This window comes from Scyliorhinus torazame, chromosome 14, assembly GCF_047496885.1.
Source record: "Scyliorhinus torazame isolate Kashiwa2021f chromosome 14, sScyTor2.1, whole genome shotgun sequence".
Classification (NCBI taxonomy): Eukaryota; Metazoa; Chordata; class Chondrichthyes; order Carcharhiniformes; family Scyliorhinidae; genus Scyliorhinus; species Scyliorhinus torazame.
In genome coordinates this window covers 31,537,182-31,660,448 of record NC_092720.1, presented here as the reverse complement: position 1 = coordinate 31,660,448, position 123,267 = coordinate 31,537,182, and the positions used below count along the sequence as shown (strand labels likewise).

At 47.7% G+C, this 123,267-nt stretch overlaps 1 protein-coding gene across 1 annotated transcript; it reads right to left on the bottom strand.

The window, feature by feature from the left end:
* Window positions 1-7,155: 7,155 nt before the first annotated feature.
* LOC140389282 (phospholipid scramblase 2-like) lies at window positions 7,156-55,705 on the bottom strand. Its single transcript, XM_072473463.1, has 7 exons — window positions 55,654-55,705; window positions 49,891-50,018; window positions 47,960-48,002; window positions 46,260-46,480; window positions 38,821-38,982; window positions 22,727-22,888; window positions 7,156-7,229 (listed from the first exon to the last, which is right to left on the bottom strand). The coding sequence occupies exons 2-7, from the start codon at window positions 49,954-49,956 to the stop codon at window positions 7,197-7,199; spliced, it is 687 nt and encodes a 228-aa protein (XP_072329564.1). The 5' UTR covers window positions 49,957-50,018; window positions 55,654-55,705; the 3' UTR covers window positions 7,156-7,196.
* Window positions 55,706-123,267: the final 67,562 nt, after the last annotated feature.

Genomic DNA, 123,267 nt, shown 5'->3' with positions numbered 1-123,267 from the left:
CACAACGCCACTGCTGTCACCAACACCCTCCACCATCGCAGAAACACTCACCTCGGTTGGTCACTTTAGTGATGAGGCGTCTGGTACACTCACTGGTGCGCACAACACAGCCGTCCCGGTACAGCAGGTGGAGGTAGGAGCAGCAGAGGGGCCGGGCGGTCGGAGGGCAGCCCAGCCCAAGCGAACATCTGCCGCCCAGATGGACCCCGGGTTCCTGGAGTTACCACACCCACCCATAGATCCGATGCAACCACCGACCCGGAGACGAGCGAAGAGGGTGACGGCCGGCTTGCAGCGGCTGCAGTCGCAGGTGGAGGAGTCCACCCGCGTCCAGGAGCTGGGAGTGGTGCCGGTCATGCGTGCCACCCAGGCTGACACCGCACGGGTGGCGTCCGCGGTGGAGGCAATGGGTGCGACGGTGTCAGACATGGGGAACGGTTTGCGAGGCCTGGGGCTTTCCGTGCAGGTGGCGTCTGTGGCCCAGGACATGGCTGCCCTCTCACAGGAGGCCATGAGCCAGCGCCAGCGGCAGATGGCAGAGGCGCTCAATGCCATGGCCCAGTCTCAGCAGGCCTTGGCCCAGTCTCTACAGGCCATCGCTGAGGGCATCGGCGCCATTGGCCATGTGCGAGCCGGCGTCGCACAGTCACAGACAGGGTTTGCCAATCCCCTGAGCTCCATGGCTGCAAACCTGCAGACCCCTGTCGATACCAGCACGGGCCTCCAGGACTGGCAGCGCCAGATGTCGGGGGGCGTCGGATGGCCAGTCCGTTCGCATCCCCCACCCATGTAGAGGCCTGGGGGCCATCGGGCACCACGAGGGAGGAGGAGGTGCTGTGGTCCATCCCGGGTCCCCCTGTAGGGGAGGTCCCGGAACACCGTGACACCTCGGACTCCCCCCCCCTTCCGTCCCAGGTGCATCGGGTGGGCAACGGGCAGGACAGGCTGGCAGCTCGCCATCCCAGTCGCCCGGGCCGCAGCCTGGCCCATCTAGGCCAGGACGCCCCAGGAAACGGCCGCCAAAGGGATCCCGTGTCAGAGGGCAGGAATCACAGGAGTCCACCTCCAGTTCTGCTGTACCGTCTGGGGAACCACGTAGACGTAGTCAAAGGGCCCGTAAGGCCAAACAATTAGACACTGAGTAAGTTGGCACGGGTGCAGGGCACAGATGAGTTTTAGGGGCTAGGGCACGTTCATGAACTCCTTTGGTTATTAAAGTCAATGTTACACCTACAGAAGCTGCCTTTGTGCTCTGTCCAAAGCGTGCGGGGGTGTCATGTACGTTGAGCGCAAGTGTGTATGTGTGTGTGTGAGGGGTGGTCTTACCTCAGCCCCAGGTGAGTCTGCCCCCTTCCCCCTGGGCCGCCAACAACATCCCCCCGGGCAGAGGACGGGACCGTGCGCTGCAGTGTCACAGCCGCATGCAGGGATGGTCCGGGTGGATGGTGGTACTGTGGCCATGGGTCAGACATAGTCCAACGATGTGGAGCCAGGAGCTCATCGCAGGGCGCGCTGTCATCATCCTCCATGCTTGCGATAGACACGCGTCCACCGGCAACTGTGTGAGCCCGGCCGTTGTGCCGCAGGTGGATCGGCAATGGGGTGGTGGTGTGCATGCGGGTGGGGTGGGTGGGGTTGGGGAGGGGGGTGAGGGTGCTGGGTTGGTGGATGGGTGGGGGGTGTGGGTGGTCGGCTGTTGCCATGGTGTGCGGTCTGTGGCCATACTACCCGATTCCCACGCCCATCTAGTCAGTGAAGCGGGCGTCTATCAGCCTGTCCCGTGCCCGCTGGGCCAGCCGGTAACGGTGGACAGCCACCCGCCTGTGTCTAGCCCGTCTGCCCTGACCATTGCCCCCATCCCCCTCATCTGGGGAGGACTGCGCCTCTTCCTGCTGCTCCTCCACTCCGCCCTCCTCTGCCTGCGGCACATCGCCCCTCTGCTGGGCTATGTTGTGCAGGACGCAGCACACCACAATGATGCGGCCGACCCTATCTGACCGATACTGGAGGGCGCCCCCAGAGAGGTCCAGGCACCTGAAACGCATCTTCAGCACGCCAAAGCACCTCTCTATCACTCCCCTTGTCGCTACATGGGCATCATTGTAGCGGTTCTCCGCCTCATTGCGTGGCCTCCGTATAGGCGTCATCAGCCACGATCGCAATGGGTAGCCCCTGTCGCCCAGCAACCAGCCCCTCAGCCGGGGATGGCGTCCCTCGTACATGCCGGTGATGGATGACCGCGACAACACGTATGAGTCGTGTACACTGCCCGGGTAACGGGCGCAGACGTGCAGGATCATCATGCGGTGGTCGCAGACCACCTGTATGTTCATCGAATAGGTCCCCTTCCTATTGGTGAACAAGGCCGTTATCTGCAGGTGGCCGCACGGCGACGTGCATCCCATCAATCGCGCCCTGGACCATGGGGAACCCGGCCACGGCAGAGAAGCCCACGGCCCGGGCATCTTGGCTGGCCCGGTCCACAGGGAAGCGGATGTAGCGGTGCGCCATGGTATATAGGGCATCTGTCACTGCCCGGATGCACCGGTGCACCGATGTCTGCGATATGCCAGACAGGTCCCCACTCGGTGCCTGGAATTAACCCGTTGCATAAAAGTTCAGGGCCACCGTAACCTTGACGGACACGGGGAGACGGTGTCCCCCGCCAGTGCCACGCGGTGACAGGTGTGCCAGCAGGTGGCAGATGTGTGCCACGGTTTCCCGCCTCATCCGGAGTCTCCTCCTGCATTCCCGGTCCGTGAGGTCCTGGTATGACTGCCGGGGCCGGTACACACGGGGCGCCCTCGTGTGCCTCCGTTGCCGTGGGGCCTCCTCCCCCTCCTCGTCCTGTTGGTCAGGTGTCCCTCCAGTCTGGGCGGTTGCCGCCTGCCCCACTGCGGCAGCCTGCGCCGCCTCTCTGGCACGCTCCTCCTCCTCCTCCTCCTCATCCAGGGCAACATAGACATTAGCGGCTGCCGCCACGGCGGCCAACATCGCTGGCTGATCGGAAAACATGACGGCCTGGTTGCGGGGGGGGGAACGACGACATGTCATCATTGCCCATACCCCCTCCTCCCCCGAGCCAGGTGGCATGGACCGCATGGGTCCAACAGTTGGAGGCTGGCACCTGGCCAGGTGGACCAATTCACTTGCCCTCGCACCCCCCCTCCCCGGCACGGACCCCCCCATCCCCCTCCCCGGCATGGACACCCCCATCCCCCTCCCCGGCACGGACCCCATCCTCCTCCCCGGCACGGACCCCCCCATCCTCCTCCCCGGCCCTCCCCGGCACGATCCCCCATCCTCCTCCCCGGCACGGACCCCCGGCACAGACCCCCCCATCCTCCTCCCCGGCACGGACCCCCCATCCTCCTCCCCGGCACGGACCCCCCCCATCCTCCTCCCCGGCACGGATCCCATCCTCCTCCCCGGCACGGACCCCCCATCCTCCTCACCGGCCCTCCCCGGCACGGACCCCCCACCCTTCTCCCCGGCACGGACCCCCTCATCCTCCTCCCCGGCCCTCCTCGGCACGGACCCCCCATCCTCCTCCCTGGCACGGACCCCCGGCACGGACCCCCCCATCCTCCTCCCCGGCACAGACCCCCCCATCCTCCTCCCCGGCACGGACCCCCCATCCTCCTCCCCGGCCCTCCCCGGCACGGAGCCCCCATCCTCCTCCCCGGCACGGACCCCCCAACCTCCTCCCCGGCCCTCCCTGGCACTGACCCCCCCTCCCGGCACTCCCCCGGAGCCCAGCCCACTCTAACCACCCCCCCCGCCGCACACACACACACACAACCCTACACACACCTCTCCCCATACATACAGACTGTGCCCATGCCATCACCTGCCCAGCGGCCAACCCCCCAGGCCGTCACTCACCTCCACGCTGGTCGGCGTAAACCTGGAGCACAGGTTGACGCCGATTAAAAGGAGGTTTGATTTACGTCGACGTGACCCGTCATCACGTCGATGGGACTTCGGCCCATCCGGAAGGGAGAATATCGGCAGGCCCAAAATCGGCTGCCTTGCGCAGACCCGTGCCATTCTCCGACGTCTGCGGCGCCGTTATCGCCCCGCCGACTTTTCTCCCTTCGGAGACTTCGGCAACCGGCGGGGGCGGGATTCACGGCGGCCAACGGCCATTCTACGACCCGCTGGGGGGTTGGAGAATGATGCCCCTCACCCGCCGCCGGTACGGCGATTCTCCAGGTTCCGAGAATCGCTGTGTTTGCTTAGTACTCCACGCGGCGGGGGTGGGGCATTGCCAGAGGCCCGCCCAGCGATCCTCTGCTCCCGACCGGCTGAGTCCCCGACGTCGTGGTTCTAACCACCTATCGCCGTTCGGGAATCTCAGTCCTCAGTCACCCTGGTGGGGGGCGGGGGGATCGGACAAGAGGGGGCGGGGGCCTTTAAAGCGACGGGGGAATAGATCAGTGGGGTGAAATCTTCGGCCATGCGTTCGATCGGAGGGGCCTACATTTTTCAGCTGCCTTTGCGGTCCGAGTCCGTCAAGGCGCTCGACCGCCGCTGTGCGCATGCGTGGATTCAAAACCTGAAGTGCGGGGATCCATGGGCGAAATTCTCCCGAAACGGCGCGATGTCCGCCGACTTGCGCCCAAAACGGTGCCAATCAGACGGGCATCGCGCCGCCCCAAAGGTGCGGAATGCTCCGCATCTTTGGGGGCCGAGCCCCAACATTGAGGGGCTAGGCCGACGCCGGAGGAATTTCCGCCCCGCCAGCTGGTGCGGAAATGACATCTCGGGGCGGCGCATGCGTGGGAGCGTCAGCGGCCGCTGACAGTTTCCCACGCATGCGCAGTGGAGGGAGTCTCTTCCGCCTCCGCCATGGTGGAGACCGTGGCGGAGGCGGAAGGGAAAGAGTGCCCCCACGGCACAGGCCCGCCCGCAGATCGGTGGGCCCCGATCGCGGGCCAGGCCACCGTGGGGGCATCCCCCGGGGCCAGATTGCCCCGCGCACCCCCCCAGGACCCCGGAGCCCGCCCACGCCGCCTTGTCCCGCCGTTCAAAAGGTGGTTTAATCCACGCCGGCGGGACAGGCAATTTATCGGCGGGACTTCGGCCCATTCGGGCGGGAGAATCCAGCGGGGGGGCCTGCCAACCGGCGCGGCCCGATTCCCGCCCCCGCCCACTATCCGGTGCCGGAGACTTCGGCAACCGGTGGGGGCGGGATTCACGCCAGCCCCCGGCGATTCTCCGACCCGGCGGGGGGTCGGAGAATGACGCCCCATATCCGCAGCTAAAGCTGCGTGAATCACTCTGGTTCCCTGCTAGCCTGCTGCAGGTGAGTGAATTGGCTGATCTTTTTGAAAGGAAACTCCAGAGTGAAACGCCAGCGTTTTTACGTCAGTGTGGGGACATAGTGCCATTTTGGGAGAATCCAGCCCATTTTATGTCGCACAATATATTGTTCATATTAAAGACACAAGTTTGCCTGGAGCTGTTCAGTGAGCTTGATATGTAGAATGCAATCCACCCTGTAAGATTAAACATTAGTCAGTGGCTGCAACAGTTACTTCCACTGTTAAAACCCTTGACCTTGAAATTATGTCCCAAGCCACAAGTGTTCAAACTATTGGCCCCTTTGTGTCAAATCTTTCCTTTTACCATTTATAAATGGGCTAACACTAACTAACTTTAAAACAGCAGAGGATTGAACTCTATGCAAGAACATTCAGAATGCAAATACTGGACTCTCCAACAATTTCAGGTGATAGTTTCTGCACCTATTTTTTTCAGACAGCAAGTTCTGGTGGTGTTTTTAAAGTTGCTATTTACATTTCCTCGGGACCCAGCTTTGCTTGTTCAATTGGCACTCTCATTTTGCCTTGCACCATCGTCCCTTTTGTCATTTAATATCTCCTGCCTGCCACCCTTTTACGGACCTTCTCATGTGTTCTTTCTGCCCTTCCCCCTCTTTTCCCTGCCACTCTACTTGCTGAAAAGCTATTGGGCAGGATTCTCTGTCGGCAGGGTCCTCTGCTTCGCTGGCAGCACACTCATGCCCGCGGATTTCCCGATGGTGCGGGGGTGCCCAAAATGAGAAACCTCATTGGCCAGCAATGGGATGGAGGATCCCGCTGCCGGCGGGGGTGCGTTGCACCGTAAAACAGGTGTGGCGGGATGGAGAATCCAGCCCATTATACCTCCAATTACTTCCAACTCTAGTGAAAAGTGATCGACCTCAAATGACTTAGACTTAGAAGTCACTGTATTTTGTTGGGATATGGCTCATGACTTAGAATTCCTACAGTGCAGACAAAGGCCATTAGGCCCATCAAGTCAGCACTGACCCTCCGAAAGAGCACCCTATCGAGGCTGCCCTATTTCTGTAACCCTGTAACCCCACCTATCCTTTGGACACTAAGGGGCAATTTAGCATGGCCAATCCACCTAACCTGCACATCTTTGGACTGTGGGAGGAAACCGGAGCCCCCGGAGGAAACCCACGCAGACACGGAGAGAAAGTGCAAACGCCACACAGAGTCACCCAAGGTTGGAATTGAATCCAGGTCCCTGGCACTGTGAACCAGCAGTTCTAACCACTAACCAACATGCCATTCTTGATGAGTAACTTCCAATCAGATCTGCCATGATCTTATTGGATGGTGGAGTAGACTCCAGGGGCCTCCTGCTCCAACATTGTATGTCCCGTATGTACGTTACGTTAACTCTGTTCATCTCTCCACAGATCCTGCCTGGCACATTGAGTAATTCCATCATTTTATGATTTTTATTTAAGAATATACACATGTGTATTCCATGGTGAAGTGTCAAGATCAATTGCTTATGAACTTTAGAGGAAAATTATTGCGGGTACACCACCATATGATTATCTTTTTTGCCTCTTTCTCCCCACACATTCAACATGGCCAAACTTCACCTTACTAGGCATCAAAAGCAAAACATTTCAATGAGAAAGCAATGTAAGTAATGTCCTCTAGGAATTGCAGATCCATCAGTAATGGGAAAAGAAAGTCTTTAAAGAGCTTCACAACATACTTGATCCCTGTAAATGTAATTACAAAAGCAGCAGAGTTATTGATCGCAATTGTGACAGTGTTACAATAAATTAATGTTGGTAAATTTCTGCACAGAGAGGAGAATTATTCACGTGTTTACTCACTCAGACTGTATCTTTCTTCATCTCCCACATCCCAGTCATCTGCTTCTCATCGTGGTCGCCTTTCAAAGTACATTAAATCCTGCAAAGGGACAGTTTCACTCAACATCCATTGGTACAGTGCTTTTAATGCAGAAAAAGCATCCACAGGTACTTTGCAGAAACATTATCAGCGAACAACTGACACCGAGTCGAAGGGTAAGAGTACTAAAGGAGAAAGAGGAGGCTGAAGTTTGGAAGAGGTCCAGGGAGGGAATTCTAGAGGGACTAAAGGTAGCATTGTGGAAGGGCAGCACGGTAGCTTTGTGGATAGTACAATTGCTTCACAGCTCCAGGGTCCCAGGTTCGATTCTGGCTTGGGTCACTGTCTGTGCGGAGTCTGCACATCCCCCCGTGTGTGCGTGGGTTTCCTTCGGCTGCTCCGGTTTCCTCCCACAGTCCAAAGATGTGCAGGTTAGGTGGATTGGCCATGATAAATTGCCCTTAGTGTCCAAAATTGCCCTTAGTGTTGGCTGGGGTTACTGGTTTATGGGGATTGTGTGGACCTTGGGTAGGGTGCTCTTTCCAAGAACCGGTGCAGACTCGATGAGCCGAATGGCCTCCTTCTGCACTGTAAATTCGATAAAGCCCAGATAACTGAAGGTAGGGATTCCGAATGGTGGGGCAAAGAGATTTTCAGGAGGCCAGAGTTGGCAGAGTTCTTGGAAAGTAAGGACTGGAGAAGCTCACACAGGGAGAGGGAGTGGTGAGACAACGTAGAGTATTGAACACAAAGATGAGACATTTAAATTTGGTGCATTTGGATTGGATTGGATTGGATTTGTTTATTGTCACGTGTACCGAGGTACAGTGAAAAGTATTTTTCTGCGAGCAGCTCAACAGATCATTAAGTATATGAAATGAAAAGGAAATAAAATAAATTACACAATTGGGCAACACAAGGTACACAATGTAACTACATAACACCGGCATCGGATGAAGCATACAGGGGTGTAGTGTTAATGAGGTCAGTCCATAAGAGGGTCATTTAGGAGTCTGGTAACAGTGGGGAAGAAGCTGTTTTTGAGTCTGTTCGTGCGTGTTCTCAGACTTCTGTATCTCCTGCCCGATGGAGGAAGTTGGAACACTGAGTAAGCCGGGTGGGAGGGGTCTATGATTATGCTGCCCACTTTCCCCAGGCAGCGGGAGGTGTAGATGGAGTCAATGGATGGGAGGCAGGTTCGTGTGATGGACTGGGCTGTGTTCACGACTCTCTGAAGTTTCCTGCGGTCCTGGGCCGAGCAGTTGCCATACCAGGCTGTAATGCAGCCAGATAAGGTGCTTTCTGTGGTGCATCTGTAAAAGGTGGTAAGAGTTCATGTGGATGTGCCGAATTTCCTTAGTTTCCTGAGGAAGTATAGGTGCTGTTTCATAGATTATCATAGAATTTACAGTGCAGAAGGAGGCCATTCAGCCCATCGAGTCTGCACCGGCTCTTGGAAAGAGCACCCTACCCAAGGTCAACACCTCCACCCAACACTAAGAGCAATTTTGGACACTAAGGGCAATTTATCATGGCCAATCCACCTAACCTGCGCATCTTTGGACTGTGGGAGGAAACCGGAGCACCCAGAGGAAACCCACGCACACACGGGGAGGATGTGCAGACTCCGCAGACAGTGACCCAAGCCGAAATCGAACCTGGGACCCTGAAACTGTGAAGCAATTGTGCTATTCACAATGCTACCGTGCTGCCGTACAATGCTGTTGTGCTTTCTTGGAGGTAGCGTCGACGTGGGTGGACCAGGGCAGATTTTTGGAGATGTGCACCCCTAGGAATTTGAAACTGCTAACGATCTCCACCTCGGCCCCGTTGATGCTGACAGGGGTGTGTACAGTACTTTGCTTCCTGAAGTCAATGACCAGCTCTTTAGTTTTGCTGGCATTGAGGGAGAGATTCTTGTCGCTGCACCACTCCACTAGGTTCTCTAACTCCCTCCTGTATTCTGACTCGTCGTTATTCGAGATCTGACCCACTATGGTCGAATCATCAGCAAGCTTGTAGATGGAGTTGGAACCAAATTTTGCCATGCAGTCATGTGTGTATAGGGAGTAGAGTGGGGGGCTAAGTACGCAGCCTTGTGGGGCCCCGGTATTGAGAACTATTGCGGAGGAGGTGTTGTTGTTTATTCTTACTAATTGCAATCTGTGGGTCAGAAAGTCGAAGATCCAGTTGCAGAGTGAGGAACCAAGTCCTAGGTTTTGGACTTTTGATATGAGCTTGGCTGGGAGTATGGTGTTGAAGGCGGAGCTGTAGTCAATAAATAGGAGTCTGATGTAGGAGTCCTTGTTGTCGAGATGCTCCAGGGATGAGTGTAGGGCCAGGGAAATGGCGTCTGCTGTGGACCGGTTGCGGCGGTATGCGAATTGCAGTGGATCAAGGCATTCTGGGAGCATGGAGGTGATGCGCTTCATGCCCAACCTCTCGAAGCGACAGAGTTATTGAGTTTATGAATTTGCGTGGGACAGAATGACTGGGATAGTCAGATTTGGGAGTGGCAAAGGCACCAGTGGATTGGTTGGAGAAGGGTTGAGATGTTATGGAGAATTTATCTTTGGAATGAAGAGGAATTGGAGTTGGAAGCTCAGCTTTGAGCCTAATTAGTTGCTTTGATTGATAACAGGTTCATTTCAAATGTAAATCAAATTATACATAGTTTGGCAATGTTGGATTGAAATCAGGTATGAAGGTACTGTCCAATTCTCACTAAATCCAGGATAACAATAACTATGGGGTGAGTTGCAAAACAGGAACATATCATAGAGGATATCATCAATGAATGATGATAAAATGTTTTACCAATGATATCCTTGTCCTCCACCTATCTCAGCTATGAAGACACTGGCTATGAAATTCTGCTGTACAAATATTATCCTATGAATGCTATGAACATATCTGGATGAAGATTCCTCTCTTAAACAAATTAAAATAAATGGATTAATGCCTCAGTTAAAATAATGGGCAGAAGACTTAACATTGTGATGCGATGTAATGACGTTTTTTATCTTTTCTCGCCAGGTTCCACCTCAGGTTACTGACTCGCACTGAGATATTGGGCTGGATTCATTTGCCCCGCCCACCGCAAGAACGTCATGGGCGAGCCGCAGACAATGGAGAAGACCATTGACCTCGGGCGGGATTGTCTGGTCACCGAGCAGACGCGGCCGGAGTATCCCACCCATAGGGTAGGATTCTCCGTTTGAGAGGCTAAGGGCTGGATTATTTTACGTGGCGTGGCTGCTAGACCCCCACCGGGTGGAGCACGGTGCGGGGGCGCCGCCAACGTTTTGGTCATAATACTAGACACATGGGGTGGGATTCTCCGACCCCCCACCGGGTCGGAGAATCGCACACCGCCCCCGCCGGCTGGCAAATTCTCCGGCGCCGGGGATTTGGCGGGGGGCGGACGTTTTCGGCCAGTCTCACCGGCGTATATTACACCAGGTATTTGCCGGTGGGACCTGGCGGGCGGCCTCCGGGGTCCTCGGGGGGGGGGGGGGGGGGACGCAGGGGGATCTGGCCCCGGGAGGTGCCCTCACGGTGGCCTGGCCCGCGATCGGGACCCACCGATCCACGGGCGGGCCTGTGCCGTGGGGGCACTCTATTCTTCCTTGTCGGCCGCTGTGGTCCTCCGTGATGGCCGATGCGGTGATGCACCCCACCCCCCAAACTGTCTCATTCCAGCCAAGAAGATGGCACCCCGAAGAGCGGCCCTGAGGTTCACAGATGCAGAGCTTGAGATATTGCTGGTTGCCTTGGAGAAGAGGTGGAACGCCTTGTTCCCCAGGCTGCGAAGGATGTTGCCACCTGCCGACGTCAACTGGGCCTGTCCAGAGGTGGCAGAGGCCTTGAGCCCCACTGTGAGATCAGGACAGTAGTGCCATCAGAAGCTGCACAACCTCCTAAGTGTGGGCCAGGCCAGTCGCCAGTTCTTGTGACCCTGGCACAACCCTAGTCCCACACACCCCACACCCAGCACACCCTCCTCACCCCACACTCCCCATGCGGGCCCTACCAGGCAGACCGGTAAGCAGTGCTGGGTGAGGGTTGGCAATACCCCAGGCCAGCCAGGGTGAGTCACCAACACTGTGTCCCTGGCACCACCCCATTCCATACTCCTGTAGCCCACCTCCCCCAGAGGGCAGCTGAACCCTACCTGCCGGCAGTCCATCTGCACTCCACTCTGCACCACATGCCAACACCCATACCACCCATCATGGTCGGGTGCCCTGCACACATAGGCCACTAGTCACGGACCCCAGTTCTGCATACGTATGGGTGTCTCACACTGTGCATTATCTGTCCCCATAGGAGAAGACGGCCTACAACCTGCGGGAACTGGAGAAAACCAAGGGGGCCCACCGGACTTGTGGCTCCTCACCGTAATGGAGCAGAGGGCAATGGACCTGGTCTGTGGGTGGGACAGCGGGCAGTTGCAGAGGTGGAGGTTATCATGGGACAACCAAGTGAGCCTCCAATGCATTGCGTTGTGCCTGTGTCACGTGCATCACACCTCCCTCCCCACACCACAACTACCCACAATCTCACCATGTGTCTTGTCTTGTATCTCGACAAGGCGGGCCAGGTTGGTGTCCCTCGCCTCCAGCCACAACACCGCAACTCAGCTGGCGACGTGGCAGGACCGTCCGGGGTCCCTCGCCCCGAGCTGCAACCCCACACACCCCGGAGCACCAGTCCGGGGACGACACCGACTTCTCGTCACTGCTGTCACCAGCACCCTCCACCACCCCAGAGGAGCGCGTCTCGGTTGGGCACTTTAGTGAAGAGGCTCCTGGTGCTCACGGCACACATGTTGTTTTCCATCAGCTGGAGGGAGGAACTCCGAGGGCAATGGACACCTGGGAACACCGCCTCGTGGAGTTTCCGCTCCAAATCACTCACCACCCTACCCGGAAATAAATCACCGTTCCTTCACTGTCGCTGGGTCAAAATTCTGGAACTCCCCCCCTAACAGCACTGTGGGCGCACCTACCCCTCAGGAACTTCAGCGGTTCAAGAAGGCAGTTCACCGCCAACTTCTGAAGGACAACTGGGGATGCGGAATAAATGCTGGCCTCACCTGCAATGCCCACATAAATGAATTTTAAAATGTTGAACTTGATTTCATCCTCCCTCATTCTGTTTTCAGTAAGGGCCACAGGAATCTATGCAGAAGCAGGCGATTCAAATTGCCGTTTGCCGCTTCTCCCTAACCCTGAGATGCGAAGGTCATATGGGGGTATTACCATTCATGATAATTCTTAAGAATTGATATTTTAGAAATGTTGTAACTGATGCTTTCACTTCAACCTTAATTCTGTAATTGAAACTTCTTTCCTTCTGGCTGAGTATCATATGGGTCACCATTACTGAGACGGGCTTTCAATTCCGGATTTATTAATCAAATTTAAATTCGACCAACTGCCATGGTGGGATTTGAACCCATGTCCCTCATGCATGAGCCTGTGTCCCTGGATTACTGGCCCTATTACTCCACCATGACACTACCATCTGCCTCTAATATACATGAAGATAGTTAAATAATTTTGTAGCCTGATCGTCAAAGCTGGGCGTGAACCCTGATTTTATTACTGGGTGGGGATAAGCAGGTAGCGGTGGAAGCTGGTGGTCAACTGTCTAAGGGTCCTCCTGCCATGAGGGTTATGGTCATACAGACTAGGCTTTGCTCATTATCATGCCGGACATTAACTACAAAATGCTGAAGGGCTTGTAGCAATGCTAAGGCTTCCTTCTCAATGGTGGAGTACCTTTTTTGCCACAGACTTAGTTTCTTTGGAAAATATCCCACCGGTCTCTCTGTTCCTGACTTGTCATCTTGTCGGAAAACTATTCCCACCCCCGGGTCGCTGGCATCCATGGCCATTTTAAAGGGTTTGGAAAAATCAGGGATGGCCAACATTAGGTTGCTCACTAATATGGCCCCCAATTTGTCAAAAGATGTTTGGAATTCTGCAGACCATTGCATTTTTGCATTACAATAGTCAAAACTACCGCTATGGTACTAAAATTACGTACAAATTTTCTAGAAAGCACGCAAGTGCCGAGGAACCTCAAAATCTCCCTTTTTCATTTTGGGAAGGGGGAAATCTAGTAAATCCAGCCATTACCTTGCCTGTTCTGGATCCCACTCATACCTATCCCACAACATGCCCTAGGTAGGTCACATTTGCTTTGGCAAATTCGCTTTTTTGCCGAATTCATGACTAAATTGGCCAACTGCAGTAATTTAAATAATTTGATAGAATATAAAAGTAAGGATATAATGTTGGAATTGTACAAGTCACTGGTGAGGCCATAACTGGAGTACTGTGCGCAGTTCTGGTCACCACATTACAGGAAGGATGTAATTATTCTGGAGAGAGTGCGGAGGAGGTTTACAAGAATGTTGCCTGGGCTAGAAAAGTACAGCTACGAGGAGAGATTAGATTGATTGGGGTTATTTTCTTTGAAACAAACAAGGCTGAGTGGTGACTTAATTGAGGTGTACAAAATTATGAAGGGAAGAGATAGAGTGGACAGGATAAAATTGTTTCCCTTGGTGGAGAATTCTAGAACCAGGCGACATAGATTCAAAATAAGAGGCAGAAGGTGTAGAGGGGACATAACGAACAATTTTTTTGCGCAAAGCGTAATGGGTGTTCGCTGCCCGAGTTGGTGGTGGAGGCAGAGACCCTAAACTCTTTTAAAAAGTACCTGGATCTGCACCGTAAGTGTTATAAGCTCCAGGGCTATGCAGGATGGTAGGATTAGAAAGGGCACCTGGCTGTCTTCAGGCTGGCATGGTGTTGAGAAAAATGCAAAGATGTCACTTGAAACATGAAGGTCTGATGGAAAACCCCCCAAGAAACATGAGAAAAAGCAAAGTACAGAAAGGATCCCATAAAGGTAAATGTAATGAAATGCTAAAATGAAATAGCAGAAGGCGCTCGAAGGGTTAACTGCAGACAAAGGTTCTTTAGAAGGCTGACAGCCATTATCACACACGCCTTGAGATAAGGAAGCAGTTCATGCTGTAACCAGATATCCAGCCCTTATGAGTTTTATACCCTCCAATAGAAGTTAATTCGTTTAGCAAGCAATTGATTGGAATTGTCAGAATTTTAATTTTGAATAACTTGAAACATTTAAGAATACAAGAAAATACAATACTTTCAAAAGATAAGGGAATGAAAGGCTGGAATGCCCCAGAATAATTCACAGGAAATCTCCCTGCCAGTCAGCTGGCAAACCAAGGTCAGGTTAACATGAAGGCCCTCTCATGATATTATGAGTACTTGATGTGGAAGCACATGGACAAAAAGGTATTGCGATCAGGAGCAGAAGAAAATACTTTAGAATAATGTCATGTAATCAGCAAAGCTGTTTTAAAGGTGATATATATCCTAGATCGCCCCCAGCCAGTCACTCACTCTCAGCCTGCAGGGTGATTTCAATACATGGGACTGACAGGAGACGAAAGCCGAGCGGAACCGGAGAACAACCGGGAGGAGACCAACAGATAAAGGAGAGATTGTCGAGGAGGCCCTGGAAGGTCTGATCAACCGACCAGGAGAATCCAGAAGCAAGATCTTTTTACTTTTCTGTAACGACAGTGATTTTATCTTTTAAAGGAAAAAATAAAATAGCTTAAAGTTTAAACCTGAAACAGTGGTTTATTACAAAAGTCTACGTTACATATCTAGCAACGCAGGACCCAGGATCGAGGCTACTAGATGGCAAGTAGATAAAATTCTTCTACAAAGATACGGGTTACCCTGTGGAATAACGTGAAATACTAGTTTGACCTGAATAGCACCCGCTTACGTCTGTGTAGGAGTCGGGGGGTGTGAATCCCTGTCCACCATTTAGAATCTCTTGACCCTTGTTCCGTAAAGGGGAAACCTAAGAATTCTAAGAATAGTGATGAGGTTTAAATACAATGGACACGATGGGTCGAATGGCCTCCTTATGTGCTGTACTTTTTCTGTGATTCTTTAACTCCTCCAATTGTCCTGCATCCTCCTTCCATGTGTCACTGTAACCACCACGTTGTCCAAGTAGACCACACGGTTAGGCACCCTAGCCACTACTTGATGTATGAGTCATTGAAATGTAGCTGGTGCCCTTATAAATCCAAACTGCATCACTTTACACTGACACAATCTCCTTGGTGTCACACAGGTGGATAACTCTTTAGGCCTGGCTGTTAAAGAAACCTGCTAATACCCCTTTAACAAATCAATCTTTGAAAGGAATGACACACGGACTATCCTAGCGATACAGTCCTCCAACCTGGGAATCAGATACAAATCCGTTTTGATGATGGCATTGACCTTCCGGTAGTCTACACAGAACCGGTTGTCCCATCCGGCTCAGGTACTAACACGACCGGCGAACTCCAGGTACTCTTACTGAGCTCAATTAAATGATTCTCCAACATGTATTGGATTTCCGCTTCTATCCGAGCCAGTTTCTGTGGGTTCAGTCGATGTGGAAACTGTTCTATCAGGTTGGAGTCACTTACATCTACATGTTCAGTTAACGTAGTGCACCCCGGCGCGTCCCTACAAACCTCCTTTTGCTTTTACAATATCCTTATGAGATCTTTTTGTTGCTCTTTCCCTAAGTATGCAAACTCAGTCACCATCTATTATAGTATTACCCTATCTGCTAGTCGTACCTCAGGGGTGTCACTCGGTGAACTGTCGAGCTCTCCTCCTACCTCAGTCTTCCTATCTCTGACCTCTTCCATTGCTTCTACCACCTGACACACTAGTTCATTCCTGTCTTCTTCTCTATGATGATATTTCTTCAACATATTTATGTGGCATAATCGTTCCGTCTTCCTTTCATCTGCAGTATGTATTGGATAAGTCACCTTACTCCCTCTCCTAACTACCTGAGAGGGGTTGCTGAATTTCACTTAGAGTGTCACCCTGCAAAAGCAATATCAGTACCTCACCTCCAGCTTGGAATGTCCTGGACTTGTCATGCTTGTCTGTCCACTTTTTCATTCTTGCTCCTGAAATGTTTAAATTCTCTTGGACGACCTAACAAGCTCCTGTGAGTCTTTCCAGAAACATGGACACATAATCCAAAATTTTTGTTTCAAACCTTCTCTTGCATCAACTTTAATGAAGTCAGTACTTAATGGGCAAGGACCAATTCAAAGGGGCTAAACCCAGTACGTTTGTTCGGAGAATCTCTGGTGGCAAACAGGAAAAAAATCCAATCCCTTTTCCCAATCCGTTGGATATTCATGGCAATAGGCCCTAATCATGACTTTGAGAGTCTGATGAGGTGGGGTTACTGAGTTACAGGGCTAGGGTGGGGTTGTGCTCTTTTCAGGGGTCAGTGCAGACTCAATGGGCTGAATAGCCTCCTTCAGAGCCATAGGGATTCTATGGATTTTATGATCCTCACCCTAACGGATAGTTTAGGCCATTCCACCATCCAGTGGTGATGTGACTTCAATCTCTGGTGATTTACTTTGTTCAGCCATTGCTCTGGTCATCACACATGATGAAAAAAACATCTGCAAATGTTCCTGTAACTGTTCTGACTCCATGGGCGGGATTCTCCCTTACCCGGCGGGGTTGGGGGTCCCGTCGGGACGGAGTGCCGTGAACCACTCCGGCGTCGGGCTGCCCCAAAAGGTGCGGAATCCTCCGCACCTTCAGGGGCTAGGCCCGCCCCGGAGTGATTGGCGCCGCGCCTGCCGGCGGGATAGGGGCTTGGCGCCACGCCAACCGGCAGCGAAGGGCCTCCGCCGGCCGGCGCAAGTCGGCATATGCGTGGAGCGCCAGCACATGCTGGCGTCATCCCCACGCATGCGCAGAGGGATTCACTTCCGCTCCGGGAATGGCGGATGACCACGGCCTCCGGTGCGGAAGGAATAGAGTGTCCCCAGGGCACAGGCCCGCCCGTGGATCAGTGGGCCCCGACCACTGGCCAGGCCACCGTGGGGGCACCTCCCGGGGCCAGATCTCCCCGCGACCTCCCAAGAACCCTGGAGCCTGCCCGCGCCGCCAGGTCCTGCCGGTATGGGACCAACTCTAATTTAGGCCGGCGGGACCGGCATAGAACGGGCGGGACTTCAGCCCATCACGGGCTGGAGAATCCGGACAGGTCCGAGGCCCATTGAGTCGCGCCGGACTCCGCCATTCCCTGAGGCGGGTGGCGTGACTCATGCCAGGCCGGTTTTTGGGGGGCAGGAGAATTGGGAGGGGGACGGGGGTGGGATTCATGCCGACGCCCGGCGATTCTCCCCCCCGGTGGGGGGGTTGGAGAATCCCGCCCCATATCTTCCCTCAGACTCTCAGTTATCATGGGTGAAGCTATCGCCTTCACTGCTGCCAAATCATTCTCAAAAGTAAATTTCCTCCATCGACTGGTAACCACTTAACCACACTGACAACTACTGGACCTCATAATAAATCACGTTCCAATTGCACTTTATACAATGGAATTGGGATATAATCCCCATTTATCCCATTCACTAACACTTCAGCTTTCATTGAACTCACTGGAGAGAAAACCAAATGCCTCTCCAATAAGAGAGTTTACATAGCACCTATGTCTATTAAAATAGTTATGGGTTTGGCTGCATTATCGGATGAAAATGGGTTGATCTTCCCCTTAGACAAAAACCCTCCACATCTCCCATCTACTTCATGCGCCCTACCTGCTCCAACAGCAGTATTTACCTCAGGTCTCCTAGTTCAAATTAGAGCTGCAGTCTGCTCTGTAGTATTCTCCAATTTCATTCCCTTTTCAGAATCCTCCTTATGAATCACAACAAGTCCCATGGGCTTGCCACACAACTTCCAACATGCTGAACAAATGCGCCTCATTTTATTGCAAAGGTAACACCTTGGTCTTCGAGCCTCACCTCCAGCCTCAGAACCTTCCTTACAAGTCTGAGGATATCTCAAAGCATTTCCAGCTATCCATTCCTTGCCTAGGCTACCTGCCTTCCTTTCCCTCTCCCACTCCCTGTCATTTTAAAATTCTGGGATTGACAGAACAAAGGTTTAAGATTATTGATCAGCTCATAATCATCAGCAATGATTGCTGCTTGTCTAGCAGTCATCAGCCTTTGGTCTTCAACAGGCGTTCTTATCACAGAACATAGTGAATTCTTAACTTCTTCCGAGAGAATTATTTCTTCCAGAGCTTCATAGGTAGTTTCAACGCCCAATGTGTGTACTGACCACGGAAAGCTGTTCTGCTCAAAATAACTCTGTCCCAGCTATTTCCTCAAATTCTGAAACTTTTGCCAACATGCCTTCAAGGCTAGCACAGTGGTTAGCACTGCTGCCTCACAGAGCCAGGGTCCCGGGTTCAATTGAATGACTGCGTGGAGTTTGCACATTCTCCTCATGTCTGCGTGGATTTCCTTCGGGTGCTCTGGTTTCCTCCCACAGTCAAAAAATGTAAAGGTTTGGTTAAGTGGCCAAGTTAAATTACCCGTTTGTGTCCAAAAATGTTAGGTGTGGTTACAGGGATAGGGTGGGTGCATGGGCCTGGTTGGGGTGCTCCTTTCGAGGATCGGTGCAGACTCAATGGGCTGAATGGCTGCCTTCTGCACTGTAGGGATTCGTATGATATGCACCCAGAATAGTCTTTTTTACTTTTTTGTAATCCTTAGACACCCACCTGACAGGGAAGCCTAAGCCTCCTGCACCTGCCTATCAGTTTTCTTTGTGTGGGTAATATACACTTTTCCTTCGGTCACTCCATTTGAGTTGCTATTTTCGCAAATGCATGAAGCATGCCTCTACGTCCTATTCCTCAAATTTTGGCAGGGCGTGGACATATTTAAACATATTCCTATTAGAATTTGGACTGGGAAGGGTTACTCCTCCCTCTTGACTTTCCTCAACTTCTACCTTTAACTCCAATCTTTTAATTGCTAATCTTTCAATTTCCTCATTTCAATTTCCCTTTGAAAAGCTCTTTCTTCATCTTTTCACCGTATCTTCATTTAAAAAAATTTCCTCTCTTTTGCTTTTTCCTCCAATTCCAGCTTCCTCATTTCCCTTTCATGCTCGATCAAACTGCAGATAGGTTCCTCCCCAGAGAGGTTCCCACACCAGAAAATGCTTCTGAAGCTACATTTCTGGGACTACTTACTCGTGGGCTCTCCTGTGTTTCTAATAGATCCAAGCCCACAACTAATACTCTACCTTCTTAGCTTTAACCGGCACCTCCACTTTTAATTATTTTGCCAATTCAATTAACTTTACGAAGCCCTTGTAAATAAACCAAAGACAAGTCTTCCAACTGAAGACAGGCCTTAGAAGTTTCCAGGCCCATCCTGTTATGCTATTAAAAAACCTGGTTCCTCTTCAATATAGACTGTACCCCAAATCGGCGCTGTTTCCTACTCCGATCCCGTAAATTATTTCGCAACACCCTGAGCTAGTGCGCACTCTATTCCAGCCCCATTTGCCCTGGAGTCGCAACATAGGTAAAATTTGATTTTATTTGGTTTAAACCGCAGTCACCAGGTTTGTAACTTTAACCTAAGTAACCTTTTATTTTGTACAGAATTGTAATTAAATGGACAGAAAATGTAACTGACTATCTAAAATCCCCTTTCCCAATGGCCCCCACTCTCTACACACACGCACACACAAGCAACACAGAGGGGAAAGGGTGGTGGAAAGGGAAGGAAAATATTAATAAATAACAAAAAGGATAAAGATCTTTGAAGCATTGGGATGATTTCATAGAATCAAAGAATTTACAGTGCAGAGGGAGTCCATTCGGCCCATCGAGTCTGCACCGGCCCTTAGAAAGACCACCCTAACTAAGCCTATACCTCCACTCTACCCCCACACCTCCACCCGATCCCCGTAACCCCGTCTAACCTGTTTTGGACATTAAGGTGCAATTTAGCGTAGACAATCCACCTAACCTGCACATCTTTGGACTGTGGGACGAAACTGGAGTTCCCGGAGGAAACCCACGCAGACACGGGGAGGATGTGCAGACTCCGCACAGACAGTGACCCAAGCCGGGAATCGAACATGGGACCCTGGAGGTGTGAAGCAACTGTGCTAACCACTGTGCTACCGTGCTGCCCGTTTAGTATCTTTCTGAAATTAGTTCCGCTCACGTTTTGATACTTCTTCCAGGCTTGAGATTGTTTTCTCTGGCATGGTTGTCTACCTTCTCTGCAGATACAGCACCATTCCAGGTTCACAGCAAAGGATGCGCTGGGCACCCATTGCTTTCAGAACAAAAGAGCAATTCTTTCACTTCAGCAAGCAGCAATGAGAGAGAGAGAGAGAGAGTGAGAGAGAGCGTTCTTTTCACTTCCATGGTCTAAACCAGTTCTCTCAGAAAGCATCACCTCAGAACCAATCATTGACCATTGTCGGGCAGAACACTGATCCTGGCCAACCCACCGGCTGCCAGCAAACCAGTCAGTCTGGCTTCCTCCAAACCTGGTTCCTAAGGCCCACTGGGTACCAAGGAATCTGACTTCTCCTTTCCAAAAACAAAACCTGGGTACATAGTGTCCTGACAAGCAGGCAGCTTCAAACTTGAGTTTACTGCTTAAAGGCACATTCCAATTATGGGTCCAAGGACAAAAATAATAATGTAACATAAAATAAATGGGAACAAAGGAAATAAACAGGAAGGTTTCTTACAGGAAAACCACAATATGGCAGCTCCACTGCTAAAATAGGCTACAATCATAGGCTCTTGAAAGTTGACCTTTTAATGAGACCCCTCTGTGGCTTCTGTTAGGTGTGCTTATCAGATACTCAGAAGATTGGGTCAAAATAGATTGGGTTAATAACCCAGCGGTTAAGTTCCCCTAGCAACTTAAAGTGCCTGACACCATGCAAAGAACCAAGCAGGCAGTGTTAAAATCTCCCAAACCTTTATCATGGCAGAAGTCTATACACCGTTCCTCCATCTGTTGCATCTCTAGGTTTCTCCCAAGAGCTGCGTTATTGTGTTCACTTCGCTTACATTCTGCCCAAACTAATCCCATTCTCTTGCTGTCTCCTCAAATGGTTTTGCAGTCCTCTTCTTCAACTAATGGTCCTGTATCTTTCGTTAATGCTGCAGTGAATTCGCCACCCGCGACATTCTGTGAGAAAGATTCCCTAAACTTCCTCTTTTATTTACCAACTGCTTTGATTCAACGCGTAGTGCTGTGCACAGCAGGTCCTGTGGCACTGTGGCAGTGTTCTCTATCTTTGGGTTCAAATCTAACTTCATGACTTGTCGGCCACTGAAGTAGGTGTTTTTGTAATGTGACCAAACAGTTTGTAATTCCTGTCACAGCAACCTGTAACAGGGGCTGGTTTAGCACAGGGGTAAATAGCTAGCTTTTAAAGCAGATCACGGCAGGCTAGCAGCACGGTTCAATTCTTGTAACAGCCTCCCCGAACAGGTGCCGGAATGTGGTGACTAGGGGCTTTTCACAGTAACTTCATTTGAAGCCTACTTGTGACAATAAGCGATTTTCATTTCATTTAAAAGACATGGGGCTGGACTCTCCGCCGCCCCCCCCCCCCCCCCCCCCCCCAACTCCGAAATCACGTTCAGCTTTGGGGCGGAGAATCCGTTTTGCCGCATGAAGTCTGGACCGGCGGCGGTTTTGCAATTCTCTGCCCCTTGAAAATCAGTGTACTCGTGGAATACGCCGTGCCGAGTATCCACTGCCTCACATCACTGCCTGAGGCCCGGCCAGCGATGCTCCGTCCCCAACCGGCCAAATTCCCGACGGCATGGTTCTAACATGGTCCAACCGTCCATGATCCTCGTGTGGCGGCTGCGGACTCAGTCCGGGGCCGCCACAGTCAGGGAGGGCCGATCGGCAGGCGGGGTGGGGGGGGGGGGGGGGGGGCTTCATTCGGGGCTGGGAACAATTTGTGCGAGTGGTCCGGGGCGTGCGAGCGGCCGATGCGGGGCACTATTTCGGCAGTCCGCCATGGAGCACAGTGTGGCCGCTGGAGGCCGCCGCCGTGTGCATGCACGGCCTCTGACACAGAAGTGCGGGGGCAGTATTGGCAGCTACAGCTGTGAGCTCTATGATAGCTGCTTGCTAGCCCCCAGCAAAACGGGGAACCTGTGGCCTTAGTCACAGAGTCCCCAAAACGGAGAATCTAGCCCAGGATGTGTGATTCTCCGATCTGCCAGACACATTTTCCTGGGCGATGCATCTCGCCAGCAGCGGGATTCTCCGTTCCCACAACCTGCCAATGGGATTTCCCATTGTGACCACCCCATGCCTCCGGGTACACTGCCGGTGCAATGGAGTATCCCGCCGGGAGAGAATCCAGCCCATGGTACCTGGAGGGCAAGGACATTCATGCATATCAATGGAAACAATAATCTATGGTTACCCCTTCAATTTCTAAAGAAAATATATTTTGAACACTTTTACTAAATGTTCTCGCAATCTTAGTTTGACAAGCTGCTGGTGACTCATCTTGCTTTGTAATTCAACTCTCTCATTTCTGCTATCAAGCCAATTAATTGGCCACATGCTTCCCCACAACCTTCATACTTACAATTAAAAAACAGGCGCCCAACAGAGTGGTTTTAATCCTAACATCCAATGTCATTGGAAAGTCAATCTCAAAGTTATCTACATCTGTGAGAACTTCAGTAAGCATTCCACTCCAGTTCTTTGCTATCTTCCCAATTGTTTTAGATTCATCAAGGTTTTTAATCTGTAATAAAACAATAAAAATTGTATCAATGCAAGACCTCTATTGTCACCCTTTCCACAAGCATTCACTCCCTCCACTACCAATGCGTAGTGGCAGCCGTGTGTATCATCTATAGATGCACTACAGGAACTCGTCAAGGCTCTTTTGAGAGCACCTTCCAAACCCATGACCATTACCATCTAGAAGGACAAGGGCAGCAGATTCATTGGAACACCTCCCCTTGGAAATTCCCGTCCAAGTCACTCACTATCCTGACTTGGAAATATATCACAGTTCCTTCACTGTTGTTGGGTCAAAGTCCTGGGACTGCTTCCCAAACAGGACAAAGACTGCAGAGGTTCAAGAAACAATTCACTATCATCCTCTCAAGGGCAATCAGAGATAGCGCTGGCCTAGTCGGCGCCATTCAGACCCTGTGTTTGAGTTAAAAAAAAGGTATTCATGCTACTTCAAGTTGAAAAGAAAACCTTGCATTTGTATGGCACCTTTTATGTCTTCACGATGTCGCAAAATGCCTCACATCCAACTAACTACTGTTGATGTATAGTCACTGTGGTGATGTAGGTTGTTGCAGAAGCCAATCAGCACATAGCAAGATCCCATAAAGAGGAATTAGATAAATGCCCACTTCATTTGATTGAGGGAAATGATATTTCACCTCTGAGTCAAACAGTATAAAGTCCAAGCTCCACTCCAGGCAGACCTGGTGAGTAGAGACTGGAATATGCTAAGCACTGTGTTTATATCCAGAGGGCGATCCACGTTCATCCATTGACCAGTGACTCAGTAGTTTACCCACCCCTGAAATAGAAGGTACAGAGTCTGCAATCCACTCCAACACTGGAGGCGGAAGACTCTGAATTCTGGGTTGATGCCCAGTGGAGGTTACCTGTGCCCAATAGGAGAAGGTGCTCCCTTCTCTTCCCCACTCTCCAGTATGGGCAGACTCATCCTTTTACCCGTGGTTACTTGCACCAATAGAAGGTACCACAATAATAAAAGAGGAAAACAACATGAAGCCATCTCAACTCCTCTCCTCAGTAAGTGATCCAAGAGCTTCACGACTCAGTTAGAACCTATCTGAGAGCAGGACTATTTAAGGCAATTAACAAAAGAAAAGCTGAGGTGAGACGAAATAAAAATGTTGCACAGTGAATTGTCTGGAATGCACTGTCTGAAAGGGTGGTGGTGTGATATTTCAGCTTGAACCATAATCCCATGTGTATATCCCAATCTTTAGTTTGCCGCCCATAAAATGAATAAACAGTGAAAGACAATCAGTGGTTTTTACTTCCTGGTTTGCTGTCTGTGTGGATTCTTCAATATGATTAGTTGCTTGGCTTGCTTGACAATATATTACTTTCGCTGGGTAGCAGATAACCGCTTGAGCTGACATCAGAATGAAAGCATGTTTTGGAGCATCTTTCAAAAAATAATTTAATAAATATTTGAAAAAGGAAATATTTTCCGGGTTTTGGGAACGAGTAGGGGATTGGGACTCATATAGTGCGCTCAAAGTTTTGGCACAGACACAACTGGCCGATTGACCGCCTTCTGTGCCACATGATTCAATTCAAAGGCTTCGATTTTACAGTTGCGACGATGGCAAAATTGGCAGCATTAACTACCATTGCGACTGAGAACCTGATGTCAAGCTCCGTTGTCTGCACAGCGCAGACACGCTGAAATCCAGACATTACCACCAATGATTCCTGGAAGCTCACAGGGTGCACTGTTGAAGGTCCCGCAGAAGGAAATCTTCTGAAATCAGCTGAAATGCCAAAAACATCCACTTTTATACTGTGAGACTCGCTATATGGGTGGCACGGTAGCACAGTGGTTAGCACTGTTGTCCCACAGCTTCCCAGGACCTGGGTTCGATTCCCGGCTTGCGACACTATCTGGCTGGAGTCTGCACGTTCTTACTGTGAATGCGTGGGTTTCCTCCAGGGGTGCGTCGGTTTACTCGCACATGTCCTGAAAGACGTGCCTTTTAGGTGAATTGGACATTCTGAATTCTCCCTCTGTGTACCCGAACAGGTGGCGGAATGTGGTGACTAGGGGCTTTTCACAGTAACTTCATTGCAGTCTTAATGAAGTTAACTTGTGTTAACTTATCATAGCATTTACAGTGCAGAAGGAGGCCATTCGGCCCATCGAGTCTGCACCGGCTCTTGGAAAGAGCACCCTACCCAAGATCAACACTTCCACCCTAGCCCCATAACCCAGTAACCCCACCCAACACTAAGGGCAATTTTGGACACTAAGGGCAATTTATCATGGCCAATCTACCTAACCTGCACATCTTTGGACTGTGGGAGGAAACCGGAGCACCCGGAGGAAACCCACGCACACACGGGGAGGATGTGCAGACTCCGCACAGACAGTGACCCAAGCCGGGAATCAAACCTGGGACCCTGGAGCTGTGAAGCAATTGTGCTAACTTGTGACACTAATAAAGATTATTATCATATGAAGCCTAAATCATATTATACCACATTGGATGAAGTGTAAATGGGTTCTTAATGGCATAATGAGTTTATAATTATTCATCAACAACCTCTCTGGTCCTGAAAAAGTAATCTTCTATTTGTTGAATGTCAAATTTCTCGAATATGATTTTTTAAAAACTACACATTTTTCAATCATAATAAAAAAATGTTGAACTTGTTTGTTACATTTAAGCTCAACCTTAATCCCATGTGCATGTCCCAATCTTTATTTTGCTGTGCAAAAAATGATTCACCAGTGAAGGATAAAGTGCTTTTTATTTCCTGGCTTGCTGCCTGTGAGAATTAGCTGTTTGACTTACTTGATAATGTATTAATTTTACTGGATGCCAGATAACAGGGGCTGGTTTAGCACAGGGCTAAATCGTTGGCTTTTAAAGCAGACCAAGGCAGGCCAGCAGCGTGGGTTCAATTCCTGTACCAGCCTCCCCGAACAGGCGCCGGAATGTGGTGACGAGGGGCTTTTCACTGTAACTTCATTTGAAGCGTACTTGTGACAATAAGCGATTTTCATTTTCACAACCCCTTCAGCTGACATCAGAATGAAAGTAAAATTGGGAAAGAAGACAAACGGCATGTTGACCTTCATAGCGCAAGGATTCCATTGCAGGACCAGAGACGTCTTGCTGCAATTATACAGGGCCTTGGTGAGGCCACACTTGTAATATTGTGTGCAGTTTGGTCTCGTTATCTGAGGGAGGATGTTCTGCTATAGATGGAGTGCAGCAAAGGTTCAGCAGACTGATTCTTGAGATGACAGGACTGACAGATAAGAAGGGATTAAATCGGTTAGGATTGTATTCGCTGGAGCTCAGAAGAATGAGTGGGGATCTCATCGAAACTTATAAAATTCTAACAGGACTAGACAGGGTAGATGCAAGAAGGCTGTTCCTGATGGCATGGGAGTCCAGAACTAGGATCACAGTCTGAGGATATGGGGTAGACTGTTTAAGACAGAGATGAGGAGAAACTTTGCTGAGTGTCTGGCTGTTCATCGTGCACCCGTGGCTCAGGATCGGACAGTATATACCGGAAAGGCGCTTCCGACGGGAAGACTGATACGGAATGTGCCAGAGAATGTTGCACTGTGGACTCTCCATCAGGGACCACCGACAGTTGGCTCTCCATGTCTGATGTGTCTTTGACCTCTCTCATGTTGGCACCTTAACCAAGTGGTTCTGATCTGGCCTGCTCAGGCATCAGGGTCAGCAGGACAAGAACATTTCATTCACAGGGAATTTTAGGAAGAATTGGTCACCTGTACATAATGTGATCCACGTGCTGACGCATTACTTGACCCTGGACTGTATTTGGTAGGAATCTGGCCCAGTTTGGCGGATTATGGTTCTGGAGATCCACTGGGCGCCGTCTGCAAAATTTTGATATACACTGCGTCACCTGATACAAAGAGCTTGGGCGGTCGGAGTTGGACAGGGCAACGCCCTTGCAGATCTTGGTTGTGGCGCACCTTCCCGTCAATATCAGGGAAGATCATGCTGAGGGGTGTCCAAAGTCTCCATCCCATTAGTATCTCAGCCCCGGGGCCACGACTGTCATGGCATGCAGGGCGGTCCTAAAACAAAACAGGAGCCGCGCCAGCCTAATGTCCATTGACCCCGAAACTGTTTTCGGAACGAGCATTTGAATGTCTGGACCACCCTTCCGTTAGCCCACTCGAAGCTGTGTGGTTCAGGGCAGTCCGAATGTGTCGTACCCTGTTGACCTTCGGAAACCCCGAGAACTCTTCGCTCGTAAAACATGTTCCGATGTCCATGACTAACTGCTCGGGTATGCCATGGGCACAAAAATACAAATGTAACTTTTCGATCGTAGCCCTGGAAGTAGTCGCCCCCATCTTGTGGACCTCCAGTCATTTGGAATGGGCATCAATTAGGAGGAGGAACGTTACCCTCTGGAACGGCCTGGCACAATCGGCATGCAAGCCCATGGCCACCCTGGCCATTGCCAAGGGTGGCGGGACGTGACTGGCGGGAGAATCTGGTGACCCTGACAGGTGGAACATTGTTGGGCCAACTGTTCAATGTCAGCTTCCAGGCCCAGCCACCAAACGTAGCTGCGCGCTTATATTTTCATTTCTGACACCCCCTGGCGTCCGTCGTGGAGGTTTTGCAGGATCAAACTGAGGCCCTTTTTCTAGGACGATAACAGACTAACCCAAAGCAGGACTCCATCCTCCACACAAAATTCGGACACCTTGGATGAGTAAGCCCGTAATTCACCTGGGAGTTGTCGACGCTGTCCACCATACAACACGATATGTCGAAACTTGGAAAGAATCAGGCTCATTTGGGTTCACTTCTGGATCCTAAACACAATGATTGGCAACGGGTCCATGAAGTTCAGGTGGCGACAATTCCATCTGCTGAGATTATATATTTCACTCTCTGGGGGTGTAACCCAAGCTGTTTAAACTTAAAGATGAGAGCCGACAAGGCTAACTATTCAATGTTCTTGAAAGAAAAGTGCATCAAGACTAAAATAAACCACATTTCTTCCCTTTGTTGCCAGTAACATTAATAAGCATAAATATAAGCAAACTACTGCAGATTCTTGAATCTGAAACAAGAACAGAGGACTCTGCAATAACAGGAGAAAAGCAGTGATAACAATAACAAACATTCCCAATTCAGCTGCCATGATATAGTGTGGCAACGCACCATTTGTTCTGATTCCACCCCCCCCCCCGCCACTCCCCCATTACCAGCCCCAATTACCTCAAGGCATCGTGTTAGCACCTTCAATTCCCATCACCCCTCACTCTATTTCAAAGGAATTTTAGCCGAGAAATTACTGGTGAAGTTATTAGCCCCGCGCGCGCATCCCTGACAGAATAGAAAAACAGAAGTTGCTGAGAAACCTTCTCAGGCCTGGCAGCACCAGAGGAGAGAAAAACAGAGTTAACAGCTGGAAAGTTTCAGCTCTTCATGTTGGGGGGGGGGGGACTTCCCGGCCCGCCGATGTGTACAGAGATTTCAATGGGTCTGGCCTCGCCCTGTGGGGGTTGTGTGTGGGGAGTGGGTGGGGGGAGGGGTTGTTGGAGGGGGGGGGGGGGGGGTGTGCGGGGGAGGCTGGGAAATTCTGGCCAACGTTTCAACCCCAGAATCCAATATCCAATTTTCAGCCCTGACACTCCTTTGAGTGAAAACAGAAGATGCCGGAATACCCAGCATGTCAGGTGAAGCTTAACAGGTTTCTGTTTTTATCCTATAATTCCAGCGTCTGCGGAATTTTGCTTCTGACACTGCTTTGTTTTCTTTTTTAACGTAAATCACAACGTTTCAGGTGGGTTTATCACTCATTTATACAACAGCAAGAATAATGTCTCGCATTAAACATGGTTGGGCTAAAAGTAATTTCCAAGTTCCATCTTAATTCCTGAGCTATTCTGTCCTTGGCCCATCGAGTGGCTTTGCTGTTCATAGTAAAGCATGACATAAGAAACATAGCTCTGTTGCAAGGGTTCCTCACGTGGTTATACATGCTGACACAGGTCTGGGGCTTGTCAACCTGAACGCAAAACCTTTACAGAAACTGTGTGTAGGTTAAAGGAAATGACTAGTCTAACAACCATGTAATATCGGCAGCACAATCTATGGCAGACAGGCCACGGATTCTTCTATCAAGGCAAGAAATATCTCCTCTACGAAGACATAGGGCGTGATTCAGTGGCCTCGTTTCGCTCGAGTGAGAGCATATTGAGGTAATGAATAGCTGGAGAGGCCAAAAATGCGAACCGTGCAGGGCGCCAAACTGACCCGCTCCGGAGGCGAAATCGGGATCTCGCCGTAGCATGGCGAAAAATGAAAAATCACCACTTAAGCCCTATTCCCATACAATTAACGGGAGCCACCCCATATCCAACATCCTCCCCAGCAAGTGGTCACACTGGCGCCGATTAGTACTCTTTTTTGAAAAACGTGAACCTGGCGGAAGTGCTGCTGTGGGGAGCCGAGGAGGGGAGTGGCCATCTTTTTTCACAGGCAGTGAGTCGGGGCCACTGGACATGCTGCCCCTGTGCTCGGAAGTGGGTGGGGGTGCAGCCGAGGGGTGCAGTCCTGGTTGGGGGTGGGCCGCCATGTGGGGCTGGGGGTATTGGGGCTGGAGGGAGGAACAGGGCTGAGGGTTTGTGTTTTGCTAGGGGGGACAACCATGGTGGGTCCTCCATGCCAACTCCTGGACCGTGTGTTCCTGTTCGGGTGGCAACCCTAGTCCTTGCCTGTCTGACTACCCATAACTCCCACTGACCGCGGAGCTCTCTGGTCTTGCGGTTGAAGGCTATTGCTGATAGGGAATTGGCAATTGTGGTTAAGTGAGCACTTCCCAAATCCAGGTGTACCCCCGGGATGTACATCAGAGGAGAGGCAGTCAGCTGTTTATAATAAAAATTAAAATAATCAATTATTGTCACAAGTAGACTTCAATGAAGTTACTGTGAAAAGCCCCTAGTCGCCACATTCCGGCACCTGTTCAGGGAGGCCGGTACGGGAATTGAACCCGCGCTGCTGGCTGTGTTCTGCATTACAAGCCAGCGAATTAGCCCACTGTGCTAAACCAGCCCCTGTTTACCACTTTGCGTGACCTTCGATGCCCGTGGCGGGCGTCACCTGGTTGCTCTGGGGCCAGGTGGTCCCAGCACACTTGATGATGGCTCATACACAGGGGCCCTGTTCTAGGTGCTGACTGTGAGATGTGGCTTTGTCAGAGGGGTGGAACATGAGGGAGCTTGCGGCAACGCTGCCAGTCCATAGTGTGGGTCTGGGTTGTCACCCTGTATTCCCTCCTCCTGGCCGGTACCCATAGGGCCCTGGGATTCACCTTGGAACAGAGGGGCAGCTGGATTGTGCCCCAGCTGCCACAACATCATCTGGCTCTGCCAGCCCTGGCAATGTCTGCACCATGGTGTTGACGCCCTGGCGATGCTCCTCAATGGTTGGGCCATGCTCTGCAGCGCGTTGGCAATGCTCACCTGCCACTGGGACAAGCTCCGCAGCGCCTCGATCATTCCTATCTGAGAGCGGGACATGTCCCGTAGAACCTCATCAATGTCAGCCTGGTGCTCGATCAGAACGTCCAACCCCAGTGAGTTGGACGTTCTGCCGAGGCCCTCAGCCATGGCCGTCACCGACTGTGCGACGTCTTGGACACCTTCACTAATGCTGCTGACGTTGTGGACCAGGCTTTCCCCTGCCGTCGCCACCCTAGCGTGTTGGCCTCGGGGCCACGCATTGCCAGCGACATCTCCTGCTCCCGTAGCCTATGGGACTCCTCCAATCGGCTAAGGACCTGCTGGAGTGTCGCTGACATCTTCCTCTGAATGTCCCGGCTAAACACTACCATCTGCATCAGCTCCGAGTAAACCTGATCCAGAGGCTCAGCATCTGACTGGGACCCAGCTGGGTCCTGGGATCCAGCAGTCCTCTGACTGCTGTCTTGCCTGGGCGTTCCTGCCTCCAGCTGATGTACATCAGCAACTGTATGGTGCTCACCAGAATGTATCCCAGAGGCCTAACCACTAATGTTGCTCAGCGAAGTGCATGTCACTGCACTGGTGGAGGGTGAGCATGATGCAATGATTGGGGCATCCTCGGAGCTCTCCTCCAAGGTGTTCTCCTGGGAGGTTGGTGGGGGCGGGGGAACCTGTGATCAGTGGGACGGATGGGTCAGTCTGTATGGCAATAATAACTCATATTTGACAAATCCTCCGGGTGGGGCCTGGTGGATCCTCACCTCTGCAGCCTGAACCGACCTCCGCGTTGGTGGCTGCCCTGTCCTCGGCCACCCCCGTCACCTCCAGGGTCCGTTCCGCAAAGGCCGTGAGGATTCTTATATCTGCACCGTGTCGCCAGTCTGAGCCATCTCCCGACGATTGAGGGACAGTTTCTCCTGCGGAGATACAGAGAGGGCATAGTCGCATAGTCGAAGGAAGGGTTGGTGGGTGAAGGGGGTGTTGAGGGCAAAGGGAAGGGTGCTAAGAGAGAGTTGGGGTCAGCTAAGGGAGGGTTCAGGGGCTAATGGAAGGTTGGGGCTGTTGCGTGGGGGTGGGAAGGTTTAGGGGGGGGGTCAACTCACGCGTGCGGCCCGATGTAGGTCATTGACCTTCTTGCGGAACTGGAGCCCGTCCTCCTGATCACGCTGCCTGAGCTGCTGGCCACTGCCACGTCTTCCCAGGCAGCACTGGCTGCCAGTGGCTAACTCTCTGGGACCCTTGGGGGAACAGGCCAACCCTCCGGCCTTGACCGCATCTAGGAGCCTTTTCAGGTCCTCGTCTCCAAATCTTGGGGCCGGTCGTCTTGGCTGCGAGCTGAGTGGGGTTGGTTGTGCAAGAGCAGCTTAAGTGCTGTTCGACCTTGGGAGGTTGGCGAGCGCAGTCCCAGTAAATCAGCTGGCGAGACTTCATTTGCGGCGTGAAGCCAGTGGGGCCTCATTAAGTGGACCAATTAATGTTCAATTGCATTGCCGGCCTCGCTGGGCAGAGTGCCGGGAAGCTCGCGGCAGTACCCTCTCGCTACCACACTTAGAAATCTTTCCGGAGAATCGCGGCCACTGCCTGTAGAAATTGAGAACAGCATCATTTGCCGTGAAATTGTCTTCAGTGATATCTCAAGGCAAGTGGTACCAAACCAATAGCCTGTTTTACTCCTTATTTGATAGTCTTGTCCATCACCATCAACAATTTCCCACTCTAATTATTTATAAAGGATAAAATGGTTCAGGGCAATTATATTCCCATTCCAGCTGTGTAGACTTGGGACCTACATGATTTCAGCCCCATGACCCTGAGAATTGTACGAAGGCTATTGCAAACCATCACTGAGAGAAGCTACAAAGAAAAATGCCTCCTGACGAAACGCCAGCTGACAACTTGCCCAGGGCCTGGCATTGGTCAAGTGCTCATGGAATGGATTGTGCTCCATGTGATTAATATGTCCTTTTTAAAACATTTTTCATTCCAAGCACAATAAGAAAGTCAGGCAACCAGCCAAAAAACACAGCCAAAGTACAAACTGTTTGTCACTTTTTGTCATTTTTTAAACCTTGATTAACTTAACTCTCCCCCAAAAATCACAAGAAAAATTGCCCCCCTTTCCCCGCTGCTTCTCTTGCCCCCGACCAACCCCCCCTCCGCCCCCAGCCACTCGCCGGAGACAAACACATCTTTGAACATAGAAATAAACAGCCTCCATCTCACATGAAATCCCTCCTCCTCAAAGATACTAGAACACAGCACTGTTCAGCAAAGGCAGACTGAGCTGCTGAGAAGGCTGACATGCCAGAAGGATATCTGAAATGATTTTCAGGTTTGTGAGATTTTATTACAGCCTGTGGAGCATGGGAAATAACTATGGAAATCGGTGACTGGATCTGGAGTTGTCTAAAAGCAGTAAAGGCAAAAGAAAGCTCAAAGGCAGTGGTGTGAAATCCTGGACCGGATATGATGTTAAAAGAGCAGTGGAGGGTTGGTTAAAAGAGTCACATTTGCAAAAACCTGGACTTGGTTCAGAATGCAAATCACGAAGGGAAGGTATTATTATGAAATTATGAGAGTAGAATTTAAAGCATGTTATTTGGAGTGGAGTTGGAAACTCTCATACAATTATCATCTGGGAGGATGATTCTGAGGAGAAACCTACAGACACTAATTCGGGTTCAGAGTGGAATGCATGTATTTGACCACAGTTGTTTTGTGAGCTTAAAAAGGACCTTTGTGTTAATTAGACCATTGTAACCAAAGAGGTACTTTGATATGTTAATCCTAAAACATGTATGTAAATGTTAAGCCAAGGTGGGAATAAAGGTGTATTGTATCATAATCTAATGTTTTCATGTTCAACAAATCTTTTTATTGTTGTTAAAACTAATTAGCAATGCTGTGACTCTGTTCCTCCATGTTATAGAAAAAAAATAAGGGCATGATTTTATGGCTATGCTGCGCCCGAAAGCAGCTCGCTGCGGTGCAGCTTGGCCAATAGAAGCCAGGAGATCAGCCTTGCAGTATCTACCCGGCTCGCAACGCCTCGCGAGATCACATTTGACCAAATCTGCATATTAAAGCGAGGCAGCTAGTTTAACTTTAAAGTGCGTGGCGTGGGATCAATCCCCTTCGTCTTGGAGAGCGCGGGTGAGCGCCGTTCAGTACTGCTTTCCAGAAATTGGGACCAGATGGAACAATACTCATGGGGGTCACCCAGGAGATCGGAGACCCCCAGGTGCATTTGGGCAGGGTGGCACCTTGGCATTGCTAGTGCCACTCGGGCACCCAGGCACTGCCAGTCTGGCATCCGCTGAAACCCCCTATCAAACACAAGTGGAGTTTTATTGCCTTGTGCTTCTCGGTGCTGCGAGCACTGGGGAACACGTGGCTAAACATGCTCACTATGGGACTTTGTTCCCTTTTAGTAAAATCGTGCCCTAAATAAAAGTTATGTTTTTTCAACCAGCGTTCCATTCTAGGATCGTCCTGTCCCATTGTAAAATCAACTGAGAGCATAATTGACAGTACAGCAAGAATGTAGAGGTTTAAACTTGTCAAAAGAAAATTTAAATCTGACATCAGGCAGTTTTCATTCACATGAGCGACTCATAGAATCAACCCAATTAAGGTGGAATTATTGAATAATCCAGAATTATTTGCGGTGGGACGAGAGTAGTGTATTTCTGGATGGATGAGCTAAGAGATGCCAAATTGCCTTCCTCACCTGCATCTATCCTATAAACATTTGTGTATGGTGACTCGCAGGAATCAACACTTCCATCTACTCCTCTGATATGTTCAAGTTACTGTCCACTACAAAAGCACTCTCCCTCAACATGTCCACAATTACCAGCCTGTTCTTAGTTGGTAACACATGTGTCTGCATTAGGACTTGTTGTGTCAATGGCTATTCTCGTGACTTAATAATAATAATCGCTTATTGTCACAAGTAGGTGTCAATGACGTTACTGTGAAAAGCCCCTAGTTGCCACATTCTGGCGCCTGTTCAGTGAGGCCAGTATGGGAACTGAACCCGCGCTCCTGTCTTGTTCTGCATTACAAGCCAGCTGCTTAGCCCACTGTGCTAAACCAGCCCCAGGAATTGAACATGAAATCAAGGTGGTGCATAACAGAGAGAGTGCTCCCATTTTTCTTTGCGGTCCTTGAACTTGTATTTAGAAACCTGGGGCGAAATTCTCCCCCAACGGCGGGATGCCCGCCGACTGGCGCCAAAGCCGGCGCAAATCAGACGGGCATCGCGCCGGCAAAAAGGTGCGGAAGTCTCCGCATCTTTGGCGGCCTAGCCCCAACATTGAGGGGCTAGGCCGACGCCGGAGGGATTTCCGCCCCGCCAGCTGGCGGAAATGGCGTTTGTTGCCCCGCCAGCTGGCGCGGAAATGCGGCGCATGCGCGGGAGCGTCAGCGGCCGCTGTCAGTTTCCCAGCGCATGCACGGGAGCGTCAGCGGCCGCTGTCAGTTTCCCGTGCATGCGCAGTGGGGAGAGTCACTTCCGCCTCCGCCATGGTGGAGACCGTGGCGGAGGCGGAAGGGAAAGAGTGCCCCCACGGCACAGGCCCGCCCGCGGATCGGTGGGCCCTGATCGCGGGCCAGGCCACCGTGGGGGCACCCCCCGGGGTCAGATTGCCCCGCGCCCCCCCTCAGGACCCCGGAGCCCGCCCACGCCGCCTGGTCCCGCCGGTAAATACCAGGTTTGATTTACGCCGGCGGGACAGGCAATTCCTGGGTGGGACTTCGGCCCATCCGGGCCGGAGAATCCAGCGGGGGGTCCCGCCAACCGGCGCGGCCGGATTCCCGCCCCCGCCCAATCTCCGGGAGCGGAGACTTCGGCGGGGGCGGGGGCGGGATTCACGGCGGCCAACGGCCATTCGCCGACCCGGCGGGGGGTCGGAGAATGACGCCCCTGGTATTTGACATACAAGGATCTATGACATAGTCTACATAAACCCAGTGTTTCGGCGAATGCTTATTTCCTGACAAAAACAGATTGGAGTGATATTAGCCCTATCTGCTTAGCAGAAACTGGGCAAGTGGGCAGCTAACCACCAGGAGCTGGGTGACTGTAATTTAGACCTGCTCTCTTCAGCAGGCAGTGAGGATATCTGCCCAAGGTTGGCGAGGCTTGTGTTATCCTATTTATGTTGGTCCTTGATCCACCCTGATTAGTTACTATCTCCAGATGGTCCTCACCTCTACCAACCTTATGCTTGAAATTGGTGGGGAGTTGCGGGAAGATTTGAAGTGATGATCATTAGATCATAAGACATAGCAGCAGTAGTAGGCCATTCGGCCCATTGAGTCCGCTCCACCATTCAATGAGATCATGATGGATCTGATATGATAACCCTCAACTCCACTTTGCCATCTTATCCCCATAACCCTTCATTCCCTCACTGATTAAACATCTTTCTATCTCAACCTTGAACAGACTTAATGACGCAACCTCTACAGCTCTCTGCAGTAACAAATTCCACAGACCCACTATTCTTAAATGGACGACCCCTTACTCTCAGATTATGCCTCTGTTTCCAGGCTCGCCCACAAAGGGAAACAATCTTTCAGCACCTATCCTGTCAAGAAGGTTGTTTCTGATTCTTCTAAACTCCAGTGAGTACAGACCCAACCTATTCAATTCTCCTCATAAGAAAACCCCACCATATCCGGGAACAACCTAGTGAACCTTCTCTGGACTGCATCCCATGCCGGTATATCTTTCCTTAGATAAAGGGACCAAAACTTCACGGTATTTCAGCTGTGGTCGAACTAATACAATTGTTTGTTATCTGGTCTTTTCTCTTATTTCCCTTTGCGGGACCTACAACAATGATTGCACTTTAAAACCATTTTACTGGTTGTAAAGTGCTTTTGGACATCCTGTGACTCTAAAAATCCAAGTGTTTTCATTCTTTCAGAGTTTGTGAGACTGACTGGCAAATGACAAATAGCGTTATTAGAACATGGTGCAACATTTGATATCTCTCTTTGATGTTCAATCGACACCAACATCTCATAACTAAATGCAGAATGTTCATGCTGCCCATCCATACAGAGGAGGCTCCTCTATTATCAGGAGGAATGAGGAATAATACCAATGGTGCACATTTTAAGAGAATTGTTGTACTAGAAGCCTTGAGCCGGGATCGAACCTGGGACCTCGGCACCATGAGGCAGCAGGGCTAACCCTCTGCGCCACCATGCTGCCCCCTGATCCCCTTATTAATCAAGAACGTATCTATCTCTGTCTTAAAGACACTCAGTGATTTGGCCTCCAAAGCCTTCTGCGGCAAAGAGTTCCACACATTCACCCCTCTCTGGCCCTCTCTGGCCAAAGAAATTCCTCCTCATCTCTATTTTAAAGGATCGTCCCTTTAGTGTGAGATTGTGTCCTCTGCTTCTAGTTTTCCGACAAGTGGAAACATCCTCTCCACGCCCACCCTATCCATGCCTTGCAGTATCTTGTAAGTTTCAATTAGATACCCCCCCTCCTTCTAAACTCCAACGAGGACAGACCCAGAGTCCTCAACCGTTCCTCGTACGACAAGCTGTTCATTCCTCTGGACCGCCTCTGGACCCTTTCCAAGGCCAGCACATCTTTCCTTAGATATGGGGCCCAAAACTGCTCACAGTACTCCAAATGGGGTCTGACCAGAGACTTTTACAGCCTCAGAAGGGCATCCCTCGTCTTGTATTCTGGCCCTCTTGGCATGAATGTTAACATTGCATTTGCATTCTTAACTGCCGACTGAACCTACACGTTAACCTGTGAGAATCGTGAACAAGGGGCGGGATTCTCCGACGGGGGGGCGGCATGAAACCCGCCCCGCCGCTCCGACGCCGGCTGTCGAATTCTCCGGCGCCGGTTTTTTGGCGGGGGCGGGGATCGTGCCGCGCCGGTCGGGGGCCGTTGGCAGTGTCCCCCCCCCCCCCCCCCCCCCCCCCCCCACCGGTGATTCTCCGCTCCCCGATGGGCCGAGCTGCCGCCCATTTTTGGCCTGTCCCGCTGGCATGGATTAGACCAGGTCTGTACCGGCGGGACCTGGCTCTGAGGGGGCCTGTGGAGTCCTCAGGGCGGCGCGGGGGGATCCGGCCCTGGGGTGGGCCCCCATTGTGGCCTGTGCTGTGGGGACACTCTTTCCCTCCACGCCGGCCTGTGTAAAGCCCCACAATGGCTGGCGCGGAGAAGAACCCTCCTGCGCATGTGCAAGAATCACGGCAGCGGTTCTGGAAACACGCTGGCGCTCCTGTGCATGCGCCAACTCGCGCCAGCTGGCAGAGGCTCTTCGGCGCCGGTTGGCGCGGCGCAAACCACTCCAGCGCCGGCCTAGCCATCCTCCGCACCTTCTGGACGACCCGACGTTGGAGTGGTTCACGCCACTCTTTGGCGCCTGTACGGCCCGCCCCGCCGGATACCAGAGAATCCCGGGCAAGGACTCCCAAGTCCCTTTGTGCTTTTGATTTCCTAAGCATTTTCCCATTTAGAAAATAGTCTATACCTAAATTTCTCCTATCAAAGTGCATAACCTCACACTTTTCCACATTGTATTTCCTTTGTCACTTCATTGCCCACTCTCCTAGCTTGTCCAGTTCCTTCTGCAGCCCCCTTGCTTCCTCAATACTACCTGTCCCTCTACAGATCTTTGTATCATCTGCAAACTAAGCAACAGTGCCTTCAGGTCTTTCTTCCAGATTATTAATGTATATTGTGAAAAGTTGTGGTCCCAGCACAGACCCCTGAGGCATACCACTAGTCACCAGCTGCCATCCTAAAAAAAAAAGACTCCTTTCTCCCCACTCTCTGCCTTCTGCCAGTCAGCGAATCATCTATCCATGCCAGGATCTTACCCTTAATACCACGGGCTCTGAACTTATTTAACAATCTCCCTATGTGGCACCGTGTCAAAGCCTTCTGGAAATCTAAATAAATCACATCCACTGGTTCCCCTTTGTTTAACTTCCTTGTTACCTCCTGAAAGAGGTCGAACAGATTTGTCAGACATGACCTCCCTTTGACGAAGCCGTGCTGATTCAGTCCTATTTTACCATGCACTTCCAAGTACTCCACAATCTCACCTTTAATAACAGACTCTAAAACCTTACCAATGACCGACGTCAGGCTAACCGGCCTATAATTTCCCATCTTCTGCCTCCCTCCCTTCTTATATACTGGTGTTACATTAGCCACTTTCCAGTCCTCTGATCCAATGTTTTAATTGTTATTCCGAAGAAGCGTTGTACTGGATTCTAAACGGCCGTTTCAATTTGTACAGATGCAGCCTGACCTGCTAACAATATCCAACATTTTAATGTTTTTATTGCAGATCCCCAGCACCTTCAGTGTTTTGCTTTTCTTTCTTTGTACTCGCTGGACCAATGTAAATAACACACCCCTTGGAATCTTGTAAAGGGCATACCTTAAAGTTAATTGAATGGCCACAGCTAGACAGACAGCATGGACCGCGGATCTTCAAAACAGCAGCTTTGTTTTCATCTTGAATAACAAATTTCGGCAAGCACGGGTGCCATTTTTGGACAATGTATCCGATGGGCTCACCAGGCGGTGCTTGCACTTCCAACTGTGAATGAAATAGATTAGAGCAAAGAAAATAAAACAAAGTTGTGCAAACAGCCGCATATCAGTACTGCATTTATTGTGTCGTGGGTAAGTAAGCAGCTTCAAGCTCAAAACCGTGCAGAAATCTTTCACGAGAATAGCTCCCAAGGACTTCGCGATGGTAGATTGGAGAAGTAAGAATTCTTTTCCTTTCACAAAGAAAGGCTAAAAGGAGACTTGTTAGAGGTATTCCAAATCATGAGGGATCTCCATTGGTCACAGCTTTGCATGTTGGTACAGTGGTTAGCATTGCTGCCGCATAGTGCCAGGGGCGTGAGTTCAATCCCACCCTTCGGTTACTGTGTGGAGTTTGCACGTCCTCCCCGTGTCTGTGTGGGTTTCCTCCAGGTGCTCCGGTTTCCTCTCACAGTCCAAAGATATGCAGTTTAGGTGGATTGACCATGCTAAATTGCCCCTTAGTGTCCAAAGGTCAGATGGGGTTACAGGGATAGGGCAGGGGAGTGGGCCTAGGTGGGGTGCTCTTTCGGAGGTTTGGTGTTGACTCGATGGGCCAAATGGCCACCTTCTGCACCGTTGGGATTCGATGAAACAATTCCCGTGTACCATGACATCGTCTTTGATATTATTTAGTCTGTTGTTAATTGTTACACAATAAGCATTCCTCACAAAACCCTGGAGTAGCATCGCTATAGGCCATTGGCTAAGAAATTCCTACTTGCGAATCTCAATATGAGAAAACTATGTAAGAAAGCTTTTTTATTTAATTCATTATGGGTCAAAATGTAAGGCAGATGTTTAACTTGTCCGGAATTCTCCAGCTGTTGGGATTCTGTTTCCCTGTCAGCAGCACCACTCCCCCCCTCCCAACACCCCCCCCCCCCCCCCGTCTACGGCATGGGGTAGCTTCAATGGGAAAACCCATTGACAAGAGGCGGAAGGATAAAATCCCGCCACCAGCGAATGGCTGAGGAACACGAGGCTGGGAGACCGGAGAATCCAGCTCCTTTGATTACATTGCAGCGTGTGCAATGTTGGCATAGTACTAATCTCGCCAGGCTTGTGGCCTAGAGGGACCAGGAAATGATCCAAATTCAACCATGAGTAACTGATGGAATTTAAACCAAATTAATAAATCAAGAATATAAATCTACTCTCTGTAATGGTGGCCATGAAGCTATCATTGATTGCCATAAAAGCGCATATAAATTCATAAATCTCCCTTTAGGGAAGGAAATCTGGTCTAGATGTGACTCCAAATCTACAGCAATGTAGGGTTGACTGCATTCTGTCATGGTCTTGCCAGTGTAAGGCCTTACCAATGAGGCCCATGTCTTCTGAAATAAGTTTTAAAAAGTGATACATTTTGGGCAAGTATTCCAGACCTTTTTTTTTTGACACTGACGCTATTTAGGAAATGTGGCAGATAATCTGCATTCAGCAAGGTCCCCAAACAACATTCAAGTAATGGCCAGATGATCAGCTTTTTTCCAATAAAGTTGGTTGAGAACAAACGCTGGCTGAACTACTCTCCTCTTCTTTGAGATAGTGCGAAAGGGATCTTTTACAATCGACTGGAACCTAAATTTAACGGGTGATGTAGAATTTATAAAGAGGGTACGGGGGAAGATACCCAACCTGGACTTGCACAAGTTGGTGATGGGAGGGGATTTTAATATGGTCATCGACCCTGGCCTGGACCGGTCGTGTCCGAAAAGGGGGAGAGTGCCAGCAATGACAAAGGAACTGATAGGGATCATGGAGCAGATGGGGGGGGGTCGACCCATGCTGGCGGGGGTGGTGGACACTGGGTACTCGGCCATCACTATTTCGGATCATGCCCCACATTGGGTGGAACTGCAGGTTAGTGGGGAGAGCTTCCAGCACCCGCAATGGAGATTGGATGTGGGCTTGTTGGCGGATGAGGCGGTGTGCGAGAGGGTGAGGAAGTGCATGCAGAACTACCTGCAGGTCAACGACACGGGGGAAGTCTCAGCAGCGGTGGTCTGGGAGGCGCTGAAAGCAATGGTGAGAGGGGAGCCGATTTCGATCTGGGCTCATAGGGACAGGATGTTTAGGGCAGAGACGGACCGACTGGTTAAGGAGATCCTACAGATAGATATGAGGTATGCGGCGACCCCGGGGGTGGGGCTGTTAAGGAGGCTGCAGGCTGAGTTTGGGGTGATGTCCACAGAAAAGGCAGTGGAGCAGCTCAGAAAGGCGAGGGGGGCGTTTTATGAACATGGGGAGTAGGCCAGCAGAATGCTGGCACAGCAGCTTAAGAAGAGGGAGGCGGCCAGGGAAATAGAAAAGGTGGTCGATGGGGACGGGAATCTGGTAGGGGACTCGGCTGGGCTAAACAGGGCGTTCAGGGACTTTTACAGCAGACTCTATCGCTCGGAACCCCCCACGGGGCCCGAGGGGATGAGGAGCTATTTGGACGGACTGACCTTCCCAAGGGTGGGCAGGTAGCTGGTGGATGGGCTGGGGGCCCCGATCAGGGCCGAAGAAATAGCTGAGGGCTTGAAGGCAATGCAGTTGAGTAAGGGACAGCGGCCGGACGGGTATCCGGTGGAATTCTACAAGAAAATCTCGGGGATATTAGGGCCGTTGTTGGTCAAGGTTTTCAATGAGGCGAGGGATAGAGGGGTGCTGCCCCCGACAATGTCACAGGCCACTATTTCGTTAATATTGAAGCGGGACAGAACCTGGAGCTATGTGGATTTTATAGGCTGATCTCACTGCTTAATGTGGACGCCAAGCTGCTGGCCAAAGTTTTGGCCTCCAGGATTGAAGATTGTGTGCCGGATGTGATTATGGAGGATCAAACTGGGTTTGTCAAGGGCAGGCAGTTGGTGGCCAATATAAGAAGGCTGCTCAATTTGATTATGATGCCCCCGGAGAGTAGGGAGGTTGAGGTAGTGGTGGCCATGGATGCGGAGAAGGCATTCAATCGGGTGGAGGGTCGATGGGAGGTGTTGGGATGATTTGGGTTCGGTAGGGGCTTTACCGACTGGGTTGGCTGTTGTACCAGGCTCCGGAGGCTAGTGTAAGGACGAATATGACGATCCTGGACTATTTTTGACTGCACCGGGGGACAAGACAGGGATGCCCCCTCTCCCCACTGCTGTTTGCGTTAGCTATAGAGCTGCTGGCAATTGCTCTGAGAGATTCAAGAGGATGGAAGGGGCTGGATCGGGGGGCGGTGGGGGGTGGAACATAGGGTCTCGCTGTACGCGGACGACCTGCTCTTTTATGTAGCAGATCAAGGGGCAGGGATGGGTGAGATCATGGTGACTTTAAGGGAATTTGGCCGGGTTTTCGGGATATAAACTGAATATGACAAAGAGCGAGATGCTTGTAGTCCAGGCAAGAGGTAATGAGGGTTGGCTGGGGGAGCTATTGTTTAGAACAAAGAACAAAAAACAAAGAAAATTACAGCACAGGAACAGGCCCTTCGGCCCTCCCAGCCTGTGCCGATCCAGACCCTTTATCTTCCCAAACCTGTCTTCTATTTTCCAAGGATCTACTTCCCTCTGTTCCCCGCCCATTCATATATCTGTCTAGATGCATCTTAAATGATGCTATCGTGCCCGCCTTTACCACCTCCATTGGCAAAGCATTCGAGGCACCCACCACCCTCTGCGTAAAAAACTTTCCACGCACATCTCCCTTAAACTTTCCCCCTCTCACCTTGAAATCGTGACCCCTTATAATTGACACCTCCACTCTTGGAAAAAGCTTGTTGCTATCCACCCTGTCCATACCTCTAATAATTTTGTAGACCTCAATCAGGTCCCACCTCAACCTCCATCTTTCCAACGAAAACAATCCTAATCTACTCAACCTTTCTTCATAGCTAGCACCTTCCATACCAGGCAACATCCTCGTGAACCTTCTCTGCACCCTCTCTAAAGCATCCACATCCTTCTGGTAATGTGGCGACGGGAACTGCACGCAGTATTCCAAATGTGGCCTAACCAAACTCCTATACAACTGTAACATGACCTGCCGACTCTTGTACTCAATACCCCATCTAATGAAAGCAAGCATGCTGTATGCCTTCTTGACCACTCTATCGACCTGCGTTGCCACCTTCAGGGTACAATGGACCTGAACTCCCAGATCTCTCTGTACATCAATTTTCTCCAGGACTCTTCCATTGACCGTATAGTCCGCTCTTGAATTAGATCTTCCAAAATGCATCACCTTACATTTGCCTGGATTGAACTCCATCTGCCATTTCTCTGCCCAACTCTCCAATCTATCTATATTTTGCTGTATTCTCTGACAGTCCTCCTCACTATCTGCAACTCCACCCACAAACAACAGTGGTCCGAGCACGGATCCCTGTAGAACACCACTAGTCACCTTTCTCCATTTTGAGACACACCCTTCCACCACTACTCTCTGTCTCCTGTTGCCCAGCCAGTTCTTTATCTATCTAGCGAGTACACCCTGAACCCCATACGACTTCACTTTTTCAATCAACCTGCCATGGAAAACTTTATCAAATGCCTTACTGAAATCCATGTATATGACATCTACAGCCCTTCCCTCATCAATTAACTTTGTCACTTCCTCAAAGAATTCTATTAGGTTTGTAAGACATGACCTTCCCTTCACAAAACCATGCTGTCTATCACTGATAAGTTTATTTTGTTCCAAATGTGAATAGATCCTATCCCTCAGTATCTTCTCCAACAGTTTGCCTACCACTGACGTCAAGCTCACAGGTCTATAATTCCCTGGATTATCCCTGCTACCCTTCTTAAACAAAGGGACAACATTAGCAATTCTCCAGTCCTCCGGGACCTCATCCGTGCTCAAGGATGCTGCAAAGATATCTGTTAAGGCCCCAACTATAGTGTCCCTCGCTTCCCTCAGTAACCTGGGATAGATCCCATCCGGACCTGGGGACTTGTCCACCTTAATGCCTTTTAGAATACCCAAAACTTCCCCCTTCCTTATGCCGACTTGACCTAGAGTATTTAAACATCCATCCCTAGTCTCAACATCCGTCATGTCCCTCTCCTTTGTGAATACCAATGCAAAGTACTCATTAAGAATCTCACCCATTTCCTCGGACTCCACACATAAATTCCCTCCTTTGTCTTTGAGTGAGCCAATCCTTTCTCTAGTTACCCTCTTGCTCCTTATATACGAATAAAAGGCTTTGGGATTTTCCTGAACCATGTTAGCCAAAGATATTTCATGACCCCTTTTCGCCCTCTTTATTGCGCATTTGAGATTTGTCCTACTTTCCCGATATTTCTCCAAAGCTTCATCAGCTTCAAGTCGCCGAGATCTTATGTATGCTTCCTTTTTCATCTTAGCTAGTCTCACAATTCCACCTGTCATCCATGGTTCCCTAATCTTGCCATTTCTATCCCTCATTTTCACAGGGACATGTCTGTCCTGCACTCTAATCAACCTTTCCTTCAAAGACTCCCACATTTCAAATGTGGATTGACCTTAAACAGCTGCTCCCAATCCACATTCCCCAGCTCCTGCCGAATTTTGTTATACTTGTTTAGGTTGGTGGGAGACAGTTTTAGGTACTTAGGGATATAAGTGGCGCATGACTGGGGCCGTTTACACAAGTTGAACTTGTCCCGGTTGGTCGAGCAGATGAGGGGCGAGTTTCGGAGATGGGATGCGCTACCGCTGTCGCTGGCTGGAAGGGTGCAGATGGTTAAGATTTTTATTTGTATTCCAATGCCTCCCAATTTTCATCCCACGGTCCTTTTTTAAGAGGATTAATAAAATCATTTTGGGTTTGGCTGGGTGGGTAAGTCCCCGCGGGTGAAGAAGACGATGCTCGAGAGAAATCGGGGGAGAGGGGGTTTGCCCTGCCAAACTTCAGTAATTACTACTGGGCGGCCAATATTGCTTTGATAAGGAAGTGGATGGTGGGGGCGGGGTCGGTTTGGGAGCGGATAGAGGCAGCTTCATGTAGGGGCACCAGCTTGGGGGCGTTGATAACAGCACCTCTGCCGTTCCCGCTGGCGAGATATTCCACGAGTCCCGTGGTGGTGGCGGCCTTGAGGATAGTGTCTAGGGGATGGGTGGGGGAGGGGAGCGTCTCCTACATCTACAAAGACCTAATGGGGGTGGAGGAGACGCAGATCGAGGAGCTGAAGCGTAAGTGGGAGCAGGAGCTTGGGGGAGAGATGGAGGACAGCTAATGGGTGGACGCATTGAACGGAGTCAACGCGACCGCTACATGCGCAAGGCTCAGCTTGATCCAATTCAAGGTGGTCCACCGGGCCCATATGACAGTGGCCCGGATGAGTAGATTCTTTGGGGCTGAGGACAGGTGTGTAAAATGTGCGGGAGGACCAGCGAACCATGTCCACATGTTCTGGGCGTGTCCAAAACTTCGGGGGTATTGGCAGGGGTTTGCGGACATCATGTCCAGAGTATTGAAAACAAGGGTGGCAATGAGTCCAGAGGTAGCGGTTTTTGGGGTGTCAGTAGATCCGGGAGTCCAGGAGGAGAAAGAGGCAGATGTTCTGGCCTTTGGCTCCCTGGTAGCCTGGAAACGGATATTATTAGCTTGGAGGGACTCAAAGCCCCCAAAGTCGGAGACCTGGTTAACTGACATGGCGAGCTTTCTCGGCCTAGAGAAGATTAAGTTCGCCTTGACAAGGTCACTGTTAGGGCTTGCCCGGAGGTGGCAACCATTCATTGACTTCTTTGCGGAGAATTAATCGTCAGCAGGGTGTCATGATATCCACATCAGCATATCATGGTGCAATCACACACACACTGATGGACAGGCAGTTGGACCAACCAGCGCACACATAACATCGCAGCCAATCACCAGTGAGAGCACATGCACTATAAAACAGGGAACACCACAGTTCCCGCTCATTCTACCAGGAGATAGCTCAGAGCACAGAGCTCACAGCGCGCCACTCAGACATAAACCATGTGCTGAGTGCCTCACTAAGATAGTGATAGGGCTGGGTCCACAGGTTAGCTGGTGAAGCACGTACCCAAGCCAGTAGTTAGTTGTTACAGTTGTTTAGACAATAAAACTGAGTTGTACCATCTACAGCCGTGTTGGATCATTTGTGCATCAGAACACCCAACACGACACAGGGGAGGGGTGGGTGGGGTGGCTAGGGTTGCGTAGAATAGGGGGTTAAATAGGCAGATCTTAGAGGGTCGGGTGTCGGTGTTTGCACTATGTTTATTGCTTTTTGTACACTGTTTGTATACTGTTGTTGTTTGTAATGCCAAAAAATTGTTTGTTAAAAATAAATCATCACTAACCTTTTGCAAACAGCACGGACACCAGCAGCTGGTACATCGCACAGACCGTCTCATGCATATTACTTCTGTCCCCATATTGTCCATAATGTGAATTTTGAACGATCGCCGTGACCCACAGATCAGTTTGCAGCAGAGGTTAGATGCTTCAGCGGCAAAGTAGATCTGTTGGCCAATCTTGTTTTTAACTTCATATTTGTTGTTTGTCTCAAATCCCAGCAAGGCTGAAAGCAAAGAAATTTACAGTGACTGCTAAGAGCAGTGCGGTACTCGCAGGCAGAACACTGGAGTATTGCAGCAGTAATTGCTGAAGTCCTTTCATGAGACCAGAGAACTTGGTGTCATTAGGGCCTCATTAATAAGGGATTTAGGAAGGCTGACAAATCAATATTCTATTTATCCTACTGGAAGCGGATGGTGAGCCAAGTTATTCAGGAGCTGCAGGAACAGGTGCACAAAACAAAATCCAAATCCAAGAATAAATGACCTGGTCCCCATTGTCCCTGGAAGTGGTAACATCAGCACATTTCCAGTACTTTTATGCATTCTCCATTTGTGGGCCATCACAGCTGAGCCTGAAATCACCCTCCCCTGACATGCACGCATGCAAACCTTCCAGACAGAGCCTTGGCTGGTTTGAGTCCCTGGAGGAAGCTATCTTTGACGTTCCAGAATCAGTGAATGGACAAGTGAACATTTCTAATCGACTGCCCATTTTATATTTTTATTCCCAACTAGGATAAAAATGCTTGCCGCTGGTCAATAACTTGCAACACAGGGTGAACAATATGAATGTTGGGTCAAAATCATTTGGAAGACATTGGGATATCATAAGACATTTGGACAGCACGGTAGCACAAGTGGATAGCACTGTGGCTTCACAGCGCCAGGGTCCCAGGTTCGATTCCCCACTGGGTCACTGTGCGGAGTCTGCATGTTCTCCCCATGTCTGCGTGGGTTTCCTCCGGGTGCTCCAGTTTCCTCCCACAGTCCAAAGATGTGCAGGTTAGGTGGATTGGCCATGCTGAATTGCCCTTAGTGTCCAAAAGGATTAGGAGGGATTATTGGGTTATGGGGATAGGGTGGAAGTGAGGGCTTAAGTGGGTCGGTGCAGACTAGATGGGCCGAATGGCCTCCTTCTGCACTATCTGTTCTTTGTTCCATTCACACAGTCATTCAGGGAGGAGCCTCAACATTTATATCATTTATCCCAATAAAAACAATGGTAACTCAATTAAAATTTGGGCAGATACTGGGGCAGTATGCCTTGGCTCGGTAAAGTCAGCAACAGTTGCAATATCACAGATTTACCTATTAACACAGTACGTATAAGGCAGATTTTAAAAAGTGCCTTTTCAGCTCAAAACAGCTGGCAGCATTTCTAAGGGCAGGGCAGAGTGACTGGTATCATTTAGGGAATTGTACCATGAAGACTGTGCCAGCAATATTTGACAAACAACAATGAGATGAACCTACCAATCTGCCATTCTTTTTGGTGTTGATTGGGGAAGAAATGCTGGCCAAAATGTGGGATGGAATGTCTACGGCAGATAGGACTTTCATGCTTTTATTGAAAACTCTTACGTACACAAGCTATTTCAATTTTCGGGGAGTAAAAGAAAAACGTTAGCAGTGTACACAGTTCAAACTGGAACTGAAGTTGATGTGCCCATGCTACCTTGCATGCCTCTGCAATCACTTACCTTCCACAAGCTCCAACTGCTGGTGAATCAGAAAGCCTTCTATCTGTGAAACAACAGACATGAATTGATTTTCTATTTCTTTCATATGTGAACATTACTGCCGGGATAGTTTTTGTGGGATACTACTTAATTAAGTATAGTTTTTGCACAACGGTTTTTGTGTCGTTTCCTGCTGTTTGATATCACATGTCTCTCAATTATCTTTCACGCTTTGCATCTCTCATGAGATTGCTTTGCAAATTTGAAAGATAATGGATAAAATCATCCAACATTAGGACCTGCCCTCTATTAATAAATAATCTTTATTAGTGTCACAAGTCAGCTTACATTAACACTGCAATGAAGTTGCTGTGAAAATCCCCTAGTCACCACACCTGTTTGGGTACACTGAGGGGGAATTAGAAATGTCCAATTCACCTAACATCACGTCTTTCAGGACTTGTGGGAGGAAACTGGAGCACGCAGAGGAAACCCACGCAGACACGGGGAGAACGTGCAGACTCCGCACAGACAGTGACCCAAGCCGAGAATCAAGCACGGGACCCTGCCGCTGTGAAGCAGCAGTGCTAACCACTGTGTTACCTTGCCACCCTACAAGGTCAACATTTGTGTCTTCTCTTCTCCTATGCATAAAAAATATAGAGATATGGGGAAAAGAGGCACTTTGTGTCCATTCATTCCTTTCAACATGCAGTGGGGCACTTTTATCCAAAGGTGCTCTTGAGGACAAGGTAGAATGTTTGCTTGGCATCCCAACCCCCTCCTTAAACATACACTCCCTCCACCACTGATGCACATTGGCATGTGCATCCCATCTAGAACTTCATTGTAGCAACTTGCCAAGGCTCCTTCAACAGCACCTCTCAAATCCACAACCTCTACCACCTAGAAGGACGAAGGCAGAAAATGCATGGGACCTCCAGCTGCTGCAAATTCCGCTCCAAGCCACACCCCATCCTGACTGGGAACTACGTTAGCATTTCTAAATTCTCAAAATCCGGAAATCCCTTCCTAACAACACCGTGGGCATTTCCACTCCACGTGGATGGCCATGCTTCCAGACAATAGCTCACTATCTTCTCCGGGGCAATTAGGGATGGGCTTTAAATGCTGGCCCAGCCAGCAATGCCCATATTCAATGAACCAAGAATAAAATGGCCAAGCCTTGGTTACTGGAAGTGCATGTAGCGCACTAGGACGCACAGTCCATGTGATTCTCCATCTGTTAACAGGCACAGGGAGAAAAGCATAAGGAAATAGCCTGCATTTCTTGTTTAGTGCGATTTCATGCAATTCCTGCTAATGTTCCAGAAACATCCCCACTTATGGTTGATACAAGAACAACTTGCTTCTACTTGTGATTAAAAACCCATCTGTGTAAGGAGGCATTTTAATAAACTTGTACAGTGACTGGATACTGTCAATGACTTGTCAAGAATTACAGTCCAATCCTTTTTATTTTTCTCCTCTGCCCATTGATATAAGGGTTGACGCTATCAGTGAACAGGGCCTCCTGGCTAGGAGGAAATGTGACGATGTGCAGGACTGAAGCTGCTGATTTCCATTCCATTACTTTTAATGTAGTCTTATCATTTCCAACTCGGCATCAGGGTGAGGGCTAGTCATTATTGGAAGCACTTCAGAGAACCAATCCTTTCATTTCTCTTTGAGGCAAATAACTGTACCGAGACAGAGAAAAGCACAATGACAAGGCGCTCTGTGACGGCATCCAGGACCATCCATTCTCAGAATAGCAAAGTTGGTATCAATTCTTAATTCTGAGTGTGAGGAGACCCTCTGAGTGTGAACAGTTTTCCTGGGAAATGGTTCGACAGGACAGGGTACGGGTTCAGCTGCCTGCTGTTCGCTCAGCCTAACCTTTCTATATATTGAAGGAAGGTTCGGGAGAAGTGAGCATCGCCCTTACGTACCTCGAGAAGATGCTCCAGCCCTGGTGGACAGTTTGTGGGAAATGGAGACACTGGTTGTTCAGCCATTCCGGCTGGTCCTCGTGGGAGTTGAAGACCAGGAAATTTGACAAGAAGCAATCCCGGGTCAGCTGGATTGAAGCAGAGTTCAGTTATTGCAACTAATTTTTATCAATGGAGAACACTTTCATCTTTACACAACACAAATGCTACCACAAATAGAAGGATCCATAAATGTCCAAATTTTCAAAGATTAGAAATGGGATTGTAAATTTGACATATAAGCAGCGACAAAGATTGAGGGTGCTGGTGTGGGGGAGGAGTGGGGGCTGGTCATGGGGAGGGGGAGGAAAAACACTTTGTTCCCGGTAGTTTTCCATCCAGGAAGTCAACGGGGAAGGTGAAGGTGGGAATATCCAATTCCGGTTACAACACAGCTCACTCAAAGCCAGCACTAATATTTAACTAATCCAACACAAACATGTTTACCCAGTGTTTGGGACAAACCCACCAGGGAGTGCACAGCATCTGTGAACTGCCTCATAACAGTTCTGGGCATAAAAACAATCACGACATTAAACAAGTCGTCCTGATCAGCTGATCAGCTGTTGTTGGAATTGTTCTCTTTTGGGTTACGGAGTAAAAGCAAAATGACAACAATCAAATTGTAATTGTATATATACACAGAAATATTTTTTTTACAAACAATATATTGTGCAACTAATGCGCCAGTCGTCACTGCCCAAACTCCACTGCATAAATACACAGAAATGTTTTTGCAATTACATTCCAGCTTAGGAAGGGAACTTGGAGGTGATCTTCGGAGGTGAACTTGTCCTGGGTGGGAAGGTAGCAGGATGGGGACGGTGGTTGGGTGGGGGTACGAGGTTGGGAGGGGGGCAGGTCCACCCAAGGCAGACAACAACTGAGTGGCAAGAAGAAACATTCTTGCTTTACCATGCCACATAAAAGAAACATTTCCACTTAGCTTGGAGGGCACCAAGGTGAAAACTGTGGCATCTTCCCTGCTTGGGCCCAGGTTAAAATTCAATGGGGAACTGTAGTGATACAATGGGACCCCAATTTGTACAAAGTGATGAGGTTCCCACATGCACCAAATGGGTGTCAACACAAGTGATCTAGTAAGGCTGAGTGTTCTGGCTTAAAGGTACCCCAACCCCTCCCTGCCAGGGTGGGTTAAAACCTCTCCTCCTCCCCAACCAAGAATATATTCAACGAAGAGGGTCTAATTGTCTTAACTTTATGGCTTAATGTGGTACCTTTTGAACCACACATGAGGAATGTTTTTGTAGCCTGGTTGATCTGCCAGTGAGACTGCTGCAAGGGCAATGTGGTCCATGATGGAGCAGTAACTTCATGGTGTTCAAGTTCATGAAGTCAGCTCCTTTCCAGAGCAGATTGCACCAAGCACACATTGGCACATGGAAGGGACGAGATGAGCAGGTTAGAAAGACTACGCAGGCTCAATCAAAGCTTGCAAAAGAGAATTGGATAATTATTTGAAGAGAGACATTCCTGGAGGGCTGCAGGGAAAAGGCAGTGGAGTTGGACTAAGTGAGAGTTCTTGCAGTGCGCCAACACAGATAAGATTTTTTGTTTTAAATTTAGAGCGCCCAATTATTTTTTTATTCCAATTAAGGGGCAATTTAGCGTGGCCAATCCACCTAGCCTGCACATCTTTGGGTTGTTGGGGGTGAAACCCACGCAGACATGGGGAGAATGTGCAAACTCCACACAGAGAGTGATCCAGAGCCGGGATTCAAACCCGGGTCCTCAGCGCCACAGTCCCAGTGTTAACCACTGCGCCACGTGCCGCCCTCAATCCAGACAAGATAAGCCAAATGGTTTTCCTCTGTGCAGTTACCATTCTGTGATTCCATCTGACTTGACCTAAAATGCCTTAAGATATTAAAGAGAACTTTAAGTAGCCTTGGAAGGTAAGACTGGTGGCAACATCATGATTTAGGTAATGGCCCAAGTCTCCATGTTCCGCTTAGCTGCTCCCGGTCCCTGTTAAGCCCTCATAAAACCTTTCAGTGCTTTCGTTGTTCAAGGTACTAACTATGATTTAAAGCCTTGTTACACATGTCTCTTGCAAAGGCTTCTCAGATCACTTGCTGAGCCCCCAGTTAAGGTTAATGGCTGCCTGCAGTGCATTGACATCAATGAAAGCTTATCACGGATTGATTTGCTTATCTAGTATTTGTTTTATTGCCTGCATTGATACGATAACGTGTCCAATACACTTTTAGAAATGCCCTTAGATTGTCAATAAGATACATAAGCCATGGGAGAATATTAAATAGGCTCTTTGATTGATGGCTGACCCGCTTATTTTGAGCTTTGCAAGATACTGTCATTGTGTGTGGCAAGCTGCAGAGCCAAGCTGTAGACTAGAAAACTACGAGCCTCAAATAGGAAAGGATGTGCCTTTGCTCAAGATGTGTTGTCGGCATAAGGGAGATATGGAAAGCCTAGGTGCAGAGGACGAGAAAAGAATGATTACAGTCTATGATAAAGAAACAGGGGTATGAGTGAGTTTCTTAGAAGTGGTACAGAGATGGACAGTAACAGAACAAGTTCCATCTGCCTGAACGGATAAGTACAAATGCTGGCTGAAACCTGACTGTTGCTTTGCTATTGAAATGAAGGCATTGGGTAGATGGGTCATGAATGACAGAATCATAGAATCATAGGATCATAGTGCAGAAGGAGGCCATTTGGCCCATCGAGTCTGCGCTGACCCTTCGAAAGAGCACCCTACCTGGGTCCAATCCCCGCTCTAGCCCTGTATCCCCACTTAACCTTTGGACACTAATGGGCAATTTAGCATGGCCAATCCACCTAACTGGCACAGCACCCAGAGGAAACCCATGCAGATATGGGGAGAATGTGCAAACTCCACACAGTCACCTCAGGTCGGAATCGAACCTGTGTCCCTGGCACTGTGAGGCAGCAGTGCTAACCACTGGGCCACCGGCAGAGAGACAGAAAAAAACATTGAAGACAAGAGCAGGATTCATTATGTAGATGATGGGTGGGAAAATCTGAGACATCCCTTCTCTTCCACATCACCCTTCCTACTCTTTAGCTGTCCACACATTTACCTTTTCCTCACTATCCCTTCCGACAAGACAGCTTCCTCTTCACCAGTTCTCACTTCGCCCTTCTCCTTACTGCAGCTTTCATTTACTCATTGCATGCATTCTATTCAGCACAGACCCTGCAACCAAAACCACTAGAAAATAAAACATCCTATTTGTGGATCCTTGCTGGGCACAAATTGGCTGCCACGTTTGCCTAAATTACAACAGGAACTACAGTTTAAAGTAATCCATTGGTTGCAAAGCAAGATAACTGGATAAGGGATAGTATGTTCTGTTCCAGCCAATATCCATCCAGTATATTGTCATAATATACACCAGTATATCATGGTGCAGACACACCCACTGATGGACACACAGTGGGACCAATCAACACACGCAACACCGCAACCAATCACCAGTTAGAGCACACGCACTATAAAGACAGGGGGCACCAGAGTTCCCGCTCATTCGAGCTGCAGCTTCCTAGTAGGACAGAGCTCACAGCCTGCAGCACAGATATTCACCATGTGCTGAGTGCATCGACTGGTTAGGACAAGGCATAGGTCTTTAGTTCAATCTAATATCGTGTTAACCCACAGTGAAAGTATGTTAAACAGTTTCTGACTTAATAAAATAGTGTCGCACTATTTCAAGTGTTGGTGACCTGTATGTGTTCCATGGATCCAGAGCGCCCAACACAACATATATTATTTATAAATTGCTGCCCAAACACTGCAATTTTCATTTTTGGGATGTGTGTATTGTGGGCAAAACTAATTTATTGCCCAGCCCTAATTGCTCTTCAGAAACTGGTGACGAGTCTCTTCCTTTCTGCACACATGTGGGTGGGCACACACACGTGGTGTGCATACATGCGCTGTGCTTTATTTCTGTGCTTTGATGCAACTTGCTCACCCATTTCAGAGGGCAGTTAAGAGTCAGCCGCACTGTTGTGGGTCACTTCAAGTGTGGGTAAGGATAACAGAGTTCCACCCCGGAGGACCTTTAGTGAACCAGACGGATTTTTACGACAATCACTATTAAGGAGTCAAAAGTTTTATTCCAGGCATGGTAATTAAATTTATATGGTGGGATTATGAACCCGTGTCTCTGCACTATTGGCTTCCGGATTACTAGTAATGTAGCCTTAGTACCAGATGACCAGAGGCTGCTTTCCGCTTTGAGGTGGGGGGGGGGGGGGTTAGATGACTGGTGGTGATTTAACCTGAGGATCGCCACACCTCAGGCGAGGGGAAAGCTTAAGAACGCAGGGCCTTCGTGAATAACCTCAGCCAGTACGGGGATTGAACGCGCGCGTTTGGCCTCGCTCTGCATCGTAAACAACCTGGCCAACCAATTGTGCCAAACTGGCCCCCTTTACTGGATTACCAGTTCAATAACATTAGCACTATGCATTCCATCCTGTGCATGTGTTGAGCTATGCTGCATGGCAGTAAAAGATAATTTCTACAGCTTTTTGGCACCGGGTCTGAACCCTTTGCACAAAACAAACCTTATATGGGCAGTTGATTATATATATAATTTACAGTGCAGAAGGAGGCCATTTGGCCCATCGAGTCTGCACCAGCTCTTGGAAAGAGCACCCTACTGAAGGTCAACACCTCCACCCTATCCCCATAACCCAGTAACCCCACCCAACACTTAAGGGCAATTTTGGACACTAAGGGCAATTTAGCATGGCCAATCCACCTAACCTGCACATCTTTGGACTGTGGGAGGAAACCGGAGCACCCGGAGGAAACCCACGCACACACGGGGAGGATGTGCAGACTCCGCACAGACGGTGACCCAAGCCGGAATCGAACCTGGGACCCTGGAGCTGTGAAGCAATTGTGCTATCCACAATGCTACCGTGAGTCATTGCTATTGAATGGGAGGAAATGAAAGTATTGGTGATGCTGACACATGTTTGATAAAAATGTGAGAAACACATTCATTTACCACAAGCAATAGAATTGAAAACTACAACCACGAGCTTGACATTGCATGTTGCAACTTGATTGCAAGTTCCCTTTCGACCCAACGACGACTAGCTGTAAAATGCTTTTGGACGTCCTGAGGCCATGGATGCTTTTTAAATATATTTCTTTCTTTTCATCACAAATCTCTACAACTGGCTTCCTGCAGATCCAGAGCTGTCGTTCCTCCAGCTCTGTAGGTGGGACACTCGGAGAACAGGTAGGCAAACTACCTAAAACAAATACGTTGTTAAGTCCATTGCATTGTTAAAGGTGGGTGCTAATCACTAGCTCAACTACTGGTTCATGGAATCCGTACAATGCAGAAGGAGGCCATTCGGCCCATTGAGTCTTCACAGGCCCGCCGAAAGATCACCCGAACTCAGCTCACTCCCTCCCCTGCCCTGCCCGCAACCCCACCTAACCTGCACATCTTTAGACAGGGTCAATTTAGTATGGCTGATCCACCACACAGAGGAAATCCGCGGAGACTCGGTGAGAACATGCAAACTCCACACTGACAGTCATCCAAGGCCGGAATTGAACCTGGGTCCCTGGCGCTGTGATGCAACAGTGCTAACCACTGTGCCATCGTGCTGCCCTTATTCATGGTTATCCATGAAGGCCCTGCCTTCTCAACCTTGCCTGAGGTGTGGCGATCCTCAGGTTAAATCACCCACCTGTCAGCTCTGAAAGCAGCCTATGGTCATCTGGGACTATGGCAACTTCACGCCACTCCTGAAAAACAGAGTCAAGATGCAAATAACCATTGAGCAATATTCTGTATCCAAAGCATTGAGCCAAGATAAAGAGAGGGAGTAGGAATTATGAGCATTAAATGTTGACTAAAAATAAATAAATACAGCCGTAAACAACATCAACATAGTAGCCCAAGACAACTTACAAATGTTTTGGCATGAAGCCCTGTCGAACTGGCAGTTTAACTGACTGTCTCAGAATGTCGAACTGAAACAGTTCTAAACCTATGACTGATATGGAATGTGCCTTCCTGTAGAACATTGATATCAATTTTGTCCATTGTGAATTCATGCAGCAATAGTTGTGTTGCAGAAACCAGCAGCTCACACTTTCAAAGCAGGCCTATACTGACGTAGTTGATCTGATAGTCAGGGTAAAATAGTTGTCCTGGGTGAGCGAGCTTTAGCGTTAACCAGGGCCCACTTAATACTGATTGCAATCTGGTCAACGTCTGCACGATAGAACAAAGTACAAGAACAAAGAACAATACAGTAAGAAGATTCATCTGAGGAAGGAGCTGCGCTCCGAAAGCTAGTGATTCGAAACAAACCTGTTGGACTTTAACCTGGTGTTGTAAGACTTCTTACTGTGCCCACCCCAGTCCAACGTCGGCATCTCTACATCAAAGAACAATACAGCACAGGAACAGGCACTTCAGCCCTCCAAGCCTGTACCGGTCATGATACCATCCTTGGCCAAAACCCTCAGCGCTTCCTTGTGCTGCATCCCTCTTTACCCATTCTGTCCATGTATTTGTCAAGATGCCTTTTGAACGCCGTTAATGTATCTGCTTCCACAACCTCCCCATGCAACGCAATCCAGGCACTCACCGCAAAAACCTGTTTCGCATCTCTCCTCTAAACTTTGCCCACGGACCTTAAACCTACGCCCTCTGGTGACTGACTCCTCCACCCTGGGAAAGAGTGCCTGCCCATACGCTCTATCCATGCCCCTCATAATAGTTGTGGATGTTTGTGTGGGGTCAGATTAGTCTTGGCCCCGACTGCTTCTTATGAAAGATTTTTAAATTAAAATTATTAATAATTAAAATTCATACAGTTGAATAGTTAGTGATGGGGGTGGGAAGGGAGGCGGGTTTTGGTTTAGGTTTCTCTGTTCCTGAACCTGTGATAATTCTTTTGCGGGGCTAAAGAGAACACAGGATAGGGGTTGTGGGCGGAAGGGGAGATTTGGTGCTCTCATTGAGGCACTGCCCCCTGATGGGTTACCCAATTTCAATAATTTACATAAAGCGCTTCTGCCGGCTGAGGAGCTGTTTTAATTTGACACGACGGTCGGTAACCAAGGGAAACACATATGAGATCATTGGCAAAAGAATCGGAGGGACATGCGGAAATTGGCTTGCACCTGCATGTTGATATGAACTGGCTAAAAGAATGGAGGAAGGAGATTCGTTTGCAATTTTTTGAAAGGATAGATTTTCGAAAAAGAATTAATTGCAGCGCTATGAGTGAAGGTGAAGATTGAGGGGCTGGTTGGATGGGTGGGGGGGGGGGGGGTAACTAATAGGATAGCTTCATTTGCCACAGATATACTGGACCAAATATCATCATTCTGCGATGCCTGATTAGTTTTATTTAAATCTGTACATGGAATGTAGCCGTCACTGGCAAAAACCAGCATTTGGAATTGTGAGTTCTTTGTCAAACTGTTAGCATATCTCTTATATATGATCCCTCAGCTACATCGAAAGTATTGTCCAACCTTCTGGTCTGTTTGAATGAAATACTGGAATTTAGGACCAGTTTTCAGCGATTCCCTTGAGGGAATTTGAATCTTTAACCAAAAAAGGCAACAGAAGAAAATCCTGTGAAGCAACTGAGGAAACTTTACTTTTTTATACGGAACAAATGTAGGCGTGCACGTACATTGAAAACAGAAGACATTTTTTAAAAAGGAAAATATACATACATCGACCATCTTTCGTTATTTACAATAGTTGCAGCTCTCGTTTTACGTTCTCCGGTAGGCGTTCAGTTCTAGCTGGTGTCGTGTTGGGTGCTCGGCTACATAGACGAACCAACACGGTTGCGGATGGTACAACTCAGTTTTATTACTAACAATAACAACATCTGTAAACTGGTTACTGTGGTTCGTTCATTACCCTCTAACCTGTGGACCTAGCCCTAACACTATCTTGGAGAAGCACTCAGCACATGGTGAATGTCTGAGTGGCTTGCTATGAGCTCTGTGCCCTGAGCTGTCTCCTGCTGGAATGACCGGGAAGTGTTGTGTTCCCCGTTTTATAGTGTGTATGCTCTTGCCTGTGATAGGCTGTGATGTTGTGTGTGTACTGATTGGTCCGTTGATCTGTCCATCAGTGTGTATGTATGTTTGCACCATGATGTTTATCTGAATATCATGACATCCCCCCTTTCTTACAAGAATATGTGCCTATGTGGTAATAAATATAGATGTGTACTGAGTTCAGCTGAATGTGTGTGTGCAATATCTACAACATGTACATGAGGCTAAACTATATACATAGGAAGGTGTCAGGTGCAACATAGCAACGAGGTTGTACCATAAACAAAACACGTGTAAACATTAAGCATCAAAACAAACTCCTGTAACGACAAAAAGAGAAACATATTAACATTGTGGGATAATACGTCAGTGAGTTCAATGTTCAAACAGGCTCATAAGTCCAGCCTAGTAGGTGGGCGACGAATTTGGGTTGACCGTTAGGGTGGCACACCGTTCATCACCCGGATTGACACTGTTCACTGGCATCGGCTGGTGGGTCCTGCTTGGAGACATCCGGTTCCTGTCAATGACCGCAACACGGAAGGCTTCCCGGTCGTCTGTATCACCGGTTTGTATATCGTCCGGGTATGACTCGGAGTACGGAGGCTGAATGGTCCGCACGTCCCTGCGAGGCTGTCGGAATTGGGGAGCGTTGGCAGGTTGAGCTGCTCGACAGCGGGCAGCGTAGTGGCCCATCTTGCCACAGCGGAGGCATTGTCGGTTCTTTGCCGGTCATTGCCGCTTTAAATGTGCGGATCCACAGTTGCCGCACGCCGTGACGCATGGCGTTCGTTGCGCCATCGCGCATGCGCAGTTCGGTCCTGCGTAGAGCGCGTCTGCGCGTCACGTCCCTCTGCATCGACATCTCTTTTGGCGCGTACAAGCGCGGGAGGCCGCGGAAAGCGAGCGAAATGGCCGCCCTCGTCTGGGCCGCGGGCCGGGAGGAACTCGATCGCCTGGACCCGCTCAGCCTCGGGGGACCGCTGCCGTGCCGATTCGACCGCCTGGAATTGGGAGTACCGGCTGGTCGCGTTTTCATGGAGGACGCAGGCTTCGATGGCGGTGGCTAGGGTGAGGCCCTTAATTTTGAGGAGCTGCTGGCTTGGGTGCCCGAGGTGACCCCCCCAAAAATCTGGTCCCGAATCATGGAATCGGAGGTGGCCTCATAACCGCAGGACTGCGCGAGGATACGGAGGTGTGTCAGGAAAGATTGTAAAGGCTCATCCTTACCCTGCAGGCGCTGCTGGAAGAGGTACCTCTTGAAACTCTCATTTACCTCGACGCTGAAGTGTTGCTCGAGTTTGAGAAGGACCGTCTTGTACTTCGTCTTGCCCTCACCTTCCGCGAACACCAGGGAGTTGTAGATGTGGATGGTGTGTTGCCCTGCCGTGGAGAGGAGGAAGGCGATTTTCCTGGTGTCCGTAGCATTCTCCCTTTCTGTGGCTTCTAGGAAGAACTGGAAGTGCTGTTTAAACAGCTTCCAGTTGACACCGAGGTTTCCAGTGATTTGGAGCGGCTGTGGTGGGCTGATGGTGTCCATGGCGCAGGATGGCGGATTCCTGAAGATGTGTAGGTAGGTCTCACAGTTACTGGGTTCCAATCCTGGTACTATGATGTGTTGGGTGCTCTGCTACATAGACGAACCAACACGGTTGCGGATGGTACAACTCAGTTTTATTACTAACAATAACAACATCTGTAAACTGGTTACTGTGGTTCGTTCATTACCCTCGAACCTGTGGACCCAGCCCTAACACTATCTTGGAGAAGCACTCAGCACATGGTGAATGTCTGAGTGGCTTGCTATGAGCTCTGTGCCCTGAGCTGTCTCCTGCTGGAATGACCGGGAAGTGTTGTGTTCCCTGTTTTATAATGTGTATGCTCTTGCCTGTGATTGGCTGTGATGTTGTGTGTGTACTGATTGGTCCGTTGATCTGTCCATCAGTGTGTATGTATGTTTGCACCATGATGTTTATCTGAAAAACATGACAGCTGGTTCCCCTGCTTTGCTCTTCCCCTTTTCTTCCTGACCCCTCTCCCCTTCTAGTCATCTGGTCTCAGCTCTTCCCTCATCAGCTCTTATATCCTGCTCCTGTTGGGTTGGCATGGGCCATTTGTTTTGTTATTTGTTGGACATGGTTAGGCTCCATGCCTCTTTAATCTATCCCCCTCCCTCTCCCTCCTCCCCCTCCCCCTTTCATTGTTATACCGTGACTACCCTCTTCCTTCCTCGCGTGTTTTATGGAAGCCCTCTTCCGACTCTTGGGTGGTGAATTGTATTTTCTTCATCTGGAGAAATTCCAGTAGGCCGGACAACCAATCTGCAGCTTTGGGTGGTGCTGTTGATTGCCAGTCTAGCAGTATTCTCCGGCGGGCGATTAGGGATGCAGAGACAAGGGCGTTGGCCCTCCACCCCATGAAGAGATCTGGCTGTCCTGATACTCCGAAGACTGCTACTCTTGGGCATGGCTCCACCCCCATCCCCGCCACCTGGCCATTGCTTCGGAGAAGGCTGTCCAAAACGCGGCAAGTCTGGTGCAAGGCCAGAACGTGTTGCTGTGGTTGGCCGGGCCTCCTTGGCACCTTTCGCATTTGTCCTCCACCTCCAGGAAGAACCTGCTCATTCAGTTAAGTGGGATCTGTGTATCACTTTCAGCTGCATTAGGCTTAGCCTTGCACAAGTGGAGGTGAAGTTGGCCCTGTGAAATGCTTCGCTCCAGAGTCCTTACTCTATTTCAAACCCCACCTCCTCCTCCCACTTCCTTCTTGTCTCGCATGGTGTCGAGCTTTTAGAGTGTTGTTGGAGCTGCACTCATCCAGGTAAGTGGGGAGTATTCCATTACACTCCTGACTTGTGCCTTATAGATGGTGGACAGGTTTTAGGCAGTCATGAGGTGAGTTACTCTCCGCAGAATTCCTAACGTCTGACCAGCTTTGTAGCCACTGTATTTATAAGGCTGGTATAGTTTTTTGTCAATGATAACCCCCAGGATGTTGGTAGTGTGGGATTCAGCAACAGTAATGCCATTGAATGTTAAGGGGAGATGGTTAGATTCTCTCTTGTTAGAGATGTTTAGCACCTGGCACTTCTGTGAAATGCAAATTAGATGGACTCCTGTACGGATCCACCATCTCGTATTGTCCAGTCAACTCCAGGAACAGGAATTGAATGATTTCCCTCAGCCAGCCGGTGTTGTATTCTGCGACCTTGCTGTTGTAATGATGCACACAGAACATCTGGTGAATTAACTAGAATGATGATTTATTGATTAACACATGGAAAGATAACAAACAGAATACTATACAGACTAGGTTACTATTTGAGTTCTGTGAACTCTCCTGGAACTACCCTATGTGTGACTGTCCTGCTGTACGTCTTACTACCAACTGCCGAGTGTCTCACGTCACGTGACCGATGTCTGATGCCACCAGCTGGTTGAAGGTCGCATTGCTAACTATGTACAATGCTATTCACAGGCATATTACCACAACCAGTTTTTCCCTCAATGACTTCCAATGGAGGAGTCACTATATAATGCCTCAGCAGTCACTGATAATACTTACTAGATTGCCAGCTCTATCTCAAGGGATGTTCTCTGTCATGCCTACTTAAGTGGGCTTGGTTGTTTTCTCCTTTCCAATATCAGCTGCTTCTGGATTACAGTAGGGTCAGAATATTTCCCAGGGGCCATGACTTTATCCTCCACTGAAATGTTACATGACACATCTGTTTAGTGCTGCACAATACTAAAGCCAGTTCTTCTCTCTCACTACTCGCTGGGTCTTGAGCTGTGTGTCATTCACTCTGTTCAACAGTCACTTCATATCTGCTAATACTGCGCTCTGTAGTGGTAACTGGGAGTTTTGGTCTCCCCTGGCAACAGCAGAAGCTCATTCGTCACCTGTCGCTCTCAATGAGCTGACTTCATCTTTTCCAATCAGTGAGGACCTGACAGAAGATCTGTATGACTGGCAGAGTTTCCTGTGCTAAAATCTTCCTCTTTGCTTTCCTGCCGCACTGATGACATGGATTAATGTTGACCTAACTGAAACCTATTCAAACTAATGGCAGATTTGACATACTCCGCTAGCTTGTTCGAATCCAGACTCCTGTTGGAGACTCAGACAATTTGAATGCATATTACGAATTGGCGACAGAGAAACCAGTCGTCCTTCCATGAATATAAATGGAGAATTATACAGAACACACTGAACCTCCACACTCCACCTTCACGCTCTCAGGAGACCCTCCTGTCAGATGTCCACTAATTCATATAACGTAAGGGAGCACCTGAGAGAAATAACATAGAACATAGAACATAGAAAATACAGCACAGAACAGGCCCTTCAGCCCACGATGTTGTGCCGAACCTTTGTCCTAGATTAATCATAGATTATCATTGAATTTACAGTGCAGAAGGAGGCCATTCGGCCCCCCGAGTCTGCACCGGCCCTTGGAAAGAGCACCCCACCCAAACTCAACACCTCCACCCAACACCAAGGGCAATTTGGACATTAAGGGCAATTTATCTTTGGCCAATTCACCTAACCCGCACATCTTTGGACTGCGGGAGGAAACCGGAGCACCCGGAGGAAACCCACGCAGACACGGGGAGGACGTGCAGACTCCGCACAGACAGTGACCCAAGCCGGAATCGAACCTGGGACCCTGGAGCTGTGAAGCAATTGTGCTATCCACAATGCTACCATGCTGCCCTTGAGAACAAATAAATCTACACTATATAATTTTACCGTAATTCATGTACCTATCCAATAGCTGCTTGAAGGTCGCTAATATTTCCGACTCAACTACTTCCACAGGCAGTGCATTCCATGCCCCCACTACTCTCTGGGTAAAGAACCTACCTCTGATATCCATCCTATATCTTCCACCTTTCACCTTAAATTTATGTCCCCTTGTAATGGTTTGTTCCACCCGGGGAAAAAGTCTCTGTCTACTCTATCTATTCCCCTGATCATCTTATAAACCTCTATCAAGTCGCCCCTCATCCTTCTCCGTTCTAATGAGAAAAGGCCTAGCACCCTCAACCTTTCCTCGTAAGACCTACTCTCCATTCCAGGCAACATCCTGGTAAATCTTCTTTGTACCTTTTCCAAAGCTTCCACATCCTTCCTAAAATGAGGTGACCAGAACTGTACACAGTACTCCAAATGTGGCCTTACCAAAGTTTTGTACAGCTGCATCATCACCTCACGGCTCTTAAATTCAATCCCTCTGTTAATGAACGCTAGCACACCATAGGCCTTCTTCACAGCTCTATCCACTTGAGTGTCAACTTTCAAAGACGTATGAACATAGACCCCAAGATCTCTCTGCTCCTCCACATTGCCAAGAACTCTACCGTTAACCCTGTATTCCGCATTCATATTTGTCCTTCCAAAATGGACAACCTCACACTTTTCAGGGTTAAACTCCATCTGCCACTTCTCAGCCCAGCTCTGCATCCTATCTATGTCTCTTTGCAGCCGACAACAGCCCTCCTTACTATCCACAACTCTACCAATCTTCGTATCGTCTGCAAATTTGCTGACCCACCCTTCAACTCCCTCATCCAAGTCATTAATGAAAATCACAAACAGCAGAGGACCCAGAACTGATCCCTGCGGTACGCCACTGGTAACTGGGATCCAGGCTGAATATTTGCCATCCACCACCACTCTCTGACTTCTATCGGTTAGCCAGTTCGTTATCCAACTGGCCAAATTTCCCACTATCCCATGCCTCCTTACTTTCTGCATAAGCCTACCATGGGGAACTTTATCAAATGCCTTACTAAAATCCATGTACACTGCATCCACAGCTTTACCTTCATCCACATGCTTGGTCACCTCCTCAAAGAATTCAATAAGATTTGTAAGGCAAGACCTACCCCTCACAAATCCGTGCTGACTATCCCTAATCAAGCAGTGTCTTTCCAGATGCTCAGAAATCCTATCCTTCAGTACCCTTTCCATTACTTTGCCTACCACCGAAGTAAGACTAACTGGCCTGTAATTCCCAGGGTTATCCCTAGTCCCTTTTTTGAACAGGGGCACGACATTCGCCACTCTCCAATCCCCTGGTACCACCCCTGTTGACAGTGAGGACGAAAAGATCATTGCCAACGGCTCTGCAATTTCATCTCTTGCTTCCCATAGAATCCTTGGATATATCCCGTCAGGCCCGGGAGACTTGTCTATCCTCAAGTTTTTCAAAATGCCCAACACATCTTCCTTCCTAACAAGTATTTCCTCGAGCTTACCAATCTGTTTCACACTGTCCTCTCCAACAATATCGCCCCTCTCATTTGTAAATACAGAAGAAAAGTACTCGTTCAAAACCTCTCCTATCTCTTCAGACTCAATACACAATCTCCCGCTACTGTCCTTGATCGGACCTACCCTCGCTCTAGTCATTCTCATATTTCTCACATATGTGTAAACGGCCTTGGGGTTTTCCTTGATCCTACCCGCCAAAGATTGTTCATGCCCTCTCTTAGCTCTCCTAATCCCTTTCTTCAGTTCCCTCCTGGCTATCTTGTATCCCTCCAATGCCCTGTCTGAACCTTGTTTCCTCAGCCTTACATAAGTCACCTTTTTCCTCTAAACAAGACATTCAACCTCTCTTGTCAACCATGGTTCCCTCACTCGACCATCTCTTCCCTGCCTGACAGGGACATACATATCAAGGACACGTAGCACCTGTTCCTTGAACAAGTTCCACATTTCACTTGTGTCCTTCCCTGCCAGCCTATGTTCCCAACTTATGCACTTCAATTCTTGTCTGACAACATCGTATTTACCCTTCCCCCAATTGTAAACCTTGCCCTGTTGCACGTACCTATCCCTCTAGATAAATAGATAAGGATTTTAAAAAATATATAAATTTATAATAATAATAATCTTTATTAGTGTCACAAGTAGCCTTATATTAACAATGCAATGAAGTTACTGTGAAAATTCCCTAGTCGCCACACTCCGACACCTGTTCGGATACACGGAGGGAGAATTCAGAATGTCCAATTCACCTAACAAGCACGTCTTTCGAGACTTAGAGTACCCAATTTTCTTTTTCCCAATTAAGGGGCAATTTTGCTTGACCAATCCACCCACCCTGCACACCTTTTGGGTTATAGGGGTGTTGCTCTTATTAGCCTCAGTTTTATTAGCTCTAATTCTGTCACCTTTGCTCACGAGTCGCCAGGTATCTTTCTGATACCGCCACATGGTTCAAGCTCTAGTTATGATTAATAAGACAGCACACCACTTAGTAAGATTAAAATCAACGGTCATTTATTATGTACAGCAATAAATACTTATACAATAATCCTACTTTCTAGATAACTACCTACCACTACTGGCCAATACTTAACTTTTGGGAATGGCCCACCAGGTCAGGGAAACAAATGGTTTATCGAATTGGGTCTGGCCTGCGGGATTCAAAGGCTGATACAGGTTGATGGCTAGGAGTCTCTATCAGGTAGCGATCGCTGGAGTCAAACTTACGGTTGCTGGTCGATGGTTCTTGCGAAGGTTGCGAGCTGGAGAAGAAGGGAGAGAAGGGTCGATCTGAACTTGGCCCCTATCTTTTATAGGTCCCAGGGGCTTCCTGCCTCTCGGGGCGGACCTTGACCCTGGTCCCAAGTGATTGGACTTGTTACCAATCACTGGGTTCGATATGCTCCAATAATGGGGCGATTCCTTGATCGGGGGGTGGTCGTTCACCTTTCTTTGTCTCGGCCACTGTTGGCGCCGAGAGGTCTGGCCCGGCATTCAATTGCTAATATGTTGCAATTGTTCCCGGGGATAGCCGATTAAACTGCAGATGTCTGTGTTGATGTGCTGCTAATAGTCTTGGGTATCGATCTGGGCCGACTTCCCCAGAGCCGAATACGCTATTCTGTCTGCAGCTGTCCGTTTGTGCCCTGATGGCTGCTTTTCCCATCAGCCTTTTCGGTTAGCCAATTTACATCGGATTTTGGCCAAATTAATCGGGAATCAGCCATTTTAGGTGGCTACAGTGGTGAGACCCATGTAGACATGGGAAGAATGTGCAAACTCCACACGGACAGTGACCCAGGGCCAGGATTGAACCCAGGTCCTCGGTGCCATGATGCAGCAGTGCTAACCACCGTGCCACCCTTAGGTAAACAAATAACTTGCACTCATGCAGTGCCTTGAAAATCCTCAGAACATCCCAAAGTGCTTCACAGACAAGGAACACTTTCCAAGCAGAGTTTTTAATGTATGCAAGCGTGGCTGTCAATTTGTACACAGCAAGCTCTCAAAAATACATTAATGATCATTAGAGTCGGTTGTGAGATAAATGTTGGCCTGGATGCTTCCCTTGTGTTTTTTTCCCCCAACTCCTGCAATGTGATCCTTTGCATCCACCTGAGAAGTAAGCCAGGGCCTTTGTTTAACCTCTTGTGTGAAATATATGAGCAGGATTCTCCAAAAATGGGGCTATGACCCCACGCCAGCGTCAAAACGCTGGTGTTTCACTCTGGACTTTCCTTAACAGTGTCCAGAGTGATTCTCCTACCTGCAGGGGGCTTGCAGGGCCCTGGAGTGCTTCTCGCCGCTCTGGCTGCGGATACGGGGCCCTGCACTTCAGATCGGGAGTCCGCGCATCCGCACAGCGCCTGCCTGCGGCGGCCTCGTGCGACATGACGGACTCACACCGCGGGGTGGCACCAAAAATGTAGGCCAGCCCGAGATCGCGTGTGCCCGCGGATCGGTGCTGCCCGATCACTTGCCTGGCCGTCCATGAGGCCCCCCCCAGTGAAGAACCCCCCCACCTCGGGTGGCGGCTGCTGAGTCCGCAGCTGCCACCCGAGGTTCCCGACGGCCGATCTCGGGACATCAGGAGCTCGGCAGTTACCCTCAGTGAATCGCGGGGGGCGGGGGCCTCTGTCAATTGCCCTTTACCCGCGCCGGGTAGATCGCGCCTGCGCGATTCGCGAGTGATTCTCCGCGGACCGGAGAATCGCTTCAGCGGCGCCGCCCACGATTCCGGCGCTAACGCCCATTCTCCGACCCCGCGCCGAACGGGATTTCGGCGCGGAGGCTCGGCGAAACCAGCCCAGGGCCTCCCGTGGTGTATGTTACGTGCTGAGGTTCTCTGGAGTGAAGCTTCAACCACAACCTTCCAGGAATAGTGCCACCATGAACAAAGGTTTTCAGTTAGGATCTGGGATATATAACCCATCATTCGAAGTGAATTCCAACAGCATCTTGCTGAGATGTTAACCCATCCTCCAATTTTGCACATTAATTAACCTATTGCATTCTTTTATCTTTTCATTGAAAATTTGGGAACATTTCCTCAGATTGCGCTATCTGTTCTTAAAAATTGAAAAGCAGAATACTGCAGTTGCTTAATCTCAGGTAGAAACAGAAAAAAGTGCTGGAAATGCTCAGCATGTCTGACAGCTTCTGTGGAGAGAAACAGTTAACATTGCGGGTATTCTCATGAAAGGTAAAGTACTCAAGGAGGAGTCTGGAAAGGGGAGTCAAAAATGGTTTATTTTTCAACCCTTGGTTTAGGAAAAGTACATACTGCCATGATATTCAGGTAAACATCATAGTACAAACATACATACATACTGATGGACAGATCAACGGACCAATCAACACACACACAACACCACAGCCAATCACAGGCAAGAGCATACACAGTACAAAACAGGGAACACGACACTTCCTGGGCATTCCAGCAGGAGACAGCTCAGGGCACAGAGCTCATAGCAAGCCACTCAGACATCAACCATGTGCTGAGTGCAACTATAAGATAGTATTAGGAATAGGTCCACAGATTCTAGGGTCATGATCGAACCTCAGTAACCAGCTTACCACTGTAAATAAATGTTAGTTGTACCATTCGCAACCGTGTTGGTTCGTCTGTGTAGCAGCGTACCCAACACATCACATACAAGCGACAGTCGGGACTACTTTGGGAACCCGGCTCCTACCTGGGCCAGGTTTTATCCTGTGGAAATAATGAGCGTTCTGTTGGGCCTCCGCCCATCAGTGGGGAAGCTCATACACCCGATGTTCCCGCTGGTGGGTGTGTCCAGAACTAGGGGTCAAAGCCTGAGGTTACGGGGTCGACCATTTAGGACAGAGATGATGAGAACTTTCTTCACCAAGAGAGCCTTTAACCTGTGGAATTTGTTACCACAGGAAGCAGTTGAGGCAGATCGCAGAATAATACAGCACAGTAGAGGCCCTTTGGTCCATTGAGTCTGCACCAATGCATGAAGAACACCTGACCTGCTTACCTGATCCCATTTGCCAGCACTTGGCCCATAGCCTTGAATGTTATGATGTGCCAAGTGTTTTCAAGAAGCAGTTAGATAAAGCACTTGGAATGAAGGGGATCAAAGGTTATGGGGGGAAAAGCGGAATTAGACTATTGAATTGGTTGATCATCCATGATCATAATGAATGGCAGAGCAGGCTCGAGGGGCCGAATGGCCTCCTCCTGCTCCTATTTTCTATATTTCTATGTACCCCACGAGGCTCATGGGAGGATTAATCGGGTCGTCCCTGTGGGGGTTATAACAAAAGGCCGCGGACCTGAAACATAAACCTTTTTCCCACCACAAGTGCTGCCTGACTTGCTGAATATTGCCAGAATTTTCTACCACCTATTCTCACTCAGCCTCCTAGCCATTTGTAAAGGTCTCAATGAGATAAATAATCAGAAAATCTGTTTTTTTAGTGATGTTGGTTGAAGGATAAATATCGGGCAGGACACTGGGGAGAACTCCATGTTGTGTTCTTTGTTTTAGCTCTTTCAGGATGGTGAAGGTTGTAGTGCTAAGAAAGAACGGCAAACTGTGTTTAATAAACAAAGCTAATTTATTACAGTACACTGAATTAGATTCAAAAATATTACCAAGAAATTAGTTCAGTAAAGATTACACTACACATCTACTCTATTAATTACACTATTAGTTCAACTATTTCACAATTACTCTGTCTTGCTCTCTCCCACTCTCTCCATCTATCTCTATCTGTCTTCCAAAAGTCAAGGAGGCATGTAATATTTATATGGTTGCGCTATCGCACCATCTAGTGACTAGAGTAGTAACATTACATTAACCCTTTATGTGCTTTACAATATCCACACATTGTGATATTCCCCTGCTCTTCAGGGAAGTGTGAGGGGATCTCTTACATCCACCTGTGAGAGCAGATGGGCTTTTGGTTCAGCATCTCACCTGAAAGATTCCACTTCCAGCAGCACAGCGCCCTCTCAGTACAGCGCTGGAATGGCAGTCTAGAATTCATCTCCGAGTTTGTGCAGTCGTTCTGTGAACTCTTAACTATAGATCAGCATGCTACCCACTGAGTCACATTAAAACCTTAAAAGGAGGGGCATTGTGTTTTATTTTTCTGCACAGGAGGAGTAAGGCCATTGTCAATGACACAAATCCTTTTTGGCTTTTTGCACGCCGTGCTTCACAATATTGCTGACCCCATTTAGCCGAGCAGTGATGATCCTGTATGGTGGAGGGGTTAAAAGTTGTGTTTAACTATCCTATGGCGAGTCGTCCTTCTATTTTGCTGGGTAATATGTACATTTTTTTTCAGACGAAAACTGCCGCTTCTGGGTTAATGTAAAACAGAAGCCTGGGGTCAAATCTGACTTTCTTTTTCAACGTTAATATTCACTTCCTGACCCATGGGGATTGGTGTCAAATGACAGAGTTAATTCCTGCACTGAGAAGTCACCAAGTCCTCTGGCTCAAACCAGCAGGTTCTCGCACCTTGAGGGGGCAAACATGACCTTGGTTTAACAGGTCAACTAAAAGTTCAGGCCTGTGACCTTAAAGCTCGAAGATATAGTTACTGCAACAAAAGGAATCACAATATCGAGTGCAGGCCAATCAAAGACTTGAATTAGATAATGTTGGCCAAATAATCCATTTCAAAATTGATATTTTCTCCACACTTTGCCTGTTCCTTGGAAGTATTATTGCACGCTTGTGTTCGTTATGTAAGACAGATACAAGGAACTTCATGTAACTGAAACTCTCCAATAAATTACTGCACTCATGATCCTGCAATGATGCTGGTCGTCCATTCTTACATGCCATCTGATACCCATGCAACTAAACCTCTCCAATAATTTACTGTGACATAAAATCTAGATTCCACTTCGCAATTTCCTGAAATATGAATCGAATTCACTGCGTTTGTGACTTCTCATCACAAGTATAAATACGTATGACGAATGGACCCCCTCTAGCCACCATCTCTGCAAATGCCTTTTCACCCAGTGCTCAGCCGGCCTGCCCCTTCGGGTGAGCCATTCAGCCGCAGGCACTTCAAGCACACTGATCGGCAAACTAGGAGAGCTACAGTGCCGGGATTATTGGAACTTGTAGAGGTCTGTGCCTGCCAACAACCAACACCAGTCCATTATCTTCCTTTCTCAAGTCACACAAGACAGCCCATGCATCTTCTCCAATTTCCCGCTGAAATTACCAGTAGAGTTTCAAGCAGACACGGACATTAGATGGAATAATGGACATTATGCTTTCTATAATTCAGTAGCTTCTTGGCGCCTGCATAATATGGAATGATAGCTGGCAGTATCTAATGGGGATTTATTAAATTACATGTTGGATACTAGATACTTTGAGTACTGAGTAATCCATTAGGAAGTGTCAGATGGCATGTAATAATGACAGGCCAGAGTAGTTGCAGAATCAGGGACACAGTAATGTATTGGAGAGGTTCAGTTACCTGTGTATACTGTGTACAAAGCGCTGAGTACAATAGTGAGTACAACAGCAGGCAAAAAAAGGAGGAAATATAATGTTGAATCGGTTATTTAGACAAGAGTATGTCCATTTAAAAAAATCTTTTACTCTTGGACCTCAAAGGTGGTTCCTTTTTCTGGGCGGGGGGGGGGGGGGGGGGGGGTTGTTAATTACATCTCAGACGACTGTTGCCACACGCCCAATCTTTTACAGAAGCTGTGAAACTGAAGTCACGTTTACCGTCTCAGATATACAGAAACGATCCCAGGACACGATTGTGAAGGAGATTAGGGACATTTTCCCGGTACTCACGACACGCAGACAAAAATAGCAGCTCATTTCTCTCATTGATGTTTGTGGAACTTTGTTTTTTTAAATTTAGAGAACCCAATTATTTTTTTTTTCAATTGAGGGGCAATTTAGCGAGGCCAAACCACCTACCCAGCACATCTTTGGGTTGTGGGTGGTGAGACCCACGCAGACACGGGGAGAATGTGCAAACTCCACATGGGCAGTGACCCGGGGCCGGGATTGAACCTGGGTCCTCGGTGCCGTGAGGCAGCAGTGCTAACCACTGTGCCACCGTGCTGCCCCAACTGTTTGCGGAACCTGACTGTGTGTAAATTGATTGCTGTATTTGCCCACAAACTAATGGCAACTAAACTTCAAAATAATGCCACGGCTGCCATTTGAACACCCGGCAGATGTGAGCGATTATAAACATGCACATTCGTTCCTTCTTTCATATCAGCAGCTATTTATTTTTGAGCAGAAAACGTCACCGAATGGATTTGTAATGCAGACCATTTTAAAAATTCTTTTACAGGATCTGCGATCGGGTGCAGCAGACGGTAAAGAAGGCAAATGGTATGTTGGCCTTCATAGCGAAAGGATTCGAGTACAGGAATGGGGATGTCTTGCTGCCCTTGGTGACGCCACACCAGGAATATTGGGAGCAGTTTCGGTCTCCTTATCTGAGGAAGGATGTTCTTGCTCGCGAAGGAGTGCAGCGAAGGTTTACCAGACTGATTCCTGGGATGGGGCGACTGATGTACGAGGAGAGATTGTGTCGGTTAGGATTGTATTCGCAGGAGTTCAGAAGAATGAGGGGGATCTCATAGAAACCTATAAAATTCTAGCAGGACTGGACAGGGTAGATGTAGGAAGGGTGTTCCGATGGTGGGGCTGTCCAGAACCAGGGGCCATAGTCTAAGGATATGGGACTGAGATGAGGAGAAGTTTCTTCACCCAAAGAGTGGTAAGCCTGTGGAATTTGCTATCCCAGGAAGTAGTTGAGGCCAAAACATTGTATGTTTTGAAGAAGGAATTAGATATAGCATTTGGGGCTAAAGTGGTGAAAGGATACGATGGGAAAGCCGGAACGGCTGAGTTGGATGATCAGGTGGACCAGGCTTGAAGGGCCTCCTCCTACTCCTATTTTCTATGTTTTTATGTGGGCATCACTGGCTCAGGAAGCATTTGTTGCCCAGCCCCAATTGCCCTTGAGAAGGTGTTTGTGGGCTGCCTTCTTGAACTGCTGTAGTCGATGCGGTGTGATATACCCAGACTGCTGTCAGGGGCCGGGTTCCTGGATGTTGACCCAGTTACTGTGAAATATGGCAGCATCATTCTAAGTCAGGATGGTGTGTGACGTGGAGGGGAATTTGCAGTTGGTGGTGTTCCCATGCAACTGTTACCCTTGTCCTTCAAAGTGGTAAAGTTTCCACGTTTGGAAGGTGCTGTCGAAGGGGTCTTGGTGAGTTGCTGCAGTGCATCTTGTAGATGGTACACTGCTGTCAATGTACACTGGTGACGGAGAGAGTGAGTGTTTCTGATGATGGATGGAATGCTGATGAACCTAGCTGCTTTGTCCTGGATCATCTGGTCCAGTTACATAGAAATGTAGAAAATAGGAGCAGGAGTAAGTCATTTGGGCCTTCGAACCTGCTCCGCCATTCAATATGTTCATGGTCGATGCTTTACCTCGATACTCCCATGCTCTACACATATCGCTTGACACCTTTAGAGTCTAGAAATCTGCCAATTTCCTTCTTTAAAAAAAAAAATATTTAGAGTACCCAATTCTTTTTTTCCCAATTAAGGGACAATTTAGCATGGCCAATCCAACTACACTGCACATCTTTGTGTTGCGGGGGCGAAACCCACGCAAACACGGGGAGAATGTGCAAACGCCACACGGACAGTGACCCAGGGCCGGGATCGAACCTGGAACCTCGGCGCCGTGAGGCAGAAATGCTACCCACTGCACCACCGTGCTGCCTTGCCAATTTCCTTCTTAAATAAATTCAGTGATTTGGTCTTCTGTGATAGAGAATTCCATGGATTCACCACCCTCGGAATGAAGAGATTTCTCCTCAGCTCAGTCCTAAATGGCCTACCCGTATCCCCATCAATGGTGGCTTCCAGGACATTGAAGGTGGGAGACAGCGACGGTAATACCATGGCATATCGAGGGGAGATGGTTTTATTTCTTGTTGACCATGGTCATTGCTCGTCACTTGCATGGCTTGATTGTTACATCAGACTTATCAGCACAAGCCTGAAGGTCTTTCTGCTTGGTGGTTTGGACAGCAGCCTGATGGACCTAGCGTAACTGGGACGGCAAAGAGGCACAGTGGTTCATACTGCTGCCTCACAGAGTCAGGGACCCAGGGTAATTGGGGTGGCACGGTGGCGAGCATTGCTGCCTCACAGCGCCAGGGGCGCAGATTCAATTCAAGCCTTGGGTGACTGTCTGGGTGGAAGTTGCACATTGTCCCCGTGTCTGCGTGGAGTTCCTCCAGGTGCTCCAGTTTCCTCCCACAGTCCAAAGCTGCGCCGGTTAGGTGTGTTTGTGGGGATAGGGCGGGGAAGTGGGCCTAGTTGAAGTGCTCTTTCAGAGGGTTGGTGCAAACCCGATGGACCGAATGGCCTCCTTCTGCACTGTATGAATGCTATGATTCTACTTATCAAGCTGGTTGCCTTGGGATTGAGCTAGTTTTCAAATCTTCAACGAGCTTCAGTCATCGCAGGGAAAAGTACCCAATCTACATTGCAACATTGCCATCTGCTGTTCAGAACTAGCAACACAACCCTGCTGGAGCTGGATCAGCTGAATTATGTTTAGTGGCTTCGTTAGAAATACAGAAACATCAACAGAATATGTCAGTGAGGGAGGCCATTCAGCTCGTTGTGACTGTACTGGCTCAGAATAATTATCTCGCCTAATCCTACCTTGCAGCTCTCGTTCCCAGCCCTGTAAGCTTACAGTGCTTCAAGTGCATATCCAAATGATTTTTGAATGAGAAGAGTGTTTCTGTCTCCACCGACCTTTTCAGGCAGTGAATTCCAGATCCCATCACACTGTCTCTGGGTGAAAAAAAAAAAATCACTCCTCACTTCCCCAGTGATCCTGCTAGCAATCATTTCAAACCTATGCCTCCAGCTACTGGCTTCTGCTAATGGAAATACGTCCTTTCTAATCCAGGCCCCTCATCATTGTTGAAAACAGTCCTTTTTCCAAAACACATGAAGTAAATTTTTTGGGTGGTATGGATAAAATGTATCTTAAGTTGCCTTGCAACAAAACACCTTCTATGCTAGTGGTTTCCGGACAGTTACCATAGAATCATAGAATCCCTACAGTGCAGAAGGAGGCCATTTGGCCCATCGAGTCTGCACCGACCCTTCAAGCAAGCACTCTACCCATGTCCACTCACCCATCCACCCTGCCCTACTCCCGTAACCCCATAACCTAACCCGCACATCCCTGGACACTAAGAGGCAATGTAGCATGGCCATTCTACCTAACCGGTATAGCTTTGGACTGTGGGAGGAAACCTGAGCACCCAGAAGAAACCCACGCAGCCACGGGGAGAACGTTCAGACTCCACACAGCCAGTGACCCCAGGTTGGAATTGAACCCGGGTCCCTGGCGCTGTGAGGCAGCAGTGCTAACCACTGTGCCACACTGCCACAGTTGTGGAACCTGCATCTGCAAATGTTCATCCAGTTCAAGTCAACAATTAAAGATTCCCAAGGTCATTCAATAGTTACGATGTGGTCAGATTCCCTCTTTGCTTTTCATGGGTTTCCCTGAGCATTAACAGCTGAAGATGTGTGCAAATCAGAGCAGAGTTTGGAAGTAGCGGCAATGCGCCTTAAGATGAAGTCTTCAGGTAGGCAGAGAATTAAAGTTCATCAGCTGGTGCTCTCCAAAGACAGAGAATGAGCGACTCTGTGGGAAAATAATGATCTGGACAGTAATCATTTGCAGTGATTAATAAAGCGTGTACAGTTATTTGCGAAGCCTAGAGTGTTGTATATTGCAGTTGGGGTAGCAAGACTCTGTGGAAACATCTTGTGAATGCGTGATGTGTGAGGCTTTAGTAAGTCTATCTCACCTGTGATTTGATGAATTGCCAATTAGCAATTTCTACCACAAAGGTATTGTTCCGTCAACAGTGACTGGTGGCAATGAACACCTGCTTTTTATCAATGAAGCAATCCGACGATGAGAAGACCCAGCTGCTCTGTACTCAGTGAAGACAATCTCAAACTACAACCACAGCCTCACTCCCTGAGGGGGAAACATGATGCACATTATATTCAACAATGTTTTCTTAATCAATCCCCACCCCAAACGATTTACAATTCAAATATTCATTACCTTTTAAGATTGTGTCAAATTTGGCTTGTAATTGAAGAAATTGCAGCCAAGACTTAATGTCTGCGATACAAATCAATACTAATCTCAATGGGTGTGAGCTGAGTTGTCCCCTCACCTCAGGAATCAGAAGATTCCACAACACTTTCACAAAATCTAGGCTGAAATTTTAGTGTAGGAAATGCTGCACTGCCGGAGGTGCCATCGTTTGGACAAGATGCTGCCTACTCCCTCTGATAAACATAGCAATATTTTGACGAAGAGCAAGAGAGTTTTCCCTGGCGTTGCGGCCAATATTTATCCCTCCGTCCATGAGCCAAAAGCAGGTCCTGCTCAATAACCCATCGTTGGTGGGGCTTTATGGCACTGTGTATAAATTGGCTGATGTGTTTCCTGCATTGCAAGTTACTGTACTTCGAAAGGACTTCATTGGCCATGCGACACTTTGGGACATCCTGAGGACGCGAAAGGTGCAGCGTAAATCCAAGTGTTTTTTTTGTGAGCAACTCACCACTTACGTATGGTAGCTGGTTTTACCCCTGGTGTGGGAGACTGATTCCTGACAAAAATACTTTTTGTCAAAGTTTTGTATCTTACACTCATCAGAACAATGCACAAGAATGCCAAATGTAAGTTTGTTTCCCCTGACATTGACATTCTGCGATTTGTCCTGATGTGTGCAAAATGAAAAACTTTGACAAAAAATGTCTCTCTCTTTTCTTCAGCAATAGGCTGAATTCCAACTACCACTGTAGGATAAATCGTAATCCATGGAATTTTGTTCCGCTCGCTTCTCTTTTAGAATTTACCAGAAGCTGCATTCTCTGTATATTCTAGAACATGCAATGTGAGTGAATGTGATTGGTCCGTCTTTTTACTTCTCCTGATGAGTTTTGACAGCCACAGACTGATTCTCTGCCATTTCCCTACAGTGTTTAGAGTCACTGGCATAGGTTTCCAATTTACAATCTGGCTGAAGAGCTGCAAATCGGTTGGCCATTAGCAAATTGCTAGATTTCCATGTCAACCAATTTCAGTGGAGATAGAAATTGGACAGTTTTGACAACAGGCAGCCAATCCACAACAGCAGATTTCCATTCAGAAAGCAAGCTGAAAATCTCCCCTAATATCACCTCATTATATGTGGACAATTGGGCTTTCTCTTGTCTCTTATTAATGTAAATCCATTAGTGTTTCACTTTCACTTTCATGCAAAGCGGGCGATTTGTCCTTTACGGCTGAATTACGCCGGACTGATCAGTCACCACCAGGTTTGGCTTTGTATTTGCTTGGCGTCGGAATAAGATCAATCAAAAATCTTGTGTGAAAAGTATTTATTTTTGTTGATACAGAATAGCTTTTACTGTTGCATGTTGCAGCAATTTTAACATTACAATCGAATCACTATATCAGAAACCCCAGAACTGATTAACTAAAATCTCTTTTGCTGTCCTCTCTCTACGTGAATCTTTTGTTTCGATTCATTTTGTTTCTGGTTCTCAATGGGATAGATCTCAACTTTGTGCAATTCAAAATGGAGGTGATGAGTTGGCAGACCTTTCGGTTAAGCTCAGTGGGCTAGACAGCTGGTTCGTGATGCAGAGCGAGGCCAGCAGCGTGTGTTCAGTTCTGTACTGGCTGAGGTTATTCATGAAGGCCCTGCCTCATTAATCTTGCCCCTCGCCTGAGGTGTGGTGATCCTCAGGGTAAATCACCACCAGTCAGTTCTCCCCCTCAATGGGGAAAGCAGCCTATGGCCATCTGGGACAATGGCGACTTTATTTTTAGCAATTCTTAGTTCCATCAAAATGGGAAAGGGTTGTAAAATGGGCTATCAACTCACTTTCACCTGATTCACAATGTTGAACGAAGGCAAGATCCAAATCCACTCTGTGCTATCTCCAAATCTTTCTCTTTTGTCTTTTTATCTGCCTGATTGTTTTTGTCTTTCCTCTAACTGGGCACCTCTCAGGGGCTGTTTAGCACAGGGCTAAATTACTGGCTTTGAAAGCAGACCAAGGCAGGCCAGCAGTACGGTTCAATTCCTGTAACAGCCTCCCCGGACAGGCGCCGGAATGTGGCGACTAGGGGCTTTTCACAGTAACTTCATTTGAAGCCTACTTGTGACAATAAGTGATTTTCATTTCATTTCATTGTGATGAGAATCCACAATCACCGTCTCTCACTCTATGTGAACACCTTTTGCTTGTCTATCTCTTAATCTTTATCATTGTTGTAGCGGTGAATACTAGTTTGTTGCTGAACATAATTTTGACATCTATGGTGGGTTTTGTCACCCAAACCTTTGGTTGCACTAAATTTGGTGTTTACATCATTGTCCTTACCATTTTTTGTCCCCCACTCCAAACTACACCTTCCTTCTCTATAACACGTTGGTTCCCTGTACCGACAGATGCATCATTCTTGCCAACTTTAACATACTTAATGTTCCCATTGGAGGCCAGCTGCCAGTTCCGGAGATCATAGGCTGCTAGAGGATCACCATTGACATTGAATCTTACTTCATCCCCGAAAGTTGTAAATTTCACCTTCTTTAAGTAATGCAGGATCTATGCAAAGAAATCACAGAATATTCTTTTATATTTTTATACCTGTTCTATTTAAAGCCAGAATTGTGTCATTTAAATTCACTCTGGAGCTGATGTTATGCTGGTAACTTTCTCATAGGTTTGAAGTGACTTTTAGGTATTTGCATCTGAGACACACATTCAGGGGTTCAAGTGTGACTCCAGAACTGTTTAAAACTACAACATTGCAACAAGTATATGTAGCAGCACCCCGCCCTCCAACTCTCTTGTTGCTGGAGCCGAACAGGTCCTTAAAGCCGGCAATGAACTGCTTCCACCTGGAACGGAACCCTTCCTCTGATCCCCTCCCCAGCCAGTTTCCTGAGAATCTTCGGGATGGACTTGGTTGGGCTCTTACCTCTGTGCCCTCTGGTAGTCAACCATCCGGAGGTTCTGACACCGAGACCGGTCCTCCTGGTCACCAACTCTGGAATCCAGGACCTTTTGGGTCGCTGCCAACATCGTTATTTCGGCCTCCAGCGAGGCATTTCGGTCGTCCTGCTCCGTGATTGTCCTCGCCATTTCCAGATCGTCGCTCCCTGAGACTCCAGCCGCCGCTCCACCCTGTCCATCGACCCACGTAGTGTGGAGCTGCTTCGGTAGCCGTCTCCATTGCTGACAGGAGGTCACCGCTCCCTGCTTTTCTGTGCTTTTGGAGTTTTATTGCGAGGAACCCCATCAGCCTCTCCATCAAGGACTGCGATGGTAGCGATGACTCTGCCAAGTCTGCCATGTTCAACTTTGTGCTGCCACGAGGATTAATTTGTTTAATGTTTGGTGCCCATTCATTGGTCCAAAATGAGGTTCCAGACGGAAGCGTCCATTTGTGCGGCCACTTTGCTCATGGACCCCATCGGACGTCGGTGTGTGAAATTTCGAACCCAATTTCGGCGCTTGCTTTCAGATGTCTGGCATAATGGGAATCTGCATCCTTTTTTATCAGTGTTGCTCTTGACATTATAGGTGCAATCTGCCGCCCATTATATAGGCTGCCCAATATACATTGTACTCAATGGGCAGGATTACCTGGTCCAACCAATGGCAGGCATCGTCATAGGTGGGACAGGAAACTTTGGAGAGCGGCCAAACGTTCTGGCTGCTTTTCCAGTTTTCCCATCCCACCCACGACGATACCCACGAAGGGAAAGCCGGAACAGAAGGAAACCATTCAACCCCTCAAATGTGTCCTGCAAGTCAATGACACCATAGCAACCAGCATCTGAATGTTATTTTCCCACCCTTGCCCCATATCATTTGATACCCTTACACGAGAACATATAAAACAAGAGTTGGCCTTTTAGCCCCTGGAGCCTGTTCTGCCATTCGATCAGATCATGGCTCAGAGGGAAATATGCATTAGGAGCAGGAGTAGGCCACTCGGCCCCTCAGGCCTGCTCTGCTATTCAGTAAGATCCAATAATCCTTCACCCCCCCTTGTTAATTCTTGTTAATCAAGAATCTATCTAGTTCTGCATTAAAAGTATTTAAAGATTTTGCTTCCACTGCCTTTTGACGAAGAGAGTTCCAGAGACTCGCGGCCCTCTGAGAAACAATTTCTCCTAACTTCTTAAAAAAACGACTACCAGTTCTGGATTCTCCAGCAAGATGAAATATTCTCTCCCCATCCACCCTGACAATACCCCTCAGAATCTTAAAGGTTTTGATTGAGTCACTTTTAACTTTTCTAAACTTTAGCTAACCTCTCCAACCTTTCCTCATAAAAGAACCCGCTCATTCCTGGTGCTAGTCTAGTAAACCTTCTCTGAACTGCTTCTAACACATCTACAGCTTTCCTTAAATAAGCAAACCAATACTGTATTCCAGATGTGGTCTCACCAATGTCCTGTATAACCTCGCTACTTTTGTATTCAATTCCACTCACAATGAACGTTAACAATCTATTAGCTTTCCTAACCACTTGCTGTACCAGTATACTTGCCTTTTGTGATTCATGCACTCAGACACCCAGATCCCTCTGCACCTCAAAACTCTGAAATCTCTCACCATTCAGTTAACAAGCATATTTTTCATTCTTCATGCCAACATGGATAATTTCTTTATACTCCATTTGCCAGATTTCTGCCCACTTTCTTAATGATATATATCTTTTTGTAGCCACCTTATGCCCCTTTGTTATGGGTGAGGCGTTTTCAGAACCCCAAAATGTATCATGAAGCTCAACCAACCTCCCCCTTTAATGTATTTGTTGCTTTTCCTAGCACACGGCTTGTTCCCTAGGTGTGGGATTACAATTATAGACACGTGGGTTTTTAAACACAAAACAATGTTTATTCCATGAACTCAACTTAACATCTTAAGTAAACATTGGATCTCTTAACACCCCTTACTTCAAAGATAACTCAGAAAATATTGCAACAGTAAATAATTCCTCAAAATGTTCCTTCAAACTTCCAAGAGACTTAACACCTTTAAACAAAATCACATCAGGTTAAAGGCTTTACTATTATGAGTTTAAATCACCCAAATGATCCAGAGATAGTCTTTCATGGCAGACATCACAGCAAACCCAGCTCACTGCAAAACACAGACACTCCCCAAGCTCTTTTCCTCCAAACTGCAGCTTTCTGGAAACACACAGACACACACAAGCTCTTTTTCAAACTGAAACTAAAAACTGCCAAAATGGCTGATCTAAGCCCAGCTCCACCCACTCTCTGACATCACTGTTTTCTTAAAGGTACATTGCTTAAACATCCATGTCTTAAAGGTACTCTCACATGACACCTTCACAATTTACTTTCCTACCTACCTTTGAGTCATCAGCAAATTTAACAACCATCCCTTCAGTCCCTTGATCTAATTTATTTATATAAACTGTAAAATGTTGTGACCCCAGCATTGACCCCTGTTGCATATCACTCGTCACATCCTGATAACTAGAAAAAGGCCTATTTATACCAACTCTCTGTTTCTTGTTAGCTAGCCAATCTTCAATCCATACCAATTTGCTACTCACCTAAACAATGAGCTTTTATTTTGCACAATAACCTTTCATGCGGCACCTTGTCAAATGCCTTCTGGGAATTTAAGTACAGTACATCCGCCAATTCCCCTTTATCTACAGCGCATGTGCATCCTTCAAAGATCTCTAATAAATTGGTTAAACATGATTTCTCTTTTCCAAAACCATGTTGTCTCTGCCTGACTGTCTTGAACTGTTTTCCTCGATAACAACTTTTTAATAATCTAATGTTTTCCCTATGACAGATATCAGGCTAATTGGTCTGTAGTTTCCTGCTTTCTGTCTCTGTCCCTTTTTTGAATAACTCCATCTACTCACCTTGGTTCGAGAATCCTCTTCTGGGAATAATCTATCTGAAGAAACCAGATTGCTCTGACATGCACAGACTTTTGGGAATGATTTCCAGTAGCCTTACTGTGGAAAAATATGAGAGGGAAAATTGATAGGATGTAGAACAGGTGGTCACTCTCCAACCGCCTGGATTGCATTTCTGCTGCAGTTGAGTGTTGCTGTCCACCATGCAGAAACTTGTCACTTCCTTCATCCTTTTTAACTTAAGAAAGCCAGTCTCTCAATGGTGCATCCCCTGGTTCACTGCCAACATCATAAACTGCAACCTGGTAACCCTCGTGAGTGGTGAACCTTATTGCATGGAAAGTGAGCCACTTGAGGGTGGGCCAGGGGAATCTGGCACTTTCTTCACACAATGAACATGAAGAACGGCTCTAATTGTCAAACCATCATCCCTAAACTGAACCTTTGCCCTCAGAAATCCATTCCTGGTGACATCATAACCATTCACATTGGATCAGCTAAAGCCATTGAATGGACGGTTAACCTTGACATCGAACTATACCTGCTTCTCCAGCCATACGAGTAAAAAAATACTTAAGAAGAAAGGTACTATCTGTCACGCTTAAACTGCCCTTTGTTTGAAGTTCAGCCTCTGTCCCTGTTGAGAAATGAAATCAAAAGCTTTTAAACAGCATGGGGTTTGGGAGACAATCACAATCTCTTCAAGGATCTGTCAGGGATGTATCATCCCATTGATTCCCTCCCCTCCCCCTATCTTCTTCTCTTATTCCCTTTAATCTTTCCAGATGGATTCATTTGTTGACTGTTGGAATGAAATTAGGATTTATAGATGTGGGTTTCACAGGGAGGGGATTTCAGACCAGCCGATGTCAAGGCAAGTGTCAAATTCCCAAACACCACGGGATGGCACTGATTTGAGGCCCAGGCTAATTTAGTTCCTCCTGTCCACCTGCCCACCTGAAGTGGCTGGAAAGAGTCGGGGAGCTGGCAAATTGCAGTCAATGCTTTGACACTCACCTGCTGCCACCACTAGTATGAGAAGAGTGGTGGGGTGGGACCATACCATGTGTGCAGGCAGCCAGGAGGTATACCATGACGGGCTTGCCTGCAACCTGGGTGAAGGAGGGGATCCCTCCTGTGTGGGCACCCTGTGCCTAATGGAAGGAAAGGCCATTGGAAAAGACCATCCCTGCAGGAAGACCCCTTTTGCCAATTAATCTGATTCTCCCTTCCACCCATTACTGGAGTCTTCCTGACTGTCTGCCTCACGCGAGGCCTAATTTACCTCTGTTCTGGTGCCCAGTGGCTGCTCGTCCTCGTGGCAACTACTGCAGTGCCAGCAGTGGACATGAGTCCTGGTGGTGCTGCTGGCACTAAAGAGCTGCTGGCTTCCGGTTGGCCGATAGCTCTTGGAGATCCTCTCAGCCATAGAAACCTCGATGTCAACCAGATAAGTGCCTGATTGGCTTTTAATCGCTTCGGGTTTCCAGAAATTTCAGTTGCTCTGCAGCGGGCCCACTGGTGAGGGCAATGAATCCAGGCCAATGTTTCTGCTTGCGGGGAGGCTAAAACTAGAGGCCCTGAATATAACTTGGTCAGTAATTGGGAATTCGGAAGAAGCCGCTTTAACCAAAGAATGGTCTGCACTGTAAATTCTATGATCTATGATCTATGTGTTTAAGGAATAGCTAGGTAGAGAAAAGGTGAGAAAGCACTAAAACGATATGTCAATATATGGTCAGAAGAAAAGCGTGGGAGGAGACTCCTATGAACATAAACACCAAAACAACCAGTTGCGCCAAATGCTCCATGTCAGTGTTGATAGACTTCTGATTACAAATGCGCTGTTTCGTATAAAAGTGGACAATGCAGAATTTGCACCCCAAATCACTGGTTAAAATCAAAGAATATCATGTAATAAACACAGAATTTGGGTTATTCTGTCACTGGGAATTAGTAACCCTGAAAACAAGTGGTGCGTTTACATAACATTAAACCCCTATCGCAATGGGACATCTTTCCCCAGACTCACAACTCGCTTCGCCACAGGTGATCTCCTCCATTCAACATTTTGCAGTGTGCCTGTAGTGTGCACTTCCTGTAGCTGCCTCACTTACTTCCTGTGGAACTTTGCACATCACAGTGGTTAGTAGTGCTGCTTCACAGCTCCAGGGTCCCAGGTGCGATTCCCGGCTTGGGTCACTGTCTGTGCGGAGTCTGCACGTTCTCCCCGTGTCTGCGTGGGTTTACTCTGGGTGCTCCGGTTCCCTCCCACAAATCCCGAAAGGATTTGTTAGGTGAATTGGACATTCTGAATTCTCCCTCCCTGTACCCGAACAGGTGCCGGATTGCGGTGACTCGGGGCTTTTCACAGTAACTTCATTGCAGTGTTAATGTAAGCCTACTTGTGGCACTAATAAAGATTAATATTGTTATTGTTGAAAAAACTGTGTTGTTATAAAATAGCTTATCCTCTATCCCCACTAAGAGGTTTACTACTATAATGCAGCACCAACAATCACTTATATCTATATTGCACTTTTAATGTAATGGAATATCAAAAGAAACATTATAAAACCAAGACTAGCACTGAGCCAGCAAAACATATGAAGACAGATGACCAAAGGTTTGGTTAAAAAGGCATGTTTTAAGACGTATCTTGAAAGAAAAGTGAGGTAAAGAGTTAGGGAGGTGTAGAGGGATGGAATTCCAAAACGTAGGGCTTACTGAAGGCATGGACAACAACGGTGGCACATTTATTATTGGGAATGCACAGGAGGGCAGAATTAGAGGAGCGCAGATATCTCAGAGAGTTGTGTGATTGGAGGAGATTACAGAGATATGGAGCAATGGAGGAATTTGAAAACAAGGCTGAGAATATTGAAATCAAGATGTTGCTTGACTTGGAAATCAATGTAGGTCAGCGAGCACAGGGGTGATAGTGGACTTGGTGTGTGCTAAAACGCAGTCAGCAGAGTTTTGGATGACCTCAGTTTTACGTAGGGTAGAATGTGAGAGATCAGCCGGGAGTGTGTTGGTATAGTCGAGCCCAGAGGACTGAAGGCACGTATGAGGGTCTCAGCAGCAGATGAACCAGGCATGGGTGAAGTCGGGCAATACTATGGAGGTGGGGGGGGGGGGGGGGGGGGGGAGGCTACTTTGGACGTGGCACAGGTCTGTGGCAGGGAGTTCACCACAGAATCAAATGTGACACAAAGGTTGTGAACAAACTGGATTCAACCCTCTCCCTGGTAACAGTCTGAAATTGAATTGGTACTTCTGGAATGAAGTTTGAATGGGACACTGAAAAAAGTGGCTTCAGTCTTCCCAGTAATTTAATTGGAGGAGATTCCTGCTCCTCCAGTACTGGATGTTGAATAAGCAGTGGGATAACTTAGTAACCGTGGGGGAGTCAGGAAAGGAGTTGGTGAGGTGGGTCAAGAAAGTATACTTTTCAGATAATTGAGTTGACAAGTAGGTGGCAATAGCATCAAGTTCTTCCTCAGTAAGTATCGAAAATGCCTGCTGTAATAAGGTTTACTCGATGGACACTTGTGCATTGAAATTACTTGTTTTTATTGGCGATGGGAAGATTAGGCTAAGGTCTGGAGGACATGTCATGAATCTCCTGCTGATTGGCCTGTGGAAAATGACCCCTCTAGAGTTCAATTAAGATGTCAACTTTGCACAGTTAACTTGTCCCCCCACCCTGAGCAGATTATTCTATCACGCAACAACTGCAAACTCAATTTCTTTTAAATAACTAATTCCACATTTTGCTAAAATATAATGAATAAAATATTAACATCCTATGCCAGTGGCTCATTTAAATGAATCTGTGTTGCAATTTCATTATAATAGATGTTGAAGCAAAAAGCGTGGGAGTAAGACATCCACCTGTCACATGAATAACATAAAACTGTTTCATTATATTCATCTGGCCAGCACAATCCCCCTGGGGCAGTTTTCCTACATCTTCAAAATAAAGGTTAATATTTTGTGGTGTGTGTGTGTGTGTTGTGGGGGGGGGGGGCGCCAGATTTTCAGGGTAAAAACTAGTTTGAGGTTTCAGTACACAACGGACAGAGAAGGGATTGCCTACCTTGTATATGCCGCACTCATTATTCAGAGTTCAACTGAGGTCAACACTGTATACTGTGTTTGTCATATTACAGGTGGTCGATATGCTCTCAACTATCTTGCACTACCGTTCAGAACCAAGATCTATAATTCTGTCTTTAGCAGGCCAAAAACGATAAAAAATCATCCGCATTTTTATTCATCTTGTCTGCTTTTCATTTCCATTGAAGACATGGAAAGGAAAATTGGGGTATGGGGTCTATTGGAAGAGTGCAACAGGGTTTGGGGGGGGGGGGGGCGCAGGGTTTAATTTGTCCAACCTCTTTCTGCTGAACAACAGTTGTGCAGCAGAACGGTATTTTCATCTTGTTCAGAGAGACAACAGGATGGTGCAACTGTTTTCAAAATTCATTAATCAGGAGCCAGACATCCTTAGCCGTGTTTAGGACTGCAAAGATGATGATTGACTAATGGTTTTATATCTTAGACTGGTAGATGCACAGTTTTGAAGGGAAGAGAGTGGCAGAAGTTTTGAGCAACTCTGCTTTTGTTAGTTTTCCATCCCCCACTGGTCCCGAAACTACTGGGAGTGAAATCCTCCCTCACTCAACCTCCGTCCCTGATGACATCGCTTTTGGGGACAGGATGGTCGGGTGCCAAGGTAATCCAGAAGGTTTTGCCAATTCTGCTCTTTTACAGCCTGTACAGAGCTATTTCTGGACACCTACGTTTAACTCCCAGCATGATCATTTAAAAATATTCTTCCTTGGGATATGAGCATAGCTGGCATGGCTACATTTGTCACCCATTGCTACTTGTCCTTGAGAAGGTGGGAGTGAATCTTGAACCGCTGCCATCCATGTGGTGCAGGTACACCCACAGTGCTGTCCGGAAGCGGGTTCTAGGATTTTGATCCCATAACAGTGAAGGAACGGCGATATAGTGCCAAGTCAGGATGGTAGGTGGCTTGGTGGGGAACTTTCAGGTGGTGGTGCTGCCATGTGTTTACTGCCCTTGTTTCAGAAGGTGGTAGAGTCTTGGAAGGTACTGTCGGAGGAGCCTTGGTGAGTTTCTGCAGTGCATCTTGTAGATGTTAGGCATTGCTGCCATGGTGTGCCTGTGGCAGAGTGAGTGGATGTATAAGATGGGGTGCCAATCAAGTGGGCTGTTTTGTCCGGTGTGGTGCCGAGCGTCCTGAGTGTTGTTCGAGCTGCAGCCACCTAGGCAAGTGGAGAGTATTCTATCACATTCCCGACTTGTGTCTTCTTAAAATACCACTGACAAAGTAGCACTTCTGCAGTACCACACTGAAATGTTGGTCTTGATTATGTGCTCAGCAAATCCTAGGATAGGATTTTCAGAGCCCTCCCACTGGCAGGATCATCTAGCCCCACCGTAATCAATGGGGAATTGAGTGGATCACCGCATCCGCTGTGGGAAAGCCTGTCGCGGCATAGACATAGAACTTACAGTGCAGAAGGAGGCCATTCAGCCCATCAGGTCTGCACCGGCCCTTGGAAAAAGCACCCCATCCCCGCAACCCAGCAGTCCCACCCAACCCCTTTGGACACTAAGGGCAATTTAGCATGGCCAATCCACCTAACCTGCACATCTTTGGACTGTGGGAGGAAACCGGAGCACCTGGAGGAACCCCAAGCAGACACGAGGAGAACGTGCGGACTCCGCACAGACAGTGACCCAAGCCGGGAATCGAACCTGGAACCCTGGAGCTATGAAGCAACTGTGCTAACCACTGTGCTACCATGCCACCCAAAGACAGGAAAGTCTCAGTGCTATGGCGGGCAGGGTTTTGGCCCACAACTTTGGGATTCAGTTGCAAGAATGCAACTCGTTTAATGTCTTTACTGTGTTAATATTAAATTGGTGGTCTTGATTCTATCAACACGGGAAGTGCCTTATTTGACACCGAGCCACAGAAAGAACTGTGAGGACAGATGACCAGAAACCAGAGGCAGGTTTGAAGCAGCGGCTCTTTAAGGAAGGAATTGTAGGGATTAGAGACAGAGGCAGCTGAATGAGGAGGTGGCTATGTGTGGCTTGCAGTGCCAAGTGCCCTTGAGAATGCCATGAATGTCAGGCATCTCCTCATTCAGGTACATTTCTCCTCTAACCAAGGTTGAGGGGCATGGTGAGGAAAGGGGTCTGTGATACCTTTGCTAACACATGCATGGAGGACACAGCCTGGAACACCTAATCACTACCCGCCAGCGAAAGAGCACATCTGCCCTACAGGGGCTTTGACCTCTTCATGAAGAGTCCTGTTATGCCTTTGGCCACCACATACTGTGGTATTTTTGTAATGATATAAAGGCACCAATCATTTATAAGGGATTGCACCTTTACTTCATTATAAGCAAAAAGGAATGCCCCATTCATAGAATCTATGGCATGGTTAGCACTGTTGCTTCACAGCCCCAGGGTTCCAGGTTCAATTCCCGGCTTGGGTCACTGTCTGTGCAGACTCTGCACGTTCTCCCCGTGTCTGCGTGGGTTTCCTCCGGGTGCTCCGGTTTCCTCCCACAAGTCCTGAAAGATGTGCTTGTTAGGTAATTTGGACATTCTGAATTCTCCCTCTGTGTACCTGAACAGGCAGCGGGAATGTGGCGACGAGGCGATTTTCATAGTAACTTCATTGCAGTGTTAATGTAAGCCTACTTGTGACAATAGAGATTATAAAGATTATTATTATTATGGAGACAGGCCCTTCGGCCCAAACTGGTCCATGCCAACCAAAATGCCCATCTAAGCTAACCCCATTTGCCTGCATTTGGCATAGAATCGATATATATGACTTTACCTGTCACAGAAACACCTCTGCACTTCATGCACGCCACTCCCCCCTCCTCCCCCCAGCACAACGTCCCGAATCATAATCCTTTTATGCGACCAGAGAATTCCCCAATGCAGCATTTCCCAAACTGAGTTCCACAGAACCCGGGTACTCCATCGGAGACATCAACGGTTCTGCAGGAGGTCCAATCGTAATTTTGATAAAAGGTTTCCCTCCCAGCTTGTTCAATCAAAGGTGTTTTTAGACTGCGTTGGACACTGATAGGCTGACTATTGCACCTATCAGCAGCCAATGCACTGGGAAGCCAACCTCTGCTCTGACGATCTGGAAATTCAGTATTGAAAGTCCCAGGCAAGGTGGAGAGTGAAGGGACAGGATGGCAGTGGAGATAGGCAGGACGCAGCCACAGGGCAGGAAAGGACGTGAACTTGGAGCTATGGAGGGGAAGCAGCCTCAGAGCAATGGAGGGAAAGTGGACATGGAGGGTGGGAAGGGGAGCAGCTTCGGGACAACAGAGAGAGAGGTGAGAGTGTGTGTGCATGAGAAAGCTGAGAATGTGTGTATAAGAGAGAGATGAGTGTGTGTGTGTGTGTGAGAGAGAGGTGAGAATGTGTGTGCGTGAGAGAGGTGAGAGTGTGTGTGCATTTGTGAGAGAGGTGAGTGTGTATGTGTTTGTGAGAGAGGTGAGAGTGTGTGTGTGAGAGATAATTAAGATTGTGCGCATGAGAGAGGGGTGAGATTGTGTGTGTGTGAGAGAGAGAGAGGTGGGAGTGTGTGTGAGAGAGAGGTGATTTTGAGTGTGTGTGTGTGCGTGAGAGTGTGTGTGAGATGTGAGAGTGTGTGTGAGGTGTGAGAGTGTGTGTGTAAGAGGTGAGACTGTATGTGTGAAAGAGAGGTGAGATTGTGTCCGTTTTTGTGCGAGTTGGGAGTGTGTGTGAGTGAGAGGTGAGCTTGTGTGGGTGTGTGTGAGACATGAGAGTGTGTGTGAGATGTGAGAGTGTGTGTGTGCAAGAGGTGAGACTATGGCCGGGATTCTCCAACCATGCGTCGTGTCGGAGAATCCCCGGGGGGTGGCGCGAATCCCTCTCTGTCGTCCCCATGCCGGCTGCATTATTCTCTGGTGGCATTTTTCAGGGGCTGGCGGATTCCCGCCATGCTGGCCGGAGGCCGTTGACAGCGCCCCCCCCAACGATTCTTCGGGCCCCGATGGGCCGAGTGGCCACAAAGGTTTGGCCAGTCCCGCCAGCGTGAATTACTCACCTCACGCACAGCAGGACCTGGCAGGTAAGTGTGCTGGGGCGGTCCTGGGGGGGCGGGGGTGCGGGGGGATCTGACCCCGGGGGGGGGACCCCCACGGTGGCCTGGCCCGCGATTGGGGCCTACCGATCTGCAGGCAGGTTGGGTCCATGGGGGGCATTCTTTCCTCTGCGCCGGAGAATGGAACCCCCACGCATGTGCGAGATCACGGCAGCTGTTCCGCGCATGCGTGAACTCGCAGCGGCTTTTTGGCACCGGCTGGAGCGGCGCCAACCACTCCAGCGTCAATCTAGCCCCCGAGAAATTGGAGAATTCCTCACTTTCGGGGGTTGTTGATGCCGGACGGTTGGTGCCAGTTTTCCCGCCTGCGTGGGGACATAGTCCCATTTTCAGAGAATCCTGCTCCATGTGGGTGAAAGAGAAGTGAGAGGTGAGAGTGTGTGTGTGTGAGAGAGGTGTGAGTGTGTGTGAGACTGTGTGTGAGAGAGGTGTGTGTGTGTGTGTGAGACTGTGTGTGAGAGAGGTGAGAATGTGTGTGAGAGAGGTGTGGATATGTGTGTGAGAGAGATGTGTGTGTGTGTGAGAGAGATGTGAGTGTGTGCGTGTTAGAGAGATGTGAGTGTGTGTGTTAGAGAGGTGAGAGTGTGTGTGTGTGTTAGAGAGGTGTGAGTCTGTGTGAAAGAGCGGAGAGAGTGTGTGTGTGTCAGAGAGTTATGAATGAGTGTGTCCATGAGGGGAGAGTGTGTGTGAGAGGTGAGAATGTGTGTGCGTGAGAGAGAGAGAGAGGTGAGAGTGTGTGTGTGTGTGAGAGAGAGGTGGGAGTGTGTGTGAGACTGTGTGTGAGAGAGGTGTGAGTGTGTGTGTGAGACTGTGTGTGGGAGAGGTGAGAATGTGTGTGAGAGAGGTGTGAGTGTGTGTGTGAGACTGTGTGTGGGAGAGGTGAGAATGTGTGTGAGAGAGGTGTGAGTATGTGTGTGTGAGAGGCGAGAGAGTGTGTGTGAGAGAGGTGTGTGTGTGTGTGTGAGAGAGAGATGTGAGCGTGTGTGTGTTAGAGAGATGTGAGTGTGTGTGAGTGTGTGTGAGAGAGAGCTGAGAGTGTGTGTGTGTTAGAGAGGTGTGAGTGTGTGTTAGAAAGGTGTGAGTGTGTGTGAGAGAGAGGAGAGAGTGTGTGTGTATCAGAGAGTTAAGAATGAGTGTGTCCGTGACGTGAGAGGGTGTGTGAGAGGTGAGAATGTGTGTGTGTGTGTGAGAGAGAGAGGTGAGAGTGTGTGTGAGAGAGAGAGAGGTGAGGGAGTTTGTGTATGTGAGAGGTGAGAGTGTGTGTGTGTGTGAGAGAGAGGTGAGAGTGTGTGTGTGTGTGTGTGTGTGAGAGAGAGAGAGGTGAGAGTGTGTGTGAGAGAGAGGTGAGAGTGTGTGTGTGTGAGAGAGAGAGAGGTGAGAGTGTGTGTGTGTGAGAGAGAGGTGAGAGTGTGTGTGTGCGTGAGAGGTGAGAGTGTGTGTGTGTGGGTGAGAGGTGTGTGTGCGTGAGAGGTGAGAGTGTGTGTGTGGGTGAGAGGTGTGTGTGTGAGGTGTGAGTGTGTCTGTGAGAGAGGTGAGTGTGAATGTGCGTGAGAGAGAGAGGTGAGTGTGTGTGGGTGAGAGAGAGAGGTGAGAGTGTGTGTGTCAGAGAGAGAGGTGAGAGAATGTGTGTGTGTGTGTGAGAGAGAGAGAGGCGAGAGAGTGTGTGTGAGAGAGAGGTGAGAGTGTATGTGTGTGTGTGAGAGGTGAGAGTGTGTGTGTGGTTGAGAGCTGTGTGTGTGAGGTGAGAGTGTGTCTGTGAGAGAGGTGAGTGTGAATGTGTGTGAGAGAGAGGTGAGTGTGTGTGTGGGTGAGAGGTGAGAGGTGTGTGTGAGGTGAGAGTGTGAGTGTGAGAGAGGTGAGTGTGAATGTGTGAGAGAGAGAGAGGTGACTGTGCGTGTGAGAGAGAGGTGAGTGTGCATGTAGGAGAGAGAGAGGCGAGTGTGTGTTTGAGAGAGATGAGTGTGCGTGTGCGAGAGAGAGAGGTGAAGGTCTGTGTGCAAGAAAGAGATTAGAGAGGTGAGTTTGTGTGCGAGAGAGGTGAGTGTATGTGTGAGAGCCGGGTGAGAGTGTGTGTCTCCGAGAGAGAGAGGGGTGAGTGTGTGTGTGAGGGAGAGATGAGAGTGTGTGTGAGAGCGAGAGGTGAGAGTGTTTGTGAAAGAGAGAGAAAAGTGAATGTGTGAGTGTGTGAAAGAGAGAGATGAGTGTCTGTGTGAGAGTAGTGAGAGTGTGTGCAAGACTGAGAGAGTTGAGAGTGCATGTGAAAGAGAGAGGTGACAGTTTGTGTGTTTGCGAGAGAGGGAGGTGAGAGTCTTTGTGTGTGAGAGAGCAGGGTGAGATAATGTGCAAGGGAGAGAGAAGTGAATGTGTGTGTGTGTGAGAGAGAGGTGAGAGTGTGTGTGAGGGAGGTGAGAGTCTGTGTGTGTGAGCGAGAGAGAGAGAGTGAGCGTATGTGAGAGAGGTGAGAGTGTGTGTGTGAGGGAGGTGAGAGTGTGTGTGTTTGAGAGAGAGTGAGTATGTGTGAGAGAGGTGAGAGTGTGTGCAAGGGAAAAAGAGGTGGGAGTGTGTGTGTGAGAGAGAGGTGAGTGTGTTTGAGGGAGGTGAGAGTCTATGTGTGTGCGAGAGAGAGAGTGAGCGTATGTGAGAGAGGTGGAGTTTGTGTGTGAGGGAGGTGAGAGTCTGTGTGTGTTTGAGAGAGAGAGTGAGTATGTGTGAGAGAGGTGAGAGTGTGTGCAAGGGAAAAAGAGGTGGGAGTGTGTGTGAGAGAAAGAGAGGTGAGAGTGTGTGTGTATGAGAGAGAGGTGAGAATGTGTGTGTTGGTGAGTGTGTGTGGGATTTACTGTCTGTTCGCGCTGGTGGGATATTCCGGACTAAATTTACGTTCCAACGATCAAGGTTTCTGTGGAAAGATCAAATGTACCCAGTTCATCTCTTGACAAAAAAAATTGCCCATCAAATTAACACCATCGTCAAACTATAACTGCATCAACATATGAGCCTCCAGCAAAAGCTTTGTGGTGCCACCTGTGTTCTGATTTGAAGCAAGCTGAACCCCACTGATATTCGAGATGATCCTCGAAGCTCCTTCACATGAGAGGGTTTGTATTCATAGGAGGAAAGGATTTTGCTCTAATGTGTTTAAATTGTAGAGCAATGTTTGCCTTGCAGTGTGGGTGATCTGGGAAAGATGGAATGGAGAGTTGGGGTCGGGGTGGGAACGCTCCTGTGAATTTGTATCCCAAAGGTTGCTTGAGAATACTTTTTTTTGTATCAGGCACATTGTGGTCATGACATAACAACACAAGCTGATCAAACAAAGACCTTGAAGAGACACAACAATCTGAATATTCTTCCTGCTTCTGCATTTCAAAGAAAGCTCCTCCTCACTTGAACATGAACAAGAAAGGTGACAGGAATTACGACAGAGAGAAATTGGAAGTAATATATGTTTTCTTTCTAAGCAGTGAATGATGCAATTTTATGTTTGGAGACAGCAGTAAAGAACAAAGGACAATACAGCCCAGGAACAGGCCCTTCTGCCCTCTAAGCCTGTACTGGTCATGTTACCAACCTTGACCAAAACCTTCAGCACTTCCTTGTGCCTTATCCCTCTATACCCATCCTATCCATGTGTTTGTCAAGATGCACTTGGAGTAAAACATTTTTTCTATTTTTGGCACTGGGTGCCAAGTAGTTGCTGGTTAGATGTAGAAAGGAAAGTGTTCTCCAGGTTGTTATGTGTAAATTGGCATCTTAAACATAGTGGGAGGACTTCCCTTGATAATTATTTCCAGCAAAATTGTAAACCCTACTCGTTTCAAATACTTCTAATATTTTGCTCAAAGTATCAAACTTTCTGTATAGTTCTAATGGCGGCAATGATGATGCACGCTCACAGATTTCTTCAGAATCATGAGAGGTATTTATTAATGAGAAAATCTGTACAGAGGCCAGCAGCCTCCCTGCTGCCCTAGAGCAGCCCACCGGCCGCCTCAGTCCCTACAGGTCCTTTACATGTCTTCCAGGTGTATTCTGCCTATTTCAGAACTCCATCCCCTGGGGCGATTACCCACTCTTGATCCCAATTGGTCCCTCAAGACAGGTGATGCTCTTTTGCTGTGCTGCCTTAAAGGGATTATCATCAAAATCCTGACAGCAGCCAATGGAAATCTGCCTCTCAATGCTAATTCAAATATAGGAATCCAAGGTACTGTGTTGAATGTAAGAAATGGCTTATATATATATTGTATTTAATATCTGTTGCAGTAAAGTTTTTTAAAAGCCTGGCTTAGGGTATATACTTGTTGCAGTAATATTATTAAAGAATCTAGGTTCAGGTATTCAGGCTGTGTGTCTGCTAAAACTGTAATTAGGAGTCGCAAAATGTGAGGTCATGATTAATTCCAACCATTTCTTGTTTACAGAGTGATGCCTAATGCAACATAGTTATGATTGCTGGAGATTCCCTTGAGTGTAGATAATTTATGGGGGGGGTGTTCAGTCCTAGCTAAGCAGATGATGGAACATCATAGTGGGATACAGATAATGTAATTAATGGGAGGAGCCAGATCTGTCTTAGTTTTTTTTTGTCGTGCGCTAAAAGATTTAAAGTTGAACGGCAGCTTTGCCAAGTGCTGTCAGGTTGAGCAGGATGTTCTGACAAGACAGAGGATTTTCAGGCTGTTCTTTTAAGGTTTCCTCTCCAAAATGTCTCTACACAGATGAACAAGTAAATCTGTTTTGTTAACTTTATTTATAAGTGGCATTTGAACTGTATTGGGGTTGCTTAATTGGAGTTAGTGAAGGTGTAAGGCGTAAGTTTAAGGTTTTCCTTGTGTATAAGAACCGTTTAATGATAATTATAAAGCAAGATGGTAATGTGGTTAATTCTATGTTTAAATTAAAGTTTATTTTAACATAAAATATATCTATTGCTCAGAGACATAGGCAGCTAGATATAGCACTTGGGGCAAATGGGATCAAAGGTTATGGGGAGAAAGCAGGATTAGGCTATTGAGTTGGATGAGTTTAGGGCAGCATGGTAGCCCAAGTGGATAGCACTGTGGCTTCACAGCACCAGGGTCCCAGGTTCGATTCCCTGCTGGGTCACTGTCTGTGCAGAGTCTGCACGTTCTCCCCGTGTCTGCGTGGGATTCCTCCAGGTGCTCCGGTTTCCTCCCACAGTCCAAGGACGTGAAGGTTAGGTGGATTGGCCATGCTAAATTGCCCTTAGTGACCAAAAAAAGGTTAGGAGGGTTATTGGGTTACGGAGATAGGGTGGAAGTGAGGGCTTAAGTGGGTCAGTGCAGACTCATTGAGCCGAATGGCCTCCTGCTCTGTATGTTCTATGTTTCTATAGGCCCTATAGGCGCTGGAATTCCTTCCCTAAACCTTTCCGTCTCCTTTGTCATCACTTGAAGACATCTGGGTGTGATAAGTTTATTCCAAAGGGCCCACAATCCTTCTGCATGATTACTACCCAGGTGGTGAAGATAGATGTTTTTCCCTGAAAAAGTGCCACTTGTAAAGCAAAAATGGAGGATGCATGCCCTAAGGTTAGATGGCTCTCCAACAACTTTGTGATATTGGCAAGAACATTTGCATGACTTTCTTTCGGAAGTTAACTGAAACTGAGTAAAGCTCATTGGGACTGAGAGTGGACAATCACCCCAGGTGGTGGAGGCCTCTCTTAGGGGAAGACATCGAGAAGACATGCAAGTGGTGTAGGGACTGGGGCAGTATGTGGGTTGCTGTAGGGCAGCTGGGGGGGGGGGGGGGGGCTGTTGGTCTCTGTAAAGTTTTTTCTTATTGATACATAACCTTTGTGTTCCTGACAAAGTCTGTTTGCGTGCAATTATTACATTGGTGACGAGGATGTGTCATGTGAGAGTACCCTTTAAGAAATGGGTGTTTAAGAAATGTACCTTTAAGAAATGGAGCTGTTCATATTACTGGAGTGATGTCAGAGTGTGGGTGGAGCTGAGCTCCACTTCTCCTTTTTTTTAGTTTCAGTTTGAGAAAGCTTGGGTGTGCCTGTGAGCTGCACTGCTGTTGATCTCTGCCATGAAGGACTATCTCTTCATCATTTGGTGAATTCAGAAGAATTATAAATGTTTACAGTCTTGAATGTAAACCCTGATGTGCTCCTGTTTGAAGGTTTGTTAAGCCTTTTGGGTGTTAAAAGGACGGCATACATATTACTTAGTGTTGTATTCTTTGGAGGTTGTATTTGAATTAATGGTTGCTAAGATATTCACTGTTTGTTTTAAAAAGGTTAACTTGAGTTCATAGAATAAACATTGTTTTGTTTTAGAAACCGCGGGTCCATTTTCTGCTGTACCATACCTGTACAATGGGTCGTGTGCTCCCTATACCACAATCTATTAAAAGTTGTGGGTCAGGTGAACTCCATGAAACACTTTGGGATTCTCTAAACCCTGGCCCATAAGAGATGAGATAGGTTATGAGGATACTGCCTCTGGCCTGAGATACTTGAGTAGTGAAGTGTTGAGATTTTTGCCAAACCCTGAGGGGCAGACACAGAGCAAACCTGAATTGGCCGGTACAGTCATACGTTCACCAGACTAATTCCCGGGATGGCAGGACTGACATGTGAGTAAAGACTGGATTGATTGAGCTTGTACTCACTGGAGTTTAGAATAATGAGAGGGAATCTCATAGAAACATATAAAATCCTCATGGGACTGGACAGGCTAGATGCGGGAAGAATGGTCCCAATGTTGGGGAAGTCCAGAACTAGGGGTCACAACCTAAGAATAAGGGGTAAGCCATTCAGGCCTGAGGTGAGGAAGAACTTCTTCTCTCTGAGTGTTGTGAACGTGTGGAATTCTCCAGCACAGAAAGCTGTTGGGGCCGGTTTGTTGGATATATTCAAGAGGGAGCTGGACATGGCCCCTGCGGCTAAAGGGATCAAGGGGTGCGGAGAGAATGCGGGGGTGGGATACTGAATTTGCACGATCAGCCATGATCATATTGAATGGTGGTGCAGGCTCGAAGGGCCGAATGGCCTAGTTGTGCACCTATTTTTTATGTTTGTAAATATTTAGAAAAAAAGGCAAGAGATATTAATCTTCAGAAGCAAGAGCTGTGAATTTTAGTTAAAAGGAAAATGGAAGTTAAGAAAGAAAAGGCAGTTGTTGCAGAGTTTTGTTTGAAGAGAGAAAGCAGAGAGCAGACAGATCAGTGTTTCAGGAACGGGGGAAAAATGTCACCAAGGAGCTGCCCCGGAAACATGGGAAAATGACGAGACTGAGATTGCCAAACTCTGATCTGAGAGAACCTGGTGGGGTGGGGGGGAGGAGGGGGGGAGGGGGCAATGGTGGGGGGGGGGGGGGGGGGGGGGGTGGAGGGCGGGAGGGGGGGGGGAGTGATATTCTGGGTAACGGTCACAGCACTGAAGGACTGCAGTGTTTAAAAGAGAAGAAGTGAAAAATTGTTAAAACAGCCCCTTGGAGGTCTCCAGTGAAACCGACAAAAGCAATCAAAGAGCAAAGGGAAAACAGACTCTTCAAATGGCCAGGAGATGTTTCGAACAAGCCGCAGAGATCGCGAGGAGGGCTTTCTACCAGTACAAGGGAAGTTTTAAAATGTTTAAAAAGGTTCAAAAAAGAACTGCTTGTATTCCCGCGGGAACTTCAAAAGCACGGGAAAAGCACCGCAAGAGAACCGATAGCTGCTGATAGTTTTTTTTTAAAGGTGCCAGTCTTAAAGCAGTAATACATTCAATGTGGCAATGCATTTAACTCAGCAACCACAAGGGGAAACCGAGGTCAATGGACAGGAAATTTTGGAGACGACCTCAGTTAGAGGGCAAACTTCAAAATGGTCCACAAGCAACAAAGACCTCAGGGAAGAGGCAATGTAAGACTCTGGAAGGAGGACACCAAAAGTACCCTTCCATCCATTGGGATTGAAGGTGGAGAAATCCCCAGGGCCTGATAATCTGCATCCCAGAATGCTTAAGGAGGTGGCTCTGGAAATAGAGGGTGCATTGGTGGTCATCTTTCGGGTTTCCATAGATTCTGGAACAGTCCCTGCAGATTGGAGGGTAGCTAATGTCACTCCAATATTCAAAAAGGGAGGTAGGGAGAAAAGAGGGAATTATAGACCAGTAAGCCTAACACCGGTAGTGGGGAAAATTCTTGAATCCATTATCAAGGACTTTATTGCGGAACATTTAGAAAGCAGTGGCAGGATCAGTCAGAGTCAGCGTGGATTTATGAAGGGGAAATCATGCTTGACAAATCTGTTGGAATTCTTTGAAGATGTAACAAGTACAGTTGACAAGGGGGAGCCAATCGATGTGGTATATTTGGACATTCAGAAGGCGTTTGACAAAGTGTCGCATAAGAGATTATTGTGCAAGATTAAAGCGCATGGGATTGGGGGAAGTGTATTGAGGTGGATAGAAAGCTGGTTGGCAGAGAGAGAACAAAGAGTAGGGATTAATGTTTCCTTCTCAAATTGGCAGCCGTAACTAGTGAGGCCCACCGGGATCGGTGCTGGGACCCCAGCTATTCACAATATATATTAATGATTTGGACGAGGGAACAAAATGTAATATCTCAAAGTTTGCAGATGATACTAAATTGGGTGGGAGGGTGAACTGTGACAAGGATGCAGAGATCCTACAGCTGATCTGGACAGGTTGGCAAGTGGGCAAATCAATGGCAGATGCAGTATAATTTGGGTGTTAGGTTATTCACTTAGGAAGAAAAAACAGGAAGGCAGATTACTACCTGAATGGTTGTAAATTGGGAGAGGGAGTGTGCAGCGGGCCCTGCGTGTCCTTGTGCACCAGTCGCTGAAGGTAAGCATGCAGCAGATGATAAAGAAGGCTAATGGTACGTTGGCCTTCATTGCAAGAGGTGTTGAGGACAGGAGCAGGGATGTGTTGTTACAATTATACAGGGCCTTTGTGAGGCTACATCTAGAATACTGGAAGCAGTTTTGGTCTCCTTTTCTGAGGAAGGATGTTCTTGCTCTCGAGGGAGTGCAGTGAAGGTTTACCAGACTGATTCCAGGAATGACGGGACTGTCATATGAGGAGAGATTGACTAGGTTGGGATTGTTCTTGCTGGAGTTCAGAAGAATGAGGGGGAATCTCATAGAGACTTATAAAATTCTAACAGGACTGGACAGGGTAGATGCAGGGAAGATGTTCCTGATGGTGGGTATGTCCAGAACCAGGGGTCACAGTCTGAGGATTCAGGGTAAACCATTTCGGACAGGGATAAGGAGACATTTCTTCACCCGAAGTGTGGTGAGCCTGTGGAATTCATTACCATAGGAAATAGTTGATGCTAAAACATTGAATGTAGTCAAGAGGCGGCTAGATATAGCACTTGGGACAAATGGGATCAAAGTTTATGGGGAGAAAGCAGGATTAGGCTATTGAGTTGGATGATCAGCCATGATCTTGATAAATGGCAGCGCAGGCTCGAAGGGCCAAAAAGCCTCTACTTGCTCCTATCTTCTATGTATCTATGTACCCAGAAGGAGGGCACCAAAAGACCCCAGAAGTGAAACAAAAGCAGCGCAATGACAAAATAGAAATGATACTATTTCACATTTATATTTGAGAAATATAAAATTGATACATTGGTGTTCAATCAATCTGTCTGTAAAATATATATATATAATCTTACATCTATGGACACTTCATCCTTACAAAACCTTAGTGCCTGTTGCACTTTTCTCACACTTGGGCATCAGCTTTTTCTATTTTAATTTTCGATCTTCATGTTTACAATAGAAACTACCTATGTAAACGTGCCATGCTGTAATTACATCCTGACAATGATATTGAGGCAGGATCGCCGTTTGAGTCTGCTTTCCAAATTCCCATACATTAAGCTATGAAACTAAAAGTAGTAATAACATAACTTAAAATATCCAATTAGTATCTTTTAAGGATGCTGTATAAGTCTCAACACTGCATCCAAATATATACTGGCCAATCACATGAGATTTTGTCCAGTAAGTACCCATGTTAAAAGTGTCATCTTTTACAGGTATGCCTGTATGTGGTGGTGTGATTGATAGGTGTTGAATGGATGTCATCTATCGCTTGGACCAAAGTCTAAAATTGTCATTGCCTTCTGGATTTGCAACTCAGATTGCACTTTCAGCCCAAAGATTAATAGGTACTGCAGAAGAGTTGGGTTCCCAAAAACTGACAATGAAGACTTGTAATAAATAATACTTTATCCACTAGCTGAGTACCTACTCTGTGCTTGTGCACTGCCCGCATCCCAGGAAGAACCCCCAGGTTCCTGACGTGTGACACGTTTTGTAGCCGTGTCATCACAACATCTCATGACCACTTGGTCTACATCTTCTCCATTTAAGTTGGGACAGCCGGTGGTATTGAGATGTAACAGTGTGTGCGCATGGAAACAGTGTACTAATAATTTTCTTACATAGAGTTTGAGCAGACAAACAATATATAACTATTTACATGTGGTGAAATATGGATTACGCTGTTGCAGCTAGTACAGAGCCCATCACGTCACCTTCCCCTTCCCCTTACTCGTTGTATAAAGATGAGACTCAATGGCCAGTTGCAGAACAGAAGGTGATATAATCCTGGAACCTCGAGTTTGGTTTGCTCAGGGACCCCGCGGGTGTATTTCTGTCAGTTGGTTGTGTTGTAGTTTTTCTAGGGCGGAGACCGCAGTGTGGACGAGCTGGAGCGTTCAGTCAATGTGTTCAGTGGTTGCAGGGCTCACTACATAAGCCTCTGTGGGAATCTGCATATCCACTGGTGGAGAGGGCATGTGTTGTAGGCCAGATGACTGCAGTGCTGTGGCATCTGTTGGTGCTGGTTGCGAGACCTGTAGGACGTTACGGCAGTTGCATATATAGTGGGCACCATCTGAGACTGCCATGTACCTCTTCAGTTGCGGGACAATGCTGAGTATCACTGCCAACTGGTCATGGCTGCGTGATGGGGCTGTCTGTCCAGGCGTTAAAGGGCCAAGTCTGAGGGCACGTCTGTCATAGTGCATTTTGCTTCTCAATCGGTGTTGAATGAGGCTTTCATTCATGGTCGTTTCACAGCCCATCGGTGCTACGACACTTTGACATTCGAGCACCTGTATTCATATCAGTAGATGCCTGCCAGTACAGACTTGGTGCAGTCTGCATCCAGAATGGCAGACCAATAGCCTTTCCTCACTGACACTGGGACTCATTAAGCACAAATTGAAAAGGAACCCCTCTCTCTTGTCTTCGCCTGTCAGAACTTTGCATATGGTCGTCCTCTAACTGCTGAAAGAGATCACCATAACTATCTTTAAAAAAGCCTCTTCACATTAAGTTTACAGGGCTGCAATGCAAAATGCCAAAGCTGCAACGCTACAATCTCAGTATCATCAACAAAGATGGAAAGGAGTTGTACTTGGCTGATGTCCCCTCTAGAGCTTCCTACCTACTACAGAGCAGACAGATCATGAGGAAGACATAGACATTATGACAATAGTGGTGCCGTTGAATCATGGTCATTTCAATTCTGGCCTGTAGCAGAGCCTTAGCAGTAGGAATCGTGGTCCTGGTATGCTAGGATAGGAGTCATTGTGTTGATGAGGGCAACCTCTGTCGTGGAAGATTTTGTGGAGTAGGCGACAATCTACATATCTCTCGAGAAGATGCTTAGCTGAGAGTCCTGCCTGTTCCACCGACCATTGGACTGTATGTTTTTAGGCCTACTTGTGATCTGCTCAAAGTCCCATGTGTCATGTGAGAGTACCTTTAAGAAATGTACCTTTAAGAAATGGGTGTTTGCCAGTGATGTCAGAGTGTGGGTGGAGCTGGGCTATCTGTCAGCTTTTTACTTTCGTTTTAGGCTGTTTGCTGCAGGGTGTGTTTTACTTTTGTTTTCAGAACTGTATAGCTGCAGTCACAGCCAGAAGGTGTATTAGAGTTTCTCTCTGCAATCTAAAAACTGTAAATCGATCCTTTGGTGATTTAACACTAATAACTGCTCTCAGTAGTGACTTTAACCTGACGTTCATCTGTTAAAGGTTTTGTTTTTAAGTCTTATGGATGTTAAAAGGAATTATTTAGTGCTGTAGTCTTTGGGGGTTGTATTTTAATTAATGGTTGCTCAGATGTTCACTGCATGTTTTAAAAAGATTAACTTGAGTTCATAGAATAAACATTGTTTTGCTTTAAAAATACTTTTCCATTTCTGCTGTACCACACCTGTGGAGTGGGCCGTGTGCTCCCCATACCACAATCTATTAAAAGTTGTGGGTCAGGTGAACTCCATGATACACTTTGGGGTTCTCTAAACCCTGGCCCATAACAAATTGGGGGCTCGAGGGGGATAAAAGTCTATCTATTGGATTGGCTAAGTGAACTTAAAGACAGTGAGGGGTGAGCAGATTGTGGTTGCTTTTCAGGTGTGGTATTTTAGTTTAAGTAGGGAGTATGTTGTGGACAATGGCTCTTTCAGAAGCTCTGACATTTTTGGCGGTGGAGACGGTCAGACGCAGTACCTTATGGACAGAGACTAAAAGCAGACTGTTAGATTTGGCAAAAACATTGCCGTTAACATTACCTGACAAAATGCGAAAAGGTGAGGTAATTATGGTGGTGGCTAAGCATTTAAAGTTGCCTGAGTTGCAGTTTGACTCATTGGAAATGGCAAAAAATTCAGTTACAAATTAAACAAATGGAACATGAGAAAGAATTAAAGCAGCTTGAATACGAAGAAAGAGAGAGGAAAAAGAAAGAGAGAGGGAGATACAGATCAGGGAAAAAGATAAAGAGAGAGAGTTTGAACTTCAGAAAATGGCCATGAAACATGACAGTCAGTTAAAATTGGCAGACATAAAGGGAAACGTACAGTTGGTTGATAGTGATGAGGATAGTGATAAAGAGCATCATAGTCAAAGGCTTGGTGGGGATCTATTTAAATATGTCCAAACATTGCCAAGGTTTGATGAGAAGGAGGTAGAAGCCTTTTTCATGTCATTTGAGAAGGTAGCTAAACAAATGAAATAGCCACAGGACATGAAGGTATTACTGAATCAAACAAAGCTGGTAGGTAAGGCAAGTGAAGTATTTGCATCACTTTCAGAGGAGGTATCTGGGACATGGGAGGAGGGATAAAAATCCATCTTAGGTGCATATGAACTAGTGCCTAAAGCCTACAAACAAAGGTTTAGAAATTTAAGGAAAGAATTTGGTCAAATATAAATGGAGTTTGAAAGGCTCAAACAGAGTAATTTTGAGGGGTGGATAAGGGCTTTGAAAATATACCAAACGTATGAAGCTCTCAGAGAAATTATACTTTTGGAGGAGTTTAAAAATTCAATTCCTGATGTAGTGAGAACTCATGTGGAAGAGCAGAGGGTTAAAACTGCGAGATTAGCAGCAAAAATGGCAGATGATTATGAATTAGTTCATAAATCAAAGCTTGGTTTCCGACATCAGTTTCAGCCTGTGAGGGATAGAAACTGGGGACATGAGAAATACTCAAGTGGTAAAAGTAAAGGTGATCTGATGGTAGATAATAAGGAAAGTATACCTCAGACTGAAAAAGAAACCCAGGATGGTGGAAAAGAACTGAAAAGTTTCAAATGTTTTCACTGTAATAAACTAGGCCATGTAAAGTCACAGTATTGGTGGTTGAAGAAAACATTAGAACATTAGAACATTACAGCGCAGTACAGGCCTGTCGGCCCTCAATGTTGCGCCGACCTGTGAAACCAATCTAAAGCCCATCTACACTATTCCTTTATCATCCATCTGTTTATCCAATGACCATTTAAATGCCCTTAATGTTGGTGAGTCCACTACTGTTGCAGGCAGGGCATTCCATGCCCTTACTACTCTCTGAATAAAGAACCTACCTCTGACATCTGTCCTATATCTATCTCCCCTCAATTTAAAGCTATGTCCCCTCATGCTAGCCATCACTATCTGAGGAAAAAGGATCTCACTGTCCACCCTATCTAATCCTCTGATCATCTTGTAGGCCTCTATTAAGTCACCTCTTAACCTTCTTCTCTCTAACGAAAACAGCCTCAAGTCCCTCAGCCTTTCCTCATAAGATCTTCCCTCCATACCAGGCAACATCCTGGTAAATCTCCTCTGCACCCTTACCAAAAGCACTGGGAAGGCTGATGTGGTAATACAGGATAAGACAGTGGGGTTTGTTAAAGTGGGAAAGTAAAGCCCAAGTGAAGTGACGGAGTGCAAAAGATTGTACAGCCTGATCAAGAGGTGATTGATAAGAAGGTGCCAAATCTCTTTAAAGAATTTACTTGTGTGGGTAAAATTTACTCATGTGTATCAGGAGGAGCAGGTAAAAAAGTCACAATTTTAAGAGATACAGGAGCCAGTCAATCTTTCATGGTAAGAGATGAGGAGTTATGTAGTTTGGGAAGAATGTTGCCAGAAAAGGTGGTAATATGTGGAATTCAGGGTGAGAGGAGTAGTGTTCCATTATATAAGGTAAGGTTGGAAAGTCCAGTGAAAAGTGGTGAAGTGGTAGTCGGAGTAATAGAGAAACTATCTTGTCCAGGAATACAGTTTATCTTGGGTAATGATATAGCTGGATCACAGGTGGGAGTGGTTGTGGTTGATAAGCCAGTGGAAAATCAGACAACTGAAGTTGAAGGACGAATATCCTGGGATTTTTCCGGATTGTGTAGTAACAAGGTCGCAAAGTCACATGTTAAGACAAGAGGAGAAATCAAAGAGTGGAGATGAAGTGGAAGTTCAGTTATCAGAAACGATTTTTGATCAGATGGTTGAAAAAGAACAAGAACAGGTGGAGGATGAGGCGGATATTTTTAGTTCAGGAAAATTGGCAGAGTTACAACAGAAAGATGTAGAAATAAAATGGATGTATCAGAAAGCATACACGGAAGAGGAATCTGCGTGTATACCAGAGTGTTATTACCGTAAAAGTGATGTCTTGATGAGAAAATGGAGACCTTTACATATGCATGCGGATGAAAAGTGTGCAGAAGTTCAAGTAGTATTGCCGGTAGGGTATAGAAAGGAAGTGTTGCAAGTTGCACATGAGGTACCTGTGGGAGGTCATTTGGGAATAAGGAAAACTCAAGCTAAAATCCAGAAACATTTGTATTGGCCTGGACTACATAAAGATGTAGTTAAATTTTGTCAATCATGTCACACATGTCAAATGATAGGGAAACCTCAAGCAGTGATAAAACCAGCACCCTTAATACCCATTCCAGCATTTGAGGAACCTTTTACAAGGGTTCTAATTGATTGCGTAGGACCGCTTCCTAAAACAAAAAGTGGGAATCAATATCTTTTGATGATAATGGATGTGTCTACTTGGTTTCCAGAGGCCATTCCAGTACGTAATATTACAGCTAAATAGATTGTGGAGGAATTACTTAAATGCTTTACTAGATATGCACGACCCACAGAAATACAATCGGATCAAGAATCAAATTTTGCCTCGAGGTTATTCAAAGAAGATATGGATAGCTTAGGAATAAAACAATTAAAATCAACTGCGTACCATCCAGAATCGCAGGGAGCGTTGGAAAGTGGCTTTAGACATTAAAGACAATGTTGAGGGCTTATTGTCAAGATTATCCAGAGGATTGGGATGAAGGAATTCCATTCATACTGTTTGCAATTCGTGATGCACCTAATGAGTCAACCAAATTTAGTCCTTTTGAACTAATTTTTGGTCATGAGGTAAGAGGACCACTTAAATCGATTAAGGAAAAATTGGTGAGTGAGAAATCGGAAATTACATTATTGGATTACGTGTCAAATTTTAGGTAACGATTAAATAGAGCAGGTGAATTGGCTAGACAACATTTAAAAGTTGCACAAAATGTGATGAAATGGGTAGCGGACAAGAAATCCAAAGTTCGTAGTTTTGCCAGTGGGGATAAAGTTTTAGTGTTGTTACCAGTGGTAGGTGAACCTTGAAAAGCTAGGTTTTGTGGACCTTATCAGATTGAAAGGAAATTAAGTGAGGTGAATTATGTGGTAAAAACACCAGATAGAAGGAAGACTCGCCATGTGTGTCATGTGAATGTGCTTAAAAGGTACTTTGAAAGGGAAGGAGAGAAAAAGGAGGAAGTTTTAATGATTCTAACTCAAAGTGATGAACCAAATCCAGATGACTGTGAATTTGACATACCTCAAATTAAATTGGAAAATGAGGATGTTCTTAGAAATTGTGATAAATTGTTGAGTTACCTTCCAAAGGGAAAATGGACTGACCTGAAAGAGTTATTGACATCGCGTGGGCAGGTTTGTGGAGATAAATTGGGAAGTATTAAACTGGCTATACATGATGTAGACGTGGGAAATGCTGTTCCAATCAAACGACATCCATATAGACTTAACCCTTTAAAATTGGCACAGGTTAACAAAGAGATTGAGAATATGCTTAAAAATGGCATAATTGAAGTGGGTTGCAGCCAATGGAACTCGCCCATGGTGATGGTACCTAAACCAGACGGTACCCAACGGTTGTGTGTGGTCTATCGAAAGGTTAATGCAGTTACAAGAACGGACTCTTATCCTATCCCACGTTTGGAAGATTGCATTGAGAAAGTGGGACAATCAGCTTTTATTTCCAAATTGGATTTACTTAAAGGTTACTGGCAGGTACCTTTATCCGAAACGGTGAAGGAGATTTCAGCTTTTGTGACTCCAGATGGTATGTACCAATTCAAAGTTATGCCATTTGGCATGCAAAACGCCCCAGCCACATTTCAATGGTTAACTAACAAAGTTGTTTCAGAATTACCCAATTGTGCAGTATACATCGACGATCTGGTTGATGTGTTGGGTACTCTGGATCTGTGGAGACTGCGTTTACCTTAGCAGTAACATAGACAGGCTATCAACACTTGTAATGGTACAACTCTATTTTATTTAACTAAGAGCTGTTAAACATACTTGCACTGTGGGTCGTCACTATGTTAGATTGACTGAAGATATATGTCTAACCTGACCAGCCTATACTGCTAGCACATGGTGGATGTTTGTGCTACTGACTGTGGGCTCTGTCTGTCTCAGAGGCTGCACCCCGAATGAGCGGGAAAACTAGTGCCCTCTGTCTTTATAGTGACCGTTCCCTAACTGGTGATTGGCTGCTGTGTTGTGTGTGTTGATTGGTCTTGCAGTGTGTCAGTCAGTGTGTGTCTCTGCACCATCATATATTGATGTGTATATTATGAGACTGCTAATTTTAAGCCAGACATGAAAAGAACATTTAAAACATCTGATGGAGTTCTTCGATCGACTTCTGGAGGCGTATTTGGTGATAAACCTAGCCGAAAGTGAATTTGGAAAAGCCCAAGTCACTTTCCTTGAGGAGTTTCCGATGCCCTGAAGACAAAGGGAAATAATGCGATTTCTTGGCATAAGTGGATTTGATCGGACATTTGTGAAAAGCTTTTGTAGTGTGGTTGCTCCATTGATAGACTTGCTGAAGAAACGTCAAAAATTTCAGTGGACAGCGGACTTTCAACATGCATTTAACTGCCTGAAAGCTGTGATAACCAATGCTCCTGTGTTGGAGAATTACAAGGGACTCTGTGATCAGATTGAACTAAAGTATCTGACTTCAAAGAGAAATGCCGAGGCATAGAGAAATGGACGGATCGTGCAAAGACCTTCTTGTTCAAAGAGACTGTCAATCGAGAAGGATTTCAGTTGGAGGAAGAAGAACGAAAAAAATGGACTATATTATTGTACCTGTTTGCGTGTGTTGTTTTTTTTGAAACGCAAAAGTATATTTACCGTGTGCATTTCTTAAAGGATAGTGAAAAGGTGAAAAATGAAACCATCTTGAAGTTGATGGTTTATTTTTTTTTCTTGTGGGGGAGGTGTCATGTGTGAGTACCTTTAAGAAATGGGTGTTTAAGAAATGTACCTTTAAGAAATGGGTGTTTATCAGTGACGTTAGAGTGTGGGTGGAGCTGGGCTGTCTGTCAGCTTTTTACTTTCGTTTTAGGCTGTTTGCTGCAGGGTGTGTTTTAGTTTCATTTTCAGAGCTGGATAGCTGCAGTCACAGCCTGAAGGTGTATTAGAGTTTCTCTCTGTAATCTAAAAACTGTAAATTGATCCTTTGGTGATTTAAAACTAGTAACTGCTCTCAGTAGTGACTTTAACCTGATGTGCTTCTGTTAAAGGTTTTGTTTTTAAGTCTTATGGATGTTAAAAGGAAAGCTTAAAGGATTACTCAGTGTTGTATTCTTTGGGGGTTGTATTTGAATTAATGGTTGCTCAGATGTTCACTGTATGTTTTAAAAAGGTTAACTTGAGTTCATAGAATAAACATTGTTTTGCTTTAAAAAATACTTTTCCATTTCTGTTGTACCACACCTGTAGAGTGGGCCTTGTGCTCCCCATACCGCAATCTATTAAAAGTTGTGGGTCAGGTGAACTCCATGATACACTTTGGGGTTCTCTAAACCCTGGCCCATAACACATGTGTGTACAAAGTTTCAAAATTCAGTTGCAATGAATTGGCGATTGTTGTCTCTGTGTCTCAATGAGTCTCTGTGAGATGCCATGTTTGGAGAAGTGTCTCTTGAATTTGATGATGACTGTGTTACTCATCATGTTTGGTAGGTAGCCGAGTTCAAACCACTCAGAATATGAATTGACTAAGACTAAATATTCTTTGCCATTCCATTCCATTCGAAGATGTCAGCTGTTGTAAATGACTCTGGGAGACCCGCGACCTCATGTAAATGCAGCGGTTCTTTCACCGAGAAACATGCACAGATAATAGGAGCAGGTCGAGCCTGCTTCGCCACTCATGATCATGGCCGACCATCAAGTTCAATACTCTGATCCCACCTTCCCCCCATATCCCTTGATCCCTTTAGCCCCAAGAGCTATATCTAATTACTTCTTGAAATTCCACTGGGTGAAGAAATTTCTCCTCACCTTAGTCCTAAAAGGTTTACCCCTTATTTTCAATCGATGACCCCTAGTTCTGGACTTCCCACCCTCGGGAACATTCTTTCTGAATCTACCTTGTCTAATCCTGTTAGAATTTAATCAATTTCTCTGAGATCACCTCTCACTCTTCTAAACTCAAATGAATATAATCCTAACCAATTTAGTCTCTCCTCATATGTCAGTCCCGCCATCCCAGGAATCAGCCTGGTAAACCTTCGCTGCACTCCCTCCACAGGAAGAACATCCTTCCTCAGATAAGGACACCAAAACTTCACACAATACTCCTGGCCTCACCAATGGCCTATACAATTGCAGTAAAACATCCCTATTCCTAAATTCAAACCCTGTCGCTATGAAGGCCAACATATAATTTGCCTTCTTTACTGCCTGTTGTACCTGCGCACTTACTTTGAGTGACTGATACACGAGGATATCAAAGTAACACTGGGTATCCACCTCTCTCAATTTATGCCCGCTCAAATAATAATCTGCCTTCTTATTTTCAGTACCAAAGCAGATAACTTCACATTTATCCACATGATACTGCATCTGCCATGCAAATGCCTACTCACTCAGCCCGTTCAAATCCCGCTGAAGCATCTCTGCAGCCCCCTGACAGCTCACCCTCCCATCCAACTTTGTATCATTTGCAAATTTGGAGATAATACATTTAGTTTCCTTGTCCAAATCATTAATATATAATGTGAACAGTTGGGGTCCAAACACAGATCCCTGTAGCATCCCACTAGTCACTGCCTGCCAATCGGAAAAAGACCCATTTATTCCAACTTTTTGTTTCCTGTCTACTAACCAGTATTCTGTCCATCTCAAGACACCATCCACAATCCTGTGCATATTAACTTTACACAGTAATCTGCTATGTGAGACCTTGTCAAAAGCCTTCTGAAAATCTAAATAGACCACATCCACCGGTTCTCACTGGTCAACTCTACTAGTTACATCTTCAAAGAATTCTGGTAGATTTGCAAAGCTTGATTTCTCTTTCATAAATCCATCCTGACTTTGACTGATTATACCACTGCTTTCCAAATACTGTGTTATGAAACCCTTGATAATGGACTCTAGCAACTTCCCTACTACCGACGTTAGGCTCACTGGTCCACAGTTCCCTGTTTCCGTTCTACCTCCCTTTTGAACAGCTGGGTCATATTAGCTACCCTCTAATCTGCAGGAACCATTCCAGAGAATTTTGGAAAATGACCATCAATGGATCTACTATTTCTAGGGCCACTTAAGTACTCTGGGCTGAATATTATCAGGTCCTGGAGATTTATCCATTTTAAATCCCATTAATTATTCCCAGGGGCTGGTTTAGCACACTGGGTTAAATCGCTGGCTTTTAAAGCAGACCAAGGCAAGTCAGCCGCACGGTTTAATTCCCATACCAGCCTCCCCGAACAGGCACCGAATGTGTCGACTAGGTGACAGTAACTTCATTTGAAGCCTACTTGTGACAATAAGTGATTTTCATTTTCATTTCAAAACCATTTGTTTACTGATATTAATTTCCTTCAACCTCTCACTGAAACTAATGTTTCTTCGAACTTCTGGTACATTATTCATGTCTACCTTTGTGAAGACAAGCAAAGTACAAATTTAGTTCCTCAGCCATTTCTTTGTTCCCTGCTATGAATTTCTCCGTTTCTGACTGTAATGGGCCTAAATTAGTTTCTTTAAATCTTTTTTTCTTTACATACCTATAGAAACATTTACAGTCAGTTTTTATGCTCCCTGCTAGCTTACTTTCATGTTGTACTTTCTCCATATTAATCAATCCCTTGGTCCGTCTAGCTGAATTTAAACTGTTCCCAATCCTCAGGTCTATTGCTTTTTCTTGCTAATTTGTATGCCTCTTCTTTGAATCTAATACGATGTCTAATTTCCCTTGTAAGTCATGGTTTGGCCACAGTTCCCTTTCTGCTCTTGTGCCAAATAGGAATAAACAACCTTTGGAGTTCACCTATTCGTTCCTTAAATGCCTGCCACTGCCCTTCCTTTCAGTAATATTTCCCAGTCCGTCATTGCCAGCTCATGCTTCATTCCATCATAGTTACATCTATTGAGTTTCAGGACCTTAGTCAGCGAATGAACTATCTCACAATCCACCTTGTTAAAGAATTCTATCATATTATGGTCACTCATCCCCAGGGATTCTCTCACAACTAGATTGCTAACTAATCCTTTCTCATTTCACAACAACCAGCCCAAGACGCCTGTTCCCTTGTTAGTTCCTCAATGTATTGGTCCTCATAGACATTTTTCCTCTATGTACTTGTTATAACCTGCCTGCTTACCACTGGCTGGGGACTAATGGCAATCCCACAATCCTTTGGGAGTATGAGCTTCCCCAATGAGGGGGGCAGAGAAATCATGAGCAGATTCCCTGCATAAATAAAGCTAGCCAGTTTGGAACCAGCTAGAGAGGAGTGAGCAGCAAGGGAGTTGCTGCTGCTGTTGTTGTATATATATATGTTATTGTAAAGAAATGTTATTTCTTTCTGTCCTTCAACTCATGCTGGATTCTTCATGGCCCTCACAAAACTGGCAACAAGCGTTAAAGTGGATAGCTGACTACGCTGCCAAAGCCACCTCCCTGGATTTTTGTTGGATACAGGTTGGAAGTTGTTTTCTATTATACCATGCCTCTGTATGGCCGTTTGGATGTTTTTGATGCTGCGCTGGAAAGCTGGAACCAGTACGCACAACGGATGCGTTACTATTTCCGGGCAAACAACATTACCGAAAACAAGCGGCAGGTGGTCATTTTGCTCACCGCCTGCGGCCCGCGTACGTTTGGGGTGATTAGGAGCCTTACGTACCCAGCTGCACTGGACACCAAAGCGTTTGATGAACTTGTGAACTTAGTGGGGCAACATTTTAACCCGAACCCGTCCATGATAGTCCAGCGTTACCGGTTTAATACTGCTGAGAGGACCCCAGGAGAATCCCTTGACGAGTTTCTATCCAGGCTACGCAGGATTGCGGAGTACGGTGACTATGGTGAGACCTTGTCAGAAATGTTACGCGACCGTTTGGTTTGCGGTATTAACAATGCGGCCACCCAGAGAAAGTTGTTAGCTGAACCAAAATTGACTTTTCAACAGGCCATTCAAATAGTATTGTCCCGAGAGAGCGCAGAATGGGGAGTGCAGGAGCTACAGGGAATGGAGGTGCATGCCTTGGGGTGCAAACCGTTCTGTCCAAAAGCGTCTCCCCGCACTGCTGCGGTACCTTGGGCGAGGCGACGTCCAGATCAACGCCAGTGGCCGTCGGACGTTTCTCCCCGAAGGGAGCCTTCTCCAGAACCAATGGATGAGGAGCCATGTCTGTGTCGGACTTGTGGGCGCCGACCCCTTCACAGACGCCGATCCTGGGGGCGCCAGTGGCGCTGACTTTCCGACAGAAACTGGGCCAGGCCAGGGGCCGTACCTTCCATTTGGATGACTCTGCAGTGTCTCCGAGGACGTGGAGATGGAGGACGACTGCCTGCAGCTGCATTGTGTGGCAGCTCCCTGTGTCGCCCCCATTAAGGTGACAGTACGGGTCAATGGTCACCCGCTTGAGATGGAGTTGGACACTGGCGCAGCGGTCTCCATGATCGCCCAGAGGACATTCGACCGCATCAAGCAGGGTATACAGACCCTAACATTAAACGACACACAGGCCAGGTTGGCCACCTACACGTAGAACCATTGGACATTGCAGGAACTACGATTACCCCTGTTGTTTATGGACGCCAGGAGGGGCGTTTCCCACTTATCGTGGTGCATGGCCATGGGCCCAGCCTGTTGGGTCGGGACTGGTTGCGCCATTTGCAGCTGCAGTGGCAGCATGTCCTCCAAACAGGTTCTGGAGGGTTGACTGAGGTGCTAGGACGGTACCCAGATGTATTCCAGCCCGGTTTGGGGAAAATAAAAGGGGCCGTAGCCCGTATCCAAGTCAAACCAGGAGCCACGCCGTGCTATTTCCAGGCGCGCCCAGTGCCTTACGCCTTGCTTGAGAAGGTAGAAGGGAAGCTCACTCATTTGGAGACCTTGGGTATTATCAGGCCCGTCCGTTTCGCTGACTGGGCAGCACCAATTGTACCTGTAATGAAGCCAGATGCCACAGTTCGCTTGTGCGGCGACTATAAACTTACAGTGAATACGGCTTCCCGGCTCGACCGATATCCAATATCTCGCATAGAGGATCTCTACACGAAGCTTGCAGGCGGACTCTCGTTCACAAAATTAGATATGAGTCACGCCTACCTACATTTGGGCTGGACCCTGCCTCCTGGCCATATGTAATTATCAATACACACCGGGGCCTGTATGAATATACATGGTTGCCCTTTGGGGTATTCTCTGCCTGCACCATTTTTCAACGTGTCATGGTGGGCACCTTAAGAGGTTTACCGTGTGTCGTTGTCTACTTAGATGACATTTTGATTACAGGGACGTCAGAGCAGGAACATTTGGAAAATTTGGAGGCTGTCCTTAGACGCTTTTCACAGGCTGGAGTCCGTTTACGTCGCACAAAGTGCGTCTTTCAGGCAAAGGAAGTAGCCTACCTGGGTTATCGGGTGGACCGTGAAGGTTTGCACCCCATCGCAGAGAAGGTGCGCGCAATTCAACAGGCCCCCGCCCCGTCTGACACTTCGTATCTTCGTTCTTTTCTCAGCCTCATAAACTATTACGGGAAGTTCCTCCCCAATCTGGCAACTACGCTGGCCCCGTTGCACCTTCTGCTAAAGAAGTATCACACCTGGGTTTAGGGTCAGCCGCAAGAAACCGCTTTGCGGCGAGTAAAACAACAATTATCGTCGTCTGGGTTACTAACCCACTATGGTCCTGGAAAGCCTTTGCTCATCACATGTGATGGATCCCCGTATGGTATTGGGGCCATCCTGTCCCACAAGATGGAGAACGGGGCCGAGCGGCCGATAGCTTTCACCTCCTGCACATTGACTGCAGCGGAAAAGAAGTACGCGCAGATCGAGAAGGAGGGCCTGGCGGTGGTCTTTACAGTGAAACGCTTCCACCAGTATGTGTATGGCCGCCACTTCACTATCGTGACTGATCATAAGCCTCTGCTGGCACTTTCTCGCGAGGATAAGCCAATACCGCCCATTGCTTCCGCACGGATTTAGCGCTGGGCTTTGTTGCTCGCTGCCTATGAGTATTCTCTGGAGCACAACCAGGAACCCAGATAGCGAATGCCAATGCACTGAGCTGATTGCCTTTATCGACCGGCCCCATGTCGACCCCCACGTCCGGTGAGGTGGTTGCAACGCTAAATTTTATGGACACCTTGCCTGTCACGGCATCAGAAATCCGTGAGTGGACCTTCTCCTGCCAAAGGTTCGGCGCATAGTCCTGTATGTGGGCAGCATAGACAGCTCCCAGACGAGTTGCGGGCATTTTCCTCCAAGCTGTCAGAATTTGGCGTGGAAGACGGTATCCTCTTGTGGGGGACACGTGTGATTGTCCCGGAAAAAGGACAGGAGCTGATACTAAGGGACTTGTACAATGGGCATCAAGGTGTGACCAAAATGAAAATGTTGGCCCGGAGTCATGTCTGGTGGCCAGGCCTCGACACCGACATTGAGAAGGAGGCCCAAAACCGCTCCATTTGCTAGGAGCATCAGAGGCCTCCGCTGGCCGTGCCCCTACATCACTGGCAATGGCCAGGGTGGCCTTTGGTGCGCTTGCATGCAGATTTCGCAGGCCCTTTTCAAGGATCCATGTTCCTTCTATTAATCGATGCGCAGTCTAAATGGTTAGAGGTGCATAAGATGGTAGGCACAATGTCCTGTGCAACAATCGAGAAGATGCGTTTGTCTTTCAGTACGCATGGCCTCCCCGAGGTGCTGGCCACGGACAACGGCACTCTGTTCACAAGTTAGGAGTTTGCGAGGTTCATGAAGATGAATGGCATACGCCATATCCGCACCGCTCCATGCCACCCGGCTTCCAATGGGAAGCAGTGCAGACATTCAAACGAGGCCTAAAGAAGCAGTCTTCCGGGTCTATGGACACGAGACTGGCTTTTTTTTTTTCATATAGGACCACTCCACATGCGGTGACTGGGGTAGCTCCTGCGGAACTCCTAATGGGCCGGAGACTTCGCACCCACCTTAGCATGGTATTCCCGGACATTGGCGCAAAAGTACGCTGCACTCAAGAATGGCAGGGACATGGTTTTTCTTGGCATCAGCTGAGTCGGCAGTTTGCGCCCGGTGACCTAGTGTTTGTTCGAAATTTTGCTGGTGGTGCCCAGTTATCTTTCGCTGAACTGGCCCTACCTCTTACCAAGTGCAAACCCAGGGTTGTCTCCAGCGCAGGCATGTAGACTCTTCCAAAGATTCCCCACCCACGGAGCTAATTTCTACAGCCACAGAGACCAGACACAGTGGAGAGTATTCCTCACAATCTTCCTCTGATGCCGCACTCAAGGCCTGCGCAGCTCATTGCAGAACCGCGTGGAGATAGACGCCGAGATGACGGAGGCAGCGGACTCCAACTCCAAGATGGAGCCACAGGACGCCTCAGAGGGGGAGTCCTCGGGCCCACGAGCCGTGAATGTACAACCATTACGCCGTTCATCACGGAAGCGCCGTTCTCCATCTCGTTACACGCTGCCTGATCCAGCGCCTTGTGCAAATGGCGTCTGACCTGTGGCAAAACGAGTCCAACGCCCTCCTTCGCCAGGGTCTTTGGACTTTGAGGGGGGGAGGGATGTTATAAACTGCCTGCTAACCACTGGCTGGCGACTAATGGCAATCCCACAATCCTTTGGGAGTATGAGCTTCCCCAATGAGGGGGCGGAGAAATCATTAGCAGATACCTTGCATAAATAAAGCTGGCCAGTTTGGAACCAGCTGGAGAGGAGTGAGTAGCAAGGGAGTTACTGCTGCTGTTGTGTATATATATCTTATTGTAAATAAATGTTATTTCTTTCTATCCTTCAACTAGTGCTGGATTCTTCGTGGCCCTCACAAAAGTATTGTGACTAATTTGACTCACCCAATACATCTGCAGATTAAAGTCACCCGTAATCACAGCTGTTCCTTTATCACATGCATCTCTGATTTCCTGTCTGATGTTATTTAGGGGAGGCAGTGTTGTGGTGGTATTGTCACTGGGCTAGTAATCCAGAGACCCAGAGTCATGTTCTGGGGACCTGGGTTTGAATCCTGCCATCGCAGATAGTGACATTTGAATGCAATAAAACAAATCTGGAATTAAAAGTTTAAAGATGACCATCATTGTTGTAAAACCAATCTCGCTCACTAATGTCCTTCAGGGAACAAAATCTGTCGTCCTTACCTGGTCTGGCCTACATTTGACTCCAGATCCACAGCAATGTGACTCTTAAATGCCTCAGGAATGGGGAGTAAATGTTGTCCCAGCCAGTGACGCTCACATCCAATGAACAAAAGAAAAATTCCCAACATTACCCCAGCAGTTTGGTAGTTTGTATATCACCCCTACAAAAGTATTTTGTCGCTTGGTGTTTCTTAACTTGACCCATACAGATTCCACATCATCTGTGCTAATATCTTTCCTCCATATTGTATCAACACCTTCTTTCATCAACAATGCAACTCCACCACCTTTTCCATTCTGTCTGTCCTTTCGAAAAACTGAATAGCTTTCAATGTTTAGTTCCCATCCTTGGCCACGGCTTGATGCGGCTTGAGTACATTGCATGGTGCACATCTAGAAACTTGCCTTTTCGTGTCTGTGTACGTGGAGGGCCAGTACAGTGATTTTGTGGCTCTGTATCTGGTTGCTTCCAACCCGAGGGTTCCCCTGCTGCTTATGTTGTATGGAGCAACTCTGAAGAAAGTCAGGGGGCAGCACGGTAGCCTAGTGGTTAGCACAGTTGCTTCACAGCTCCAGGGTCTCAGGTTCGATTCCCAGCTTGAGTCACTGTCTGTGCAGAGTCTGTACGTTCTCCCTGTGTCTGCGTGCGTTTCCTCCGGGTGCTCCGGTTTCCTCCCACAGTCCAAAGATGTGCAGGTTAGGTGGATTGGCAATGCTAAATTGCCCTTAGTGTGCAAAAAAGGTTAGGTGGGGTTACGGGGATGGGGTGGAGGTATGGGCTTAGGTAGGGTACTCTTTCCAAGGGCCGGTGCAGACTCGATGGGCTGAATGGCCTCCTTCTGCACTGTAAATGCTATAAGTATTGATGACGAATCGCTGGCCACACAGTATCAGACCGACCTGTACAGTTAGTTCATCTCTGACGGCAAAGAATGTGCGGAGCCCATGGGAGCTCCCTTGAGGACTCAATCCAGCCTCTCATGATGATGTTGTCCAATTGTTTGTATGTGATGTCCGTCTGGAAGGCATCTTTCAGTTCCTGGATTTTACGAGAGGACAGCACCTCTATTGTCATCTCCACAATCTGCCTGGTCTGTAGTGGATAGGAAGGCTTTAGAGAGGACATCAGCCAAGACTGGGTTGTTGACGATGCTGATATTGTAGCATTGTAGCTTTCGCATTATGTGTTGCAGCTGTGCAGACACAGAGCGAAGAGGTATTTTTAAGATACTTATGAGTGGCTGATGATATGTTCCAACAGTTACAGGACGACCCCACACAAAGTTATAGAATTTCTGACAGGCGAAGACTAGAGCGAGGATTTCCTTTTCAATTTGTGCATAATGAGTCTCAGTGTCAGTGAGGGCCCTTGAAGCAAAGGTCTGCCACTCTACATGCAGACTGCACCAAGTCTGTACTGGCAGGCATCTGCTGATACAAGTACAGGTGCTCGAATATCAAAGTATTGTAGCATTGATGGGTGCTTGGTTGAGTCTGTTGAAGACCACTGCGTGGTGTTGCCTGCCAGCACCATTCGACCTCCAGTGGAGGAGTTGACGAGAAAGCCCAATGACCACATTATAACATGGAATGAACTTAGAAAGAGCATTTGTCATACCAAGGAAACGCTGTGTTGCTAACTTTTGGTTGGTTCAATTGTCTCTGTTTTATAACCTTTGCTCTAGTGTCGCCAGGTATCTTTATGATACCGCCATGAGGTTCAAGTTCAAGTAATGACCAATAACTCAACACACCAATTAGTAAGATTCAAATCAAAGCACATTTATTATACACAGTAATCGCTACTCATGCATAAATTCTACTTCTAAGCTACTATAAGCTACAGGCCTATACGTAGCTTCGGACTGGCCCACCAGGTCAGGGGAACAAATGGCCTTTCGTTCGGGTTCTGAGTCTGCGGGCTTCGAAGTTGGTACGGACTGGTAGCTAGGAGCACCTATCTCGTAGCGAGCGTTGACTTAAGACTTACTGGATATCGGCAGCAGCTGCACCGGTCACTGTCAAGGGTTGGTTCGCGTTGCTGCGTGACCTGGTCAAGAAGAACAATTTGAACTTGGGGGCTTAACGTTATAGTCCCCAGGGGCTACCCACCTTTCGCGGCAGACCCTGTACCTGGTTCCAAGTGATTGGACTTCGTTCCAATCGCTTGGTTCGATTTCTCCAATACTGGAGCGGTTCCCTGATCGATGGGCGGTCTTGAGGTGTCCGTTAACCTCTTTTGTGTTGTCTCCTGCTGGCGCCGAGGAGTCTGGCTTGGCTTTGTTTATCCCAAATGTTTCGATTGTACCCGGGGATTGCTTATTAGTATGTAGATGGCTGCTACATTATTATGCAGATGGCTGCTTGTATCGATGCTGTCTGGGCTTTTGCAGAGTTTAATACACAGTAACTTGCACCTGCTAGTTTCTGCCTCTGTTGGCTGAATGTCCCTACAGCCTTTGCTGTTCTCCATTTTACGTCGGGAGTTGGCCAACCCAGGTGGCTACAGCTGTAAGGCGTGATTTTCCACAGGAGCCGCCATCTTTCCTACAGCCACTGTCTTGTCCGAATTGGGCTTTACACCATCGGCTCTGAGGGAATGAACCACATAAGGAACCTGGTTAACCCTGAATCAGCGTTTTGAAGAGTCACGTGCTGCCGAATCAGAGGTGTAAGTGAACTATAAAAGTTCTTCTCTAACATTCATTCATGGGATATTTGTAACGCTGTCTCGGCCAGCATTTATTAGCAATCCCTCATTACCCTCGAGAGGATGGTGGTGAGCTGCCTTCTTGTACTGCTGCAGTTCACTTTTAAACCTAATTCAAGTCAACGGTTCGACTAATGTTTTGAACTTGAGGATCAGAGAGTTTGTGTGTAAGAGAATAAAAACTGTGATTTTGATGAGCAGGAGTTGAATCCCCAAATTAGCATTGAGTTGTATTCTCAATGTGAAATTTTAATGGGACACCCTAGTGCTAGATGTGACTGAGGACTGCTTGGTACTCTCAATGAAGGGCAATGGAAAAATACTTAGCATTTTCCAGCTGTGTTATCCTTCACTATAATGAGCACTTTAAAACAAAGAGTGACGAGGCTCTTTGTAACAACCTGAGACATTGTATAAATTTTGTGTAAAATTATCCAGCGAACAGCGGGAAGATTTCTTTTGGATTGATTTTATTTTTTTGGATGCACTATTGTTCTGACAATCAAACTGAGGACCTCCAAGAATGAAACCTTGCTGTCACTTCCTGTCCAAGTAGTAACCGTTTTTATATCAGATACAGCAGGTATCTGGAGCTCTTAGTGCCAACATTGAACCCCTATGTTCAGCCTCAAAAGAACATTATGCAAGTTATTTGATTTGGAATTACTGAACTAAATGCCACATATTTCGAAAATGCCCTGCACTTGATAAATGAAAAATCACCATGCTCAGCAAATAATGCAAACGCCCCCTATTTTCCAACGTCATCGAGTTTTACAGCACAGATAGAGATCCTTCGGCCCATCATGCGCGTGCTGGCCATCAATCACCTATCTATTTTAATCCCATTTTCCAGCATAGAATCATAGAGTTTACAGTGCAGAAAGAGGCTATTCAGTCCATCGAGCCCGCACCAGCCCCCAGAAAGAGCATCCCACCCAAGCCCACACCCCCACCCAATCCCCGCAACCCAGCAACCCCACCCAACCCAACCTTTTTGGATTGGCATGTCCAATCCACCTAACCTGCCCATCTTTGGACTGTGGGAGGAAACCGGAGCACCCGGAGGAAACCCACGCAGACACGGGGAGAAAGTGCAGACTCCGCACAGACAGTGACCCAAGTCGGGAATCGAACCTGGGACCCTGGAGATGTTTTTTTAAATTTCATAGAATTTACAGTGCAGAAGGAGGCCATTCGGCCCATCGAGTCTGCACCGGCTCCTGGAAAGAGCACCCTACCCAAGGTCCACACCCCCACCCTATCCCCATAACCTAGTAACCCCACCCAACACTAAGGGCAATTTTGGACACTAAGGGCAATTTAACATGGCCAATCCACCTAACCTGCACGTCTTTGGGCTGTGGGAGGAAACCGGAGCACCCGGAGGAAACCCACGCACACACGAGGAGGATGTGCAGACTCCGCGCAGACAGTGACCCAAGCCGGAATCGAAGGTGGGACCCTGGAGCTGTGAAAAAATTGTGCTATCCACAATGCTACCGTGCATTTGGTCCATAGCCTTGTATGTTCTGATGTTTCAAGTGTTCATCTAAATGCTTCTTAAATGCTCTGAGGGTTCCTCCCTCTACCACCCTTTCAGGCAGTGAGTTCAGATTCACAGCAACCTCTGAGTGAAAATGTGTTCCCCTAAATCCCCTGCCCCTTACATTAAATCTATGTCCCCCTGGTTATTGACCCCTCTAATAAGGGGAACGGTTTCTTTCTATGTACTCTATCTATAGCCCTCCTTTAATAAGGACACGGAATCCACACCAAGTTAATTAAGAACAAAGCTTTATTTACACAGACGCTAAGTACATTCTCTGGTCGATGCCTTACTGGCCGACTTTATACACATAGGTTAATTGATATACCCCATCCTTAGTGGGGGAGCTCGTACTCCATAAGGAGCACGGGGAAGACAAGCATTCCCACTCCGTAGCTCCCATGTGGGATATTACACATCCACAATTTTATACACCTCGATCAGGTCCCTCCTCAGGCTTCTCTGCTCTCACATCAGTGTACTATAAGAACAATGCACAATGTGGGTTTTTTTCAAATAGAGTACCCAATTCATTTCTTTTCCAATTAAGGGGCAATTTAGCGTGGCCAATCCAGCTAACCTGCGCATCTTTCGGGAGTGGGGGTGAGACCCACGCAGACATGGGGAGAATGTGCAAACTCCACACGGAGAGTGACCGGGGGCTGGGATCGAACCCAGGTCCTCAGTGCTGAGAGACTGCAATCTTAACCACTGCTCCACTGTGCCACCCTCAACTCACGACATTATTAACTGCATTGATTTCTTATCCGTTATGAAAAGTATCAGATAATGCAAATATAAAAATAGTCTTATTAGAGGATCTAATTATATCTTTTAGCTTAATATTTAAAATAATGCCGCATTCCAGTGAATTGACGTCCATGACACAACCAGAGAGTCCAGAGGGTGTACACAAACTACAGCAGAAAATGGTCAAGCGGTTTTAGATGTTTTGAACAACGAGCTCTAACCTTTTTAAAAATAAATTTAGAGTACCCAATTTTTTTTTTCCAATTAAGGGACAATTCAACGTGGCCAATTCACCTGCACATCGTTGGGTTGTGAAGGTGAAACCCATGCAAACATGGGGAGAACGTGCAAACTTCACACGGACAGTGACCCAGGGCCGGGTCCTCAGCGTTTTGAGGCAGCAGTGCTAACCACTGTGCCACCGTGCTGCCCTTCTTCTAGCTCTAACTTAGCGGAGTAGATTTGTAACTTGCCGCCCCACGTGAAAATAGCTTTGCAGATCGGATTCCAGAATCCCCTCAATTTTAATCTTCCTACATTTGAATGGAAAGGGACGGAGCAATGGGCAAGTTATGCATGATGTGATAGAGTTTTACCTCACATCAAAAGAGTTGAAAGAAAACTGGATGGGGGTCAAATAAAACATTGAGTTGGTTGTTGGGTCTCATGCCCACTTTAGGCCCGAACTGATCTGCACTACAGAGAAGGCAATGCAACAGAAGGGGTGCACTTGGCCCAAGCCAGGCATGCTCCCACTGGGCAGGTCAGGTTAAAATTGGGGCTTAAATGTCCACGAGCTATTACACCACAAGGAATGTTAGAACGTCTTGCCCTCTCCTGATATTTATGCTTGCATTCCTTCCAGAAGTGGAGGAGCCAAATCGATGACCAACTTTGTACTTATCTCCTACCCAATTCACAGGGGATGAGGCCAATCCTTGCCCCTCTCCCATTGAGATACTCGGTTTTCAAACAGAATAAGGATCATACAGGGGGCAATATCTGAGCTCATGTATATAGGGAATTGACCCATTCAACCAGAGTTATCAAAGCTTTGGGCCAGGATTCTCCGGAAGTTCACTGGGGTGACGTTCTCTGGACCACCCACGGGTTTCACGACAGCCTGCGGTGGCATCAATCGGAATTCTCATTGACAGCGGCGGGAACAAGAATCCCGCCGCCAGCGAGCGATGCGCCCACCTGTACGCCCCCGCCGCTGAGAAACAAGCGCCTGGGAGGCTGCAGAATCTCGCCCTTACACTTTATTTTCACATTGCTGCACGTGCACCTCAGGAACAACACATCAATTAATGTTCCTATGAAGTTGTTTTTTAAAAGCCCAATCAAAGGTTGTGGGCATTTATTGACCATCACTATTGTCCCTGAGAAGGTGGTGGTAAGCTGTCTTTTTGAACTTCTTCAGCCAATTGGTACATCCACTGTGCCGTTTGGGAGAGAGTTCCAGGATTTTGACCCAGCAATATTGAAGGAACAGCGGTATATTTCCAAGTCAGGATAGTGAGTAATGAAGGGGAGCATCCAGGTGAGGGTGTTCCCATTTATGTACTGCCTTTGTCCTTCCTGATGGTAGGGATCGTGGGTATGGAAGGTGCTGTCTAAGAAGTCTTTGTAAGTTCCTGCAGTTTATCTTATATGTAGTACACACGCCTGCGACTGTGCGCTGATAGAGGAGGGAGTGAATGTTTGTGGATGGGGTGCCAATCAAGTGGGCTGCTTTGTCTTGAATGGTGTCAAGGTTCTTGTGTTGTTGGAGCTGCACTCATCCAGGCAAGTGGAGAGTATTCCATTACACTCCTGACTTGTGCTTTGTAGATGGTGGACAGCCTTTTGGAAGTCAGGAGGCAAGTTACGCGACAGGATTCCTAGCCTCTGCCCTGCTCTTGTAGCCACAGTATTATGTGGCTCGTCCAGTCCAGTTTCTGGTCAATGGTAACCCCCCGGACATTGATAATGGGGATGCAGCGAGGGTAACGCGATTGAATGTCAAGGGGCGATGGTTAGAATCTTTCTTGTTGGAGATGGTCATTGCCTGGCACTTGTGTGGCATGAAGATGAGGGGCGGGATTCCCCCATAAACGGCAGGATCGCCGGAACCCGGCACCAAAAACGGCACGGATCACTCCGGCGTCGGGGCCAGCCAAACGACGCAAAGTGTCCGGTCCGGAATGGGCTAGTAGCGGCATGACGCCATTCACGACGGTGTCACCCGCCGCCGACGGATGTGTCACAGCACAAAATACGTGCCCCCCCCCCCCCCCTGCCCCCCCAGAGAGCCATCAAGATGGCTGCCCGCCACGCAGCTCCGAGGTTCCAGGAGCACAACATCGAGGCGCTCCTGGACGTAGTAGAGCAGAGGAGGGAGTCCCTGTACCCCGGACATGGCCGCAGGGTCGCCCCACGCCTCAGCCGGCGCCTGTGGAAGGA

What these genes read in the sequence shown, in the direction of transcription:
- LOC140389282 (XM_072473463.1), bottom strand. Translation starts at nt 49,956, where the DNA reads ATGGCTGAACAACCAGTGTCTCCATTTCCCACAAACTGTCCACCAGGG. An exon ending in GCCATTCAATTAACTTTAAG is followed by an intron (nt 22,889 to 38,820) that starts GTATGCCCTTTA and finishes GTTTTATTACAG; the next exon opens with ATTAAAAACCTTGATGAATC. An exon ending in TGGGCGCCTGTTTTTTAATT is followed by an intron (nt 7,230 to 22,726) that starts GTAAGTATGAAG and finishes GTCCCTTTGCAG; the next exon opens with GATTTAATGTACTTTGAAAG.